Here is a 144,179-nt window from a genome sequence, read left to right as displayed (position 1 = left end):
AAAAAACAGTATTTGTTTTCAACTAAGAGTTTAAGTCTCATCTTTGCTCACAGAAAAAAAAAAAAAACAACAAGCATACACAAGCATACAAATGAATAAGTTCCTAGTCTTCATATTTATTCTTAATGTTACACCCCACGGCTCTCTTCTTCCAAGAAAGAATAGCATCAAGTCACGATCTCATCGATTCAGTGGGGCTCTGGTCCTATTGCAATTGCTCTCCTGTAAGTCTTGATTATACTGTCAATAATGGCTGAAAGTAACAGACACAGACACTCAACTGTTATAAGTGGAATAGCTTATTAATGGAAATACCATATATATTTTGGCTGGATGTTATGTGATTCTGTAACACCTACTTATACATTTAAAGTATGCATATGAGTCCAATAGGGCCTAGATTTTAAATACCAGTCCAATTACAATTAATCACTGGTTGCATGATTAGGATTTTGATTTCTGCAGTCTTCAATACAGAAATTTCAAACACTGAAAGAGCAAGACGTTCAGATCTTGCAGAATATCGCATAGTAAAAAATGTTGTAACTGAGCCTAGGCTTCCCCGCTGAGTGGAAGGAAAGGAAAATATTTTTGTTAACTCCTTCCTATTTATAACTGCATCATGCTAGAGAACAGCAAACTGAAAACAATTAGGTAAATGAGATGATGGAGAATAAGGTTTGCTTAGCAAAACAGGGGATATATGATTAATAAAGGGTAAAATCCATTGCTACCCATATATTCCCCTTGCTTTCATATTACAGACTCATAAATGAAAAAAAGAAGCTATGCAACTTTAGATTTTATCAAAAATCCATTAGTATTTGAAATTAAAAAATCTTGCATGCCACTCCAGCTAAAAAAATGAGTGATTATATAAATAAATCTTTTCATGAATGGTATGATTTTTTCCCACAAAAAGTTTCATAACAGAACGAACCAAACATCCTCTATAAAATAAAAAAAATATCATTTATACTGAACCATTTCACCAGTTCTAAGGAGAAAAATAATCATCAATAAATATTTTCATTTGAGATTGTAGTCAGATCTGGAGGTCTGATGGTTAAAATGAATAAAGCTAATATTCCTTTCTATTTGACAAGAAGAAAGTAATACCAGAAAGTTACCAGAGAAGGCAACTGACCTTTTACTTTTTCCACGTTGGAAAACCGAGATATCTAATAATGTAGAAAAGCACTTCTTTTGAGGAGTACAGCTCTGAGATTTTGTTTGAGGTTCACCCTTTTTTAAAATGCTCTACAGTATGAATTCCCACTGAGATAATATATGTGACAAAGCAGCTCTCCCCAGCTTCTTTCCTAGAAGTCCTTTAAGGAGAGGCTCTCAGCCTGTAAGAACCCTTCCCCAGAATCTAATCCTGGAAGCATTTTTTCCTGGAGATCCCATTTGAGATCTCGGTATCTCCGATTCACATTAATATTTGTCCATGTATACCCAGGCACAGAACAGAATCATGCCCCCTGAAATGATGACAGCTGAAAAAGTTGCTGCAGCCAGAACAAGCAATCATGTCTACAAGTCTTCTGCGACTACTGCAGACTTGTTGGCATGGGCCGTGGTAACTTGTTCTGACAAAAGCATTTCATCCCATTTTCAGGCTGTTTGCTTTCCCTGGGGCAATGTGGGAGATGAGAGCCCCATCCTTTCTGCGTATGGCATCTCCTGCAACAGAGACCCTGCGTGCACAACACACCCTGCAGTTTCTAGAAAGCAGTGGACATTTGAAGACTGAGTGTAGCGAGCACACACATTAAGTCTGGTCACATTACAGGAGAGACGCTGGGCAGATGAACGTCTTCTGCTGTTCAAATAAGCTCTGGATCTGGCCAAACTACATCATTCACTTAGAATAAGTGTAATGATTGGGGAAAAAAAATTTAGATGACAACTCTTTGGCAATGGCATTTAGCTCGTTATGAGCTACTAATACTTATCATCATGTAGAAAACTGCTATTACTGGCACATCTGCTCTCAGTAGGGAGCTAAGACAAAATGAATGTGGAAATTGGGATGCATTTTCTTTCTTTAGCACTGCTTTCTTTTAATTTTAGTATCTGAATGCTGAACAGTTGGAAATATCGACAAGCAAGATTATACTCCTGCTACTAAAGGCTTACCTATTTATAGAGAGACAGCAAATTTCCCAGTTAAATTGGAAAGTTTTTCAAGTGCCAACTTTTACTGACAAAGTTTTACCATAAAACCCTGCAGTCAATAACACTCTAAAGTTGAAATGAAATGGATGCACTGTGTTGTGTTAATAGGCGCAGATTTTGGAGACATAGAGGGGGTGAAGTCTGCAACAGGGTTACACCTGAATTCCTTTATTTCGGATCAGTGAATTTATTCCATCAACCATTGACTTCAAGTTGCTTCTTAGTAACCTATAGCTACTGTCTGTGTATCTCTTACTAACACTTAAACGGACCTTTCTTTTCTTAAGTTATATGAAAAAGTAATAGGAGGGTATATATTACAGTACCCAGTCTTCCAGGAGTTGTTTACAATCAGAAAGCAATCTAAACAAAAATTATAAAGAAACAAGACCTTCTTGCTTTCTGGTGCATAATCCAACTGATTACAGGCAATTACTCAATATGTGTAACTATTTGTTAGTAAGATTACAAGGACATGGAAGAAAAAAAAAGTAATTTACAAAATGCCTCCTAAAAAAATTTAATCAGAGTTAGAGCATTAGCACTTAACTAACTAGGTACACTTGCAAATTTTTGAAACATTGTATGCTAATAGGAAGGGAGAAAAGTGGAATTATTTATGAGCAGGTTAGAAATATTGATGGGAACCCCTCCTAAGCAGAGCAAATTATCAAAGGAGGGTTAGGTAATGTACATGAAAACCTTGGTGGCTGGTATAAAATAATTATGGGAGACGTAGCCATTGCCATACGTACCAGGTCAGATGAAAGTCTCTTCTGAGGTTTCCTCAGTTGAGTGCGTCAGGTGAATTTGCCAAAAAAGTGAGCGGCTCTGAACATTAGAAAATTCTCCCGCTAGGATAAGCTCTTTGCTAAATCCCGTCACTTAGTGGCTGATTTATATTCCTCCTGAAATTATACGTAGTTCTTGAAGTTAATGTAAGTACAGAAGCATTTCCCTCTCATTTTCTAAATGTAGCAGTTTAATGACATAAAATGCTGAAAAGGTCTGTCATTTTCACCAGGGTCCACCAGAGACTGGATGTTGAAGCCCTTTGCAAATCTACATGATTTCAGAGCCTTCAGCTCCCCATAAAATCCAAGCCACAGAGAGCACACTGTTGGACTGACACATAAAGCATTATTATACAACCAACATAAAACATGACAGAAATAATAACCCTATTACAAAGTATTCTTCTGTGTGAGTGGAAAGAAAGAGATCTCAGGGATGGAAGGGGCTTAAACAAGTGAGATTAAAAGGCTCCTCTCTGTGTCTCTCTCTCTTCGTGACAAGAGAGTACTAAAAGTGAGATTAGATAGTTAATTATTTTTTTTTCCGTGAATGAAGCTAGGCAGCATGAATGCTAACCTGTGCTTCACTTTCAAAAGTGACTTAAGCAAAATCCTAAGGAGAAATGAATCCTAGATTTCAAAGCATCTAAGTTATTTTAGGAAATGTCAAGGAAGCTTGTAGGTGGCTTAGCTATTGCAACTCAACATGAAGCAATACCTAAAACCAACTTCACTCCCTAAAAACACCCCTACACACTGAAAAAGTGGTAATGCTGTGTTTTCAGATGACCTCTATAGAATCTGTTTTATGACATTAATAAATACTTTTAAGTTTTGGAATATGTTCTTACAAACTCTTGTAAAGTATTCATTTAGAGTAATCATGGTATCGACAGTACACAAAGGTTGGTAGTCTCTGTTTCTCTCTGAGACAGTTTTAGTAGACTGAAAATATATTTCTTTACCAGAACTGTACTCACGTTTCCCACCATCTCTTTGCAATGGAAGACGTTAAAACATACTCTCAGAATTTCAGAAAGGTGGGACTATATTACTCCCAGTCTTTCTCTTTTCCTCTGAACTCCATCATTGCACTTGAATAAAATGGCCCTTTTTCAGACTCCTGGGGGCTTCACGGCTTCACTTTTTGACTTCTTATGAATCAGATCTCTAGACTGTTTGTTATGATTCTTTACATTTCACATATTTTTTAAGCTTTCCATATCAATCTTGGTAGATGGGAGGGGATACAGTTAACCCTGAGGTGCTTTCTCAGTGCATTTCCTGTGAAATATGCCAATTTAAATAACAGCTTTAAACCTTTCTGTTCTCTTCAGCATTTAATTGACTCCTATATACAGATGATATTTATGAAAGGCATTACAGGAAAATCAATGGTGTTCATTTGTCATACAAAACGCAGTTGTAATGCATTTTTGCAGAATACACTGTATTTTTTGTTTGGCTGTTCTCTAAACAGAACTTCCACCACATAAAAAAAGGTTTCATTCAATGGAATTCTTTTATATCTTAATAAGTAGAGGTGGAAGAAGAGAGTTCTTTGATCTCTAGCTGAAAAAATATTATACAAAATAGGAATTTCACCATCCAACGCTGCTACACAGACCTCTTCAGAGGTAGTAATTATTGGCTTTACAAGAGAATAGGAAGCTTTTTGATGCATACTTGGATGTGTATGTTTTATTAATTTTCAGAAGAGACGATTTGATGAATTATATATATCTTCTATCTTCTCAGGTACTACATGGTAGAAGCCATTTAGTGGCTTCTAACAGAATGCAGAAGCAGAAGAGAACCAGTGGGGAACTGCCAGGCACTGCAGGAAATGGAAGAGTGGGCTCAAGACAAAACTTGCCTCTTTGGCTACGAGGAGTTAGCTATGATCTCAAAGTAATTCCCATGAAATTTTTCCTTGTTGTTTCTTGAAGTCCCCAGTATTTCATTACCAAAAGTCAAATTTCTGTCTGGTCCTTACAAAGCTGAAAACACAGAAGAGAAACACAATTTCCTATCTAGTCCTTCAGAGAAAGTCTTGGTGTAGCATCAACTTTGTATTATTTACGCGGTAGAATATTACTGTGATTTAGGATTTCAGCATTGCATTTTGTAATCAATAACATTTTCATTTTTATGTAAAAAATGCAGCAAGTACCTCATATTACACTACTTCTGTATAAGTCATACAGTTCATGGTTACCGCTATTAAGAACACAAGAATAGTATATCTTTATATATATAATATATAAATATTTATATTTATAACATAATTTCAACAAATGAGGTAAACAATAACTATTAGTCCTTAATTCAGCCTAATGGCTCTATTAGTTAGTTTATGACACCATTATAACAATTAATAAAACCATCCTGCATAACCAACTAAGTAGAAAATGCTATACAATAGATTTTTAAGTTAAATATTTCTGACAATAAAAAAAATTACCCAACCTGTAAATGAAAAAATTGAAAAAACAGTGGTTCAATATGCAAGGTCAGAGCGTGGTCAAAGCTGCAATACAAGGAAGACCGACCTCCTCCAGACTTCCTTTTACACTTAGGACAAAACATTACAGACAAAATGTGATTATTAAATAATCATGCTTCACAAGTGTATTATGCACCTTGATAATCAACTCATAGACATAACAGAATTTTCATAAATACATATATATTTTATAGCCTAACAAACACTCATAATTCTCAGGAAAAAAACCAACAACCAACCAAACCCAGCAAACAACACACCCCAACCCAAACACCAAAGATAAAACAACAACAACAAAGAGAATTCCTGGGTTGACTGATAGACCAATCTCCGTCTAGCATTAAATTAAGGGATAGACTCAAATACTATTTTAAACAATGAAAGAGTCTGAAATTACACGTTAGATGAAGCTTGTAATGTTTGCCCCTGTATGCTGTATGTATGTGTGTGTATATATACATGCACATCTGTATGTTTATTTACACATAAGAAAATTAGATATTGCCTATACACTGGACAAAGAAAAAGAAAGTAACATGTGTTAGAAGTCTTTGTCTTACTAGAAGGTTTGTAGTACCGATTTTTAACCCTCAGAGAGTGCTGGTAATGCTTTTCCAGGAATGCAGTAGTAAGGTCCTACCACTGCAGGGAACTGGGTGTAACTGCAGAAAACACTTCTCTGCCAACTTGATAATGCTCTTAGGCTGACAACTGGCTTATCGCTGCCCATCAGTCCTTCATCAAAATGTAAATGAGGGAAAATTAAGAGGGATGATGTGTTTCCTGGAATCATCCTGCAATGTTCAGCTTGTGAAGAGAGAGAAGTGTTCTTTGAGAGATCCTTTTATCATCTTCTATTGAATACTGAGAAGGTGTTTCTATATTAGTCAATAACATTGAAATGAGAAGAAATTTCACACTTCTGAAGCATATTCCCATAACTAATACTGTCTCATATGAACTTAAAAGTAATTTTGGAAAAACATGATATAATCAAGTGATCAGAGACCAAAATACCCAATTCTAAAAATTATTAAATATTGTGATTATGGATCTGAATTATGCAGAACCATCTTTTTTAATATTTGGTTAAACTGAAAATCTAAAGCGCAGCAATGTTTTAAATTTCACTGTGATCAAGAACATAACCTGAAGACCTGGGTGAGATGAATCCTAAAAATCCATACTTAAATGAACAATTTGCATCACTGAGGGGTAATGGATTGCATCTTACAAGAGGCTGAGTGCATCCCTGGAGGAATAAAAGGCTGCAAGCACTTCACAGGAGGGAATGCTCAGCAAAAGCTATAAAATTCATCAAAAATTCTAAGGTGTTATTGTGGGGGAAGTGACCACACCAGTTTTTAAAGGAAATTTCCACTAACAAAAAATTAAATCAAGTTCCATGAAAAGTAGAGACAGGCCTGCAGGGAAATTAAAGAGTTATTTTACACACCATCTATTTTTATATCAGTAGTTTAACGTGATTAATTATTGCTTATGAAAGCAAGAATCTAAGAAGAACAGAGATTGATTTCTCCTTTCTTTAGGAAGGAGCTCTTACAGAAGTATCCGGTCTCAAACGTCCTGAAATAAAGAAAAGAATTGCAATGAATCAGACAAATGACCCAAGATGACTTCATACTTGTACTTAACATACGTAATGTGTGTTTGAGTGCACATGTCCAAAATGATGGAGTTATAGATTGAGTAGAGTTGTGTGAAACCATAATTCTTTCATGAGATCTTGTGGCCTTCACTGTTGATTTTTATGCAAACCTCTTCTCACTAAATGAGGGACTAGTCATTTCCAGTGGGAAATTTCACATGTTCCAATGATAACTGTGAAAGTATCCTACGTTACCACATATGCTAATTATAGAAATAGTGATAGAAAACTGCATCTTTTCCCCTACGATCTCATTCCCCCTGGGCTTGCCTAGCATATCAGCTTGTTGCATAAGCTGTAGGAATAGGTCATCTGGAAATAACTCAAGATGAGGAAAAGCAAACCCAATTTCTCGACAGTAGGAAGCTGTAGGAGGTCTGTCTTTCATTACATTATACATCTTTCCAGTTCCTGTTAGAAAATTTCTTTTGGTTCCCTCATGGAGAGTGTAAGCTGCCATCCCTGTCTTCAAGAGGTAAGATCATTGACCTAAACCAGAGAGGCAGCCACATCCAAATATCCAGTGGTGAAGGGTGGAAAATGAGAGGAAATACATGAAGTTATATGTATGAGTTTTTCAAATATGTAAGCGAGAATTATGTATGTATGTGTATACACAAATAAAGCAAAAATCGATGAGTACTACAATAAAATCATCCCTTCTCCTGCAAAATAACATTTCTGAAGGTATTGTTTGACGATACATTGTATGCCAGAAGATTGGAGTTTCAGAGCAAGCTCTCTCTCAGGTCATTCCACCTATGCCCAGCTGATGCCACTAAATTGGTATTTTTCTAATTCTTTGGCCTACAGCTGGGAATTGCTCTGCCTTTAGAAATGCTTGCTTGCAAAAGCTGTGCACATCCACAGTTACTGAGGTTGCTTGTAATTAACAGTTCACCATTAATCGTGCCAAGTTTAAAACACACGCTGCTGCTCAATACCTTACAAGGAGTACCCCATCGTTACGAGTAGCCCACGCTACTCTGTGGGCAACAAAACACTGCGTGACTGCTGTCTGATGGAAACTCAGCTCTTGGCTAGAATAATATTGGAACTGAATTATTGTTGCATCTGCTGCTCTAAATTTCACCATATAATAAATTTTAAAAAAAACCCTGAATGTCAAATGGTATTAGCAGAAGCAGCAATTAAAGCCTACTCAGATTGAATTCTGCTATTTATTTTTTCTTCTTTGACATTTTGACGGCTTGTTTTGTATTGGCTGCTGCACAGGATGGTGAAGAAAGGTTAAGTGTGCAGCATTTTAGTAAAAGTCAGTTAGTTAATATCATGAGTGTTTTCAAGCATGTTCAGCCCCGCTTTTGAGAAGTCCCAGCCACCTTTCACAGCAATTTCAGGTCATCTATACAGCTGACGCGGATGCGTTCTGAGTTTCACAGAGGTTCCTTGTGAAATCCTTCCCCTTTTCAGTGTGGGAACTTTGTACTCTGCTGTGGAAGTATCAGCTTGTCTTCATTTCACCCAAGGTTCAAGGATATCTCTTGGGAAATGAGGGGTTGGGTTTGATCAGGCTATATTTCTAATAAAAAAACACTTTGAAATGGAAAAATGGAAGCGTTTGAGCAATGTGTTTTATAATCACTTAAAAGACAAGTTTTCGTCCTTCTTTCTATCCAGAAGGACAAGATTTGAAAAACAACATTTCAAAGCAGGGCACAAATCCAAGAGACCGGCTCCAAAATTATAAATGTGAAAAAGCGTTAAGCAAAATGATAATGCTAATGGATTGCTCTGTATGGGAACAGCAATAAAAGCAGAAGCTGGTGACCACTTCCCCCCTGCCAGCGTACACAGCTCTGAATTAAGCAGTTCACAGCTCTGCTTTTGCGTAAGAAGTCACGTATTGTCAATTTAATGCTTTACAGGAGGAAAGATTTTCTTTCCCCTTACTTATGTTCCTGGATTAGTGTGGCTGGTTTGATTTATTAAACATACTGCTGACTATAATCATACCTGACTTGGTTTATTGTTTATTTCTTTCATGATGAGATTAACTCTCTAGACATATAACTGGAGCTGGGTCCAATTTAATCTCTGTTGAATTGTTCAGATCTATTTCTGTGCCTTTTTGCTAATAAACAGGGACTACAACTGTAAGAATTCTGAAAAATTTCATGATGGTCCTAATTCTGCTGCTTATACAAATAATAGAAAATGATCTTTAGGCAAAATCAGCATTACTACAATGTTAAGTACACCCGAAACCCTCACCACCAATATGAACTACAGGATATTTTATTTAATCATTGCGCATCATTCTGGCGGAGAATAAGTGACATGGAGAAAATATTTTATGTCTTCACTTAAAACTTTGGATACAAATTCCATATGGACATTTCTTCGTCAAAAGGAAGAGTGAATAAGCTAAATAAACAAAGCACATGGTAAGGGAAGAAAACTGTAGGAGTAGGGCAGGATGCAAAGCAAGAGAAGTGCCCAAACCCAGGACCACGGGTGGAATGAGAGTGGTCTGCACCCGTAAGGGAAGTCGCAGAGCTGCAGATGCTGCTCCAGCTGGTCCTGAAAACACCTTCCTATAAATCTCCCCCCATTTGTGGAGGACAATTCTGACCCACATCCCCAAACTTGAGTTATAGAGAGAAAAAGCTGCCCATTTAGGTCTCTTCCCATGTAACCATGCAGCTTCTGGACCAGAACTTTTTATGCTCAGCTCGCCTGGGCGGAGGGATGAGGCTGACTCCTTTTGCCCCTCTCCATGAATCCATGCACCAAAGTGACTTTCTGTTTATCTGAACTTTGTACCCATTTGAGGACTCAGTCAGCCTTTTTTAGTCCTTTATCAGTTGCTATTTTGCCATGGATGACTACGGAGGGAGTCACTACTTGCAATAGGCTGCTTCAAACACATTTTGCTGCTCTCTAGGCAGAATTCCAGCTGTCCTTTCTCTTCCCTGTCACCCCTACCCGCGCTCAGCTCTGATCTTCCTTTAAGATATTCAAGGATACAAATTCGAGTTTGTAAATTAATGTTCCACAAAGATAAGGCTCGTCTATGCGTAATGCACATCCCCTGTGCTTCAGCCCACAGATCAAAGGAAAACTACACTCTGGATGGCCCTAAGCAGCCCATCAGGCCCATGAGAGACCAAATGAAAAATAAACAAAAACCCAGGAAGGATTTCAGGTCAAAACTACTGAAAATAACAGAAACTGAGCATAATGCACTTTCCTGACAGCACTGATGTTAAAGCTCTGCGTGAAAGTTTGTCTTCAAAACAAGAGCAATGGGATTGAAGTACATGCTTAGAGCTATGGATGTTCCTAAATGCTTTCCAAAATCATGACTATTCTGTTACAATCAGGAATTCTGGGGTGTTTTTTTGACCAATTCATATGTAAAACTTACTTGGGATTTCCTCTTTTCTTCCCAAGTACAACAAAAAAAAAATTAAAACGATAGTTTAGAAATATGAAGTTTACTCTCCCCTACAGCTGTGTTCTTCTCTGCTGCGTGAGGGGTGAGATCAAGGAAAGCGAGTGTCAATAATACAAAGCCAAATAAGCAAATACAGCTCTGATGCAGGTAGAAGTGACTCTCATTGAAATGAGTGAGACTCCTCACGGCTTATATTCAGATTGCAACAGCCTCTGAGTTTCTATGCCTGTTTCTAGCGATAATATAACAAAATGCTGCAATTCTGATCCACTCCCAGTTACCTAATCCCTGATAAATCCTTCCTTGCCTCCTCCATACGTTCTTTATTAAGTAGAGAATGTGTTGCACACCCAGTGTCCGTAGGTCTGTGTAAGACAGTCTCCTAGACCAAATCCTTTACTGAACTAAACGCTAGAGCATGAAAACAGACTACCCGGTTTTAAACAGTATATGGGCTTTCCCTTTGGAGAAACATCTTTATAAATTATGTACAGTTAAATAATGAATGCAGACCAGATAAATTTAAATATTTACTTTACATACTCCTCATTTGTTCATTCATTTTCTATGCATTTTAGAGAAATAAGAGAGTCTGCAATAATGCAGCAACCTCTGACAACAGAGCAGAAGAGGCCAGAACTCAATAAGCCAGATTGTCTTTTCCAGACTTATATTATTCTTTTTTAAAATAGGCAAAAACTGCCTTTTGGAGTTCTTCATTTTTGTTGCTTAGTTCCCAGGCTTTTTAATTAAAAGTAGTTGGGAATTTATAAGGTAACTTTTATTTGCAAAAGCATGGTTAACATAGTTCTGTCAGTGCTATTACTTAGAACATTGAACTTCCACAGCTACAGAGATTTCACAAATTTTTCACGCTCTTGATTACTTAAGGTTTGCATTTATGCGAATAAAAAGCTTCTAGATTTGTTTTTAATTCAATCAGATCCACAGCTGGACTACCGCTACAGGGAATTTTCACTGATTTGTTTTAAAAATGGCCGACATACATTTTCTTGCTGTTTAATTTATGTGCAGAGAAAGCTGAAACTGAAAAGGAGTGTAGAAAAAAAAATTTCAGTATTACAAACTGAACCAAGTTTGTCAAAGAATACATTAAAAACGCAAATTCTGAAGGACATACAAATAGCGGTCATTTCAGAAAAGCTTGGCTCTAATACTCTTTGTGCATTTATGACTCATTCTTTTAAATTCTTGTATGCATCTCCGATGCTAGACTTTAAAGAGATAAATCTGTTTACTGGCACAGTGTTTATTTGGCCTGAAAACAAAACGTCTTTTTTTTTTTTTTTTTAGAAAAAAATCTGTGGTAGAAACTAGGCTGCATCTCATTACCACTGAAACCTAAAGCTCCTAGCTGACTTCGGTCATGTTAGAAAACTTGGCGGGGGGGAGGATGGTTAACAGGTTTGCAGTGTCATAGCACATATCCATCACATTCATTGCCTTTTTTCCCCCCCAGAAATTCCATAATGCGACACGTGAAAGGTATTGTCTACCAGAGACAGTGACAAGGAGAGAGGAAGAAGATCATTTGTTGTCTGTTCTGAACGCAAGCTTCCGTGAAAGAGGTAACATTTAGAAAGCCAATCTTGTAACGGAAAGGTATAAAAAAATTTTCAAAACTTGTTCTTTCCCCTAAAACCATGCCTTTGCCCTGTTCAGCTCTGCAGAAGTCATAGATTAGTCACTCAGTTTTATTTTTATATTGAGGATTTAGAATTTGCTACTCTATTGTAATTTAGAATAGAGCAGAGTATTTCAGTGCAACAAATACTTGCAGTTTCAAATTATTCTTATACTGAATTATTACACTTCATTAATACAATATAGATTTTTCCAAGTATTCAATAAAATATAGTTACTATCCCCTGTAAGACAACCTAATGGGCTTTTTTTCTCAGAAATTCAAGGAAGTGCTATTCAAAATGCTAATAAACCAATTAAAACAAAAATAATAAAAATCAAGGTTTAGGGAAAAAAAAAAAAAGTAAGTTTTGACACATTGGAGCACATGAAGCTGTAGCAGGGGCTGAGGGGCCAGGTTTGTCCACTTACGGAAGAGGCTTGGGAGTATGTGCATGGAGGAGACGACTGATGTCCTCAACTATCAAGTGGATGTTGGAGAGAAAGTGGGATCAGAGTTGTCTTAGAGGCACGGAGTGAAAGGACTAGAAACCGTAATCACAATTTGCAGCAAGGGAAAGTGCTGCTGGCCCTAGGGAAAATACTTTAGTAGTAAGGATAATTCAACAATGGAACAGGTTGAACAGGGAAGTTGTGAAGCCTCTGTCTCTAGAAATATCTTAAATTAAATGATCTCTTAGATCATACCAAAAAAATTAAGCAAAGATTCATGTATTATTCTAATCTAAACACATGCTCAAATTTAAAAATGCATACTTTTGGGGGGAATAAATCCAGTAGTCTTAGAAATTGATAATAAAAAAACCATCACAAGACAAGATATGAGTGCAAGTATGTAAGAAAAACCACAAGATTTCATTGTTAAGGATGCAAAAATGTATGCAACGTAAAGAATTAGAACGGTGGTCAGTATTTCAATAAATAAATGCCTTCAGCATACAGGCAACTAGATTCAGAGACTTAAATAAGGAAGTAAAGTGGTGCAAGAACATTTCCTTTGACAAAAGGTGGAGGGAAGGTTCAAAGGTTTTCCGTTTCATACTTTGTTGTGAGGAGGCTCACAAACCAGCCTCCTTCCTTTTCATTTTGTACAGCATTACCCCTGTAAGCAGAGATTAAAAACAGGCCCGAGAGCACCTTTTCTCAGCACCTATTAGTGATCTGAATTTACTCTCTGAAACTTTTTCTCCCCCACATATGTAGTCCACCCTTTCTGCTTCTTTCTTTCCTCTCAAAGAGCATAAGACGAAAACTCGTTAAAGCAATAAAGCCGACTTGAAGGGTTTTAACACTTAAATTAAAAGTGTTTGGGTTTTGTATGCTCACTTAATCACCATTACTTTGACATGTATCAAGTAATATAAGGTCAAGTTTGTCCCTAATGTAACATTCATGACTTCATTGAATTTGCTCCAGAGTCAAATCTAGGAGTGAGACGAGGAAAAGGAAAAAAAAAAAAAAGAAAGAAAAAAAGAAAAAAGAGGTCATTTTAAAAACCAAGAAAAAACATAATCTTTGAAGTAAAGGTTCACCTTGGCTATGAGACTGCTGAAAACAAACCTGTGACAAATCAATGACAGGAAGAGGATTTAAGAAAGAGGATTACTTTGTCAGCATTCTGCAGCACATGTTAGGTACAGTTTTTAAATTAGATTGGGGGTACATTTTTTGCATTATAATATTCTGCTCATTATTTAATTTGGAAAAAAAAAAAGAACTAATTTTTTGCCTGGAGATAATTACACTGATCAAAGGTTTATGCTAATGAACGTCTGGCAGACTGAGTCTTTTATTTTAATGGAAAGGGGAAGCAGTATAACACTGGTAGTTGAGCAGCAGCCTCTCAGAGAAAATTCCTAAGTGGGCACAGTCTCTTTATTACAGCAACATAATAACTTCCCAGGGTCAATTCCCAATTCCCTCAGAAGCTGCAGAGATCATCCGTCCTTCAGGAAAGTGACACAGCATGTTTACGTTCCCATTAGGAAAAAAACCAAAATGAAATCTATTTACAAACACCTGATCGCTATTTTAAACAGGAATGCTTCCTTAATCAGGGTCTCAGCTGGGCAAAACAAGATGACCTGAAAAGCTGATGGCCCTGGGAAAGATGTGGAAAACAATGCGACTAGATCCATTTACAGAGTTGAGCTGAGCACCAGCAACATGCTGATCTGATGGAATTCTGAGATCTCTAGATGAACGCGGCAGGAGGGAGTAACAGCAAGTACAGCCATCTTGCATCCACGCAACCAATAATCCAACTGTGAGTGTTTTCCACATGCAATTCATGCACGTAGTTCTGGCTAGAGGAATTACTTGTGCAAGTAGCTTTTCTCCAATAACAGTAAAGTGTTCAAAATCTGTATCGGTGCCGAGAGAGCGCCTTGTCAATTCTCAGAGCTCATTCTTAGAAATGAGTGGACATTTGGTTTGGACCAAAGTGGCTCAAGACTAACATCCACACTTGCGACACAGACCCCAGGCATTATTCAACCTGCTGCTCCGTTGCTATCATAAAAGCCCTCCTGTTAAGACATGGCAGAATGCAATGTGATGTTACATAAGCTAGTTTTCAAATACAGTTTCTGCCTAAAAATTGGGACAAAAAAAAAATATTGTTCGAGACTTGAAAGGTTTTCAGTCCATGTACAGCTGCTCTCAATTGTATTTTTTGATGAAGCTGGTTTCTTCTTGAAAGTCAGACTAGTAGAAGAAAACTCAAGAAAAGGAATAAGACTTTTTGTTTTGTTGCTCAATGTCAATACTTAACAGCAATATCATCGAGCTAATATGCAGAGGTTTTAAAAGAAATATTGCTTCAAATCATAGAATGTGTTAGATTGGAAGGGACCATTAAAGGTCATCTAGTCCAACCCCCCTGCAGTAAGCAGGGACATCTTTAACTAGATCAGGTTGCTCAGAGCCTCATCCAGCCTGGCCTTGAATGTCTCCAGGGATGGGGCCTCCACCACCTCTCTGGGCAACCTGGGCCAGTGTCTCACCACCCTCGTTGTAAAGAACTTCTTCCTAATGTCTAATCAAAACCTGCCCTGCTCTAGTTTAAACCATTGCCCCTTGTCCTATTGCTACATGCCCTTGCAAACAGCCCCTCCCCAGCTTTCCTATAGGCCCCCTTCAGGTACTGGAAGGGGCTATAAGGTCTCCCTGGAGCCTTCTCTTCTCCAGGCTGAACAACCCCAGCACTCTCAGCCTGTCTTCATGGGAGAGGAGCTCCAGCCCTCTGATCATTTTCGTGGCCCTATCTCCAGTCCCACTCTATAGTTGTCACTGTTATTACACATCCTGTTGGGGAGGCTATGTTAGCTTTGAAGAGGAAGAACAAAGAAAAGTGGCACTAACTCGTACTACCCACTGGAACAACACCGAAGAAGCCATGTTCCTCTATAATTCTAAGAGACAGAAATAACCAGCATTAAGATGTATAGTTTAAACCATAAATACTTTATTGCTTGTTTTTCTTGCCCATCATCAATAAAAATATGTGGAAATTTACCTAGACTATCGCTTTTGACTTTTCTCTGTCTCACAAGAGCCTTACTTGTTTTTATAGGTTTCCACGTTTGCCAAAAGTGCCTCTCAGGCTATTTGGTATAATGCTGGCAACACAAAGAAGTTTCAGACTTCTTATAGCCTGGGTTTAAGTTCTGTATTAACTCAGAGATGATTTAAGGAAAGCCTGTGTAGATAAGTTTGTTGCATTAGAGGGAGAACAAAGGAGAAAAAGGAAAACAGTTCAGCATCCCGCGTTCAGAGCTGGGTGAGCTCGTACTGAAAGGTACATTCTTATGCGCAGGTTTTCACAAATCTCAGGAAGAAATTCAGTGGCTGAATAGCCAAAGAGGAAGGATTGGTTAGAAACTCATGTGTTTTTCATCTTTAGTGCTGAGTACATTTCTCTTTTGTAGGCGTGTTATGCTAGTACACGAAAAAGATAAATTAATGATTTATAGCTTAAATAAAAGTTCATGCCATCTACTGCTCCCAGTAACCACCTTTCAGCATGAAATAACTGACAAGTTTTCTTGTAGAATCCCAGAACCCTTTTTCTCTGAAACTCCAATGTCAGCATGCACTGAATTAGAGATAAAACCTGTTCACCATATTGATATGGTTAGCCCAATGATAAACCTGTCTAGTGCCCAGTTCAATGATTTAGTAGGACCGGATAACTAAAAGAAATGAGCTTCATAAAATGGAAATGCTACATAGCACTCTGATCTTCCTCTTGGACCTCAACACTAAAAGTCTCTCACCCACTTGAGTGGATTTACATCAGATGTCCATGGTAACAGCTTTACAGGATTAGGCTTTTGACAGAAAAGTTCATCACGCGTTCAGCCCGAGCTACAGAATTGAAATGCCTCCTTCAGTAAGTCCATGCAGAACAGGTCTCTGAGCAGTTGTTACAAAGCTTTAATGGTCCGGTGCAATAGGCCATTGAGCTCACACGCCACCCATTTGCAGGAAGGTTCTGCACACTTTGCAAGGTTCTCTGGATCGCGCTTTATTAGACACTGAAGCCTACCTTTGGGTAATTCCCATCTGGATTTTTAGCAATTTGCTCAGCTTTAAATAGCTATAGTTCTATTTTTATTAGTCTCTATCAGATACTAATTTATCACCCAGAATTACAGTAACCTCTTTCAGGCCAGAAAGCTCTATATCGTTTGCTGCATTTTAAAAAAGTGTCAATGAACTTCTGTGACTGGCCTCTCACATCTGAAAGACCCAGCTGGGCCTTGGAGCCAGGACTATTCCATGTAGCCCATGATCTGTCTGTATCAACAGTGCCTTGCTCTGACAATTACCTCCTTAATCATTTCGATAGGCAAAATAACAGAAATCTTGAAGCTCAGCTACCACTGTTATTCTTAGGCTAATAGTTCACAAGTTTCAGACAGTTTTGTTCATCAGTCATAACAGACAATCTTAGTTTTGTTTCTAAAAAAATACACTAATTTATAATTGCATTCATTTATTTTTAAGGCCTAGATTCTTGACTGGCAGATTAAAGAAATAATGAACTACTAGGGAAAATTTTCTTTAGACAAAACACAATATTAAGTTGCTACTAAAAAAGTTCCAATATTTCTTTTCTAGTCTTTTCTCAGGTAATAGGGCAGTGAAACAAAAATGGAAAGGCATGCAGGCATGAGACTTTGTTATCAAATTCTAATTGTTTCCATAGAGACATACATGGTAAAGTGCATTCGGTAGTGTTTACATTGCAAAAGGGAAATTGTTTTCTTTATTAATTTTTATTAGCTTACTAATATATTATAATTGTGACTTCAGTTCAGTTAACATTGTAACCCATCCCAGCTGGAAACACAGATTGCCTTCAAGGTGCAAATGTGATGTGTTGTTGTTTTTTTTTTTTAATTAAGACCTTCTAAGGAATATTTGATATATTTTTCCTATCTCATTGATTGGTGAGTTATGAGTTGTTGAAAAAAAAATGATGACCCAAACAAGCGCAAGAGAAAGTTAGCTATACTTCATTATTTTTGAAAGCCTATAGTATAGTCTTATCTTTGGAAATTTGGAGTAATTATCACTAATAATTAAAGGCGTTATGAGATTTTAGCAACATTCTGTGATATCAGTACTGCATCCAGTGAGATATATCAAAAGTGAAAGCTTAAATCATGTTCTGATAACGTTTCCTAATCTATTTTAAAACAATATGACCCTTCGGAAATTAAGGATTCCAGACGTCGTTGATTTTTTGGTAGTGCCGCAAATATCAAAACCTTGTATCATACACCTTCTCTCTCTCAGGACAGCGTCACTATCAAAGAGCAGTTTGGGAAAAGAGCCAAAGGAACAGGAAAACACAGATGTCTGCAATGAAGACAGAGTATTCTATCTTGGCGAAAACAAACTCTCATGTATTAAGGAAAAAAACCCCAACAATATAAGACCAGGATGGCCTGAAGCTTAATTTACTTGAGCACCTATGCAATTTAAAGCTCTTGACTATTTAGCCCCAAAACCCCAGTGGAACATCAGAACTTTCCAGGAGCTTGTACCTTTAGATACGTTGACACAAATAATAGCAGCAGAATGTTAATAAGCCGACTGTGCAGATAAATGGCTTCAATTAGGGTTCTTGTTAGTTTCTACCAGGATATTTCCTTAGCCATGACTAATTTATCTTATTTTGGCTGGCTTTTATTTTTTTCTCCCCTCTCCTCCTTTTTACTAAGGCTTCAGGAAGCTGTGTGCTAGGCTTATGAATTCTCACAAATTAGGGTGTATTTAGGAATCTACCTTTTTCTTTACCCCTCAGGCTTTTCTTCATCTCTTCTCTTTAAAAAGAGCTACCAGCACTGTACTACAATGAACAGAGTAAAAGAAAATCATGAAATATATATGAAAGGGTGACAGATTCGTAGGGCTGCAGGAATATTCACAACTATTGCAAGAAAGTTGTGATTAATCCACCAGTGTTTCTGCCTGGGTTTACCAGTTGTTGCGTTCTTGCTTAAATGGGAGAGAAAAGAAAGCATCTCCGACTGAGCTAGAGTTTTTCCAAACAACTAGAAATAAGCTGGAACCCGGAGATAACAGAGAGTTTAAAGCTCCATGCCTGCTGCAGCTGAGGCAAGACACATCATCTGATTTTTACAGATAAGACAGAGCAAGGTAAGGATTTAAGGGAAGTGAATTTGAGTTGGAAGAACAAAAGCTGATGATATGACTCTGCTTTGGTTAGGCCCCACGTTACACTCCTGACACATCTTGCAGCGTCCTGAGCTCGATGACAGGTGTGGGAAGGAAGCAAAGGTGCGGGGAAACCCCCATTTCACACCACTTGGAAACGCACTCTGCAACAACGTCGAAAGCCATTTCTCAAAAACTCTTCTGTTTTCAAGCATACTTTGTGACTATTTCATATCTCATTTTTAAAAGACCACTGGCAAGCCCGGTAGCATTTTAAAGCAGAGAGAAGAGGAGCAGGAGCAGGCTGGTAACATCACAGCATCACCCGCTGTCCTGCCAGGTCTAGAGGCTCACCCAGCGTAAAGTCCGAGCAGATACTAGCAATCTTTGACTCCAAACCTCAGGTTCAATCATTTAAATTCAAGTTTCTGCCAGCATAAACTCTGCCCTCAACAAGGTCTCAGTCATCCAGGTATCTCCTACACTGATTATGATGGGGGAGGCCAGAAGCAGCAGAGCCATCCTTTAATCCAGAAACTATAGCACCCATTCTTATGGTATATAAAATGGGAAGTATGCTCCAAACTTCACCCAAAGTCCACTGAAGTAAACAGAATATCTTTGATTTTAAAGGACTTTGGCACAAATTTATTGAAACATCTAGATGTGGCACTTCAGGGCATGCTCTAGTGGCAGAGATTGTAGGTTGTTTGGTTGGACGCGATGATCTCAAAGGTCCTTTCCAACCATGAAGATTCTGTGATTCTTTGATTCTAAGTGATAGAATGAAAGAGGATATATAGATTCAAGGAAAGCTAAGCAACTCCGCAAGTTCTCTAACCTAACAAATAAAGAGAGGTAGAGGAGCGTTCCAGGATGATTGCCTGAAACAGATAGAAAGCACTGGAAAGCAGAAGACAACATGAAAAAGGCAGTAGGAGGAATGTACTAATCATGTGCTGTCACCACTCAGCTTAGAACATGAAACATTTAAGATGAAAACAAAACCAATCTGTCCAACATGCTGTTAGTATGGCAGGATGTCAGGTCGTCATCCTGCACCACCGAGATCAGTGAGAGTTTTGGTTCAGACTGAGAGGAACTAAAGCTTTGATTTTTCTGTGTTTCAGTGGGAAATGAGTAATGTGTAAATGAATTTATTAAATTATGAATTTATTATTTATGTCACTTAACACATGCAAGAGTTCTGAGGAAGTAATTAGGACTAATCCAGTGCTTAAACTTAGATATATTTAGTCTTTCCCTGAATTGAGATTTTGTAAATCAAGTTTTCGCCTAAGGTATTACAGAAATAAATTGATCATGTAAACAAACGTGGGACTCTCACTCTTAGAATGAAGCTGTTCTCCTGATTTTTTAAAAACTGAGAAGATAAAATAGCTACATTTCACAGTTAATGATAAGATCTGAGTATTTGGAATCAACACTTATTCTGCATTGAATATTTGGAATATCTGTACTGTAATTTATAGACTCTGTCCAGAGTTGTTTTAATGTCCAGCTGTACATTAAAATAACTAAGCCATCCCTCCCAGCTCCTTCAGTTGCTGATATTTCCACTTTGTTTTTTAATAAAGAGCAAGTTAGACACTTGCCCTGCCCCTGGGACAAGTTTTACTGTGTTTCTTCACTTCTGTTTGCCAGTCTCCCGAACACATTTATTCCCTAGGAGCCCGTTTGTCTTTTATCTATTGTAGAGGCTGAACTCTATTAAAATGATATACAAGCTATGGAGCTGAAGAGCAAACTTTAAGGTTATGGAAACACCTTATGAAATTAAGTTGACCTTCTACTAAATCTTTTTGCACAAACACTGCATCCAAATTAAGCGTTTGCAGGAACCATCACTGGTTTGTGACAGCCATACTGTTACAACTAAAGCCTTCTGAAGGTTTCCAGGTTCTAGCTGTGATTTGAGGGGTCCTATATTTGGGTTAGGCTCTTGCTTAAGCAGCAGCAACACTGTGGCATCATTACTTTCAGAGAATTGCGAACTGAAGTGTGAAGCATTGATTAGCTAGTTAAAAACAAATATTTTACCTTCTGTAAAAGCACTGAGAGATAACATGATATGAAAGTCATTTAATATTTTTTCATCTAATTTATAGAGATTTTACCTCTGGATCCAGGAACATTGATACCAGTAGACATTGTGAACAGTGAAACCATCACAACTTTGCAGCGTAGTAATTTCTCAGTTTTAGGGTTGTTTTTCCCATTTGAGGTCCCAGTCCAACACAGCATACTTATTCAGGGTGGAACTTGATCAAGTAGAACATGCAGGTCATTGTTGTATCTTGAATTCAGTTATATGAAGAGCTTATGATTCCAAAGTTACAGAAATGAGAGAGGAGCCCATATTAGTGTGTCAGTTTTTGAGCCATAAGGAGAGTTTTGACATGGATTTGCTGCTTTAGATGGCCTGTGTCTCATGAATGTTTAATGAGAGGTATACATGATAGCTATTAATAAGAGACTTTGCCTATTTACCTACAACAAAACTATTTTCAAAAGATTATTGTAATCATATATGATCATATAGCAGATCTGAAGCACTGTCCATTTGATCTATTTGCTTCTCTTAGTTTGAACTATTATTTCCCGGTAGTTTGTTTACCAAGCAATGAACAGAATACTTTACAAACACATGCCATTCAACCCCATAACTTACACAGTAAACCAGGCTTTTAAATTGTATAATAACTCATTCTTATAATAGAGATTTAAAGAGAGTATCAGACAATTTCATTTATTTTTTTCTATCAGAGGCTTAGGTGAAGAATGATTTCAAGAGAGAGAAATGTTTCTGGGACTCAAAGATATTCAGGCAAAAAAAAGTAAATCTATTGAGCTAAGTTGCTCAGGGATATCCAAAGATTACTAAATCAAAAATTCACAGACACCTCAGTACTGCAAGTTGTCTAAATCAACTTTGTGCTTCTAATTCTCATTAATCCAACCGAAATTGGGTACCTAAATATCTTGCAGATCGAAGCTTAGTTTTCCGGCTGAATAAAGTAAAGCCTCGCTCTAGGACCTATTTTATGAGTAGTCCCACTGATTTTTAATCCTTTGACATTCTGAACTGTCAATATTTTTAATATTTGTCAATATTCTCCAGGAATGGTTTACTTGAATGTTCAATATTTTAGCTGGGAAGTGTTTGGGGTTTTATCACAGTCATTTTCTGTGACTTCTGAAGGGATTAAGCTTTCTCTGCCTATTAAAATCAGCATATGATGCCATGGATTGATCTAAAACATAAAGCACCTTGTAAAGCACACCACGGAGCCGCCTGATGCAACTGAATGAAACCTAATATATGGAAATTCTGTACATAACGAATTGCCTGGGATTGTTTCACTTCACTGCAATGAGTCAACTAAAAGGCTTTCCTGCAGGGCTCGGTCATGCAAAATGCTCTGGTCCACAGAAACAAGCACAAAGTTCAGCATATTTCTAAACACAATCCTGAAGTAAAGTACCTGCTGAAGCTTGGCTGTTCCTCAGGCTGTGCAGAGCTGAGCCCCCAGTAGATCTTCCTGCAGTCTGGTCTCAGGAGGGTATAAGGGACGGACTGTAAATTCCCTGACGAGGAGCACAAGGCCCTCCAAGCCTTCGGTGGAATGCCTCAAACACTCGCAAGGAAACAAATAATGCAGGCCTGGCCTTCAAAGAACTGATAAGGCTAACACTTCTGCCGCCTGAAAGTGTGGGAGAACTGTCTTGCGAAGACAGGGTAGAAGACACCCCTGCATATGCTAATGAAGATTATAGAGATCATGCTAAACATGTATGACTACGGCACTTGTCTCTCCACCCCAATTCATGCTACCCATCATGTGGGAGAAGGGAGAAACCTGAGACAAGGCTGTCCTCAGCAAGGGGAGTGGACCGTGCTAATTCAGCAAACGTAAAAGGGGAAAATAAGTGCCCCTGGTGGGGGGAACAAAGAAGAAACAATAGAAGACAACCGTGCCTGGGAAGATTCTTCCCAAGAAAGAAGACCACGCCTGGGAAGATTTTTCCAAGAAAGAAGATTATGCCAGGGAAGATTCCCTGAAAAAGACACTGGAACCAGGACTGGTGTTCTCTTTATCTCTGTCTTTTTCTCCGTCTTTTCCTTTCTCTATCCCTCAGTTTCTCTTTTCTCTTAGAATTGTTAAGTAACAGTTAGAGTTGTTAAATAACAACCTTAAGTATGATCTTAAGTACCGCTTGCCATAAGTTGTCCTATCCCTGTTGTTCAGTAACACAATGCACACCTCATCACTTGCCATAATCTGTTATATACCTAACCAGTTATTGTGGACTTGTTAAGACCTATACTAACCATTTTGGTAAGTTAATAAATGTTTCTATATGGACCTTGAGATTTATCTCACCTTAGTCCACACCATTGAGAATTTAGGAATCTGAAGTCACTTACTCCCCCTCTTTACTGAGAGTGGGACGTGACAGAGGGGCAGAACAGAGCCCTGTCCCGGGTGGGAGACTCCCTGTCCCGGGTGGGAGACTCCCTGTCCCCAGCACCAACCAGATTTGGTCTGGTATTTTGGCTCCAGTTCCACAACGATCAGGAGTTGTGATTTCTAATTCATATTGAGAGCGGTACAGCTCGTGGCAGGCTCTGTAGACAGTGGCAGCTCATTTCAGCATGACTTTACTGCTAACCCAAGTGAAGGATTTACACCACCAGGTAGGAGAACACCAAGCAGTCTGCAGGCAGTGCCGCTCCTCTTGATCTCATGTAACCTTGCGAAGGTGCCTCATTACCTTCCTACAGTAAATTTCCTTCTTCGGTTTTTCTTTTAAGAGAAAAAGTAGCAATTACGAATGAGTATGAATGGATTCATGATTAAACTTACTGCTCCTACTGGCACCAAAAATGTACTACTTTCTTGTAGAAGTTGTTCATAAGGCATTTAAGACTTCAGATTTAATTATTCCTTTGTATGTAATATAATTACGCATTTTCTATGTTAATGATCCCTTTGTATACAAACTATGGTTTTGCATACAATTACTTTTGAAAGAATGGCACAGTTATTTTCACTGCTGCTAATTAGCAGAGCTCTTTGTTTCAGCTCCCACAGTGTATTTTCCCTTTTTATCATAACGTGCAACATTAGAACCTGGAAATTCTCCATAATATTTTTATTTCTGCTTATTTGTTGTTTGGTTAGGTTGTTGGGCGTTTAGTTGTTGGTTTGGTTTTTGTTTTTTTTGTTTTGTTGGTTTTTTTTCTTTTTTTAAATAAACACTCTGATTTCAGACTTTCTTTTCTTCAGTGTCCCCTTACTGAAGGATAAATTCAAACAAGCTCAATAGCAGTATGTGTTGCCCTCACCGAAGGAGCCCAGAAAGACATACCCCTTTGCATTGTCTACCCAATGAATGCTGAACTTGATTATTCTTTTTCCTGGGAAACCTTATTCCCATGCAGTTAAGATTCGAGGACACTGCAGCCTGCTTGCAAATATTCTACAGAGCTATAAACAGCTAAATTAGTAAACTGAATTATTCATTGCAAATTATTTGCTTATTTTTACAGAGCGCATTGCACACCACGTATAATTGCTGTTACACATACTTCGCATAATGTTGATTTTGTGGCTAGATTTCATTTTTCGTCGAGTTTTCCATCCTCCCTCATCTCCTTCCTGTATTATGTTGCTATTTCACTAAAATATCCTTTCACAACCAAATTCCAAATTGGTTCTGTGTGAAACATAATAGCCACTTTCTTCCACTGTCCAAAACAGCTCTTCAAATTAAAAAGAAGCGACAGTCACCGTGATCTAACAGAGAAAGACGTGACAATGGTAATAATGTCGGGCAGTATTCACCGTGAAGGTAAAGAATAAAGATAAAAACTAGGCAAACAGTCCAAAAATGGAGACTGCAATAAAATAGCATCACTCTACATATTTGGAAATCCTAATGAAACTGCAAAGACAAAGCTATATGAGGGAGAGTTTTACACCGCATAATGACAAGGCTGTAATAGCTCCACTGGAACTGGAAGAGGCAAACCTACCGACTGTTTCTGCTTAGATGATCAACAACAACTCTAAGTGCTTCTCAGCTTTCATTCGAGTTGTGTTTCACCATAATTGTCTCTGTATCTGCATACACAGTGGTTAATTTAAAAAGCCTTATGAAACTGGCCAAGTAATTGCTGCCTTCACGATCCCCATCTCCTGAAGGCTGAACCTGCCACAACCATTTGCAAGCGATGAGGCTGTCACGGCCGGCTACTGAAAGCGAAGGACAAACCATAGAGACCACCGAGGAGAGGGTAGAAGCCATCTACATATTTCAGGTCTGTCAGATGACACAGCATATTTGGACCAGTAGGAATTACTGGCATGTAAATAAGGTAAGGAACAGAACATTTGGGTTAAAGCAAATGCCCCAAAATATTAAATATAACATCAGAATTAATACCTGCTATTACAGCTGCTGTGAGTTCTCCATTCATAATCATGCTTCCAGGTTTATCTATTCACTGCTGTGGAACTAGAAATTATAATTTTAGACAAAGAATTGGATTGGGGGAAGTAGCAAGAGAGTATGTGAAAGAACTCCCAAATAGAAAGTGCTTCTGTGGTGGAAGAGACCATATCGGTACTTTTATTTCCCCAGATTTCCTCATGTTTAATTTCTTATTTCAGTTTTTTTTTCCAAAAAGACCTCCCACTTTTGAAATAAGAGAAAACGATTCTTCAGTGCCTGAAACATCATTATTCTGTGCTATTAACAGAAGTCAGGTCTATAGTGCAGAAATGTATTTCTCAACATTTAGATTAATTAGAAAGTCAGATTTATCACGTTGTTATGTCCTTTCCCTCCCTTTGCTTTATATTAGTGCTTAGATAAATTATGTTCTGTTCACACAGAAGCATACAGAAAATTACGTTTGAATTCTAATTACCTCCCTCTATTTTTTCAAGTGGTGATATTTTTTTTTTGCATGAGGCTCTATTGAAAACAAGAAATAGTAATGCAGAGTCCCTAAACCTTGCTGTGACAAATGGGTTCCACTTCCATACCTTTTTATTTCCCTTTCTTTGGGAGAATTGAAATTCCACTAGTTAATACTTATCACTCCACATTTTCTTACAGTTCTAATCATCCAAACTGGAGAAGCAAAACAATATGTCATTCAGGTGGCTAATCATAAAGAGATAATTATGAATAATGAGCGTAATGCACAGCATGAAACTTACTTCAGCAATCACTGTGATATTTTTATACAGTTTTTAGCTTGCTCTCCGCCAGAATGGGTCAAAATGCACCAGTAAGGTACAGAGGTGAAGGCAAAAGTCTAACATAAATTACTTTAAGGTCTTTGCATACAGTTCTCATACTAGATGATAAGTATTCCACCTAATTTAAGTCATAAGTGAGCAATATGAAATTGCAAAAGACCATTTTGGACATCCTGTGACGGAACTGTGACAGACGCAATGCCCTGGAATCATGGGCCATGCATATCTTTTACATGGAGATACACAGATCCAATATTAAAACACTGCTGGAATAAACAGATGCTGTATGCTTATTTCTGGACTTTCTTCCTACCTGTATTGCTCACTCAATGGAAGACGAAAAGTACTTAACCCAGGTACTGCGGATATATCTAAGGAAGAAAATCTACAGAAATTCCCCATACCAAAAATGTCTCGGCAACTCGTCACTTGATATTTTATTTCTCTGGGAGAATGAAGGTAACACTAATGTGGGCAGAAGAAACCATATGAACTGTTCCCAGAAGTGGTATTCGTATTTAACTGAAGAACCCAAAGTTGTACATTTATTGCTGGAAGCCCATCATGAGAACCTGTCTGAACTGCTTTAGATGGACTAGTGCATTCACCGGGAACACGGTGACCATCGACCAGCCAGAGTCTGAAATGGTTATAGATCTGTGAAGAGGCGTTCTTTAAAACACTTCTCTACTACTAACGATGCCTTTCTTCACCAGCACTACGACTGCTGTGTCCTTTGTGTCTCTCCTCTGAAAATTCCTTTCTTCCTCATTTTAAGTTTGAGGTGATGGAAGTGATCTAAGCAGAAGTCCCAGAGGGTGTGTGTTTGTCTGGATTTAATTTTCCCAGGAGACATGCTATAGGTCTCTATACTGAGCTGGGCACTCTAGCCCATCTAAATAGATTCAGTTGCTGGATAAGTTTTTTTGCAAGGAGTATAGAGACCCAATATCATTCATCTTTTTTATTCCCCTGCATTAAGTCAGTGGACAGCCTAAGAAAATAGAAATACAGCACTTGCTAACCCCCGTGGGAGAAAAAAAAAAAGCGCAATATATTTTCTACTTTATGTTATAGCTCATTGTATTGTTTTATCTTGTCAAGAGTAATGTTCATTGCATTGGAATATGTCTAGCAGTAAACAGTTTTGCAGTTATCAGATGTCCCAGCTTTACTTCAGCATTTAACCAATATCTAATGCATAATGTTTTGTATATTCAGGACCATACGTACCCTTCCCTTGCAATTCAGAGAGTGCTTATAAATATCTATTCTTTATAGCACGTTTCCACACAATCGTTAGCGTAAGTTATATTAACATTTATTTTTTTCGAGTTCTCAGTGGCTCTGTCTTATCACGCACCTGACAGGAAAAGGAACAGACAGTTATTTTCAGTTTCGCATCTGAGTATTTGAAGGGCAAGGGTTACAAGCACATATATCCAATGCATCAAAATGAAAACACACTAACAAGAGGATACCAGAGATTTTAATGTTGTCTCCAGTATAAGCATTCAGTGTTCTCCATCACAAATAAACTACTCTTGATGTTCCTGTTGAATGCAATGCAAAACTGGACAACCCTTACAATTTTCCTAGTTTAAAGTACTATTTCGATGAGGTTGCTCTTGCAGTGCTGCCTGATGAGAGTCGTTAGCAGAACGAGGTTCAAACAGGTTCTTCTCTCACACCCCCAAGTATGCTCATCACGAGGTTTTCATTTTAGCTTTCCCTTACAAAACCCAGGCCGAGTGTGAGAGCAGGACCTTACCGATTTGTGAAGCCATTTTGTCTGAGACACACGTGTAAAAATTATATTTGACCTTGTGGGGTCTCAGCAGCTTAGCTTTAGTTCAGTTTAGTAATTCAGCTACTCTTTATTAATAATACCTTTGTTAAAAACTCAATCAGAATCTGCTTTATTACTTGGCAAAACGTGGCAGCATGCAGATGCATCCTCTAATATATAATTTACAAAGCCAATTACACTCTCCTCGTTAATAAGGGGGACAGGAAGCTGTTGGTAACTACACCTGGAAAAATACCAGTATGGCTTCACAAGGATTAAGAAAGCCTCCTGCAACCTCTTTCTGGTTTTGATGATCTCTGCCCCGATTCACACAGGTCTGCTCCTGCACTTCAGAAGCCGATTTCCAGATCGAAAGCCAGATAAATCTCAAAATCCGTTATTTCCATTTTCATTACTTTTACCATTTTTCATTTGTAATAAGGAAAAGCTACTGATCCTCATTACGCTGGTTTCTTTCCTACCATTTCCAGCAAATGATATGCTTTATTATCATTTCATTGTCCCCTTAGGATAGTAAATAGACAGTCACAGCAGGGATATAGATGTCTTTTGGAAGTAATGAATTCGACACTTCTTCTAGCCACCCAGCAAGTTAATTTTATAGGCGTAACTGGAAGTGTTAGGGCGCTGATGAAAAGAAACGTGTGAGCAGTAGCATCCAAGGGCCAGAGCCAGTAAGTGACTAACACTGAGGACTGCGGTGGGTTGACCTTGGCCGGAGGCCAGGTGCCCACCAAAGCCGCTCCATCACCCCCCTCCTCGGCTGGGCAGAGGAGAGAAAATAAGAAAAGGCTTGCGGGTTAAGGAAAGGACAGGGAGAGATCACTTACCAATTACCATCACGGGCAAAACAGGCCTGACTTCGGGAAAATAATTTAATTTATTGCCAATCAAATCAGAGGAGGATAAAGAGAAATAAAACCAAATCATAAAACACTGCCCCCCCACTCAGGGCTGCCGCCTCTGAGGTGTATTAGGCAGCGACAAGCCTGCCTAATTTATCCTGCGCTGGGACATCCTGGTCTGTCCTCTGCCTGACAGAAAGGGAACGTATGCCATCTACCTCTAAGAGGTGCTTTATGAGGGTATTTTGGGCAAATCTGAATATTGGCCACACTGCAGAAAGCAATGCGAGGTGTCCTGTAACAGAAATGGGCTGTAGAGCCCCGCAATCATGCTGTTAACCTGTGACTGCAGAGCCCCATCTCCCACTCCAGACTCCCAGGACTAGCGCGGGAGGGGGTAGGCAGGAACGAGGCAAGAGGATGGTTTTGGTTTTGTTTTTCTTAAAAAAAAAAAAACTAAAACAAACAAACAAGAAAAAAAACCCACAGCAAGAGGAAGAAGAGGGAAGAGTTTCCTTTGCTCAGCTCTTTAGAAGAAAGCTCACAGACATCTAGGCTTATTTAAGGACTCCAGGCTGCAAATCCAGTTTTAAAGAGGTAGAGATCCTCCAGGTACAGATCCTAGACCTCTCAGAAAAGCACCTGGGAAACACAGGATTCTCGTAACACCGTTTTTGAAATGATCGTCTAGTTTCTTTCCCCTTTGCTCTCTACAGGGACTCAGGCACCTCAGTTATAAATCTGTAGTCTGCTCTATAGACAAGAATCTAAAATGTAGGCATCGCAGCAGATAATGCCTACTTGTCTAAGTTTTTGATTGACAATAGCTTTTGATTCCTTCCCAACCAATCTGAATCATTTAGAGCCTTTCTTGACCTTTATTTAAGCATATGTAAATTTTACGCATCGCCTACCCTACCTAAATCACAGGTATAATAAATATAATAAAAAGCTTAACTGTCTGCAGAGTAGTCTGAGCTGCACTACTGAATAGTTTCGCATAGGAGAAAAACATTCATATCCAGGGCTTTGAATAGCTTCACGGAAAGAACGATTTACTATATCTCAGATGCAAAGAGTATCATATGGATATGGAGAGTGTTAAAGGAAAGGATAAAGTGTCTTCACTGGAAGTGGTATTTGTACATGTATTTAGAAAGACTTCTCGTGATGCAACAGAGTGGGTGAGAAAGTCTCCGGGAATCTATCCACTGACTGTATAGAAGTGTCAGCAATCCTTTCTACTGACATATCGTTTATCCCCAGACTATCCACATGTGTCACTGGCAAAAACTCTATGCTGCAAGCCAGACCCAAGGGAAACCAAAGAGAGAGTAATTAATTCTCAAGAACTTCCTCAAACTGCCTCCAGTAGATCCATCAGAGCTCCCTGCTCCAGCTGTCTAAGCTTGAGGCAGAGACTGTGGAAAAGGCTCCGGCTGCACAACCTTTCTCTTAATAATCTGCACTCCAAAGGTTTCCCTCTCAGCTGGCTAGCAAAGCATCTCTCTGGCTCTCCCCATCGCTGTTATTCACAGCCACACACCAGATGGGAAGCTCTAAAGAGAAACAGAAAATTAATTCCGCTTTCTTGATGGAGCAACACAAAGAAAATGCTCCTTAAGGACCCAGCCTTTTCTTCAGGCTCCCACTGCAAGAAATCTAGTTTCCACATAGATATTACAGTGCAGAAAGTGATACAGCATGTCCCCCACACCATGTTTTACCCTTGGGGAGCTCGTGGCAGCTGAAATACTTGTTTTAACTTACTTCTACCTACTGACTTCAGCTGGAGCAAATGACTCTGCAATTCAAACACACAAAAAAGAGTCTTCTCTGGTGTAGAAGTCTATGCTGGAAATTTCACCAAGCAGAGGAGAGTATTTAATGTAAGTGTAAGTGTCACATACTGGCCCATTCTGGGTTGTTCTAAAAACCAAAAAAAAGACAAAAACCCCGTGAAAATACCAAAATTCATCCCTGGGCTAATGTGACAGAGATTTTTCTTTTTATGTTGTTGGCTACTCTACTCCCTTTTTTAATTCATGACTGTCTAAGCGTGTTCAGTGCAAAAATCTAAAGGGTAAAGCAAAGAAAACAAAGAATCTGTCCTCAAGACATCTGGTTTCCTCTTTTCTCACCCATTTTCACATCACAAGTCTCTGTAACTGTAAATCCCCCTTTGTATTACTGAATCAATGAATAAATGAATGAATAAATAAGCAGATATACTTAAGTGCTAAGACACAGATCTGCATAGGAGAAGTCACGAAGCAGCTACAGGGGAAAGGATGAAAGATACAGCGATCATCAGAATAAGCAGAATTCTGATGATAGGAAACTCTGTAAAACCTTGAGTTTGGATTTAAAGGCAACTGTTGTGTTTGGAGCCAAAGGTGACTTCAGAATAGGAGCATCGCGTTTAGCAACGGAGGCAATGCCGTCTGGTGGATTGCATAATTAATGCGTAATTAAGCGAGATGAATTTTTGACTTACATTTGTGACTTTGGGCAAGCAATTTCAATTCTCAGTGCTGTAATTTCCACATGTTGATCACTGCCCACACACCGCGTTAGCGCAGCAGGACAGACAGGCTATGCTGGGGTTTAAGGATGACACCAGAATATAAGTAACAAGTGGTAATAATATTAAATTAGAGGAGAAAGAGCAAATTCCACAAAAGTGTTGATAGAAAGAACACAAGAATCTGCAGCTCAGCTGGATGTTTCATTACAGCTGTGCTTTATCTTTACCAGATCAAGAAAAAAGTTACTTAGGGAAATTAACTGTTGTCAAACAAAGGACAGGAATAGACCCTGAAAAGTGAAGAAAAGGGTATTTTTGCCATCACGCAGAGCCCTCACTACAAGACAAAAATTTCTCACTTACTCCAGATCTGTACTTAATTACCCAACTAATTTTATAAATAATTCAAAAGGAAATGCATGCTACATGAAAAAGAATAAAAAAATTGGGAGAAAATTCTGGAATAAGTTGTATTTCTCCCCAACTTTACTTATCCATCCTAAATGTTTACTTTCAGAGAAGACACTGAAATAGGAACAAAGCCGAAACACAGCACAGGGAATAAACATGTATTCCTAATTATGAAGTCGTATTTTATCCCCAAGACAGCTGACTTTTCAGTATATTTAATAAAGGGAAACCAAGCAAATGGTTTCAACCGTTAATGAGAGCTCCTGGGAAATTACAAATTATAAAAGAAACAAATTCCCATGTCGGGACAAAACAGAGAAGCTGTAATTATGGCTAAACAGTTGACAGATTATAAAGTAATACTTTGGCACAAAGTTGCAAGAGAATTTCTAGCATGAAGACATCCTTTGGAGACTCACTCAGCACTATTTATTTCTGCTCTTATTCTGACTTCTGCTTTAAATTGGTTATATTGAAATAAGGCATTTTTCAGTGGTAAAAGAATTATAGCACAAGATGAAAGAAAGGATTACAATTTGACTAGTTGAAGGATTTCTACCTATTGTAAAGCTGGTTTGAGATTCTCGTTCACACTGAGCTGGTTCTTAGTCCAAAGGTATTCCCACTGAAGGTAACGGGGGGAAAGAACATCAGGATCTGTTCTGCTGTGCCAGCTGAAGGTCAGTTTCTGGGGCACCAAAGGAGTTTAAGCCATGTAAAAGAACAACCCTTTCTACTACATCGCCCTTGACTTGAAATCATATTCTTCGGGTGATTTTTTTTTTGAATTGGGCATCCAGATGTATGACCACTCGGAGACAATAAAAGTAGACCCATTCCTTCTCTCTTACCTCTCCAAAAGGAAAACAAATCCAGACTTTAACACAAAGTTACAGATTTCCTGAGATGTTTTGCTTTACTTTCTACCAACAATTTTGGCACTTCGTACCCAGGTTCAGGAGTCCAAAATAAAACCTGAACACATCTAACACTTTGCAAGTTAAACTCAGCATCTGAGTAAAGATTTCTGGCAAACTTTTGAATTTAGCAATATTTCTTTTTTCCCTAGCATGAAAAGCATATTTTTTCTACTGATATTCTGCCAGCAACCTTCCTGAAAGCTCTAAGAAACACAATTAGTTCACAGTGCCAGAAAGTGTTTGTCTCCACCATAACTAGGATTATCCTCACTGTCTTTCAGAAACCTGACTGCCCTCATTTATGTGTGTGTATATGTACATAGAAACATACGTACACACTTCAGAATGCCTTCTTAATTACCTATAATTCCATTCAACTTCTAATTTCATTTCAGTTTCATGGTAACTTTTCCCCAAATGCTTTCACATTGTAAGCTTTCTCATTCTTCCCAGAACAGGTTGTTACACATTTTCTCTTAACTTTGATTGCTTCTTGCACTTCTGTACCCAACTTCCTTGCCCTTTCTCTGATAATGCTAATTTTTTTTCCCCCCTCTGTATTACTCACACACAACCTTCGGGTACACAACAATTTCTCCTCAACACTTTCATTTCTTTCTGGAATCTTTCAGCCTATTCCTGACTCACAGAGTCTCTCTCCAAGTCCTGGCCTTTCTCTGCCTATCTGTGTGGCCTGAAATTCAAAGTTCTACCTTATTATTTTCCGGTGTTACTTACTCAGCCTTACCCTGATGGAAGACCTAATTAGATTAGTCACTTTCCCAACTGGTCACCTACCATCACTCAAATCTTCTTTATGCGTTGCTCAGAACCAACCATGAATCAACACTTATTAAGCTTCCTCCTTTATTTACTGTGCAATAAAAGCAGCTTCTTGTAGTATGGCTAGAACAGTGAGTAGCAATAGTAAGTGTGCCTTTCACACGCCCGTTTGCTTTTGGCCTCTGAGATTGAGGAAGGAATTCAGTTGCCCATCAGCAGCTGTCTGTACTCACTATGACTCTGCGTGGAGTGATGAAGAAAACACAGGAGTCTCAAAGTTGGAACTCTCTTCAGATAAGCAGCGAAAACTAGAGACAGATCTGCACTTCACCCAAAGTTAGTACACCTTTTGCATCAAAAGACTAGAAATCTCAGGATTGAACTGGACTATTTTGAATTTGATGCACTGCTTATGGCCAGTCCTAGGACTAAATCCCACAAGGGTAATCTGTTATGGTACAGCTAGAACTTCACGTGAAAAAGCACATGAAGAGAAAGAATATATGTGTTCTCCAATAATTTAGGAAGTAACACGGGTCTCCTTGAGTTTGGCTCCAAGTATGAAGTTAAAGCTTCATTTTTCTTTCAGCCAGATTGTCAGTTAATGGATCCATTTGGCAGAGGACAGAATGAGCATTTTCGTTTTGTGCTGTATTTCTGGTTTAAATCCTCATTGATCTTGCACTTAAACCTGCCTCTGGTAAATTTACCATTAAATGAATAGAAGGTCAGACTGCAGAAAAGCAATGGATCAGTAAATATCTATGTTTTCTTACTCACTATCCACTGGATGAGTTAGTGTCTGGGAACATCTGGAACAGGATAAGTCCTCTGCTTTTTCCTCCCCTTTACTTCCACATGTCTCCCTTATTCCTCAGTTCTTCTCCTCCCACAAAATGTCCAGAGCAGCAAAACCTTCAGTGCCTCAGGATATGACCTGCTTTTGCTAGGAAAAGGTTATGTTCTTACCTCACCCTACTCAGTAAGTGAAAACAAACACAAAATTAAACCCTTTAGGCAGCTCTCAGATTACAAAATGCCTTGCCTTCCTTTCACCTTCAATTCATTAACAGTGGTAAGTGATAAGGAGCACCTTCTTTCCCCCCACCCCGCAAAAAAAGAAGGCGATGTCTTCTTGAAGCGACCGGCTGTTATATTTCTGCTGTTTCATTTCTCCTTCCTATGACCTTATGCTACTGCTGCTACACATCAGTCGTCATTATCCGCTGTGGCTTTTTGCGGTGTTCTTGAACGAAGTCTTTCTTGTTGCCTTTACCATTTCATCCTGTAGCGATGATGACTGCATGGTGTCTGGCAGGGATGCCACAGCATGACATGAGATATCGTTTCAGATGCCCTAGAACTTGCCTTTTTCAGGCCAGGCCTTCAAACCTTTCCTTGAAGAAAGGGACACATTTGTGATGATATGATATTGATGATGTGATATGTCTTTGGAAGATGGGTATTTCTCATTCCCTGGTAATATCCATATGATATCTGAAAAGTAATTAAAAGGCTCCCAAAAAAATCTACAAGAATCACATCTTATACTCATCATAGCAATAGACCTATGGTTTCCTAGCCAAAATACCTCTCTCATGCACATTTGAAATCAAAAGATAGCTTTTGCACCTGGGAAGCTATCATTATCCAAGATAAAGTATAGAGACAAGTACATACCAGCATGAATTTAATGGGAAAAGCTGCAGATTTGCCTCCTGTTGTTCGCAGAATCATCATAAAACCCCAGAGAATTAGGAATAAGCTTATTTCTATTCAAAATACAGCAGAGTGGAAATGTTCCTCTTAAGTCACTTTACATGGGGAAATAGTTTATCAAACCAAAGACGTTACGATTCTTGAAGTAGCAGTAACATACGGCTTTTTTCTTCTTACCTGATCTGCTGCCTGTGCTCCCTTTCCCCAAGCTGCTTATATTTTAGTCCTACGCCTGCTCCGTCAGATCTTCTACAAAGCAACTGTAGACCTGCCAGCAATTCAGGAATTAAACCAACAACCATTTCTGATCAAAAGGAGAAACGCTGTCTGGAAAGCTATAGAGAATTTTATTTTTTTAATCGGTGTTTTTATTACTACTTTGCCATTTTGGTACCTGACCTTATTTTGAAGTCATGTGAAATCCAGGCACAGGAGGAACAAACTGAGAAACACTTTGCGCAGACCCGCTCCAGAGCGAGGAGGAGGGGAGAAACAGGTGTAGAAATATGTAAGCTGGCTACACATGAACCTCCTCGTGTCCAGCTTTTTTGTAAACGCATCTAGGCTGGTCTAGCCCTGTACTGATAAATCTCTGATGGAATCACGAGCCCATATTCCACCTGTTCCTAAGCAAGTCCCCACACTGATAGTTATGGAAATATATTCAAGATTGAATCCAAGTTTCCTGAATCAATGAGGCTTTGATTCTGCTGGGCAAATGATTAGGTTACTGGGGTGGGAGGGTGGGGAAGAGAGACACAAATCAAGACAGGGGGGGAAAAAAAAAACCCTATTATAACTACCAAAGGAGCCACGTTCTGTTTTCCGCAGAACTGGATGTAACAGGAGTGCGCAGATCCTCTCGGGCAATAAAGGTGGAATACTGTATGCCTTGCGAGATATATTTTGCACTTCTGAAAACTGTCAAAAAGCATCTAAGCAAGTTAGGAAGCTTTGGGCTTCTAAAGTAATAAAGAGACCCAAACGCATCTTGCGCTGGGGAAATGAAAAGGAAGGGTTATGAGGATTTTTATAGCAAATTAAGTCCTCTTTTAAATCTTTTGGTTCAGCCAATTTAAAATCTGTTCCTCAGAAAACTTTTGCCTATTTCTGATTGGTGGAACAAAGAAAAATGTAAGGACTCTTCCTTAAAAAGAGACCAGCATTACTTAGGTATTCTCAAGGCAGGAGAGAGGACCAGATTTAGAACTGCTCCCAGAAACCTGCAGGAAGGTTACCGTAAAATTTCTGCAAAAGCAATATTTAGAAATATATGTGCTTTATAATGATAAAGAGACTTCTAGAGATTTTCATTCCAGCAGTTTACACTCCTTTTGTAAAACATAATTATCCTACTGGCAGGTCTATTCAAAACCTCAGAGTATCTTTTTCTTCCCTTATTTTTTGCTATCTTCACTTTCAATTTTACTGTCTAATGCCTCTTCATAAACAACTATGAGTGAACACGGAACTACTGCAAGAGGAAAGAGAAAGAAATAGAACTTCTTGCTCATGTACTGAAGACTTGGTAAGGCAGTCACGTACCAGGGCGATAAGAACGGCTGGATACAGACAGCTTGATTTTCATTGTGTTTTAGCGCTTCTGTTTTCATCTGAACCTTGAAATTTGAACTCATGCAAATGTTGAATAGAATGGTTAAAAAAAGTACTTCCCCCCAGAAACTAAATAAAAAGCCAAATCTATTTTAAAACCTAAGAATTTAAGTATGTGGCAGCAGTCTTGAACTTTAAGAGTTAATTTTGGAAGGATCGTCTGCATTAGATTCATTGGACATCAATGCACGGATAGAAAGCTGGACTGAATTTAAGAGTTTAACAGTTAACACACCAGTTGTCAGATTATAAACCAAGCTAAGCACATATAAAATAAAGCATCAACTGTGTACACATGATAATGGAAATAATCACAGCATTAAGTATAATTACCTCTAAATCCAACCAAAAAAACCCCAATCTGCTAATGATAGTGTAATAAATTTCAATCTGAGTCCCAAACACTCATAAAAAACCCAACACAGCTGGCAAGAAATGCTTTTAAGCATCCAGAATTTAAGGAAAAAACATAACTGTCATAGTGGAAATCACTTATGAACTTCATTCATGGTGGCACTATCTAGACTGCACTCATTAGAATATGTTCTAATACGTTCAAGCAAAATTCATATTAAAATGTTCTGTCCTCTTGATTTCTGCTTTCTTCCTCTCTTGTGATTTCTATAGCTAATGGAGCAAAATGATCCAGTTCCTTGGCCCAGTTTAAAAGGAGATGAGCCATAAACACAGCACAATAAAAAGCCCAGCGCTGACATGAGCGGAACTGCGTAAAGGGTTGGGGAAATGCAGGGTATTGGCTCCAATTACTAGTTAATATTTATGCAGCGGTAACACCCAAAGGCTGAAGTTTCCACTGGAGAACTATTGTCCTAGGTGCCGTACAAACATGGAAGGATACACTCAACCCATAAACGAGCAAGATTTTGTTTTTCCATTTTCCTGGATGGAAGTTGGCGTTGTCCCAGGTAAGAGGTAGAAAAATTGAAACTGACTTTCGAATTTTCTTGGACTAAAGCCATGTCTATTCATTTATGATTATTGGTGATTTTACAGGAGAATTTTTCAGATGCCTTCTCCAAACATCGGTGGCTTTGAACGCTCAGCAGCTGAATTCACAATAGCTGGTCATACGCTATTCCTCTCCCTCCTCAACAGTGATGACTGTTCTCCACTCCCATTTTAATGATTTTTTTTTTTTCAAGTATCTCTCTCTCCAACAGACTTCAATCTTCTTAGATGATTCTTCTTTAATTGAGAAACTCAAAAGCATAAATAAATGTAATAAAGTATTTATTATTAATATACTACACTAAGACTTTTATCAATTAATAAAAAAATAACAGAACATACTAGCCATTGCAAGTTAATGATGGATTAATTCCTTTTGTCTGAGTACAGGAGTTGGTTTACAGGCAGTGGACTTGGAGATGTTGGAACATGTAACATTTATATTAATTATGAAAATATATCTCTAGTGTGGCCTGCAAAGGACCCGTAAAAGTAGTTTCAGTGCAAACAAGCAGCACGTACGTAAACTAACAGAAAAGCAACTGATTTTTTCCCTTGCAATTCAGAGAAAAGGATTAGTCAAAACAAGAAAAGCAAAGCTTAAGCAGGTGATAGGTGGAGTTCAGCTTTCTATAGTCCTACAAGAACTGAGTAAAACAAACCGTAACCGGACATTTTAATGCACAATCCAGCGTGATTCTCAGGTGATTCTGTTAGGGACTAAGGAAATTTAACAGACAGAGAAGGAACTAGGGACTGTACGCTTATGGTACTGAAATAGAGAAAGCTCAAACACACACCAAATCCAAGAACTAATAACAGAGGGCAATTTTCTATCCTTTCGGCTCACAGTAAGTGGCACCACAAGTGGTAAAGGAAGAGGCAGAAATTATATTATGTGCCAAGAAAATTTAGACCTGCATGGCACCCTTTACAGATCAGTATTGTCTTAAAATAACCAGTTTAAATGGTATAACCCTACACGCCAGCTTGCACATATATGCACTTGGCCCTCGTCAACATACAAATGTGTGCACAGATCAACATGTGGAAAATTATCTTCATAACTGCCAAGACAGAACTTCTTTGAATCTCTTCCATTATCATTCTTGTCTGCTTTTTGGTGGTGTCGTGGGGGGAATTCTCACACCCTGACCAGCACCGAACGCCCAGCAGCTGTCAGACAACCCACATCCTTGCCAGTTATTCTCCACCGCACTGGAAGTCCTCCATTCCCATTGAATTGTTTGCCAAAGTTTCTCTCTCTCTCTCACCACCTGATGCATCAAGTTCTTTCTCCTAGGAGACACTTCTATTGCTTCTCCCACACCTTTACTTGGTTGTTTCAAGAAAAGTTTCCCTTTTTAAGGATTGGGAGCATTCTGATGCATAAGACTTTGCTGCACAATGCTCTAGGTGTGTTTACTTTAATTTTCTCTTAACTGCATGGCTTCATTAAAAGCAAACAAAATCTAAGCCTGATTAAACCCAAAGGAAATAAGTAATTTCCATTTGATTCGCTGTGCTTTGGACTGAGTCCCCAAGAATAACGTTCGTCTCTTTCCCGGTCTCTTCTTGGTGGGGTTTTCTTTGAAGGGTTAGTATAAAAGGGGCCTAATTCTAGACTACGTCTTTCTTCACCTCAGACCGCTGCATACATTTTTCACCACATTCATGTATTTGAGATCTGTTAAGTCAAAGTTGTGTATTATTTCTTTTATCATGACAAGGTATGCACATAAAATGCAAAAGCTGTGAGACCAGTCACTGTTTACCTCTCATCTAAAAGAAATCACCTTATTCACTTCAGAAGAACAGATTTCGAGCTTCGATCCCTTGAACCGAGTAGCTGATGAAATGAATGTATTTAGTACTAATGGATTTAACTAAGCAACCAGTGTGGTGTTTAGCCTTCTTAATGTGTTTCTATATCAGATGTCACTAATGGAATTTAGTGGATTTAATTCTCCCCTGCTTAAAAGCTTTTATTTATAATAGGTTTTCTGGGTATTAATGTTGTAAATTTAAATTATAGTAATTAGGGAAGTTTACTTTAATGTCCCATGAGTTCTATTGCTGTTTTTAATAATGCAAATACTTTTTGAGGGCTTTCCCTGCCCCGCCCCCCCCCATGCAAAGTAATACAAGAACAAAACCTGATCATGCCCAAGGACTACCCACAAACTCTTTTTTTGTAAAACTATTAAGGCATGAAATAAGATGGGAAAATAAGCTATCCAAACCTATTACATTATAGTTAAATACCACAGGATGATACTTTTCTGAAATTCAAAGGTTACCTACGGCAGTGAAGAACCCCTTGCCATCTTTTGTTTGGCAGGTGCAAACAATCTGGGCAACTCACTAGAACTCAAAGAATTAAAGAGTTGAGGAATTGGCTGATGGAGAATAACACTACTGTAGAGAAGCTGAAGTATTAGCCCTCTAGGGAAATCATTGCAGAATGTCAGCATTTGTTGAAACTGAGTACCTATCAAAGGTAAATACACATGCTTTTTAGAAATATCTATCCGATTCACAGGAAATTTATCTGAACATTGTCCTCAGAGGGACCTGCTCTCTCATAGGAGCACATTGAGGAGCTGATATCAACAGAGGGCAGACCAAAGGAAGCATCGTGTCCTTCCACTCCCTTGTTACCTACTGTGCCACAAAAACACCCAGGCTTTTCTTAATTTAACTGGGACACTCAAAGTAGTGTTCTGCTGTACATAGAATGAAATTGAAATACATTTCCATCTTCTGACCTGTTCCAATTTCTTAACACAACATGAATCTTGGCACCTGTTCTTGTGCGCCTTTCAATGTCACTTTCTTTGCAAAAATACCCCTGTACGAAAGGGAATATGGTTAATTTATCTTACTACATTGGTCTTGGAAAATAGAATATCTCTCATTAAAATCACTCTACTTAGCAAGTGTTCCAAAGAGTTGATAAACTCCATTAAAATAGAGTAGCAATGAAACACACAGCTGCAACCTTAAATCATTTTACTACTTCTAAGGAAGTAACTAGAAAATTCAGCTTAGAAATCCATAAAGATATACGAACAATGTTGCTTTTACCTGAGGAACATCATTATGCAGGCATTTTAACCTTCTGCTGTACTAAGAAACAACTCAGCTAAGTGCTTAGGAACTTTATACAAGAACTACGGATGACGAAGAGGGCTACCTTAATTTTGTATGCTCTGTAGTGGCTCACTCCTGCTTCACTCCCACCATCCACTCATGGTATCACATCTAAAACAGCTTCTCAGCTGCTGCTATTTATTAGCCAGCAAACTGTGGTAACTCGGTGCCAATTAGCCAATTATCTTAACGCACCACCCTATGAGGTAATTCTGCAGCAAGCCAAACAAATGGCACAGCTCTCATTTCAACAGCAACCACCTGCAGATTCATCCCAGCACATACAGTTCTCGCCCTCATGTTTCATAAAATCACATAAATTAAAACCAGTCGATTTATCCCAGTGAGCATCTTATCGCTGGTGGTACTGTCTCCTCTGAGTGCTGTTTGTGTGTTTGTTTTGTGTGCAAAGTTGTCTCTTGAATTAAAGGCGCAGAAATGAGGTTATTAAGATTAATCTTTTGCCTACATTCTTACTCCAGGAGTGTTAGCAGCACAGGGATCTCCATGCAGCTTTTCCAATCTCCGTAAGCTCTTGACATATTGAGTTCACCTGAGCATTAGCATTAGTTGCTCTGGTTGGCCGTTTCCTACTGTCAGCTTTGAGATCTGAACTCTCTTTTCAGAGTAGAAAAAACCAGATATATTTCACCAGGGTTTTCTAAACAGGCTTTGGCCCACATCGTGATTAACCAGAAATTATGTGATATCGTTTCCTAAGAGAGACTGGATGTGAATTTTTGTGATCAGCTTGGAAGAAGTTAACGAGGTGCATTCTGGTTTAATAGACATCTAGATCATTCATCTCCAATCAGTGCAACAAAGCAACACATGTGGGCAAACCCAGGGAAGGAAGATTAGGATTTGTGTTTTTGGAGGACATGACTGTGAGTTAATCTAGATAGCCGCTGGGTTAAAATGAAGCCAGTTATCTGCATCTTCTGCTGCTCTCAGGTGCAGATTTGTTCTTCTGCCATAACATCTATAACAGATATTATTTCATTATGTGCTTTCCACTGCAATATGATTACTTTTGTGCGTTATCGGTAAGTGAGATAAGACAGATTCATTCCGGTTGTGGTGACCAGCTGTGGGGCCTGGTTCTCCCGTAACGCTGGCAGAACTCATCGCTGCGTGTTGGAGAACTCAGGCAGTGCTGGACCTCAGACACGTTAGTGCTTTGGCCAGGAGATGCTGGAGGAAAATCCTAATTCAAGAGACCATTTGCTGTTGTTTTTAAAAGATGTAGGTACGGCTGAGTTTTGAAAGGCAGCCAAAACACAGTGGGAGGTGGAGAATGAGAATAACAGACTGGGAAAAATTGCTTATTAACAGGTATAATTTAGTAAATGTATACATAACTATGTAAAACTCCTGTAGTATAACTGATGGGTAATAAGGGAGGATGCCAGCACAGGTATGGTGTGTAATGATGTGACACAAGATCTTGCTTTATTCACACTTACACAGATGACTCAAAACATTTTGAGTTGTTTTTTTTTTACTGCTTCAAATCGTTTGACAATATCCTTGATGACGTTCAGTCTGTGAAGTCAGTTGTATTGGAACAAGGTGTTGGTATTGATGACCCTTATTTTCTGTAAATGCGTAGAGTTTAATTACATACAACACAATGGTACTGTACTAGTTTACCTTATTGGCTACAATGAGGCCTAAGATAAAGTTTAGGTTTGTGTAAGGTTTCTTCACAGAAACGGTTTCACCCACAGAGACGATTATAGCGTTCTGTTTTCGGAAAGAGATAAGGAATTTATAGCCTAACAAATCTCCCTTCCCATAATTCCCGCTCCTTAATTCTTCAGGAGCTTGATCTTCCCTATCGCTGCCTGCACAGCACAGCATTTCACACGCAGGGATCACCAGTTCCTCCCTGAGGAAGTTCATAACAGCACGTACCTCCAGAACACCCGTCCCCGTAGCCATCCGAAGAAGCGAAAAGGCAGAATTTACGCTGCCAGGGAGCAGGTCTATTCGGCAACTTCCAACGGGAAAGCGCAAAAGCTTATTTCTGCGTACGCAAAGAGCGGTGTCGAAGTTGCCTTTCAGGGAACGTGCTGACGGATGTGATCGAGAGTATATCACACAGAGAAGTAAAACATACCATATGGCAAAAATCAGAAGACGCATGGGCTGTTCCCACACAAGGGAACAGCCTTTAGGCACAGGTAACAAAATAAACACAGAGCAAAAACAATCAGAAGGAGAAAGGAAAATGAGCCGTGTGTACGTTAGAAGAGAAGAGGCTCTTCAAATATGCACGGCAAGAAATCAAAAGAGCAAAATGAGTTATCAGTCACTGCAGAATGGCAGCTTTTAGCCTAGGCAAAAAAAAACAACCCAAAGAACAATGCGCTATAAAATAGAGGGTTTATTGACTTACTAAATTAAAATCCTTTTCTCTGACAGCTCAAGAGATTTAAATGAAACAAAAATAAGCAAACAAAAAAACACCTCAGGAAAACCGCTATTTGTTTATTTTGTGTGTTTGTGGTAGCTTCTAATTTAAATGAGTTTCTCTGTCAGCTCTGTGGAAGCAATCTCCTCCTGGTATTCATCAAGCTAACAGAGGGAAAATACGTGGTGAGGAAGTCCTCCGTTACCACAGTGTTGCAGTACTAACAATCACGGTAATCTACATCTGCCATCCAATTACAAACGTCCCCATATGATTAGATGCCCAGCTCTCTTACATCAGTGCTTTCTGAAATGTTTCCACCTTTGGAAAGCAATCAACTTTATAGGATGCATTAGTATGTGATGCACAATACTGTGTCCCAAATCTGCTTTATTACTGACGTGTCAGTTCATTTCCCAAATGCCACTGGTGTAATATATCTAAGAACATTAGGCAATGAATGGGAAAGTTATTGATCGTGTAGGTATGCTCTATTTCTGGTGAACACACATATTTTTGCTGTAATATAATTGTCATGGACACCTATGCCCATTACCACTATATTTGAATGACTGGGTTCAAAACTTAATAATATTGGAACAGTAAACAGAGTCTTTTGTTAGCTAATTACTCACTAAGTTTATGTATGTGTGGAAAACAAAATCGGAGCTCCACTGTCTGTGTGTCATGAAGCCTTAATTAAATAAGGGATAGTCACCTCAGCTGTATATTTATCTATTTTATTTATTTATTTATTTATTTATTTATTTATCTATTATATTTATTTATGTAATGAGGGGAGGCAGACACCTCCAGAAGGTGAGTGGTCCCATCTAGTCTTTAAACACTTGAGGTGGGGGATACAAATTTCCTTCTCCTTCTGCAGCATCCCGTATCTCTCAATTGCCTGAAGAGGGATCCTAGATTAACCAGCGTGGACAACTTTGGCACAGCTAATATTGCTTCTACCATTGTTACTTACATGGGCCAGCAAGTTACAGCACCTGTCGCAACTGCAATATTTTCACAACAAAGGGAAGTTCTTATGACGGTTTTGTATTTTTAAGAGCATCGTCTTTGAGGACAACATACCCCCTACTCTTTATTTAATAAAATATTTCCTTCTTAAGCTTTACGATTAATACTCTGAGCAAAATTATTTCAATATTGCAAAATCCTTCTTTTACAGAAGTAGCTGGAATGAAGATTTTCAAAATAAAATGTGTATCTAACATATATTTTAGGGCCCATATATATAACACTATATTAATGCTTCAGCAGGCTACCATGTTAGTTACGCAACAGAATAGTAACGACAATGCAAAATGCCCCAGTATGCAGCGAGTATAAATAGCAACTTACTAGCTTGATCTCAATAAAAAGTAAACCGAGGAATATAGAGAACTCTATCACCTCGGCTTCTGCATGTGCGTATATGAAGATATAGTCTTATATTTCTAATTACCTTCCTTTTTACCCCTCTCAACCACATGCAGATTCTTCATTAATTAGCACACACAAAAAGCAAGTGCAAGTCTGAGCAATTACACATTATGTTTCATGCAAATGCTGCTGAACCAGACACGTTTGTATCTGTTTGAAAATGCATTATATACAGTTATTAATTCCTTGAAGTTAGCTAAAAATACATACTACTTTATTCAAAGTTACATAATTAGCTAGAGCAGCAATTGGCGATGTTTTTCACTTCATTAAAGATAGGAGATAGACATTCTGCATGGCTGCACTCAGACTGTGTATTCTGTAACGTCCTGGGCCCAGGGTCTGCAATGGCAGAGTTATAGACGATATAATCTTCGAACAATAAACCTCAGGGACCAGGATCCAACTACAGCCGATGCTTTTCCTTTAATGTCACAAGAATCTGTACAAAACTGCTAGAATAGCAGAAAGGGAAATAACTGGTCATAATTTTTTAAACTATAGATTGAAGTAGTTAGTTTTGTTAGAATATGTACCTGCTTCAAAGTAATCTACTAATTTGTCTGTGTGATGAGGTAGAGAAGATTTGCAATACATATAGAAAGCACTGAAAATAAAAATTCAACTTGCTAAATCATAAAGCAACTTTCTTAAAAAAAAACCCTCTCTTCTGTTTTCCTTTTTCCGTCACCCCATGAGCAGTGACAATCATAATTACTATTGGATATACCTATTGCTGGGTGCTGCCAGTGAGACTTGTGATTTGAGGCGGAGAGAGTACACAGCTCCGAGGGGGTATAGGGGCTGGGTACCACATGTAGGAGGAGCAGAGACTGAGTAGGGGGTGGTGGGGAAGCACGATGATGAGGGCTGAAAGGACCAGGAACGGGCAAAGGAAATGAAAGGAGGAAAAAAGAGCCAGAGAAAATGTAGCAGCGGCTTGAAAAAAAACTTAGTGAAAGTGCAAACAATATGGTTGGTGCTTTAGAAAGGACAAAAGCATCTGTCACATGAAAGCCAATTAAAGTTACAGATCTTATTAGCCTTGTGTGAAAACAGTTGCTGCAGATCCCATGGGGATGCTTTATTTGTGTTATTAGGAGAGAGATCAGATTTCAAAATACTGTTTCCTCATAATCGACAGAAACCAAGAATATTTTAACATTTAATTATTGCCCCAGACTTGAAGAAAGATTGAAAGTATGCCACTTTCTTAGGTTTTAACTTTGCCATCCAAACTTTTGGAGACAGAATAGGTCATGACCACTTGAGGGCTCTTCCAAACTGGATCTATTACCTGTGATTCATGGTTCTTTCCTTACCTATTTCTCCTTGACGGAGGGATAACATTAACCCGCTTAAGGGCTTTTGAACACTATCTCAACACACAACTCCTCAACAAGGGCTAAGGGTCTGGTTACTGGATCTTAGAATCACAGAAAGGTTTGGGTTGGAAGGGAACTTAAAGATCATCTTGATCCAACCCCCTTGCCATGGGCAGGGACACCTCCCACTAGACCAGGCTGCCGTATGCCCCAGATCTGCCATATTTCTTTCAGGATCTGCTCCTAAATCTACTTCCATTTCAGGTTTAGCAGAGGCTTGGGTTTTCTGTGGGGGGAAAAAAAAGGTCTACACTTGCTTCTTCCCCACACGTGGTTATTTTGACCTCCCATTTCTGACCAGATTTCCAAATACTCAATAACTATCACCTTCATACTTTTGAAAAATATACTGCCTCCTTAAAACTGTTGAAAAATATGTTGGCTCCAGCTCTGAGGACTGTACTCTACGTTTTGCTTCAGTGGTTCCACCACTATAGGTGCAACCCGTGTGTGGCACAGTTTTATGTTGGCTGCCTTTCCAGTAAAACATCACTCATCTCTTCCAGGTAGTGAAGAAACTGTACTTGGACAAGCAAACTCTGGACTGAATAGCAGCGGATGCTGCTCACCTATATTGTCGCTCCCAAGTTTTCAGGCTTTGGCTGTTAACCAGGGTGGTTACTGCTAGAGACACTGCTGTCACCTTCTGACTCCACGGTACCTTTGTTTGCTCATCTGTACTGCTGAGCTCTTGGAAGCTATTAGGTTTTTCTCCATGAGAGGCCACAAACCCATCTACATCTTCCCATATCTGGAGTATTTTCAGGCACTGAAAGGGGTTTTTTTGGATAAAATTAAGTACTAGGCTCAGTTCTTCAAAGTGATTCTCCTCAAGAGGATTTTAATTTCAGAAAGCATTGAACAGCTAGAATCACTGAAAACTTAAGTCTACCTTTTTCTGAAAACGGTTTTAGAAACCAAGCTGGTTATTGCACCTTCAACATCGCCTTTGCTATTGGGACCACTGCCTGGGACCACCAGCTCTGTCTGCACTAAATAGCAGCTCGCCGTAGGAGTCACCGGCGCTCCTTGTGCAGTGAGGAGTTCTGCTGCAGGAATAAATAGATCTGACCACAACTGTTTTTTTTTTTAATTGCCTGTATTTCCATACTGCCCACGTCCATTTCGTTGCTATTGAATGTTTCTAAAATTGCACCCAGACCCTTTGAAAAGGGGAAAAATTGTACTAGTTTATCCGGAAAACTAAGGCTCATTGTTCGAAATATTACTTTGGATGATTTTAAAATAATATAGTTTGCAAAAGAATATGTCGGCTTAACATTCTTCTTTTCTTTAGAAAAGCATTTTATTTCTGATTTTAGCGGGGTTAGTGCAGTTTATGTGGAAGACTTGAAACCTATTCAAGACAAGTTCAGTTTTAAGGGTCAGGGCGCTTAAGGTTTCTGGATTACTTTCCCTACTCCCTAAACGAACATACTGACCTAAATGTTCAAAACACTGGCTGATGTCTACCCATCATTTTTTCTCTATCCGTCTTCCTGGAAAAATCAAGCTTATTTCTACTAGACCATGCATAATACCACCTTCAGAAGCAAATTGGAAAGTTAAGAGGAATGTATAAATGTTAAACTGCATGTGGGGACGAGAAAAAAAAGCTGATAAAATGGTCAGTTTGCAGCTGTCTTTTTGCTGGCTCAAGTAAGCCATAACTTCTTTATAATCTTGACAATTTTACTTGACTATGTTCTTAGAAAAATGGAATTCTTCTTGGCGACGTGCAATTCAGTCGTAATCATGCCATTTCAAAAGCCCAGCAAGGCAGTATTTGAAGCCTCCCAAGTAAAAAAAGGATTACACATTCCCATAGATCATACTGCTCCATTTTCATCAGTCAAAATGATAAGGAAAAAAAATGGTAAGAGTCCTAAATATGGCTCATTGCATTTTTCTTTTCATTATGCTTTGAAGTTATCTATTACAGCGCTTGCCACCCTCCCTATGAGAAATTAAGAATACGCGCATTCATCATGCTCAGAGCTAGAAATCAAGATAGAATAAATACAATGTCATGAAGAAAGCAGCAAGCTGCTCGAACATAAAATACTAATGCAGATGTTTACGTTCTTTCATAGAAGAGTTGGTATTGTGCTATTTTGGTCCATTATCTTGTACAGTGTAACCAAATTCATTCGTATTGGGATATCTAGCATTGGCTCTGTGAAGTGTCGATAGAAAAACAGAGCTGTAATTAATGAAGAGGAAAGTGATTATCAGCAGCACATCAGGTACTTATCAGCATGGCAGTGAACTAAGCGCTCCAGAAAGGACTTCTCCTTCTCCCACAGAATCAAAACTTGAGACACTACCGAGTCTGTACAGAACAGCCTGTTTTGAAGTGGTTTTCCCGCAGGTGTCACGCTGCCGGGATGCAGTGATCATGCTGTTATTTGGCTTATTGAATTAATCTACTTTAGAAAAGGCTGCTTCCAGGGCTGCTGGAGACTCAGAATCAAACCTGGATCAAATTCAGATACTGACGTCCTCTTATTTCCTAGACACCATCTGGAAGATTGTTGGAGGGAAAGAGGGTTCAAACTTTTAAGATGCATATTTTGCTGAAGGTGTTTTGCATGGACTTGCACTGCTACATAACTTGATAGAGAAAATTTTTAATATTATTACTTCAAGGCTGTATTAAAGATAGCTGGAACTTAGGGATAAATAGTAGTTTTAATATCTAATGAATAATGTTTTTATAATAATGTCATTGTGTTCCTCGGAAGAGCAGAATGGATAATACGGTCTGCAATTATTTTATGTGACTACACTTTCAGAAAAAAAAAAAATTCTTTTTTATTGCCATTCCAGTTTAAATGTGGTTATTGGTAGCTTCTCCTTCCATCAGCAGCAATTCAACATTTGTGTATTCCATACACAACTAGCTAGCATTTATTGAACAGAATTTGCAGGAGACAGAGATGCTAATGTGTCTGTATCTTTATGATATTATCTGTGGGTAGGAGCTGTAATAGCGTATGTTACCAGACAACTGGAAAAGAGCTGCCAACCCTCTGCCCCGGAGCTGCTGTAGAACAGCAACTAGCAATAAACCGAGGCACCATCAAACATTGAGCCCAGTCCCTTAAGTATACGTATCACAGTATGAGCACTATCATAATTTTGATCCAAATTTCAGAATGATTGTGTTAAATCAACACTACGTTTGAAAATAGATCAAAGAAATCTCTGGAACAGAATGAATTAATGGTGTCCCTGTAGAGAGAAATAACGCATGACCCAGTAAACTTCTCAGTCTTTATTTTCCTCATTGTCCACTCAAAAAACTTTAAATGTCAACTTTATTCATTATTTTAGTAATTCCAGTTGTTCACTTCAGTACTCTACTAAGTAGAATTATGTTAACTACATAAAAGGAAAGCTTTTATTAACTGGTCTGTGCTTTTATTCAGCTCTGGCTGAATGCTGATTGATTAATCAACCACTAATTCCTCCTCATTGTTTTGTTGCGTCGTTTTGTATGTGTTTATTTTCCACCAGCTATTTGCAACTTTGGTAGGCAACAATTTGCTATATGACTTATGATCATATATGTTACGCTGGACTCAAATAAAGTAAGCCAGTAACGCAACTACATTATGAAACCGAAATCCCGTAACTCCCTCCGCAGCCATCCGTACCTTGCTCTTCTTAAAAAACAAAGTCAAGTCTCCTCAGTAGGAGAGGGAAGAGCAGGCAAATTTAGAACTTCACTTTCATGTGACACATTGCACAAACCTTACCTTCTCATATTGAAATTATTCAGGTTTTTGGAGTTCTTTCTGGACAGAAAAGTTGACCAAAAAGTAACAGTGCCGCAGTAAAATTGTCCTCGTTCTCATTGAGGTGCATTGAGATACCATTCCATACGTCACTTTTAGGTCACCAGTGAGATCGATACGTGTTCCCTAATTTTTTGCAGCTTGATGTCACTGTTAGATTAATGATACACAACAGACAAGGTCAGATGTGGTCAATATTTACTTGGTATTTTCCCCCTTTAAATTCAGGGATAAAGCAGACACCCTAACCTAAATAACCTGATACTACCATGAGAAAACAAAGGTGAAGTGTTTCATTGATAATTTCTTGTATTGCAACCTTGGCAAAAGTTTGTGTTTAATGATGACTAATACGACGTTTTTTGGAAATTAGTTTAATAGAAAATTCTCACTTTTTTAATTTTATAAAAGCCCCACACACTGAAACTACCCGTCTGTCTATAATTTACTTCCTTCTTATTCCTGCTCTGCCTCATTCCCATTTTTCTTTGGAATATTACAAAAATGGGAAAAGAACAAGTGTAGGGAGGAACATCCACACCTTTGAAATGTCTTTATATATAGGAAAAAAAAATAATAAGAGGCTGGGTTTTGTATATTTTTTAATGAAAAATATCTGTTAAATGTATTCATTCTTTTTTTCACATATTACATCTGCACAGCATTTAACAAAAAAAATTAATAATGACACCCCCACAAAATATTGGTTCGCTTTCACCCATTTTAAGTGCTTAAGTATCATGATCCAGTAATATTTTAAGAAATATTTTAATGACCTTATTTCCCTTCACTATTTTTCACTTCTGTATTTTCCTGGTTTCTGCCATAAGGAACTAGCAACACTACAAAGGTATCAGGGACTGGTTTTTGTCGCTTTTCTTTAAGCAATATATTATAAGTTACCTTGTAACTTGTCTATAATAAGGAGATTTGTGTCCTTATTTCCCTCAGTCCAAACTGCAGATAATTTCCATAAGCTCCTCAAGCATACTTTGAGTTACCCCTTATTAAATTAAACATTGATTTTTTTTTCTTACATTCTTAACTTATTCCTTTGCTGTTTATTTTTTATATAAGAAGCAACCCATTTTCTACTAATGAAAAAGCACACATGACATATGTCATGGTTTTTTAATATACTTTTCCTGAAGCTTCACGTTTTTCAGGATCCATGGTTGCATTCAAGGAGAGTCAATTATTTTTCAGACCTTTCAATTTCAAATATTTTTAAGGAACGTCACCCAATGCTAAACTAATTAATTTTATTTTCTCATTAGAAATCTAAAGTAGTTCTTGAATCTTTATTTTGCATTTATGTCAAAAACCAGATCCTCCGCTCCAGATCAGGTTGCTTTTACCTGAAGTGAACAGATTTTGTGGATTCATAGCAAGTTGAAAGATCTAGCCTTCATATTTTAACATTTCTTTTTAACAGAAAAAAAATATATTTTTTTATAGCATTTATATTATGTGAATGCAGCATTCACAAAATGAATGTAGATTGACAGATTGCCTAGATTGACAGATTGGGTTATTTTTAGGGAAGATTCAAAACAAGATGACTGCACAATGTAAAACCAGCAACAAACCATAATGACTGTCCCGCTTTTTCCCAGGTGGCACTCCCCTTATCTTTAATACCAAGGGCAGAAACTTTACTGTTTAGAAAAATCCCTTCTGACATGTGAACGTTATAGGGTTATCACACAGCCCAAAGCCCTCTGTTTTAAGCAAGAGAAGGATGTGTTACTCATTCATTTCCATATGCCACATAAACCCCTCTCCTACTGGGTAAATTAGGAGTTCCTAAAATTACTGTATTATTGATGGCAGAATAATAATTTAGAGTCATTTGCATAACTCACACAACACGGTTCTGTCTTGTAAATTATGTGTCACTGAAATGCCTCGCTGTGAAGCCGCAGTCAGGGAAGCCCGTCAGTCACGACTGTGAATCTTGGCTCCCTTGACACCAAGGATGCTGTTCCTTCTCTCCAGTTGCCTTTTAATTGGTGGGTAATGCTCAAGTATGCATAATACTTGAATTCTGGCGCAAAAGAAATCGTAGCCATGTATTGGCTACCACAGAAAGTTTTCATTAAGGGCTCCATAATACGTCTATCCTTATTTTTAAACTCATTATATATATAAACGTGCTTAACCTTTTCCAGGAAAGTAGACCTTCGTCTCCCGTAATAGTTACTTGGGAAGACAAACTCTGTAACTCCAAATGTACCTCCTTCCTCCTCTTTCCCCCAGCTTTTATTGCTGAGCATGACATCGTATGGTACGGGATATCCCTTTGGTCAGTGGGGGTCAGCTCTCCCAGCTGTGTCCCCTCCCAGCTTCTTGTGCACCCCAGCCTACCCACTGGTGGAGCGGTGTGAGAAATGGAATAGCCCTTGATGATGTGCAAGCACCGCTCAGCAATAACTGAACCATGTTGTATTACCAACCAAAATTGGTCACAAGTCCAAAACGAAGCACCACAGAAGAATGGCCGTTCATGCTAATCTGTTACCTGAGTTAATGCGTTAACAACACGTCTGTGATACCAAACAAAGCTCCATTTGCTGCTTAAAAAAAATCTGTGCGTTACTAGATGTTTTAATATGATTGACAAATGTTATATTAGACAGCGCTACACAGAAGATGGTCCTGAATTTAACTAAATTTAATAGTCATGCCACGATGAAAGGAATTACACTGACAGTTCAGTTGCTCCAAGCCAATTAGTGGCAAATTCCAAATTACTTGGAAAAATCTTCCAAGTAACAGAGATGTCTCTTCCTACAGACCCACTGCTTGCATTTGCAGTTTAGGGTTTGTTGGGTCTTTTGGGGTTTTTTTTGGGTTTTGAGGTTCCTTTTTTGTTGTTGTTGTGTTTTGTTTGGGTTTTGTTTTTTGTTTTAAATGTCAAGAAATTAATAGAGGGAAGTTCGTTTAAGGAGATAATGAAAAGCCTTCAGCCATGCTGGTGTCATGACCTAGAGGAGCTATTCATGACCTATTGGCATCCCTAGCAAGGACGGAAATCCTGGATCAGCTCTTATCACATCTATGTGACAGACCACGTAAAAGACCTCTAGCTGAGGGACATCAATACCACTAGCAAGGGACCTGGACAGTGAGCCATGTTAAATAGATTTCTCAATTACATTGCCATCTTTGTCAAGTAGTTGAGGGGACAACTCAACTAGTTGAGACAAGTAGTTGAGACCAAGACCAGTGAAATAAGGTTATAAACGCCCCAAATCAGAGTAAAGCAAGCCATCTGTGGGGAGCACGCCTCTGGCTAAAGGACTTGGGCCAGATGATTGTCACTGCACAGCAAAATGGGAGTGAGAAGGCTGCACCCAGCAAAGCTAAACACCCTGTGAGAAGGTCTAGGTAAAGAGCCCCTCCCGGTCATTTACAAGACTGCTCTTACTCCCTGTCCCAGCAGACATGGCTTCCCACGGGAGACCCAGGAAAAATCGTTTCAGCTGTTACTGCACTTTGCTGATTGCTACAGATTATTTTCTAAACTGTTAATGTATCCCATTAATATATTTCTTCTGTTCCGGTACACGCCTTGTTTCTTCTCAAGGAGATCTGTAGTCCGTGGGATATTTACTTGTCAACGTAAGGAAGGATTTACTGAAATAAATATCAGTTAGTTCTTTCATCTCCATACTGCTTGTCTGCTTAACACAGCTAATACAGAACATTGGAATACATTCACTTAATTTGCACTCGACAAAATACAAATATATATGATTATGTTTGACTGTATTATGTTGCTAATCAGTGTATTCAAGATGGCTGCATGCATATTATAATAAACTCTCATTTATTATGTATGTGCCTGAACTGTATTAAGTCAATACATTGCCTAATTGTGTAGGCAGGAACTAATCTTCCCTGTTATTACACATGTTGCTACAGTTTACTATGATAGAAATAGCTTTTACTTTGAATCTTTCTGTAATGTGATAGATGAACAAAGCACCACAATCCCATGAAAGATATCAATGCACTGGGATTAATTTGCTAAACTAATATTTTTCCTCTTATTAGAAAAACACTATATTAACATTTAAATACCTTGTTTCATCTGAGTATCAGAATGCTGTTGTAGTCACTCATTTTTTCTGCATGTCAAATCTGTACTCTTAGCAAATATCAATTCATTTTTAACAAAACCCTAACTGCAGCAATTAGTGTTCTAAAGATAAGAATATTACGTTCCTCAGGAGAAGCTGAGGCATATTATGTTAATTTGTTTGTCTGTCTCTATATAGGGACACTTGTCTTTAATTAAGTAGATAAGACAAGTTTTAATGAACTCTTTCCAAAATATGAAAGTTGCGATTTAGTTTTAATAAGAGAAAATTTGATGCTCAGCGCATCCTCAGCAGCGTTTCGTTCAGAAGCTGTAATAACTTTTCATTTTAAGTGACAATCTTTATGCTATCTATCTGCTTATTTACCCTGAAACATTAGTCCATGAGAGGAATTTAATCTCTTTTTCAGAAAATGAACATAAACTCCACATGTCAGCTAAATCTCAAGCCTGCGAGCACGGATGTACATAAATTTTGAGTTGGCTTTTGGAAGCAGGAAGAATCATAGAATCATAGAATCATAGGGTTGGAAGGGACCTCTGGAGATCATCTAGTCCAACCCCCCTGCCAGAGCAGGGTCACCTAGAGCAGGTTACACAGGAACACGTCCAGGTGGGTTTTGAATGTCTCCAGAGATGGAGACTCCACCACCTCTCTGGGCAGCCTGTTCCAGTGCTCTGCCACCCTCAGGGTAAAGAAGTTCCTCCTCATGTTTAGGTGGAACTTCCTATGTTCCAGTTTGTGCCCATTGCCTCTTGTCCTGTCCCCGGGCACCACTGAAAAGAGCCTCGCCCCATCGTCCTGACACCCACCCTTTAAGTATTTATAAGCGTTGATAAGGTCACCCCTCAGACGTCTTTTTTCCAGACTGAAGAGACCCAAATCCCTCAGCCTTTCCTCATAAGAGAGGTGTTCCAGTCCCCTAATCATCCTCGTAGCCCTCCGCTGCACCCTTTCCAGCAGTTCCCCGTCCCTCTTGAACCGGGGAGCCCAGAACTGGACACAGTACTCCAGGTGCGGTCTCACCAAGGCAGAGTAGAGGGGGAGGATGACCTCCCTTGACCTGCTGGCCACGCTCCTCTTGATGCACCCCAGGATGCCATTGGCCTTCTTGGCCACAAGGGCACATTGCTGACTCATGGTCATCCTGTTGTCCACCAGGACTCCCAGGTCTCTTTCCACAGAGCTGCTCTCCAGCAGGTCAGCCCCCAACCTGTCCTGGTGCATGGGGTTACTCCTCCCCAGGTGCAGCACCCTACACTTGCCCTTGTTGAACTTCATAAGGTTTCTCTCTGCCCAGATCTCCAACCTGTCCAGGTCTCTCTGTATGGCGGCACAGCCTTCCGGTGTGTCAGCCACCCCACCCAGCTTGGTGTCATCAGCAAACTTGCTGAGGGTGCACTCTATCCCCTCATCCAGGTCATTGATGAATATGTTGAACAGGACTGGACCCAGTACTGACCCCTGGGGAACACCACTCGTCACTGGTCTCCAACTAGACTCTGTGCCCCTAATCACAACCCTCTGAGCTCTATCTTTCAACCAGTTTTCTATCCACCCCACTGTCCATTCATCTAACCCACACTTCCTAAGCTTCCCTATGAGGATGCTGTGGGAGACCGTGTCAAACGCCTTGCTTAAGTCAAGGTAGACCACATCTACCGCCCTCCCCTCATCTATCCATCTAGTCATGCCATCGTAGAAGGCTATCAGGTTAGTCAGACATGATTTCCCCCTGGTGAATCCATGCTGAGTACTTCTGATAGCTTTCCTTTCCTCCACGCGCCTTGAGATGACACCCAGAACGAGCTGTTCCATCATCTTTCCAGGGATGGAGGTGAGGCTGACCGGCCTGTAGTTCCCCGGCTCCTCCTTCTTGCCTTTCTTGAAGACTGGAGTGACATTGGCTTTCCTCCAGTCCGCAGGCACCTCGCCTGTTCTCCAGGACTTTTCAAAGATGATGGAGAGTGGCCCAGCAATGACTTCCGCCAGCTCCCTCAGCACTCTCGGGTGCATCCCATCAGGGCCCATGGACTTGTGAATATCTAGATGATCTAATTGGTCCCTCACTCGCTCCTCCTCAACCCAAGGGAAGTCGTCTTCTTTCCCTGTTACTTTATTCAATGCCTGGGACTCCTGAGGGCTGGGCCGAGCAGAAAAGACCGAAGCAAAGAAGGCATTCAGTAACTCTGCCTTCTCCACATCCTCCGTCACCATGACTCCTGCCTCATTCAGCAGTGGGCCTACAACTTCCCTGGTCTTCCTTTTGCTTCCAATATACTTGTAGAAGCTCTTTTTGTTTTGCTTGATGTCCCTAGCCAGGTCTAATTCCAAGGCGGCCTTGGCTTTCCTTGTTTCATCCCTGCACGCTCTGGTGGCATTCTTGTAATCCTCCCAAGGGGTCAGTCCCTTCTTCCACTTATTATAAACTTCCTTCTTCCACTTGAGCTTTTTCTGAAGCTCCCTGCTCAACCATGCAGGTCTCCTGCGTCCCTTGGCCGATTTCTTTCTCTTAGGGATGCACCGATCCTGAGCTTGGAGGAAGTGGTCTTTGAATATCAACCAGCTTTCTTGAGCCCCTTTGCCTTCCAGAGCCCTAGCCCACGGGATCTCTCCAAGCAGTTTCTTAAAGAGGTCGAAGTTAGCCCTCCTGAAATCCAAGGTTGTAATTTTACTTCTTGTTGTTGTTTTGTGGATAGTACCCATGATCCTGAACTCAATCATTTCATGATCACTACAACCTAGGGTGCCCCCAACCTTAATGTCCTCCACCAATCCCTCTGTGTTTGTCAGTACCAGGTCCAGGAGTGCTCCTCTCCTTGTTGGCTCCTGTACCACCTGTGTCAAAAAGTTGTCATCAATGCACTGGAGGAGCCTCCTGGACTGTGCATGCCTGGCTGTGTGGTCTTCCCAGCAGATATCGGCCTGCTACCAATAAGTGCAGATGTATTAGCAGCTTGAACCTGCCCACTGTTTTGTGGTCAAGAAGGAGTTTTTGCACATTGAATGACAGGTTCTTCCCAGAAGTTATTAGAGGTTGCAAATATCACAGGCAGAGCACATCATCCAGAATATATTGTAAGGGACAGCAGGACAGGAAAAAAAAAAAAACAAACTATTGTTTATTGACATGCTATCTAATTTTCGTATTTCAGATGGGTTTGTCAACCCTCAAGTCAGCCCAACTCTCTACAGGGCAGACTGAAATTCTGGGCTTTGCCCTGGTCTTGACAACGCAGTGAACAAAGTGGGGAGTCACAGGAGATGACTTCCCATCAAGACAGTGATGTGGAAAAAGTCAATTCCCCTGAAAGGCACTGAGGAAAATATTGCAAGTTTGTGCCGTAGCATCATGAGACAAAGACAGAGAAAGGTCTGAGACAAACCAAGGTTTATGTCTTTTGGCAGGTCTGATTACTTCAGGAGTGGAAGACGTGTAATGCCTCAGAGATGCCATTTCTTTCCCGCACACCTAAATAACCCCAGCACATTACTCAGCCTAGCAGCAGCTCACCTTTTCAGGATGATTTTACAAGCAGGATGGCAGAATTCAGTGCTCATACATAGCCTACCTTACAGGTTTCTATTCATATTTTCCAACAAAAAGCCTAGCAGATACTTGTCATTTTTAATATTAGATACCTAACTGGAATAGTAAGAGAAGGCAACCAGATTTGGCTTATAGGCAGTCTATCATTCCAGTACGCCGGAGGGGACAAACGGAGGCCACCTTCCCTGTCTCATGCCACCTTATGGGACATTCTGACCATATTCAATAACGACAAACTGGTTTAAGACACAAAAAAGAAACAAGACGACAACAGCTAATATTTTGGTTTAAATATTTGTGCCTAAATGCACTTGCTTCCACAACCAGCTTACATATTAAATTACCATATATTTTGCCTTTATAGAAAATTTAAAGAATTACCTTTTTTCCCATGAAATAGGTTTACTTTTAAAAAATTACTTAAAGTACCTTCTTTTCCATGTTTACTTCTTTGTAACGATATTAATTTAAGTTTACTCAATAATTTTAGAAAAAAATAATTTAAAAATTTATTCAGAGACTTGCATGGTGTAAATTTTTGAAAAATTGGAAATTACACGTTCATTTGTTTTCTCTATTCAAAGCAGTGAAGTTGCAACCTTCTATAACGTGGAAAATGAAACACGGATATAAAGACCTGCAAGTGCAGCTTGTCTGGTGTAGCAGTCAAAATACATCATCTCAAAATAAAGAGCTAGAAATAAAGAAAATTGCTGCTGTAGAAGGAATTTATTTTTATTTATTTCTTCTCCATCAAGTTTGAACACAGCTTACAAAATAGACATGAACAATTGCATAAGAGGATTCTGATAACTGCTACCAACAGGACTCAAATTACAGGATTTTTGCTGTATTCAAAATACAGGCAACTACAAACGCATTTTCTGTTTCCTTGTAAAAAATAATCACAAAGTAATGAAGTACTGTTAGATTTCAATTAGTTAACTTACTGTGTAAAAATAATTTGACATCCCCAATCTACTCTTTGAACACTGTAGCACTTGGAAGACTTTCAAGTGGTCTAAATTTACTTAACTTAGGTGTTTGATTTTAAGCAAAAATTGAAGTACAATAGCCTGGTGAAGCCAGCAGATATTTTTTTATCTTGCACTCCCACGTTGTAATGTTGTTCATAAGTTCCCTAGGAGAAAATGAGACAGTCATCAGAATGTTTGAAGTTTATCTTCACAGTCTTTCTGCATCTGCAAAAATTAAAAAAAAAGGGACTTTAATTTACATTTTAATTTGTTGTTTTGAATTCAGTAGGACATTTGAGTAAGCAAAAATGACCTCTCTCTTTTTTCTTGTACATTTTAATAGAGTGACAGAACTTACACTGTATGTTACTGCAGTTACATAGTTATGAGTCAATTTTATAAACAATTTCATGTATTCTTTTTTTTTCTTTTGAATGCTTTAAAATACAATCCAATGATTTTTGCTTTGAAAATTCAATTAGAAGTTTTAAGTAGCCTTAAATATCTGGACCTGTCAGAGGAATTAAATGGAGTCTCCGGGGTGCACCTAGGAACTCCATTAGTCCAGTCAAAGAACTTAACCCTTACCAGGTTCTTGCAGGGACTGCTACTTAAAAGAGAATCTTTAAAGCATGTTATCCCACAGCACACCAACACAATGTCTCTGTTTAAAAGGACCTGTGAATCCGTAGCTCTCTTCCCGGCTTCTGCTGATGGCAAGGAAAGCTGGGTGGGAGGAGAACGCCTTGGACCTCACTCCTGTGAGAACTTGTATACACAAAATGTTGCCCACCCGAGCGACAAAATGCTTCTCAGCCCCAGTAATTTCCCTGAACGGGCATGGAAACCCCCCTCAGACTTGTATTTCCATGTTTGGAAAATGGAAATATGGAAAATGGAAATATAATGGAAATGGCATAATTTTAAGAGTGCTTATATTACTCATTTACATGCTAAAACATCAGTCTTTATTTCTGAAAAAAAATAATAAATCAACGGGTAGGACTCCCCTTCTATCAGAAAAGGATGGTGAGATGAGCCAGCCCCAGTGGCAGCACACTGGCCCAGCCCAGCAGCCACCGTGCCCATCTGCTGGGGAAGAAGCCACAGCTGCTGCCCGTGGAGTCCCATTGCCACCACACAGCTGGTTTCACGTCCCGACCAAAGCACCAGCTCCCTGCTGCTGAGGGATCACGGGCACCCACCAGCATGGTGCCCAGGAGGTAAGTCAGGTCCCCTTGCTAACACAGCAAAGTGCTACTGGTTTACTTCCTTGGCTCTCTTTTTTACCATTTTACTCTTGAATGCATGTGATGAAGAAGTACTTGGATGTTATCAGCGCTTGTAGGGAAAGCCAAGCCAAGCTTCACAAACCTGACGCTTGTGTAAGGAGCCACAAGGTTTTTACATGGGCAGTTCCAGTTGCTACAATCCATTAACACTTCCCAATGACTCCCAACCAAGCTCCTTACTATAAGCTCTGAAGATATCTAAGCAACCCTTGCATAAAAAGGAAAATAGGTAAAATAATTGGTGAACAGGTAGGAAACTGGGAATAGGATAATTTCCTCAATGGAGAGTGATCTCCAGTGCCATTTTGCAGCTTTCTGCATCAAGATCTCTGATGTTTAACATATCTGTAATAGCATAGGAATGCACTGAATAGAAAGGTGGCAAAACTTGTTGATGGTAGAAAGTTATTCAGAATAAAAAAGATAAGAGCAGACTGCAAAGGATTCTACAAAGACCTTATGACACTGAGCAGCTTTGTGTCAAAAGGCAGATAAAATTCAGTGTAGAATAATATATGGCACACACAGTGAAAAGCAATCCTAACTTCAGAAAGAAAATAATGGGCTTTGAGTTGACCTTTACCAGGAAAGCAATCTTGGGATTATGATAGATAACTCCAGGAAACATCAGCACAGAGCTCAATAGCAGTCAAAGAGCAAATAAAGTCTTAGGAACTACAAGGTAAAAGAAGAGAACAAAAGAGAGAACTTTTGACCACTGAATAATATGGTTTGGCTCTTCCATCTCAAAAATGACCGAGCAGATGTACAAGAGGTTCAGAGAAGAGCAACAAGGATGATCGTAGATTAGGAACAACTTGTGTCCCCAAAGAATGATTAAGGTTAAGAGTTTTCAGCCTGGAAAATACGTGAGCAAAGGGAGATAAGACAGACCTGGATGAAGCCATAAATGTCAGAGAGAGGGTGGCAGATGAACTGTTTGCTGCCTCCTCCAGTAGGAGGAGGAGAGGGTATTACCTGGTTTCCACCAGGTGGCAGGTTGAAAGCAAAGAGAAGGAGGTGGTCCATCACACAGCGCATAGCTAAATGCTGCTTCCTCTCCACAGGGTGCTGCGAGTGATAAAACCTTATCAGCGTTCAAGGAAAGTCTGTGCGAGTCTTCCCCAACAACTCCTCTGCTGAAAAATCCATTGAGGTTTATCGCATACCTAGATGCCGCTTCTGGCTTAGAAAGTCTTGGACTTACAAATTGCTGGCGGGTGTTTGGGAGGGATGTAGCTATCTGCTTGTCTCTCCTTCCCTGAGCGTTCACTTTTGCCCACCACCAGAAGGTCCAGCCCTGCATGGCATTTCCGCACGTAAAAAATAAGGTTGGTCAGAGAAGCGCCACAGCCACTAAAAGGTTAAGTAACAGAAACAAATGCCTGGGACAGGGAATTTTATAGGAGGGAGGAAAACAGGCTTTATCTGTCCTGATGAGCTTTTAGAAGAGCTCAATCTATAACATGCAACCACACTTTAGATGTTTAACTGGAAGACTGCTAACCTTAAAATAGCTTTCTTCCTAATGGTGCTAAACTTCACACAGGACAACTCAAAACACCTGAACAGCATGAAAAACCTCCAGGTTTTTCAAGTTACCTCCTTATTTGGGCAAAGGCTAAATACCGGATTAAATCTCCACCACTCATTTTCCCAGCTCACATAGCACGTTCTTCACACAGTGTAGCCCCGTTTAGAAATACTTTGGTATTCTTGTCGCCCCAGCGGTCCCCACAGTCCTCAGGCTTCAGCTAAATTATGTTTTCATCGAAATCGTGTTCACAAAGCTCTCAGGAACCGTCAGCAGAATTCTGCTACGCCTGCATGAGAGACGGTGTCAACATATTTAGAAGAGCGTTGTCAGGTGAGATTAAAAAGAAAATAATTAAGATAATTTTACTAGCTTTAGCCCTGTAGTCTTAAATTAGTTTATACTACAAGCACATGTAGCTGTTGTGCACACGCCTGAGCAACAAATGCCACCCACAAGCTAGCTATAATGCCAGGAATATTTTATAATAAATGTATTTCATCCGCTGCTTCTATGCTTACATTCCCTAATCACTCTCCCAAAACACGGGACAATGAGGTGCGCTGTCGGGTCTATAAGGGGCAGAGAAGAGCATCTGTTTTATTTCCACAATTCCTGTGGCATTTGAGAAGCTTTAGGAAATTTTATTGCAAATGAGATATATAATGATCGCTTCGGTCATTACTGAAATGTCCGGGAACAAGCATTTCTACTGGGGTAAAGGGCAAAAGCCTTTTAGCAATGCACAACACAACAGTTTAGGAGAAAAATGAGGAATATCTTTTCTAACAGAAACCAGTGAGGAATTTTAAAGCAGGTAGAATGTAATTATCTGATTGAAATTAAGCCATGACATTGCAGCTTTCACCTCTACTCTTGAAAAAAGTGCCATGGGATCTGTTAAATGACTGCATGTGGTCAGGACCTCATTTTTATATCTCTTTCAGAAGCGTGGTGGGAAGGGATGTCAACTCAGCATTTAAAAACCCCATTTGTTTTACATGCAGCTTGGGAATATTTTTAAGCTTTCACTTTTTATTGATTTGTTCTTAATACTCAGGGAGAAAGAAAGAGAGTTTCCACAAAAAAGGACCTCAGGTACAAAACAGATAAATGGTCTCTCTGCACAAGAAAAATAATGCTGGCAAGAAGAATGCAAAGATCCCAAAATATTTGCGTGCTAAAAATATGTAAGAAATACTCAGGGAATAAAAAACCCTGAAATTAGGGAAACCTGGGCGAATACTCATTCATTAGGAGATATTTGTTCATATTTTATGTAAATATATCCAGAATACAAATGGAAAGGATTTTCACTAGAGTAAAATAAAACTGGACTTGCTTCAGCCAGAGTTAGGAGTTGCAAATAAAACAATTTTTAACACAGCAACTCAAATATGCCAGACGTGGGGCACACATGTATGTGTGTATGTATTACTAAAACTAAAAAATGGTGAGTCTCTTTCCCACAGAGTAAGCTTAATCACACTGACCCTACCAGGTTTTGCCTTCGTCTTCAGGTGTTACCTGTGCTCTATTTGAAAGAATCTTCTGTTCCTGTAATAAGAAGGATGGAAAAGCGAGTACTCAGAGGATGGAGCAGTATAGAACAAAGATGAAATCTCCACATTAACTCTGCTCGCTTCTGCTTGCATCTTAAAATACGAGCATGGATAGCCATACATGAACATAACATACAGCACACCTAAGCCGGAACACCTTCACGAGTTGTACACCGTACTTTGCGATAAGGCACATACAGCCTTGATCTTAACAGCGAGTCCAAGCTCGGGATCCTGAAGCACTAGTTGCTCCTGAGACCTGAAACTTGATGTTTCCTCCACCTATGCTGAGCTGTCTGTCCAGCCCCGCTGGTAAGATGTCGCTCACGTCATGCTCTGAGGGGGGTGGGACAGAAGGCACACCAGGCCACTTCTCTGAGGGGATAAATTCATCCTTGATGGTAACCTTAAATTTAAGGAACTTCCTCAAATTCTCCCCTGCTCTCAGCTCCGCTGCCCCGCTCCAGTAGATCGGCAGTGTGGAGTGGCAGCGGGTTTAGGCTCAGGTGGGATTCTGCACTTTCTAGGTGCAATGACGTCTAATAGCAAATATAAATAGAATCCATTCTACAGAGACATGGGTTCCAGTGATTTGATATAGAATCCCAAAGGAATCAATGGATTGACATAAGGAAGCAAGGGTTCAAAACTTTACAGAAATGGGTCAAAACCGTACCTAGTGTATTTCATATAAGTACACACACACCTACAGAATCATAGAATGTGTTGGGTTGGAAGGGACCTTTAAACATCATCTAGTCCAAACCTACGCAGATGGTGAGGAATTCTGTTTTCTCCCCCTTTTACCCAACATCGAACCCTCTCATGGCAACTCAAGCAGATGAGAGTGTCTACACATGAGAAAGCTAAAGCCAGCTGGAACTGAAAAGAACAGACCTGGCAAGGGCTTAACCAGAAAAGCTAGCACATCGAGCATCTTCTCTCTTCAAACCCAACGCTCAACACAGGACACGGGATAAAAGGAGCTTTGTCACTGGCTTCAGCAGGAAGAAAGACAATCTCTGCATGAATCATTAAGGTGAAAGCTGCCCTGATTATCGATATGGTTATTAACCGCTCAAAAACATCTTCAGGCCTATGTGTGTGTGCTGCACCTTCCCATGCGTGACCCGTCCCTCCTGCGTACGCCCCATGCCAGGAATGCACAGGGTCCTCTCTCTAAAGGGTAAAATAAGCCTTGCCTTCACCAGCTAATGCCAACCTGCCAGCGTACGGTGCTCAGTTAACACTGTCCTTCCATCCTTACGCATCGAAGCACATCAGAACCTGTTCATAACCCAACGGCTGCCTGCTGCTTGTGATACACACAGTGAAAATGTTCAGAGAAACGATTTGGCCAACACATTTTTCAATTAACCCTTATCTTTATAAAAACACATTATATACTACAGTTTTTTGTGAGTTGGAGCTGAATTTTAATTCATATTATTTGCATTCTGTAAGTGCATGAGGGGTTCTTGAAAGTACTGAAAATTTTAAAGTTTGAAATAAAACAGTTAATTTCTGAATAGAAATTAAACCTGAAAAGAAAAGCTAGAAAGATGACACTTTTGCACCTCCTGTACAGTAGAAACCAAAGTTTTAGAATACTGCTCTAGAAAATTCCAAATAGCCAACAATAATATCTAGAAACAGTCTAGAAAACATTCTCAGAGTTTCATTTCATTGAACCCTTTTAGAAAAATTGAAAGTGTCTGTCTGAGGTGCATATACAAAATATACGCTTACAAATCAGGACATGGAATGCAAACCATGTTTTTATCTTACCTGATTCAACCACCATATAAAAAAATCCGTAAGGATGGATATTCTAATTTGCAGCATCTAAGATCAGTGGTCAAAAAGCAGACTAAGCCCTCTCCCACCTCCATCATCTTGAGCTTATTGGGTATAATAAATTTATTATTAGTGAAAATATGGTTCTGGATTTCCTCCATGTTCTTAAAAGTTTGAGCTGACTAAAAATGATCATAGCAGCTTTCTAAACTTTTGCTGAAGAGGCAAGATCATGAAAGTGAAACGCAGCAATGGTCTCCATTAATCTTCTACACTACTCCATGCCTTCTCCTTTGCTTCTGCTTCACTAATCCTCCTGTTCCCAGAGGTGGTGACTCAGCCAGGTTTGCTTTCTTTTTGAAAAACTGTTCCCCTTCTGACTAACCAAGCATCAGACGCTTATTCCAGTCTTTATACAGTGTGCACAAGAAATTTCCTCCCATTCTCAGCGGAAATAGCTGCATAGACATAATGCTGATGTAAGCGTCTTTATACGCTTACATCAGCACTGCAGCTCAGATCAGAAGCTCGCATGGAAGCAAATCTCTGATTTTACTTCCTTTGCTGGGGTTTTCCCTCTCCATAGCTCAGTCTCAGAGCACACAGCTTTGATTCGTTTTGGATGTAACTAAACTGGAAGATGCGCATGTAGGACACCCCAGATCCTCACAGGTGTGCCTTGAACGGGACTAGAGCAGGGAAAACCAAAAGCCTTCTGTGAGGCAGAGGCGAGGCATCAGCAGGATCCTTTTTGTCCTGCCTACTTGCTGATGTGTACGAAGCCAACATGACTCATACCTATGGGGAGCATAGGAAAAGCCTGTGAGTCGCCACGTCTTTGCTCCCGTATGCATCCCGCCTCTTGTGGGAGCCTGCTTTTACTGTACGTTGGTTTTTATTAGTTGAAAAACTGTTTCCTCTCTGACTAACCAAGCATCCAGCCCTTATTCTTACCCCATATGGCATGAACGGTATTTAGCTCCTTAATACTTCAAGTCATTCTTTCCCTAAAGTAACTTCCAGGCGGATAACACGAGCGGTCTTTCAAATTTAATTCCTGTCTTTAACTCTGATAGATGTCAATTTTTACTGTCTGATATTCTAATGAAAGTCACCTGTAATTAGTTTACTCTAAGATCTCAAAATTAATATATCTTTTCAGCCTACCTTCTCCTTCTTACCTCACAGCATGTTCGCATCGTTAAAAAAAAAATAACATTTGAAAAGAAATCACGTCCTTCTAAATCTGGAATAAGAGTGGCAAACTCATGCAGTGATTATTGCTATGAAACAACCCTCTTAACAAGAAACAAAGTGTGAGAGTTTGTGTTTGTATATATGCATGTATTTAACACAGTAACTTTTTGAACTGAGTAACGGCCCCTCCAGAAAACCTCCTAGCATGTTCTTCTGAGAGCTAGCTACCTTGATAAAAAAATAAAATAAAAAAAAAAATTTCTTTTTCAGCGTTCTTCTTGGCCATACGCTTTTGTATTTTCTTTTCCAGCAAGTGATAGATTGGAATTGTGGATCTAAAGACGTGGTATTGGACATTTAGTACAACTGAGGAATTAAAAGGAGGTTTCTAAAACAAAACTCTTTGGATAAATCAAGTCTACCCCTTCCTTGCAAATAAAATAAATAACCAAATATCTTCCCTATCCTCACCTCTTTCCAAAATGATTTGGCCTGGTTTTATACCAAAGACTAATGCCTATCCTTCTTAAAATCCCTTTTGTATTACAGCTGTAGCAACACATGTCAGATCTAGTCTATGTGATCTAAATAACTGTGGTTTTGCACCCGGAGCAAGAGATCTGAAGTCAAGGTAACACTGTCCGAGCTCTGATTTTTGTTGATGGTAGGAGAAGGGGCAAATTTGTCCCTGCTTTCAGTTCTCTGAACACCCATCGTTTGCACTGGATACAAGAGTCTAATTGTAGGCACACAGGTTTGAAAACTGGAATTGGGTGGTCTTTCTTGCTGTCTGAACAGGAGGTGACATTACACTATTTCAAAAAGAAAGAGATCCTGAGATCTAACTTATTATAAGCAGCTTTTAAACTCATATATATGAAAGGTGCTAGATGGATTTTTATTCTTTCACATTTCATCCTTGAACCGAGAAAGGCAAAGGTCATTGAAAACTTCATTTCATTTTGTGTATAAAACAAAAACAACGTTTAAAAGAAACCTATTACTGTCTATGCCCACAACACAAAAAACATCCTTCCCAAAGATCAGTCCCAGGTTTTTATTTTTCTATCTCAGCTCAAAATTTCTAAAACAAGACAGGACAAGCGTTGCAGCTTTCAAGGAATGGGGTCTCCGTGGCAGGAAGCCCGGGGTACCTTTAGCAAGCTGTTGGGCATGGTGCTGAGGGCAAGGAGGTGCTTGACGACAGAAGAGCAGCAGAGCTAGTGCCTGGGAAGGGGGCAAGCCAGGCACGGCACGGGCTTGTCGCCTTTCTGCGGCGGACTCTTCCCTTGTGGAATTACACTCAGCTTTCTTGCAAAAACAGCTTCTTGGGTTTGGCAGAGAGGTTGTTGTTTTTGGTCCACCCACCCATGAAAGAAGACAGGAAGGAGTAACCATAGCGTGGACAACCAAAATGCTGCATCCGGAGAGCAAAAGAGGACGTCATGGGTTATTCGATAGCATCCTGTTAGTGGTTGATGTACATGTCTACCCTCCTCCCGTGAAACTCCTCCGTTCCCTGATTTTGGAAGCTGCCCAGCCACTTTGGCTTTACTTTACCAACTATGTAGGAAGCTTGGAAGCCTTTTACAAAGGAAGATAATCATGTCAGACATCTGATGTGTGCTGCATATATGTCTGTTTCAGACAGTTCCAGCTTTTGAGAGCCCAATACTCTCTTCATAAAAGTACCTGGACAGTTTCATCCATCTAAAGATAATTATATTTCAGGACAAAGCACGTTTCCTCACATTTGCCTCACAAAATGCCACATTCAATTGTTGCCTGGCTACCCTCCACTGAATTCAGGCACAGCGCTGCTTCTGCCCTTTAAATGTACTAATTACTTATTGCTGTAATTACAGCACACTAGTTTAGAGGTTTTATCATTACTTTGGACAGATTAACATGCTGTTGTAAGAGCACTTCAGAGCCTTTTGTTTCAAATTTCCATCATTAATCAGGCCAGTGTTTCTGTGAAAGTTCAATATTTATATTCCCGATAACAATGTGTGTACTTATGGGCATCTCTGTTCATAAACGACATATAAAATACAGGTAAACCAGCGGTCACTGAGTACATAATGCATCTTTCTTATGCATTGGAAGTATATTATACTTGATGAATCTCTTTTTTCCCTGTCATGGCGTAAAGGCAGAGTGGAGCAGGATTTGCAGAAGGACCAGTCAAGGCGTTGTTCATCCTGCTCGGACATCTGCCTTCACTTTCACCGAAGTAGATGGGACGTTACCCAAAAGGGCTGGGCATATCTGTGTGCTGTGGCCCAGCATCCAGTGAGATATGTGAAGCTCTGGACATTTGGCATGGTGCAGGGGGGGGACGACACCCCTTTGGCCCTCGGCCCAGCTGAGCCTGCCATGGCAGACTGCCAGCTCCTAATCACAAGCAGCAGCCGCACAAGCGTCTTTCCATGCCAAGCACCCTTCTCACAGGCAAACCCCATCATCCAACCTTGCTATGGCCCTATTCCCTGTGAGTTTTGTCTGCAGGTACAGTATGCTCTGAAACAGGCAAGGAAATCAAGAAGATAATTACTGGAGATAAGCACTCTTCACTAATAGGCTAAATATTTTTATTACATCCTACCTAGCTTGTTGCATGAGTATATTACAAGCTATCATGTTTGGCTTTTAGAGCAACAACTTTCGTGTCCTAGCTTTTAGGCAGACGAATGGCTCAGGAGCACAAAGTCCTCAGTGGGGTCCCTTCTGCCTGGCAGCAAGCAGAGCAGCTGGGGCAACATTTTTCCACCAGAAGAGACCTGAGCTCCTAGAGAACTTTTATTTATAATTTCCAGCAGTGAGCCAACTACAGGTAATCCTTAATTAGCATTGTCTATCTAGAAGTCTATTATCGTTAGCTGATCAATCACAGTCAGGATTTTCAATTAAGAAGAAAACTGTAGCTTGGGCTGCCTACAGAGGAAAGAAAACTGAAATTTCTAAATCTTTGAGCTGGGACAGAACAAACAAAGCCTTTGTACTCAGGGATCTCCAAATTGATAAGCACAAGTTGACCACAACTGTAATAGCCTCTCCACTGCACATAGCAAGAGGTGGGATAACCGTCTTCCACCAACCAGAGCCATAGTAAGGACTAAGACTGATCTCCTGCAGCATGCACTGCAGCCTGAAGGGTATTACAGAGAGCATGTTTCATCAGGAAGAATAACCAGAGCAAGAAGGATGAAGTATCTGTAATTTAGCTATTATTTTTACCGATTTGTGCTATAGTCATTGGGTACTCATTAACAGTTATGTGCTCTCAAGTAAATCATGTTACATATTTCTGCTGATTCAATAGATTATGGTTGAATGAAACAATTGATTTTGTGCTGATAAAGTCCAAGCTGACATAACAGCTTGATTTTTTTTTGTAAAAAATGTATAATTTTTAAAGCTTCTTTGAAAGTTTTAAGTGAAGGTGTTTCTTACCTTAGGAGCACAAATGTTGGACTGCTTTATTCACAGCTGTACAAGGGGCATAGTCCATCCTAGAGAAGTCCATCCTTCCATTCTTTTCAGAGCCCAGCTATTCAAATGCAGCTTTTTTGGCCTTTCCATTTGAGCAAGACTCCACACCGGCAGTATTACCTCCTCCATATAAAATAATAAGAAAATTATTATTTTCTTAAGAAATAAGAAAATATTTTCCATAAGAAAATAATGTGTGATTACTCATCGAAACACCTACTGTCACCTTCTTCTAAGTGCTTTTATGCTGTACAAATACATCTCAAAATGACGTTCAGCTTTACGCTAGTACTTACATGAGTAAGTAGTACTGAGGAGAATACCAGAGCTAGAGCATACAGCAAAATACTAAAGTATTTCCTTCTGTTCTGTCTTCCCAGTTTTATCTGGCTTCAACATATGGGCCAAATCCCCACCTCTAACAGCCTCTAGCTCTGCGGGTTCTGCTAGGGTCTTCTGCGAGTTATAAGCATACGAATTACCTTCCTTTTGGCCACTCTAGAGAACAATTTCTGCGTAATGGCCAAGCGTTATCGGAAGCTGCTGAGCAGAACTGCCAGGCAAAAAGGGTTCAGGGTCCACACACCTTCTTATAGCTTCTTCAACACTTCAATGGCCAGAACTCCTCCACAAAACCAGGGTGGGTTTTTTTGTTTCATAATAGAAATGAATGTCTCTCTTCCACTTAGGTTCAGCACGTCAACGAGAAGAGTAGTGAAATTTGACCTATCGACTTCCCCGAGGCAACGGCCTAAATCAGGATCACAAGACTGATAATTGCCTGATGCTGCAAAGGCCAAAATTTGGAAGAGATTTCCTGCAAAAAGGATTGATTTTATGTCTAAAGCAACAACTGACATTTCATTTACTTAATTACTTTTCTCTTGTTCCTGACAGTCATGAAGTTTTAGTCACTATAAAATGTTTCTGATGCAGCTAAGCTCTGGGTTGCAGACACTGAAAACTCTTTAAAGACTACAGTCTAGTACAGTCATTGATAGTGGCAGAAAGTATTTATACATAGCAAGGATAACAAACTGGCTGCATCAAGGTGATAAATTTCTAACATGAGCAGAATACTTGAAAAACAGGAACAGCTCCTACCTTAGCTATTCAGTCCACAAGAAAAATGCAGTAAATACAGTTACAAGAAACTGAAAATTAGAGTTGTATATAGTTTTTATGAGGGGGACAAAGCAAATAATCCAGGCACAGAAAAAATAATGATAAATATTTACCAATTAGCAACCAAATTCAACATGTATGGAAGGGGAGTTTTGTCTAGAAAAATATTTCAACTGACTTCTTTTGCACTTACGCAGCATCTTTGTGACTCTACCAAAGCACTTTCCAAAAACTGTCAGTATCCCTCTCCAGAAACGCTGGTAAGGAACTGAAGTACAGTTCCACTATCCACCAGAACAGTTTTCTATTAAAAATAATGACCTGGTGGTGTAAAAACATGCTCTGGGGACTTTAAGGAGAACTGGCAGTCACACAAGTCAAGCATCAAGCAGTGCCTGATTTCCACCTGACCTACCTGGTTGGAATCTGGAATTAAAATCAGAAAAGGATAAAAATATAAAGTCAGGAAAAGTGACATTTAGCACAGGATTTTCTAGTTCTCTTGTGTTACCTTTAGCTACTTCTGTTTGCAAATAGCCTAATTTAGGCAGAGCTCCTTTACATAGAAACACAATTTTCAAATATGGTTCATATTCAGATGGACTTGGCTAGATTTGTACATGAAGACTGTAATAGCTTTAGCAACAGAAGTAACATTGCAACCTCACAGCTCAGCCTAACAGATGCCCTATATCTCAGAGCTGCATAATAGATTAAGTTCATCTGGGTATTGTACTATATGTACTTTGTCAAACATCTCAGTGTACTTATTCTGCAAAATAATACGTTCCACTCTTGCATCTTTCCATTGAAATGGCTTTCCTCTTGCTGCCCTCCCATCCAAGAGTTCCTCCTTTTTGGCGTTGGTTATGATTCATTTGGGATTGAAGCGGTAAATGAACCGGGGGATGATGAGATGTCTCATTATCAGCAGTCAGAAGGGCCAGGTCCAAACAAATTGAATCCCTTCCTGAAACTGGCAAGTGCCACTTGTGTTCAGTCGTAATTCCTGGAATGAACACACAGTTTTCATGAAGTGCCTTTAACAGGCAACGCTGCTCTTCTGGAGGGGAAGGCAGAGAACAGTTATTAGTGAGAGAGAAATACAGTAGTGGTCTGCAGATCATGAATGACGTACAGAGAAGCTCTTCACTGTGTTCTCCAGCAAAAACCTAGGGGAATAGAGTGAAGAAAGTAGAGGTCGGGTTCAAATCAAATCAAAAGAACTTGTTCTTCACACGCCAGGTGGGAGACCTGTGATACCTCTTCCCAACAAAGGCAATGACAGCCATCTGAGGGACCAACAGGCTAACGGGATTTGGCCATTCAAAAATCACTAAACACACCAGAAACCACAACTGAGCCAGCAAGTTCCTGGAGATGATACTAGTTGGCTGCTGGAAGACTGCTGAAGAAGCCTCCCCTTCTCCGTGCTTCCTCAGGAGTCCCCGAGCCCTTTGCCATGGGAGGAGTAGGCACCGCTAGTCTTACAAACCGGTTTCAGGTCCAACTCAGCCCTATGTTCTCAGTCTCCCATACAAAACCACGCATAAGCTGCCTAACAACCCCATTAAAAAAGCAACTAAATAGTCACCATAAAACATCAAATTAGACACATTCCACTGTTCAAAGCCTTGTAATTATACAGCACTCCATTCACTTCCAGACTGCAAGGAAATCAATAATCTTCCAATGGTTACCGCTAATGACCACTTACAAAATGAGGTGTTTAAAGCACACTCTCCCTCCAAAGGCCAGCCCCTTAGAAGAAGCCACAGGAGGAGTAATCTCCAGTTTAGAAGAAGTGGCTAATTTAAATGAGGAACTAAAATACTGCTTATCGACAATATGAGAGACAAGTAAGTACCATGGGATTTAATGGTGGTATTACTGCTTTGATCCCCGGTGCTCAAAGCAATAATCCATGAGTTTTAAAATTCAAGTGCTTAACTGAAACTCTGAAAGCTCAAGTGGATTGTAAAGCACAATTGATAAAAGTAGATCTTTAATTAGACAATCACTTTATAGGAGATTTCTTTTATGAATATTAAGGAGGTTTGAAAAACTATCAGAAGTTGTTTATAAAGTGCATGCAGTTCTGGGTATTTTTTTCCTAGGAAATCTCCTAAGTAGGAAAAAAGGTTTATCTCTTTTAAAAAACTAAATATGAGCTAAACACCTATGATACATGTACAGAGTCATCAAATTATAGACACAGCATAGGTGGACATATCCTAAAATTGATGCTGGGTGGTTGAAAATCCCCGCTAACCCAGAGCATTTGTAATATATGAAACAAAAAGTACAATTTGCAATTTTAAGGTTAGCAGCGTGCTTTCTTTGTCATTTTGCATCTCAGCATTTTTCTTCACTGACTCAGTTTTTCAGTCCAGTACGCTGCTTTTGAAGTGCCACCTGAGGCCCCCTGCACCTCTCCCCCACCTTGCGCCACTCAGCGCTCGCCCATCTGCTTGTGCTTCATCGCACGGGATAACCCTGCCGAAACAATGAGAATTCCCAGCCAAACCCAAACCATGGCGAATACTCCAAGCACAGTCATGTTCCGCACAAAAATATCCCGTTTCATACAGTATATCAGCTTTCACCTTCTCCATCCCCATTGTATTCTCAGGATTATTTTAAATTACTTGCTGGTTCTTAAATTCTTGATGAATGACAATTTATTGTTGGCTAAGACAACAATCATCAGCTGGATGAATTTAAAGGGGATTTGCTTGTTTCCTGAAAAGAAAAAAGTTTGTTTGTCAAAATCACTTGGTGCTGTGTTGGAAGAGTCATGAGCTACTGTGCACAAGTGTCCGCGTTTTATCTAACGTACTTAAAGAAACACTCAAAAAAGCCTCAGCTTTTATTTTCTGCAAGTACTACGCACGGCTGTTTAAGAAACAGTAATATTTGTTCTGAAGAAAAAGGATGATATTTAATTGACCCGACATCCAGACTCCCTAGTTTCAGTGCACAACTTCCCCCCGCCCCCAAAAGCTCACTCGTGAAAATCTCCCTGTTTGTAAGTATAACTCAAACATTAACTCAGAAGTTATAACCCCGATTTCTGCCATTCCCAAAGCTAATCTGCAGTTAGGATATGTGTGTATTACCTTAATGCTTTTAACGTGCCCCATTTTTTTCTCAGTGCACTATGCTATCCCTTCGAAATTTCTCAAAGAATAACAGCAGCGTTAGAAAATAAAGATAAAACCCACAGGTTTAGCTTTCAATTTGCCATACGATTGGTACTATGCGTCTGGCAGAGAAAAGCATGCCCAAATTATTAATTGCTCTTCCTTAGTAAGGAAAGGTAGAAATAGAGAAACAGAAATGTTATCTTCTCAGTTTTATTATCCTTTTTCTCTACCAGTGTATACTGATAATTTTCACTTATCTCAGGTGACGTAACTTGTAACCACTATAAACTTTTATCGCATAACAATCAAAACATCTCTTTGTTATTTCTTTTTTTATTAAGTCCCTGGTTCATACTTGCTTAATAATATATCTTCTTCATTTCTCCCCTTCCTTGCTATGTACCCATGCAAGAGAACGAGCTATATTTTTCTATATTTTTTGTAGCTTCCCACCCGCCTCACAAATTTTTGGTAAATTAATTTTTGAGAAGTTCCTGCGGTAAATACGCACGCAAAAAGTAATCTCCTTATTGCAATGTGTTAGTAAGCTCCTATGCTTTCTGCATTAGCTTCTCCCAGTGCCTAAAACACGCTTGCCGACTGACTTGACTGAGCCTTAACGAGTGATATATTCAAACATATATTGTTAAAGAAACGTCACAGAAAAAATGGCAGAGCATTTCTGAAAATGAACCTCTCGGACTACCTCCAGTGGCACTGTGGTATTAGGAAAGACCCGAATTATTCTCACAGCAGCGCTGGCTGTAGGCCACCAAAAGCGCATATCAACCAGAACTGCGTCTATATGCTTTCCTTTTCTTACCCTGAATGATTTCTCTCTTTAGCTCATCTTTTTCCAGGCACTTGCCTGTACTAGCTGCAGCTTTATGCTTTTCTTTCAAATTACCATCCAATCTGGCAAGCAATGTGCTGATTTCTAGCTCAGATTAAATTTACAGCAAACCTTTGGGTTCCAATTACCATCTAGTAGACGTTACATGACAATCATGGTGAGGCTCCGTTCTTTCCTAGCCACATCATTTCGGAAGATCACATTCTTTCATCTCAATTTCACCCGAGTTATCATTTTTTGTATCTCCCCTCCTTGGAATCTATCAGCATTTCAATTTATTAGCCAAACAGCACTTTTTTAATGCTATGTATTTATTAATACCAGATGTGTTTGTTCTGTATTCATCACCCGGTTTTATGAAATGGTTGTGATTCCTCGTCCTTTTGTGCACAGACCAGTTTTTATTTCTGAGGTGTGTTACTGCATATTGCCCCGGTGGCTCCCACGTGAGGTGACGGCTCTCCCTGACCATCTCTATGAATGCTGTCTGGGCAAGCTCAGGAAGCTCTTATAATTTTTTGTAGCAGAACAGTAGAGAACCATTCAAGTGATGTCCCTCGTCTGCAGAAACGCGGCTCCGTTCGTTTCGTTTGAATCCTGTTCAGCTTAAAACTCGATAACACTAGGAAGTTGTAGCAAATACCTTTTAACTAGAATGAGCTTATTAGCAGCTAATTTCCTTTTTCTACCTCAATAAAAAACAATACCAGCTGCAGCTATTTCTTGATACACGGTCTACTTGCTTTGTAGTAATGGAGAACAAAACTGACTGCAGCAGAAACTTTTTCAAAAGGCTTTCATCTGTGAAGGAGCGTTTCTGTCCCAGGCCCTGGGTCTCCCTGTCACCCACACATCCACTCGCCTCCGCTGCCGCGAGACTTCCACCGCACGTCGCCAGCAACTGCCCTGACCCGGGGTTTGAGTGTCTGGTGTGAGACTGGCAGGATTCCACAGGTTCCGGCTCTCTAAAGGCTGGGTTCTGGATTTCCGCCCTCAGAACTGTACTTATACACTGGGGCTTTGTAAATTCTGTATATCGTAAAAAAACCCAACTGTGCAGGCATTTTTTTTTTCTCTAATAAAGACATAAGATGCACGTTGTTCTTTAAATGCTTGCAAGTTTAAAATAATCGACAAAAAATAGATAGTTCTTTTACGTCTTCCTCTCTGCATTTCTGAGTACCTCTTGTACTCTTCTGCCACCTTATCCGGGAGCACCGTCCCACCCTGGGGTTACAGAAACAGACTGCTGTTTCAAAGACGCTTTTTGCTCTGTCCTGCTTTCTGTAAGTGGGAGGGGGGCAGGGGGGGAAGCAGTCTGCATGTAAAGAAGAACATCCCCACTTTGTATTGGAAAAAATAATACCTGCCTTTTTATGTCCAGTTTTGACTTTTCAGTGTCACTGAGGCGTAGCAAATGGTAGATGAGCTATACCTTGGGTCCGGTGCATGCTCATTCGAACTAATGATTTGGATATTCAGCTTTTCCAGAGTTAGTGTGTTACATGATGTTTAATTCAAAGTTATATATGTTCCAATAATTAAAAAAAAAAAAAAATCCTTCAGGGAGAAAAATGCGGTTTTGAGTTGTTACAAGCATGGAAAATCTAACAAAGGTTTGGATTACCTGGAAATAAGTCTTGGAGTGGAAAACTGCATCTCCCTCCCTCGGAAGATAAAGAATTATCTGTTCTATCCACCACAGAGCAGACATTACCTTCAAATGGAACTAATGCAATTAAAATGGCTAAACTTTTAATTGATACTTATGTCACCATAATTATGCATAACAGGACCACCAAAGTTAATAAATACATTTTAATAGCCCATGGCAATTTCTCATCATGTCTCTGACAGTACCTAACAGATGTGTGAAGAAATTTCCCTCTGCGTAAAGAGCTTTGCTTATGAAGAGCTGCTGAGTATGTCATTGCACTATTAATTGCTTTTCTTTCCCTCATTTTGAAGAACCCTACGGGTGTACAAACTACTGGCTAACAAATTGCAGGTACAACAGGTAGAGGGACTTTCAGATGTTCAGCTGAGGGGCTAGGGAGGAAACAGCTTCTATCTGCTGATGTTATCTTGGGAAAAAGTTGCCAAAATTGCATATACTGTTGCCTTCAGCCTCTGTCTACGACAACAGAGAAATCATCCTGCCCCTCAGACAGTAGCAGCAGGTATCATTCATGCGTTGAGTGTAGACCCTACACAACCAGTTGAGTTGCTCATGGAAATTACAGGGGAGTTTCACCCCAGAAGCAAAATGAACAAATCCAGACAGATCCTTTCAGAGGACTGCTACAATTTAGCAGACAGATTTCCTCCGGAAAATGTTTGCATCTAAGTGGAGGTCTGTGGAGCTCACTGGGGCTCTGCACGCCTCCAAATATTGAATGGTACCACTGGGTAAACAACTGCTCAGCGACTCATCACGGGTTATTTCAGCACTCAGTCTGCCAAAAACTCAGAGGATATCCAACATTGTGAATGTGGTCACCTTTGATGAAGCAAAGTGTGGAGCAATATTATACACTTCTAATTTCAGTAAACAACCATCGGAACATCATGCAAGCATGGCCGGTATATGTTGCTGTTGTGTTGGATGTAGTCCTTTAATACTCCTTACCGATGAGATTCCTTGTTGAAGTCAAATAAAAAAAGTTGGCAGAAACACTTTGTTTCAGCAAAGCAAAAACCCTGAATTATAATTTCAAATTAAAATCAAAGTTTTAAAGCAACAGAGTTTCTAGTAAGGGCCAGAATAGGCTAAAATCAAGTTCTAGTCTGAACTCCTTCCCCACTTCAAGTGGAAATTTGGGGCTACCAGCGCATTTTCCAAAATGTTTCCTTTTTGATACACTTCTATTTTCCAGAACCTGTATTTTTTGTGTTTTTTTACAGAAAATTCTCAGTCCCACCAGATCACGGTACTAAGGTTGCATAATTTATCTGTACCTTTTAGGCAAAAGGCGTATTACAAATTGAAGTCACAAGCATTAAAAGGTTATAAGGTTGAAAGAAAGAGACAGCAGAAGAGTGAAAGCAGACAACAGTCACCTTTAAAGCTGCAAGTGTCATAACCAATTCATAATATATATTGCAAAGAGATGAAAATAGCCAGCGCACAGGTATTTTTGAGGTTTTGACTCAGGATTTGTATTAAGTCTGAAGCAAAAAAAAAAAAAAGAAACTAAGACATATATAAAACTTTTGAAAAGCTGCTGATCTGGCAGTAGCATTTCAGATTTCATTGTATTGAATAAAATAATTGGAAGAGCCAACGTCCCCCACCTCAGCACCTTTTCGACACTGGAGGCATATAACCAGTAAGAGTACTGCTTGTCAGCATGCAGCTCTAACCCCAGCCACTTACAGTTTCCCTGCGGGTACCTGCCATAAACTCAGTGGAAGTTCTTCTGTACGTAGCATTATGTTATTTTAAATACGTGAGGGATTGGGGTGTACGGATATATCAAAAGACAACATCTGAAAGCAACATCTTACCCCTCTGCCTCGTGAAATTTAGAAGTGAATAGGACTACTCAAAAAAAAAAAAAAAAAAAAAAAAAAGGATTCTTTACCAAAGAAAATATTTTATTATCTGCAAAAATCACAGATTTGTTGTGGGGTTTGTTATTTGGGTTATTTGGGGTTTGAGGTTTTTTTGTAGACTGCTATTCAGGACTCAGAAACAAGCACCAAATGGGACCTACGGTCCAAGATTAAGAATTAAAGGCTAAAAGTTCTGATTTTGGTGGGAGTGAGATTTAGTTCAGTCTCTGCTTCCTTTTTTTCACTCCTTTTTTAAATGCAAATTGCTTCTCCTGATCATTTCAGTGACATCTAATTTTTCATCTGTAAAGTATGATCTCACTTTAACACTGTTAACTTTAATTAAACTCTTTAGTTTTCACGGTTGAGATCATCGATCAATTAGTCTACATCATGTCTTATCCATGAATGAAATATAGTCCATAAATATTTACTGGCTTATTTATCTTCTCTAGGAAGTTCAAGAGGCGCTCTGGAAGTACTAAAGACATAGTCTGTTTAGCGAGCTTCCTGATGATATTTCATTTTTTCTGAATATCTTAAAAATACTCTATATTGCTAAATAGCAGGTACATACAGAACAAACTTCCTTTTTCTGATGAATGGATTATCTTTTTTTATAAGTTTTCCCACTCATAGATAACTGTATGTAAGTATAAAAAACATTTCCAGGATTACTTTTGTGAGCGTACATTTAAAGGAAGGGAGAAGAGAGCTCTATTATGGCTGTTGTTTAAGAAAATCCTGTTATTCCCAACGCAAAATAAGGCTCCTGCTTTGTTTGCTCCCAGTGCAAGACAACACACAATGTGTCTGTGTACCGTAACGTTTTTATGACTTGAAAATAGACCGCTAATTTTAAAAGAAAACTTCTTTTCACTCACTGACATAGGTTGACGTGGGTGGTCTTACTAGCAATGTATTTCAATTTAGCAGTCTCACCATGCAAGTTGGGGCTTGGCCTTGAAGTCTAGTTTCACTCACCAACTAATGAAGCATCGTCTCTAGCGCAACTCACCCTAACGTACCTATTTGCATATGCAAATGGCCTTGGTCTTTGAGAACATGGGTTTCGAAGTGGCACTCCAGTAACTGGTAACCAGCATTGTTTCACTGCAACCAAAAATGGTGTTGCAAGTTGTGGATTACAATTTCAAGGTGAAAAAGAGCAGGTAGCGGACCTTAACTTGCCATACTCTCAGAAAAAGAGAAAAGAAAGAGAAATATGGAAAGGAGTAAAAACCTAGTGAGAATGTAGAATGAACTGGCTCTGAAGGCAATGCTTTTCAAAGTTATCTGGGATGCACCGGTCTGGTTTTAATGTATACCTTATCATGCCAAGGCAGGCTGGGGAAGGAACAGACCGCAAAGAGCTTTACAGGGATTATTTTCCCTTGTCTTACTCCACTTCTTTTCTCTAGGCCTTTCTGGTTGGTTTGTTTTTTCAGGAGATACTGTGTATGAGACGAGCAATTTTTCACACAGAAAGATAGCATCCCGCAGACTAGCAGTCCCAGAAATTTTCAACCTCCCTGGGAAAACATAGCCAGGAATTAGCATGTTGGGGAGAGGGAAGGGCTGGCAAACGCCGTGCGGGCTTCCAAGCTCGCCGCGGCTCTGCCAGCGCACCTTGGCGCTTCCCTGAATAAACCTTTTCAGTCGTGCTCTCGTACAGAGCCACTGTGACAAACTGCAGCAAACGACTGGCAGCGCCCACACGGATGCAAGGGCTGGCATAAAAACCCCAGGCTTATTCATCTGTGGCCCAATTAGTGTTTGCACCTGTATCACCTGCTGAAGAGATTTCTGCAGCAGATTCTTCCTCCCCCGCTGTGAACTTGCAGCCCTCTCAATTACAGGTGAGAGAAACAATAAGAAAAAAAATACACCCTCAAACTCGGCCACTTTTCAGAATTCAGCTGGTAGCAAATATAGCAGGCTCTTGTATCTCATAAGTTTCGGTTATTTTGAACACACGGCTTCACTTTCAAATAGGCACCATTCAGAGGGAAAAGGTGTGTTCTGTACATCCACATCACCAAGCTCTCGGCCAGGCAAAGGTAATTGCAGATAAAATTAAGTCTTCTGCAGCTTCTGGGGACACAGCACAGCACTAAAGCCTACCACCCTGCCCACAAAAATCTATTAGCATGCACTGCGTAAAACCCAGCCCCTACGTATAATCTGCTTGACAATGGAAGCAGTTCAACCAGTTTAAGAGGTGGCTTTCCAGTCGGCACTTACTGCGATACCACTACGGGACTTGCTAATAAGGAATTATTAATCTCTAGCATCAGCGATAGCTCATCTTGGACTGCTCAGTAATGGGAGTCTGATCCCAGTGACGGATTTCGATCAAGGTTTGTAGGAGTTTAAGCTGCATTTAATTATCGCCAGAGGGGTTTGTGGTTTGGGGTTTTTTTTAAACACTACTCCTTATAATGCTCATTGGATAAACCACTCTTTCTGCCTGTGGGGTTATCATTTTTCTCCAGAACTTTTTCCTCCATTGTCTTCTGGGAATAATTTTCCTCCCAAGACCACTGGGTTTTCTCTGGCTTTGAAGTATAGCTTAGCATAAAACCAAAATGAGAATCGTATTTCATTCCTATAAAAAGTTAGTTCGTCAGGAGGCAGCGGGAGAACTGTGAGAATCCAAATTGTGTAAACCAGCCCTTTGCTTTATTAGGGATGTGTTGCTGCTCTACCGCTGAAACATCAAAAATCATGACCACTATCTGTCAGCATCCTGAAATATGTGTGTAGTACGAAATTACTATAAATGCCATTAAGGTGTCTTATTTTGTATAAGAAGTCATGAAAATCGATGTGCTGACAAATCCAGAAAAATTCATAAATAAAAATGCAAACCAAAATCTTATGCCCAGGCATGCTGCACAACGACAGTTTGGAGCCAGCATCTGAATCCTCATTTACCATGACTCACAAATCCGTTTTTCTCTCTTTTTATGGATTCGAAGCCCATAAATAGCTGCAAAGATAGTCCAGTCTCACTTCCCACAGAACACGAACCTCTTCACTTCCAGCAGCAAACTAATGATCACTGACAAGGCATTTTGGGGGAATTTGACAAAAGCCTTTTTCTTTTCCTCAGTCCTGTCCTTCAGGCTTTTAGAATTCCAGACATTCTTCCAAGATCACTGAAATTAGTCTTTTCAGAGCTTGCAGCTGGGACAAAAGCCTTCCAGACAAGTTTGCAAACCATCTAATATCATTATAGAAAATATTAGTCTACACAACGCATTTCCAAATGTGAATCATCTTTTTCTAGGTTTTCTTATGAAAAATAAAAGCCATAATCTGGTTCCTTTCAAAACAAGGTGTTGAAAATGATTCATTTTTTGGACCCACCCAGAGAGGGCAAATTCAACCATCTCCTTGGACCTCCCATTCCAGGGAGAATTCTGCACTTGGCAATCTCCAATAAGTTTCCTTGCTGGTATTGACACAAGAATGTGCAATCTTACTCCTTCAAAAAGAAAACTGAGGGAAATTCCTGCCCCACGCCAATCCTACAAAATGCAGACTTATGCCCCAAAGATTTTGCTTCCCATATTATAACCAAGACTTCTTTCTGGTGCCTGAGATACTTTTCCCATACTTTTCACATACTTCATCCTCATGTGAATGAGTGTACAGTATGGCCAATACCCATAATACAAAAGCATAAATAAGTCATCCCCCAAGTTATACTTATTGCTTAAAATATATATATGGTTTTATATATATACACATAAACACAAGCAGAATGCTTCTCTTAAATGCTTCTCTACAACTCCCTGAGAGGAGGGTGTAGCGAGGCGGGGGTCGGTCTCTTCTCCCAAGTGACAGGCGATAGGACAAGAGGAAACAGCCTCAAGTCGTGCCAGGGGAGGTTTAGGCTGGATATTAGGAAAAATTTTTACACTGGAAGGGTTATTAAGCATTGGAACAGGCTGCCCAGGGAAGCAGTTGAGGCACCATCCCTGGAGGTATTTAAAAGACGGGCAGACACAGTGCTTAGAGATAGGGTTTAGTGGTGGGTTTTGTCAGTGTTGGGTTGATGGTTGGACTAGATGATCTGAAAGGTCCCTTCCAACCTGCGCGATTCTGTGATTCTCTGAAATAAAAATTAAGATGGATTGAATTGTCAAACTTCTATCCGGCACCAGAATGGGCAGAAATGTCCTCGTTATGAAAACCAAATTATCTATGAACCTAAGCTGCATTTCAGTACGATGTGTTGCTGGCTTTACCAGAAAAAGCAGCATCAGGAGCCTCATGAGGAAACGTTTTTCAAATTTAGTTTTTTCAAACAAAACAAGCTTTGTGATAACATAGGTAAGAGTGAAATTTTCTGAGTCCTCATTAAAACCAACAATTATCACAATCACTATTTTCCTAAATTCATAAAGGAGAAAAAAAACCAACTGAAAACCGTTAAGTCAAATTGTTTTCAAGGCATGTACAGGCATCCATTAGTTCCTTACTGCTCCCTTTAGAGAAACTGTTTAAAGGCTGTTTGGTACTTCTGACTGCGTAAACATTTCTCTCGTGATGACAGTTACCTACAATTATCCTTAATCATGCTTTTTTGCTTTGTCAAGGTACAAATAACATATGTTTTCCAAGCCGTGCAGTTTAATGCACATCCTCATTTATATGGTTGTAAACATATTTGTGAACTGTAGCTTTCATTCCCACAGTTAATAGCCTGTGTAATGCAAAAATAGAAAGGTCACAATGACCTACAAAAAAATCTTCAGTTTCATTTTAAAGCTTTCTTGACAGTCAGAGGGAAAATGCTGTAGCACCTTAAGATCCTAAAGCTTAAGATTCACATAAAACACAATGAAAGCAAGAACCTCGTGGGATAAAAACACATGTACAAACCCAGAAAATAACGAGAAAGAGTATGACTCTGTATTTGAAATTTTGATTTCAAAACAGGGTTTTGATCTTGGGGAGAGCTGAGCTAATGTATTTTTCCTGTCTTTTATTTTCTTGCAGTGTGGACTGAACAACTGGAACAAACACGTACCAGCAGAAAGCGTAACAGCCTTCCGTAAACGCTTTGTAGCTGAATGTCTGAGGAAATGGCAATGGCATTTCATGTCCTGTTTCTTTTAAGGAGGAAAAAACCAAAACCCATATGGTGAATACTTCCCCCCACACACACACACTCTTCAGTTTGCAAACAAAAATAATGAAGAAAATAATGGAGGTAATAAAGCACAAACTCAGGCTCAGAGGGAAAACACGTTTTGTTTCAGTCAGCATTTTCAAGGACAAGGTGACAACGTCTGTACTTTTGCAGCAGCCGGATTTATACGGCAACTGGGTTGCTGCAGAATCGCCACAGAGCTGGAGACTTACTCGTCACTTACTCTGTTCTGTTCGGCCTGGCACTAAGTGACGGTCTCTCCTGCCCTCTTGGTTTTGTGTTGTGGGACATAACTGACACAGCTTTAAGGAAAACAAAAGACAAAAAAAAAAAAAAAAAAAAAAAAGTGAAAACTGCATGTTAAGGAGTTTGCTGGAGGTGTTTATTTCTCTGTAACTGGCAGAGGAGGGACATGTTTGGGTTCTGACTGTCCCTTTGGGAAGATGACACTGATGAAATGGTACCAGGACTCCACAGTACCGAGAGTTTCTTTTCTGCTTTTCTGTAAGCATTTCAGCATTCAAATCCCGAAAGCAAGAAATGCAATATCAGTAATCCCTTTTCCTTTCCCCTTCTCCTAAGATAGGAGCAGATCAGATCGGCAGTGCTTTCACAGCACTGATTAGCCCTCAGAAGTCTCTTATACTGCCTCTGCAGCTCTCTGAAAGATAGCTGTGAACCATCTGTTTTCCCCTCTTATATTTTATTTATTTTTAGGATTCATTCCTACATGAATTCCTGCCGACAGGACTGCTTCATTAATCTAAGTGGGAAGGGATAAGCAGTTTGATTACTTACCTCGAGCAGTAAAAACTGTAACGCGCTCCAAGTTACCGAGAGTTCATTAAACAAAAAAAATAGACGTGGGGTTTCGGCTTCTTTCTTCTCATTGTACACTGTTCATCAGCCCAGAAGCTGTGCCACCAGGGAACCAGAGAAATCCAGCTCCGCGTTTCTTTGGAGTGACTCTGTGGAGGGGACTTGTCTGAAATAATAAGTGTAATACCGTGACGGCCTTGCACTCTTGCTATCTCTAACCCACGGAGCAGGCTGCCGTGTCTCCGTCCTTAGGATATAACGTGGAGGAATTTTCAGACTGTTCAAATTTGTGCCAGCAGATGAAAAGCTTCTAGATAGCCTAGGGAAATTAGGAACAGAAAGTTAAGTTGAATTTCTTCTTTCTACGCTTTATATTTCACCTACCTAACTTGAAGATTGCAAAGGCTGTCAAACGGAGCATCCCGAGGTCAATTACCTCTACGGAAATCTCCAATTGTCTCATATAAACTCTTTCAAACAACTTTAATCTTTCCTAATTGTGAATAAAGACCACTATTAGAAAATTCTTGCTTCCTCATATTGTCCGATATGTTGCTATTTCTGCCAAATATACGGAAAATACCTTAGCATCCTTGACACATTGCAATGTGGCAACTCTACAGAAAAGCTGATTTTTCCTGTGAGATCTGTTCTGTGCATCTTCGTCATCTCGACGTGTCTGTCTGTCCCCTAAAAAAAGACCAGCCTGTTTTGGAAGTTATTCCCTTTCATGAAAGGACGTTTTTGGCATATGCACCGAAAATTTCACATGACCTGGCACACTACGGATATACACCCCTGTTACCTAAACGAAGAACAAGTTTTCAGTTGTATCCTGCTGCTTCCAGGGCTGTTTGCATCACGGCATTAACAACTGCGGAGGTTTGACAGAGGCACGCGAAGCCTTGGCAAGGAGACGAGCGCTCACACCAGCACGCCGGGAGTCAGTTACCACCGTACCAGAACGCTCCACCATCCCCTTCAATCCCCAATGAGGGAAATAGTATTTTATTTTTTTTTAAACTTTTACACTACCAATTCATAAAAAAAATAATGAACACGAGTCTTACATAAATAAAAACCCGCAAATCTTACTCCAAGCAATGCTTCAACCCATGAGAAAAGAAATACAGGTAAGACCAGGAGCATTTCAACTTCCTACAGAGCGCGGCCCAAAAGGATTTACATATCACACCAGCAATGAGACATATCAAATGTTGAAACACATCAGAATAAACATGGCTTGTGATAGCGTTTAGGACGCCAGGGTGTGAGAGTGTCACAACTTCATTGCGACTCAAGAACAAAAATATAGTTTCAGTTTCAAAGGGTTTGAAATGAAAAAATGAGACAATGGACAGTAAGTGAACATACACAAATGGGTGGGGAACAAGAGAATGACACTTGAATCAGAAGCGTGCACTGTTAATGCAAGAAATCTTTTCAGGGTGACAGTCTCTTTTAAATAAACGTATTTGCACCTTGAAAGTTTCACCATGATTGTGCATAAAAGAGAAAGTTTTCTTTTTCTCCTTCCTGCTGTCTGTAAAAGCCACCTGCAATCAGTTACTAAATATAATCCTAGGAAAAGCAATTAAACCCCATGTGGACTTGTGTAGGTGTATAGAAAAGGTAACGCAGTTGTGAATCTGCAAGTATTTCCCTCCAATCAAAACTTTCTGCCTGGATTCCACGCCATGGATTTAGCATCACTGAAGGCTGTTAGCGTGTCCTGAAAACACATTCTAATTTGTCTTTGTTCCCTTGCATAAGGACATAATTCTAGTGAAAAAGCTCTCTACACGGAGAAATGGGCTAAACGTAATTCTAATAACGGGTGTTAAGATTTGTACAATCCAGAGTGGCGTTACATAAAAATGCAAATGGAAAAAAGGAAAAAAGCCGCAGTGTTTTCTCTAATGCAACTCATTGCTCACTTTTGTAGACAAATACACTCCGGTGAATCTACCGTCTCGATTTTATAGCACCTGATGCATCAGCACCTGACTACTAATAGAATTAAGATACTCTTTCCACTTCAAAAAAAGACGGCATGAGAGACATACATATTTTCCAAAACAACCGAGAATTACTGATCCGTTGCAATACAGCTGGTGTCTCCAGAGCCACTGAGCCCTCAAAGTATCCTTCTGAAGAACAGCATCCCAAAGACACTCTCAAGGAGCTCTACACACATTAATGCAGATGCAATGAGGCCATCGTATTTTTGAGTGTCGAATCGTGGGGTTTTTTTTTTTCCCCTGAATTGAACAGTAACTTTTCATACATCAGTTTGAAACCTGCCAAAAACATTTTGCATGAAAAATTAAAAAGAATACGTAAGTTTAAAAGGGAGACATACCATGTATTATTGATGACATCTGTGAAGACTGAAATTTTGTACTTTTCTCCATTAATAACCATTTCTCTTAGTACACTGCCAATAGAAGATAAAAAAAAAAAAAAAGATTGTAAAGGTAGTAGTTCCTGTGCAGAAGATGCTGAGCACACTAAGAAACACTCAGTTTCAGCAACTAATGCACAGATTTACACATCTAGTGCTGCACAACTTAGCTGGTAAATACTGGGCTTTCTTTTATATAAAACCAAACATTTTCCAAAGCTATTGAAAAAGTTCTCACAATCGCAGGAGAAATTTTTACCTAGAAAGTGGGGGTTGAAGTTTCTCAAGAAGAGATCTAATGCACCTAATTTTGAAAATATATTCACAGGAGGAAAACCTATCCTGGATTCATCTCTTCTTTGATTTCCCCCTCCTCTCTCATCAGAATTTAAATCCCATTCAGAACACTGCTTTAAACTTGGGAGTTTATACGTAACAGTATGGGGTAATATCACTCACTGCTACACTTGATGAAAATTAAAGCTGAATGCAATTTTCCCACTGAAGTATTCAGGTTCAGGTCTCCAGCATTTTTGAATTTGTGCGGGATTTAACTCAATGGACTGATATGAAGAACAAACTATACTCTCTCCAAGACAGAACTTTCAGCAATTCAGCATTTTTATCATGAAACTTCAAGTCGGGTTTTAAACCAAGAAAAAAAAAAACCCAATTTTTCTGAAATATACAAATAGAATAAAATAAATTATCTCAGAATTAAACAAAAAGATTTCCATGATCTAGCAGCATTTTTTTTTTCAAAATTTAATGAAAAAATAATTTTCAGAATGGTTGTATGTCGTCAATCCAAACCTCACTTCCCCTATTTATTTTCTTGAAACTAAGAAAAAAATAATTACTATAGTTCTAATTTTGCCCTGATGTTTTGGAAGACAATAATGCAATATCCGTATAAGCTTTGTTGACCTCTCCCCTTCCCTAGATGATGGTGCTCCTTTCATCCCTTCAGGAGAGGGAAAGAGAAGTGGTTGTCCACAGCTAGTCATTGAGCACAACATTGAAAAAGGACTGAAAGTCCGAAGCTGGTGGGGGAGCCCAGCTAGCTGTACTTACAACACAAGGTGGCTTTAGCACACTTCTAAGCAAAAAAAAAAAAATTAAGCAAATAAATAACTAAATCTATAGCTTCAGCATCAACAAGACCCCACAAAATCCCAGCAGAGAAACTGACTGCAGAGAAGCACGAAATGGCCAGGTAAGCATTCATTCATATCTCCCTTTGAGCCATCAAGATCAGTAAATTAATTTCAATTTTCCCCGCTACTACCAAAAATTCTAAAGAAACATACCCTTGATTTTCCTTTGTATTACAAGGTTGTTTGATCTTAGAAGTTCAACTTTGAGGAATAATATTCTACATGATAGTGTAGCAGATGGGGCATCACTTGTGCGTCTGTCATCGTTTCATTCAAGTCTCTATTGCCTTCATTATGACAGAAAATTAAAATCAAATCTGAAACCTGCCATAATAATTTTTAAAAATCTTTTCAGGTGGGAATTTCTTCCGAAAGATGAAAAAGCAAGAGAAATGTCCAATGAACTCACACCATATGTTTGTTAAAAAACGCATTCCTGGGACAATACCCTTCAATACTTGCTTAACCCAGCAAAATGAAGCAAAGCAACAATAATCCACCTTGCAGGTGACAGACGGTGCCATGGGCTATTACATTTTGTAACTCTGCCAAACGATTTGATGCAGCTTCATTTAGCTATGGGCAAGTGTAATTATAAACTTGCCAGGTAAAATCTAAATTCCGAATCTCAATTTCAAAATCAAGTTTGCGTATGTCAGGAAATCTTGAAATTATGCACAACTGGAAGAAGTTAACTGATCCCACTCAGTATTTCTTATCTGATGAGTCCTGAGAATAAGTTAAACTTTGCACAAAATGATATTTTTTGGAATGTTTAACACACCAATAAAAAGTCCGAACAGCAGCCCTCTGAGGGACTGTGTGATGGATGCACTCCTCCTGTTTGAACTGACTGAACTTTGGTCCAGGCAGATGCTCAGCAAGTGGGCCTTGAAATAGTAGAGTACTTAACCACCAACCCATCTGTACTTATTAAATATTTTACATACCTAAATGTAATGATTAGAACTCAATTAACTAACTACTAGTTCAGATCTGAGTGATCTCTGACTCTTCTCCTGCAACAGACAATTATGAAGTAAATTGAGTTGGCCAAAAAATAATGGTTTCATCTTGCCTTTATATCCTGATTATTCTCTTGCATTTCCGCTCCACCTCCTACACCCACGCAGATGCTGTGAATGAAAGTCAACAAGACTGGCTGGTCCCTGAGCACAGAATCACAGAATGGTTTGGGTTGGAAGGGATCTTGAAGATCATCCAGTTCCAACCCCCCTGCCCTGGGCAGGGACACCTCCCACCAGCCCAGGTTGCTCAGAGCCCCGTCCAGCCTGGCCTTGGACACCTCCAGGGATGGGGCAGCCACAGCTTCTCTGGGCAACCTGGGCCAGGGGCTCACCACCCTCACAGGAAAGAATTTCTTCCTGATATCTAATCTAAATCGCCCCTCTTTCAGTTTAAAACCTTCATCCCTCGTCCTATCACTTGCCTCCTTGATTAAGAGTCCCTCCCCACCTTTTCCTGTAGCCCCTTTAGGTACTGGAAGGGGCTCTAAGGTCTCCCCGGAGCCTTCTCTTCTCCAGGCTGAACACCCCCAGCTCTCTCAGCCTGTCCTCATAGATAGGAGAGCATCTTTAACGACGCTGGCTTCAGCTGTCACAAAATGCACCTTCCACTTCAAGGTTTACCTTTGGGTGTTTCCCTGTTGTGTGAGGCTACCTGAGCAGGAATATTCACTTACACGAACGGAGAGCAAAGCACTGGGTCCTGTGCTCTCAGCACACTATCAAAAATCATCATGTTGCCAGAGCTCCTCTCCCACTGACATCAGTAGCAGTTGTCACACAACTTTCGGAGAAAGTTTAGACATTTATCTGGGTTCACGTGAAGACATACTTATTGGATGTAACGTGTAAGGTTAATAAATGTTTTCATAGTTGACTACGTATCCACATAAATTTCTAACAAGTGGCTCTTCCTACCAGTGACCTGTCAGAGACCTTAGCTGGGAACACAGGGATCAAAGTAACTTTTTTTTTTCCCCCCCTTGAAAATTGCCTCTGTCTGGAATTCCCTGAATATTGTTTTAAATTTCCTTTTCCCCACCGGGGTATTGAATCGGGGAAGACCCAGTCTACAACCAGTTTTTGTTAGACTGCCCTGCATTCACTACGGTGTTACCATCGACAGACCCCAGCTGGTTTTGTTACTAGCAGGTAGCTATTCACGCCACGCGTGGACTTCACACAGGGGGGCACGCAGAGGTTCAGCAGGTGCCCTCTTTCTGCAGCCACCAGTTCTCACAGAAACCATCGGGGCAGGAGACACCAGAGCTCCTCAGTCCTTGGGAAACCTTTGCACGCTATGTATTTTTCATCTCTTGAGCCTGCTGCTTTCAAAGGAACCATTTCTGCATCCAGACCTCTAGGGACATAGAGAAACCACTCAAACACTCACATGGAAGCAGCCTTTCTAACAACATTCCTTTTCTAGGGCCTCAGGCACCAAAAGGTTTCATCGTAATCAAAATTAAGACAGAAAGCTTCTCACCCAAGAAAAACAAGTATCTGAACAAATAAGCAAATACAGTGCATATTTCAACTTTCAAACCAGACTTTCCAAACTGATACATATTCTTTCCCTATGGAAATTTTTAATCTCAAACATACTTCATTAATTGGACATTTTTTCTTTTCCCAGTCCCCTCCTCCTAAACATTCAGTCACAGAATTCTAAAAACATTCATTTTCTCTTCGCCTCAACCACATTACACAGGAATAGCACTTAAACCATTACTGTAAACCTGAAGTTGATGAAGATTTCTTGAGTTTTCCCTGTCATGCAGATAAGCTGGATATTTAAAAATCCTTTTAAATTCCAAAATGAAACATAGTGGCAAATATGGATACATTTTATACACACGTCAATCAGAATAATCCATTTCAATAGGCCTTCAACTTTAAGTCTCTCTTTATTTGCATCTCTTACATATCTTTATTCCACATGAAAAAAAAACCACCAACCCAGCAGTTCTAAGCCTCCAAAATTTCCAGACTAAATGATAAAAGTATTAAATATATCTTCAATTATTATTTTAAAATTTAAGAAAATCATTGACAGCAACTCTTCCCTAACGGAATTTTCCTTTTCAGCAAGTTGCAACTTCAGAAAAAGAGCGTCAGGCCCAAGCTGCTGCCCAGTGCAGTTCAGCAGTACCGAATCCCTGTCTCCCAGGGTAAAAGCAAAAGCCTAATTATCGCGGCTCTCTCTACCTCAAGGCAGTTTCCCCAAGCACCCCAAGTTCCACGAAGCTTTAAAATAGCGAGAACACGCACGAACTGATCTTCGAAGCACAAAGCGCATTGAAAATCCCTGTTCAAAAGCAGCCCAGAAATTAATTCCCCTCAAACCTGCGGCTTCTGTCACAGGCAAGGTCCTCTATAGTCACAGAAAAGGTAGCTCTGCGTTTGATTTGCATCTACAGAGGTCCACGGCTTTTATGATGCTTGATAGCTCATCAAAAATGTATTCATCTAACACCCTTCTGAGGAGCTGCTACATGGACACTCCCTTCTTCTCGAATGCTTTGTAGAATAAATGGATCCTTTGCTAATGAGTTCACAAATAGAGGCAATTTAACTAAGGTAAGGAGAAAGGTATGACCTGCAGAAGTATCTACCATTTTCATCCCTGCTGATTCCGGAAATCTACAAAAATAACTTCACGCTGTGCAGCAAGACTGCATTTCTGCTTTTATCATTCACGACTGCAATTGGCATGGCTGAGGCCTCATCCTTCTCCCACCGCAAGTCAACTGAAGCCTTGCCACTGACGCCAGCTGAAACGGATTCAGACGTACCTTGAAAACAGCTTGCCAGGTGTGGGTAGGCAGGTCTCCTCCGATAATTCCCATTTACGGTATTAGCACGGAAAATTCCTCACCTCCTCTGAAACGCTGTCAGAGCCTCTCTACCTTTAGTTCACCTGATATGAAAGCAAGCAAAATGAACTCTCACGCATACATTTGTATTTTTGTAAGGGAACAGAGGTGGGTTGGTTGGTTTCTTTTCTAAAACTAATAAAAAATGCCCTTAACGTGGTATTTAATTATGTCAAGTACACCATGTGAGTTTCTGGTGACATGTGGTGAGGCTTTAATAGTTAAACCAGAGACCTTTATAAGCAGGTTTTCTTTTTTATTTTTTTACCAAGTATTAGGTAAAAAAATAATTGAAGGGCTCTTCAATACAACACTCAAGTGTTTATGAAGCACTCACCTAACACCTGAAAAGCTCTAATTTCAATTCACATGTTCTTGCTGTCTTCTGCCCAGCACAATTCACTGGCTGAAAAGTTCATGAGTACATTACAGGCTTCCTTACAGATGTTTAACCTCAACTTCTAAGTACCAGTGATGCCAACCTCAGGGCTTCCAAGAAAACCTCCTCTACCGTCTCCATGCTTTGCATCACATTCCATGCAGTCATAGCACCGCTTCTTGGAGCATCATGCAGTTCCCAGGAATCCCACACCGGTGACGCTCACACACATCATCACGCACAGGGCACAAGGCAAAGAGAGAAGCAGTCCCGTCGTTGTCACTGCATAGAGGGAGAGGACAAACACAGTTGTGGTTTCCATGGGGTTGCCCAGTAAGCCAGCAATAGTCAGGAATAAAATCTTAAACTGCTTTCCTGTTTCAAGAATCTGGAAACAAGACAGGCATTTAGAGACTTAGGAAACTGTAAACTACACACCTGTGAATGTATGCTGGAGTGATCTCCAGCCAAGGATCAGTCTTTGGTCCAGCTATTAGCTTCCTCTCTGGTTGACTTTCCCAAACCAGGACAAGGGAGAAATGGTATAGGTCTAGCCACAGTTGCTTCACTCTGCAGGACTTTCTATTAATCTTGAAAATCCATAATATCTCTTCCCTCAGGAAAGTCCTGGTGGCTCCCCACAAGTAACAACTCAAAGTAGCAAAGGCTCAAGTCTGCTGTATCTCAATGAGGGACATTAGTACCCTATTTAGTACCTTACAGTACCTTTCCAATTCACAGGCTAAATTTTGCTAAAATACTTACTGAAGCACCTAGTCAATACTTGTATTAGTAAAAATTATTTTTAAAGTCTTCTAGTTAATGCCTTCTTTGGGTTATCCCAGGTCGTTTTACTGTTCCATTTCCCTGATTGAAAAGCGATCTTCTTACCATGGGAACTATCTCTGCCCAGTGCTGACAAGAGCCAATATGTATTTTGTTCCAAGATAGAAGGAGCTCTGAAGGGTTTTTTATTTTTGTTTTGTTTTCCTTTGGAAAAGAAAGGACCACACATCTTTTTAATAATTCTGCACTATTGTGTATTTCCTTTTTAATCTTTTCCATACCCACACTAAAACTTCAAAACAAAAATCTTATTTTGAAGTAAAAAGACAAAGTAGGTCAATTCCTGATTAGGACCGACCAGCAGCTTTAATAGGAATTTTTAAGCAGAATTTCTACCTTTTTTTTTTTTCTTAAATGCAATGAAATCTGCATCAGATTATGCCCAGATTATGCCCACCTTGCTCTGCAAGAAAAATAGACGATAATGCCAATCAAAGCTATTTGTAATGAACTTTCATTACATTTCTGGAACATTGCATCTGAAGAGGATAAAAATAAAGTTCTCAAGCATTCAAATACTGAAAGTTTAGAATGTGAACCTCGATCTGAAAGCTAACATGGACAGGAGTGGAAAGGCTGGAATAGTTTTCAGTGGGACTGGGATCAGGCCCCTTGTGATTTAGCCTGTCCTCGCTAGAGCTGGCTTCAGCGTCCATTTTCACCAGTGGTCCCACACATAACGCTTTGTTTTACAGGATGTGCCCTCGAGCAAGCTGCCCCAAAAACCCAGGGGAAACATGATTTAGACTATCTGCTTCTGACATGCAGCTTCTCAAGTGCAGCAGGTACCACAGGCAGCTTCAGAAGATTAGCGTCAATGTAGGGTGGAACAATAATAGACTCATCCCTAAACATGGTTAGTGGCCAAGTCCACGTAATTTTATTGTCTGCACATCACAGTTGCTGAGCAACCTTCCTGCTACATAGCCCAGAACATACTTGAAGCAATCAACTTCAATTGAAATAAGTGAAGTAGTAAACTGCTGGGACATTATTATTGATCCCTAAGTAAAACGGACTACATGGAAAACAGTACTGGAGAAGGCTATTAAATTGAGAAACAGAAACTAAAGCCCAGACCTTTGATGGCGTTTAGATGCTCAGGTCTCAGGTGAAGCTTCCTTCTTCCCACGTGGCATCTTGCGAAATTCAGAAATAAAATAAAAAAAATAAGAATCTTTTGACATAAGTGAAGCATTACCCCATTATCCACATGACCCAGAAGTTAGAAGAAAATTCCAAAGGTTCTGGACCTGTACTGGTGTGAATGCGGTGTTATTTCAATGCAATTTCAGCTAACTACTCTCATTCATTAAATTGTACCCATGCTTATATCTATACAGTACCAGGTACCAGTTTTCAGGGGGTTTGTTTGCTTTAAACAACGCTTTCTTCAAATATATTCTTTGACTACGTATAGCATTCCTTCTCAATTATCTGATAGTAAATGAAAAAGCATCTCTACCACTTGCATCCTTCTCAATAAGTGGCTTAATTTTTTCCTACGCTGTTCATTACACTTGGTTGGAATATCACTGCTTTACTGAACACAAGTTTTTGTGCCAAGCATAGTCAGCACATGTAGATATTAATAACTAGCCTGTTTCCCTATAATTTACCTGGACCACAAGGTATAATATCCCTATAATTATATACAAATATATATAAATATATATAAAGATAAATATATATATAATAATATATAATTATATATAAATATATATAATAATAATATCCCTATAATATCCCTATAATTTACCTGGACCTAGTGCCTGGGCTAAGAAAACCATTGTATATATGTACGCATATACAAGCATATATATAGACACACACAAACAATTTCAGTGTAACACGGTAAATAAATAAAAAAGTCTTGTTGGTTTTCTTTTTCCACCACTGTCTTACTCGTTGCAGTATATTACATAATTTTTAACACCTTTCAGTACATGGTATAATTTTTTTTCTTCCTCCGAATGCATCACCAGGCACCGATCAGAGGATTATTATCAATCAAAGCAGGTTTCAGTTCTGCTCGCTCTTCCAACATCTTTCACTGGTAAAAGACCGCATCATCATCTGATGTGTCTGTCATGGCTCTCTCCACAGCACGTTTCCTCAGCCCTGGGGATGGGATTTTCAGTGTTTGATCCCTTGACAAGCTTTCGAATTGACCTGACTTTGTTTTATTTGTTTTCCCTCCCCTCCCTACACCTCCCTGCCCCTTCTCTCTGTTATCCGCCTAAATCACAGCAGTACTTCAACACTATTTCTCCCCTTTCGAAAAGTTACAGAGAAGCGGTGTGCCTGTGCTAGTCAGCTGTGGCCAAGAGGGTACATCCTGCAAAAGAAATACAGGACTCTCTTCTCTAGTCTAAAGCATCGTAGGTGTACGAGCACAGGCTCTCGTGCGGGGAAAGACCCTCGGTTAATAACGTCATGTCATTTACCAGACAGCTGACAATAATGCAGCTTGCATCCTTCGATTGATTCAGGATGTACATGCCATTCCCCCCAAGCAACACACCAATGAATGCTTACGCTCTTCTATTCAAAAACGCCCAAACGACCTGTTTCAGAAGCCTGTCTACTGTGAGCACCGAGGCAGTGTAACCCTGCAAGGGGATCTGGACCACACTTGGGGATCTGTACCACCCTTGGGGATCCAGAGGATGCAGCCCTGTATTCTCTTAGGGCAGGGACCGCTGTGGTACCCAGCCTAGACACCAATACTCAGTCCTTTCCATAATTTCCAAATACTCAGTCGTCACACGAGACCTACACACAAATTATTTCCAGGTTGCAAACCAAAAAAGAACAATGAAAATATTTCAAGATGGCCACTAACGGGGAAGAGTGAGAAGAAATTCGGTAAGATAACCCCACCCCCTCCAGAAAGATACCCCGACCCCACTAAGAGGGAATCACCAGCAGACAGCCCGTGGAGGAAGGCAGAAGACACTTCTGCTGGGCTCAAAGTGGCTGAGAAGACCACTCTGGGACATCATGGGCTTCCCACGTGGGGTGGCTACACGGCAGTCTCCCAAAGTGCTGCCCTGCCACTGGCATCGCTCGCTGCTCCTCCAGGAGCATCCCTGGGGAATGACTGGGATTTTGAAAAACAAAGAGATTTTAATAAACCAAAGGCAATTTCCTAATGGGCAAAGCAGAAAGTCCTTCTGAGCAGAAGGACAGTCTTCAAATTATTATGAAAATCCTCCACAGATGCGCGGAGGTCTCACAGTTCTCTTGATCCGTCTGAAACTATTAAAAATGTCCGAATTTTTTTTATGCAAAGATCACTAGTTCTGTGCTACACGTTTAGACTCAGCCCTCTTTTTCCCTCATTTCTCTTGTGCTAAGCAGTTCATAGATTTTTAATTCCTATAATTTTAAAAAGTAGAGGTTTTCCCCCCTCCCAACTGTTACCACCTTTTTGGAAAAAAAAAAAAACAAAAACAAAAAACCAAACATAGTTTAAAAGCAGAATTCCAGAGGTGGCAGCATGAAGTAAAAAGCAGCTTGCTTTACTTTAGTTATTCATGACAGCAAAAATTTTTAAGACACGCTACCCAGAACTGAGAAACATAATCCAGATTTAGTCACTTAAATAAAAAGGGTATTAACTGTCAGAGCCGCTAAGCAGGACAGCATCATTTCTGGTCTAAACTCCCTCATAGTTTCCTATATAAACTAAGCTGACTTTCTCCACGGCTTGAATCCCGTCTGCTCTGCTCCTCGCAGCAAAGTCACGTTGCATCTTCTCCGAGAAGTGTTTGTACAAGGGTGACAAAAACCCTCTGCTGAGACACGCCGCAATTTCCTAAGCTGTGTATTTCCATTAGCTGCTGTACTTTAGCTCAGCCGGAGAGATCTTTTCAAGCTTTTTTATATTTTGTCATCTCGAACAACAAAATAAAGAGCTGGGTGACCCAGACGCCTCTTCCGAATGAGATGCAGCGCGGGCTGCGGTAACAGCTTCTGTAATAGTAACTCCTTCACTCTGGACACAAAGCACAGGAAGCCTGGACTCACCAGGGAAGCGTGAGATGTGGTAGGAATTGCATACAGCCTACGGCAGCAAGTTAGATCTTTACAAATAGCCTGGAAACGCAAGATCTGTAAATAAATCTGCTTGGCCAGATAAGAGGAGGCTATCAGCATCAACCCTATTGCACAACGTCTTCCGCACCGCGAAGGTGAACTCCTGTGTCCCCATTTCATCGCTTTTGTTGCCTGAAAGATGAAACCAAAGGGCTGCGAGGCTGCTCGCTGCCACCTGTCAATTTAGGAAAGAAAAGATTAGGATGTGGCAAGGTGGCAGCGTCGGGGCCGTCCGGAAGCTCTGTGCATTGGGCAAACCTACTTCTCAAATTGCGCTTAGCATATTATATAGGGTTTTCTTAATTGTTTCATGGGTCACCTTTGTGAATGCAGCGAAGCTCAGCAGTGGCTTGAGCACACCCTTATCTAATAGAAGATCAGGGACAGGGACTATTATTTTGTTTTAGGGAAGGCACAGAGCAGTATGGTAAATTCAATAAACTCCCTTTTTATACATGATAGAAAAGTATTGGATGAAATTTCTCAAGTTACCTTACGGAGTCCCATCAGTAAGTTAATTTCTGTTCTGGGGGTGTTTAGAGAGGATATGAAGGAGAAAAGGGGTATATTATGATGGGTGCACTGTGCTTTTATGCTTTTCCTATTTCTAGTCTTCATCTTGATTTTTTTTTTCCCCTTAGTGCAACATCTGCAAAAGCCTTTGCTTACAGGCAACCCCACTGTATTTCAGCTTTGCTATGACACATTGAGCTACCTAATTTTTTCCTCAGAAGTGGACAACAAATACCTACGTCGCCATTTATTTAAATATTTACTGTGGATCAAAGCATCATCAAGTAGAGATTTAAAGCCTAAAGTAGTTGCCTGATGATTACTTTAGACTCCTTGCATTGCTGATTAAGGACTCATTTTACTTAAGAAGGATTCTCTGAAGTTAAGTACATGCAGACCTCCTCAGAGAAGAAGATTTTACACATCTTTAACGATCTAATTAAAATAAGCAAATGGTTTAATTTACTATTTTTAAGAATTTATCCACCCCTTTTTACTTCAAGCAAGTAAAGTTCTCAGATTGGTCCTTTGTGGTCTCAAGAACATCAGTAAATGAAGCTTCTCCTACGTGTTCTTAACATTACCTTTTGGGGGCGAGGGGGGCATTAAGCACATCAATCCAGTCTTACCCTGCACAATCATTCAAAAAAAAAAAAAAGGGAAAGAAAAAACATAACTTATCACAGCTTCTCTACTGTGATAAATTTTTACTGCTTTGGGTTTGGTCGGTTGGTTGGATTTTTGGAGTTTGCTGTTGTTGTTTTTTTAATGTGCAATTTTAAATATTTTATCAGGAACACTAACTCCAGAAATTTTTTCTTTTAAAGAGAGTTCATTCTGCATTTCAACTGCTATAAGATGTTGATATTCGTGTTCCAGTTCTTCAATCAAGCATAAACATCACGTTTTGTTTCTGACGAGTCTTGACGGTATTTTTTTGGTCTTATAAAAGGCATAGTCCACAGAAGTAACCTGGCATGGTTTTTTTTTTTTTTTCCTATGCATCGTATTTCCTGATGGGACCATGTCACTCCCTTTGGCCACTCAGGTCTATGACTGCATGCTAAGAGGTGTCATTCTCCAGTGAGCCAGGCTCCTGAGAGGACCCGGCACATGAAATGCAACCAAGGTATGGCAGGAACAGAAACAAAGTCTGATGGGTCAGCAAAGGAGGTGCAGACCACAGCCCAGCGACAGGGACAATTAGTGGAGTCACTTCAAAAGCACACACCTGGCCCAACCTACACCACACTTAAAGTTTTCCGCTGGACCTGCTTAAATAACGTCCTACAAAACCTACAGGTTGCCCAGAGAGGTGGTGGAGGCCCCAGACCTGGAGACGTTCAAGGCCAGGCTTGATGAGGCTCTGAGCAACCTGATCTAGTTGAAGATGCCCCTGCTCACTGCAGGGGGGTTGCACTAGATGACCTCTAGAGGTCCCTTCCAACCCAACACATTCTATGATCCTAATCCAGTAGTTTCCAGCAAAGTCATTGAATTACACTCATGGGATTACTGAATTACGCTCACAGCCACAGGATCATTCCAGCACAGCCATTAAACGGACACTGTCTTCTATTCTAGGATAAGCTTGAGATATAGGGAATGCCAAAACACTGCAGACTTTTTCTGATTAAGTGAAAACTTTTGTCATGTGCTTTTCAGGACTACTGTTATTCTAAAATCTTTTCATTTCCTCAATACACAAAACAGTTAAGAGACTGATTTAGTAATTTCTTCCAGATATCTAGGCAACTGAAAAGGAATATATGTTCTGGAACGGAAAACAGATTTTCATTTTCTTTATCTACATATATGACTACATCAGAAAAACAGAAGATGCAGTGGGAAAACAGAATGAAAGAATAAACAAGTTGTTTTAATCTAATGTTTGATTTTTTTTTTTAAACAGTCATTACAATTTCAATCCTATTTAAAATTTCCCACAATTATATTAAAAACAAGGCATTGTCATACTGTAATTAGATGTATACCATGGGGCTACAATCACAGACTTCTCATTGACAGTGAATTGCACTTCCAGTGCAGAAAACAAAACATATTTTAGTGATGGGGAATAAAGGTCATACAATGCTTTTTCATGTTTCCACTCATGTTTTGATTTTATTTTTTTTTTTCACTAGCATGTGGTTAGAGTTTGAAAACTATTATAGCCAACCAGAAAATTCTCAAGGAAATTATCTTAGCTGGAAAAACCTCATTTACAAAGATAGTTAAGAAAGGCAGTACTGATGCTGAGAGGAAATAACGTGGTGGCTTTGCCACAGGAAAAGACCCAGTCTTTTCAAAAGCTGGTGCTGGAGGAAGGCTCTCCCTTCCCCATGGCGTTTGTCCATCGTGGACCGCTGCTCGTGGTCACCCCCATTGCCACCCCTCACCGTCTGGCTGCTCTTTCACATAATCTTTGTCTCAGTATCAACCTGGCTGCTCTCTGAACTATCGCCACCGTTTCGCTATGCAAAACAGCCCAACTCCATAAGACCCTTCGATCTCCTTTTGTCTCGCACGGGTTTAATGCCCAAGGAACATTCCTTGCATGAGACTTTTTTTTTCCACCTATGAGATGGTTATTCTCAGCAGGATCTAACAAGTACGCAGGTATTTGTAAAATCAGAGTAGCTAAGTGACTACGCACACAGCCACTGCACAAGGAACCCAGCTCTCCTTCTACTGAAAAATCTGGATTTTAAACCATACTCTGTCTGGCATCCTGGGCTACTGGTTAAACACAGAGCTGATTTGGGTATTTTCCCCTTTTCCTTTTTTCTCAGTTCTGCCAATAAACTGAAGTGCCATCTTTGTCAAATCAGTTTATCAGTAGCATGGAGATAAAAACGCTTGGCTACCTGTTGCGCAAATACCTGCTACAGACAAGCAGCGCATTTTTATTCTTATTACAACTGCGGACTCTAATTCTATGCAGTGAGCAGGACTTGATGAAGACGAGATTATTGAAACTACGACTGGACAAATAGTACGATGAACCCAGACAGAAGAAGAAACACCACCAAAAAAAACCCCAAACCCACAAAGATTCAGTGCTTAGACTGTAAAGCAAGGTTTTATAAACAGGCATTGAATGACAGGAAAGGAGGCTGAGCATGGATATTTAAACTTCGAAGCGCTACTAGCATTCCGGGTTTTTTTCCCCCCATCCAGTTGTGGTGTTATTTCAGAAAGCACAGGGCATCTATTTTAAGAAATGAATTTTATTTATGATGTTTTGAAAGCCAAGAAGAAAAAAAGTCTATTGATTTTTAACTGCAGACAGAAACTCAGAAACAAATCAAGGTGAAGTGACAAAGCTAATAAGAGGGCAAGCCATCACAGCAAAGTACAACAGAGCAATTTACTCGAGTCCTTGAAGCGGCCCATTGCAACGAGGCTGTGCGGCACAGTCAGCATCATTTGGGGATTTTTCCAGTCAAACTACTTGGCCATCACCGGTGAGCGAAAGCTTACCTTGTAGTCAGAAACCTCAAGAGCCACGAATTGAACTTCTGTCTACGGATTTTGCTAAATCCAGTGATAAAAACAGATTCTAATTCTGATATATCTAACACAAAAGTCTACCTAATTTCAGGATGTCAGGCCCCTGAAGCATAACGTCAGAAAACCACCTCCAGTTCTCCATGTATCCATCTCCCCCTCTGCAGAACTGAGAAAAGATTATGGCTAAGTTTCTGATGCCTGTGGATTTCACAAATTTTACTAGTTCCAGAATTTTGGGAAATGTATCTTATGGACATGCATTGTATTTGTCATGAGAAATTGTAAATTCTGCATAGTTTTCTAGCAGTCTTAACTTCTGAGCCCTTAAAGATCACTTTTCATCAATAAGTGGCTAAATGGATCACAGAGGAGAATGATCTTTGTTTTCGGGAAAGAAAAAGTGAAGGAGAGTATCATTATGAAAAGAACTCCATTCTCCTGAGCCCTAGACCAGTATTTTTAACAGTCATACAGGTTTTTCCCTTTGATCACAGCTTTTCGGAACAAGTTAATGCTTCGAAAGAGTAGCAACGTGTGGTCAGCTGTTGAAAAATAACTGCAAAGTATTATCCAGCACATTAAACAGCATTGACTGGTACCGACCTGTCTGATGCCCACATATCTATTTTCCATACAATGTGATGAAATCCCTGCAGCTGCAAATAGTATTATAAAACATTCTCACAGACCTCTGCTCAACAAAATAATTAATTTCAGCTCCAAGTCCAATCGATAATATGATCACCAGCACCAGCTCAGGCACATGTTCCTCTGCTTTTCTGGATCAGGATGATCACCTCAGCTACTGCTCTGGAAAATTTTATATCGAGTTGTAATGCATATGCTTGCAAAAAAAAAAAAAAAAAAAAAGACATCTTAACTAGGCGCAGAAGAATTTTCTCCATGTAAAAACCTCATTTTAAGGTCACGTCAATAAAGCAAGAATCAGTCAAATTATTTGGAAGTAATCTGGGAAAGAAAAAAACAATCACCCCACACCAAAAAAACCCCAAACCCCAAAAACATGAACTGCAAACAGTTTGTGAACAGAAAGATCACATATATATATATACACATATACACACACACACTTGAATCTATGATTTGCTACAAGTTATCACTCTACTCCTTCTGTAATTACTTTATTTATAGAAAACAGCAAATGAGCTCTTCCTGCTGCCTGCTCTGCAGAGCCAGGCTGGCTGAGGAGGAACGAGCTGGCCTCCTCTCTTTTTAACGTGATTATCAGAATTACCAGTGCTTCTGCCACGGTCCTTATCGTCATCGTTCATCCATAACACCAATAGCCTGGGGACTGATTCCTAGATTCAGGTGAGGCTCACAGTTAAAACACAACGTCATGGTTTTTTTGTATGGAAATTGAATAGATTTTGTCTGGGAATCAGCAAGAGAGAACAAATGTGAAACACTGAGTTGAGGCTTTCCTTCAGAGACTCGCTCTTCAGACAAGCTCTCCACGCAGAGGGTTTTCATTTGTCATAATGAAAAATGGCAGATCATTAACATTAACATGTCTCTGAAACCTCAAGGTGCACACTCCAGTAAAGATGTGATGAATTGATGGGCCAGGTACTCACCCTGCGATGGCTTCTTCGCCGCTCAGCCGGCAAACCGAATGAAAAGCCCATTTAAGCAGCCAGCTGCGCAGAGATCCCGCTCTGGGTAGTCTGAAGGGTACTTCAGTGATCCCCAAACCTGAGCAGATAGAAACAAAAAGACCTCAAACCAGAAACTGCTCTCATCTTCTCAACAGCAAACGGGCCAAGGACTGGCACTCACATGGAAGACGCTTCATCCATCCCCCAATTTTATTATTTTTTCAACCCATTCCAGGCAGAGCCAAGAATTTATCCCACAAAGTCCACTTCACTCTGATTTCCCTTTTTTTGGGGGGGAAGGAATGTATCACAGAAGGTATTTTGCAATTTATTTTGCAATTCCCTCATAAAGTTTAATCAAACATGCAACGTCCTTGTTCAGGAAGCATAGTCAGAAATATTGCCCATTAAGTTCATACAGGAGGAAACATTCCAAAGGCTGTTCTCAATCCCCAGAACTGCTCATTCATAATAAAAATCTATGCTGCTTTCAACAGAAGTCTGAAGTAGTAAATTGGAAATAGAAGACTGAGTCCGGAAGCCTTGGGGAGGGGAATACAATAGAAAACCTTTTAAATTTGTTAAATTTCAGACCCATCAGACCGACGCATTACTTGAACGCTTGCCTGCAAATCAGCGGATTATTTTAACTGTCAGTCACATTAGCGTGTAATGCTCCCATGTGCGCACTGATGTTTCGAATGCCGCGGGGATCCGTGAGCGAAGACAGCTACGTTTTATTCCCAGTTCTGCCAGAAACCTCCCGCGCAGCACCAGGGGAGATGCTTCACCTGCCTCTGCCTCGCTCTTCCCACTGGTAAAATCCTGCTCCTAATCATCCTCCGGCTCCCCAGGGAGTCACCCAGAGAACGCGGACTGTTTGCAAAGTTGTCAGAGAAGCACAAATAAATACATGGCTATGGTGCACAAATGGGTCTTTTACATTTCAGAGCAGACATGGGGGTGGGCGGGGAGGCTGTTTTTCTTCTGATGGATGAATGCAAGAGATACAGAGAAAATTAAAGTGTATATTGAGTTCACGTCTTGTATGTCTGACAGCGATTACATAAATACAAATGTTGTCCCGAAGATGCCAATCCATTTAGACAGATTTTTCAGATCCTGGTTATTTATAAACAAGAGATACCAAATACTTGTTGTCAAGATAACTACCGCCACATTTGAGAAAGCTGATACAGGTACTCTGCGACATCTAGCTTGTCCCATTATCTCCGATTTATCTAACACTTTCATTTCAAACCCTGCATAGCGGAATTATTCTCTATTAAGCATACAAGATTTAGTCAAGTTTGAAATGCTAGCTGTCCAGCTTGAATAATTTCCTATTATTAGGAAGATATTATGCAGATATCTAATTGTACCAGCCCACAGCGGTACAAGTGAACCAAGACTGGCACAGGGCTAATTGCAATAGTGGGAAAAACTTGGTCTTTGGCTTCATGGACCTCACTCCAGAACGGGAATGGTGCGGCATGGGTGCATCCCTGCCTCCCCACCACCCTCTCCCACTGGGCGAGGGCTACAGAGAAACCCCAGGCTCCTTTACATCTTCACTGCTGCAGGTTTGGGGGTTTATTTCCTGCAGAGGTAGGGCAGCGATCCCAAATTCGCTGTCTTCTTCTCTGCCTCTCTCGCACCGGAGCGCCAAGATGAACACACGCGTCTTCAAATGCAGAACACTCGGGCTCTCCTTCCGCAGCGAGGTGAGCGCTGAGGAGCTGATTGCTGCTCCCAGGAGTGCCTGGCCGGCGTTTCAGCAACGCCCTGTACAATCTTTGCATTAATCTCTCAGCGGTTCTCAATGTACTGTAAATGGAGCCGCACTTCAGTTTTCATTAGGCCAACACAGCCCTTGCTCCGGTTCTTGTCTGCCTGCTTGTCACAAGGGAGAAAACTTTTTCAAGCCAAAGCGTTTGAAGATTCAAAAGTCTCAAGACAAGAAATGGCTCTTTTGCTTCGGTTTTTCCACAGTTCTCAAAGCCTTTTTCTTTTACCTTTTTTTTTTTTTTTAAACAGACACAGAAATCTCTCTATTTTCTTAGTTGCCAGAGTAATAAAGAACTCTGATCACTGTATTTTTTGCATGTGCTCTTTGTTCAATTTTTCCTCCATATTTAATTCAGAGCACCTTTTAATCTTATTTTCAATTTTAAGCAGTGTCACTTCATTTATTAAGAACAAATTTTTTCATGTAAAAAAAAAAATATTAACTACTTAATGACAAAGAGACCAAAAGAGAGTATGTAATATTACTTATCTTCCTCAGTGAAAATCTTTTTAATTTCTTCATCTCTGTGTTTTAAAAGTTTGTCGATTCTAAAGCTGGTGTTTTTTCTTTATAACCGGACTGGACATCATAAAGCAGTTTGGGATCGCTGCCTTGTTCCAGGCAGTAATTTTTGTGGCTCTTTTATGCACAGTAGAAGGATAGTGTTACTACACATCTGTTGCTACCTCCACCTCTTTTCTTGAATCCAGATATTGGACTGTAAAGTTTTACTTATGCTCGGTAATCCAGGTGGTATTCCTTCCTGCAGGGTAATTTCAAAGTTATTACATTCCAGGGAAGGTCTTACCTGGCAATACAACAAGGACTCTTTCTGCATGAGCTTGTAGCTCTCCAATATTAACTCCTCCAGCATCTTTCCCTGTAACTACTTTTACCTCATCATCATGAGTTACATTTAAAATAAGAATGCCGAGTGATGAAATAGAGGAATACTGGAGATGGAATCATTCACAAAGAAGGTCTGAATCACTGCAGCGTTTGGTGGCCATTTCTACAGTGGTTTTTCCAATAGCAGCTAGTTTTCGGATATTTGTTCAGAACTGAAAATTAAATCAAATAAAAAATAATAGGTATAGTTCAAAAAAGGCCCGTTATTTCTCACAAAAATCGTTACTAATTTTCCCAAAGACGAGAAATTTATTTTCTCTCCTACCATCCTGAACAACTGTAGCTCCAGCTGTGATCTGAAGTGTATTAAAAAAAAAAAATAGACCAAAAATTAACCCTATGTTATTTCTACTCCTGATACTGTGTATAACGTAATGCAGTAGTACATATGGACGTAATTGGATGTCCCCTCCAACAAAATAGCTGTGTATACCGCACGTGTGAACAGTCCTGTACATACCAAATCATCTAGTGGATAATTTGCTTTAACATGATTGACAGAGAAGAGTCACCAGTATTAGGAAAGTTGTTGTGTGATTTTTTGAATATTTGTAAATACTTTTACGACACTTTTCAGAAACAGCGTTGACCTCGACTTATCTCTATTAATCAGAGTGCTCCAATTAATAAAAGGATTGCAGTTTCTGCAATTCAGCTTTTCAAGAATGTCTAAACAGAATCATGTGTCTAATTAATATTTACAATGTCATCAAAATTACAAAAATATTACTTCATTTAGATAGTACTGAGACAAATCTCATCTCTAATCTTGAAATTATACATTTGGTTCTTAAAAATGCCCAGATGCTCACAGTTTCTCACGGGGAAGTATCTCTTTTATTCCTAAAATATTCTTTGGGGCAGAACAAATTATAAACCTGCTCTGAATGATTCCTTTCATGGGGGTTTTGCTGCCAAGACACTTGGTTGAACTGCTTGAGTTCGCTCACAACTATTTTCTCTTACAGTAATAGTAGAAAGAAATCAGTGGGATGGATGAAAAAGTTTGGTTATAAACAAAAACAGCTCATCCCGGCTCCACCGCACAAAGGGACTAATCCAGCCACTTCCCTCTACTGTGGTCTCATGCACTTTATATTTGTTGTGAAGGTCTCAGAAGTTAAACCTCTTGAACCATCACATAGAGAATTTTAATTCAAAAAAAAATAGGAAACAATATTATTCATTCAGTTATTTGTGCTGTAAGCTATGGTCTTTTTTAGAAATAGGATGGGATCCCAGAAAGAGAAAAGTACATCTTGTTCTTCTTCTGATTATAACACCATATTTAATTGGATTTCAATCATTTCAAAGTAGAAAAAGCTGACCTTTACGCTCAGCACAGTGTGTTTCGAAAGAGACATGAATAAAGATGAAGTGACTATGAGGATTTCTCCATCAGCTGCTCTTCAGTAACACTTTAAGAGAACATAACGCTAATGACACTTTATCACACACTTGGTTCTCATAATCCAATATGGTTCCCCTAAAAGTTAAGTCTGTTTACTGAAACTTCCTCGAAATTATAAATTCATCTATTTGCCATTGCTGATTTTCCCAAACATAGGAAGTGTATTAATGTTTTTCTTTACGCAATTTACATTCCCAAAGTAATTTTATTAAGTTTTCAGCTTGAAATATGATTACAAGAACACCCGCTCTCACTTTGTACCTTTATATTTTGTAAAATTGTAATTTGCTACAGTTTCATGACAGTACAGGTATTATAACGCATCGAAGAGATGAAGCAGCTTGTATTTTACTTTCTTAGCACAAGAATGGCCCAGTAACCTATTTCAAATAGTGCCCACGACTATGCATAGGAAGAAAGTACATACTATAAATACTTTTTTAATTTAAAAAAAAAAATAAGAAAAAGCTGCTAGGTAGGACAGACTGACCCATTCTATTCTATTGAGAAAAAAAGTCCTACTTTTATTTGTCTTGCAATGATCCTATATCAAAGTGTCACATCACACTCTTCATTAGAAACAGAAGACATTTGGAAGCCCACACAGCATGACAGATCAATCAGCAGCTTCCCTAATTTTAAAGAAAATATAACACTCAGTTATATTACTACTAACAAACAATGAAATCGATCACCCATTGATACCCTGAAGCAACAACTTCTTGGGCTCCAAAGAGCCCACACAGAGCAGAGCCCAACATCTCTGCTGCCAGAGCAATCCAACCGCTCTCAACAGTTCCCAGAGAGCATACTCCATAATACATATGAACTACAGAAGTGAATCTGCTTTTTGTACGATGAATTTTCATTACTTTTCCCCAGGCTCTTAGCCAGCTATATCAGAAGAAGCAGTTTCAATGAAAGCTTGAAAGGCACCAGATCAATTTGACTGTATGGGTTTTTTTCATGCAGTTATAATCCTCTGCCATTAAACAGGAAAAAAATATCACCTGGAGCTGAAGAAAACATCAAAAAAGCCAAGTGGAAGGCCAGTTTTAATCAGTATTTTATCATTTATCTTCAACCTTAGAATTTATTTAATAGGATTTTAAAAGGAAGGAGGCACATTATAAGATTTCAAAAAAGGAAGCACTTAAATGGTTTTGAAAATTTCCCTAAACATCTTTCAGCAACTTTATATCATTCTTATTTCTTTAAAAAAAAAAATATCTCAGCTGCTTTTGGCAAAAGGCTTTTTCATCCCTTATGAAACAATTCCAGGAGCAGGCATAGAAAGTCATGATCTAATTCCAATCCTCTACTGGGCTGGGAGGTTGCGATCATCTCTGACTCGGGTGCCATGTAGATATATCGCCTTAACAGTGGGTCTGGGTCAATGCGTCTTAAAGACTTGTGAGCATCACCAACATCAAGCACGTGCAGACCAACCCAAACATTGGCATGTAGACACACGAACTAAACCAAAGGTGTCAAAATTTAGGTTTTTATTATAGATATACCATGCTCATTCTTATTTTTCTTTACCCGTTGCAGAAAAGATCCTTTAAATAAAAAGCTAAAAACAAACTGCACTTCTGCTTTATATTAAGAGGTGTCTCCTGGTAGGAATGCCCCATCCCTCCTCGCTAGGCAAACAGATGCCGACACATTAGAACAAACAGGTTTTGTTAAACAAAGCTCAGTTTTTTCCCTCTGAAATATGTTTGGTTGATGAAAATCATTTTGCTGAGTTAGTGACCTAAATAGGAGAGTATTTTAGAGAAGAATATTATTTCAACTAATTAATATTAGTGTAATTAAAGCAATAAATGAAGTCTGATTCCAAGCTAAGCTAATTCAGAATAGGGCATTCTAATTTACTTTTACCTCCAATCAGTGGAAATTTCACTGCTCTTATGCTGGAAGAAATAAGCTTTGAAGAAAATCACTTAGCTTCCAAGGGTTGTTTTAATCAGTAAAGAATACCCATTCAGCCCTAATTTCAGAGTTGTTCTGATTCAGAATTAGTGTTTATTGTGGAGATAAGTGTCTTAATGTGTTCAGAAATCTGGTCTTGTACGACAATTTTTGCACTGTAATAAATGCAGACTGAAATTGTTATTACATTCATTAATAAACAGTTAATTGATAGATTAACAAAAAATGGAAATGGAAAACGCCAAAGTATAATTGAATCAAGGCTATTCTAAAGAAAGTCCCTTGGAAATCTATTCTTGAAATAGCACTTTCATTATCTTTATGAATCCTACAGAAAAGGACAGCAATGCAGTGGTTGTTAGCCTTGTAGGTGATGCAGAAGTAAGCAGACAGTTATTTCCCAAGAAATCTCATATTGCACAATACGTTCAGCTTTGCTAAAAAATAATACGGAATACAGTTCAGCTTAAATTAGTATGAGGGACCAAGAATGTACGTCACAGGTAAGCTGAAGAATTCAAAATCTGTAACATAAAGAATAGCCAAGTACAAATAAGATGCTAGGACAATGCAAATGGGAGAAAACACAATCCTTCAACGGGTTCACAGCAGAATATCAAACAAAAAACTCCTATGGCCATGACATAACATTACTGAGACATTCAGGGAGGGCTGTATCTAATAACGGTGTCCAGACTTCTAAAAACTGTTGAATATAAAGAAATTGGGCAGTATCTTTCTAGCGTTCAACAGATATGGCAAGATACGGTTTATTTTTCAAAGGCATGTGGTAAATCAAATAAAATAACATGCCTGACAGCGCGGCAAAGTTAGATTTCACGTACTCCTCAACTCGGCCCTCCTCAGCCATTCTGCTCCACAGGCAGTGCAACACTTCGATGTCCCTAAGCATTTCAGTTCACCAGGTTCATTAGGGACCACAGGTTATTAAGGGCTTGATTATGTCAAGTGAGCTTCATGGTTGAAACTTCATGCTCATCATTTATCTTTATGAGTACTGGTGCCCAGATATTGTTTTGTTGGATATACCAAAAAAAACCAAACAAACCAAACCCAAACAAACCCCACCCCAAACAGGACGGAGCTGTGCGTGATCAGGCATAGACTCTTCTGGTAATTCCCCTTCGGGTAAGTTACTAGTGAATTTTAGTCCTTGGCTGTCAACCACAATAGCACACAGTCGGTGCTTGATTTAGAAGAGCCAACCGCAACAGTGTCCATTAGTTTCCAAAAAAAAAAAAAAGCAGCTACAGGGCCTATGTGATGCCTTGGTGCCAGGTAAGCAAGCATTTCTGCAGGCACAGTAGCGTGGGGACAGTCGAGGTGTTTGACTTACTGTCCTTCGATGTACAGTGGTGCTGCGACACCTCATCCACTTTTTAAAAAAAATATATCTTCATATATACACACACACATATATACACACACATACAGAAAGCAGATGCAGAGACAAACACACACTGCCTTTCCATTAATCTTTTAAAAGAATGAATAATTTAAAAGAATGAATAATTTCAGAAGCATTTGGTCTTTCTAAGGGTACAGACGGCGGGGGGAAAAAACCACACTACACAGATGAGCTGAAGCACTGAGTAAAAGGGTGCACCTGGAGAGTATTTTGAGCAGATAAGGAAAACCCACTACATATGATCCGGGGGGAGCATTACAAGCTCCAGTTTAAAGGAAGGCAGACTAGAGGAGTTCAAGTTATTCGGAGACAAAGGCTAGAAGATTAGTGACAGTCAGTCTGGGGCTCCAGGAACCCCAAACGACTCAGTTTCAAAGCCAACTGGAAATGAGGGATATTTACCAATATTTCGTCCAGGCATTTAATGTTTTTAACTTCAGCCTGAGTTGTAGCACATTTCTTCTCCCCACTGTTCTTTGAGGAAAAAAATGAAGTTCAAATGTACTTACAGTATACCCATTCACCCTTCAACTACAAATTAAGACGGCCTGTCAGTTGCCAAAACTTTATCTTTTCAAGGAGCCACAGGAGCTGGTTTTATTCTCAGTATAACTTGACTGGAAGGCGTTGCTGCTTCCAAATGAAGGGAGGATTGGAAAGACCAGCAGAAGCCAGGGGCTAAAAAATAATACACTTAGAAGTCACAAACACAGAGAATGAGACAAAGGAGAAGAAACAGGTAGAAAAAAAATAAAAGTGGCCCTAATAAGATAAATTTAAGGCACAAAAGAGAAACAAATAAAAAAAATGGTTCTCTAGACTCGCTCTGAGTTTTTGCAGCCCCATAGTATCCAGCAGAGTAGCTGATCAGGAGGGATCTGAATATTTACAGGATAGAGATATAAGAGATAAGGTGATAAGTGAGAATCCAAGCAAGCTTTGGATGAGGCTCGTATCCCTGAGCAGATGAAGAGAGAGAGAGGGAGAGAATAACACAGGCAAGCACAAGGGTTATGAAGGACTACTGTGGATGGAAAAGAAACCTCTCTTTTACCATGGTGGGAAAGGGAGCCAACCCAGGGATTCAAAGAAAGGCTAAGCATCCTAATGGCATCACCTTGCACCGCTACTGGGGCGCACTGCGGTGCACTGCGGTGCAGAGGACAAGGCCCCCACTTACCACATGGACGGAAAAGAGGATAAAAGTGACTGGGGTGTGGAGTGTGAAAGCTGAAGGTATGTGGTAGCAAGGCTATATGAGAGTAGGGAGCCAGGGAGAACACAGATTGGGTACCAAATGGAAGGACTAAACTTTTCTTGGCTTCTTGCAGGAGAAATGATTTAGTGGTTGAAACACATGAGAGTCTGGAGCTCTTTATTTTGTTCCCCTCTCTGCTGATTATTTGCTACATGACCCCAGGCACAGAACTGCTCTGTGCCTCGGGATTTCCACCACAGAAGTTAGACGAATGATTCTGTTGTGAGCAAGTGACCCTTCAGGCTGCCCAAGAGCCACCCACTCCCAGGACACCAACAGCTGGAGGGCCTTTAAGAACAACTACTGCTGTTGAGATTGAGACAGTTTCAGAATAAATAAATAAATCAAATCAAATTTACCTTTGTACAGCCAATGAGACAGTCTCATTGGTTTCCAATTCAAAGAGAAAATGGGTTAAAAAACGTTCTGCTATTGGACTTAACAGCTCTACCCCCACCCCACAGAATACTGCTCTTATTGCTGTTGCTACTTTGGATGCTGACCTCTCCTCCACCGCATCATCTAAGTCCCAGAGAGAAAACTGATACAAAAATAATACAGAAGCTTCATGGCTGGAAAAAGATATGAATTAAAAAGAGAGATAACCATACCAAAAGTTTGTGGCTTGTTGGTTTTGTTTTGGGTGTTTTTGTTTTGTTTGTTTTGTTTTGTTTGTTTGGTTTTTTTTTAAAATGGAGAATTTTACCTTCCTTTACAGTCTTAAAAGAGAAACTGAGATCCAGGTATTCAAGACAAATAACTACAGGAAAAAGAAATTACCACAGTAACATCTAAACGACCTGAATGAGTCACATACGTCAGTTCTCTTAAAAAGACTGCGTTGTGGAATTATACCTAATTTTGCAGTAAAGTTTTAAGAGAATTATTTTGCTTGTTCTTCACTTAATAATAGGGAAAAAGCACTTCACATAACAAATTAGCAGCAGTACCAGGAAGCTATTCCTATGGGGAACTCCATACAAAGATCCATAATCCTTCTGTTTTCACACAATGTATAGAAATAAGCAGTATAAGCTTTTAAAATAATCATAACCTATAAAACAGGACACGATAGTTTCTACATCATTCTGGAAGGCAGGAAAACTATCTTGTCTGATCCCGATAAGAAATTCAATCTTCTGCCATCACAGAATGCAATTGCTTTGCCTGGTTTTGACTATATGAAAAGATTGAAAACTCAATTCTTCCCCTATATTGGGGCGAGCCTGATTGGGGGTTGTTCATATTGATTAGCTGTGACAGCTAGCAGCTAGAAAAAAACAACAACAAAAATCCTTTCTTCTCCCCATACTGGCCTTATATAGAAAACCTACCACAGAAAAAATTGTGTGGGTGAAGGGGGAGGTACTCTTAAGTCAGAGGACTTAATAAGGAATTATTTATTATTTATAATTTCTTCTTGTCTCATATCTTTTCTTCTCGTGCCCTAAGTTAACTAAACCCTTAAAAGAAAAAGGAGGGGAAACAAAATAATTAGGAAGGCAGGCCCTTTCTCATCATATACCATAGGTATTTTCACTAACACCTGCAGATCAAAGCAGCATGGAGTTGATTAGAGACAGTTTTATTCTCTCTCTCATTTTACCCTCCTTTTTGTTGCCTGAGCCAGAATTGAACTACAAAGGAAGAGACGCATTAGCTGAACTCAAGCTCTTCCCATAAGCAATATTCCACTGACCTGAGTCACCAGAGTACGGTGGCACATGTTGCTCGTACACATCCCTCAGCATTTGTTAGACTTGGTTCATCCTTGGATATACCTTGTTCAGACGTACTCTTACACATTTTCTTCCTTTTCTATGAAAACTAAAATACTACCAGAACCCAGAGTTCTGGCTGCAAGATCTACTGGCCAGCAGAGATATTAGAGCACATAATCTAAATGATATAGTTCAGATAAATGCATGCAAGGCATCTCAAATTAAAACCTTTCAGGGCAAAGCTAATTTTACACCCCAGCCCCCCAAAGTCATTATGCTATACCAGCAGAACAACAATAATGCACAAAATATGCCACAATACCCCTCGTAAAGCTGGGACAGGCAGTTATTTCTCTCTCCATTTATTTAAGGAAAGTATATAGAGTCAGTAATACACTTACCATATAGTTTGAAACTAACTGTGGTACAAAACCATTAAGGCCCACTGAGATCAAAATAATGATATCCCGGGCTCTTATGTATATATTTACCACAGTCTGCTTTTTTACAGATTATCTTAAAAATTCCAATTGACACAGAAACTTGATTAAATGGGGGGTTTTGTAAGATGAGGTAGTATATTTTGTTATGCTGATTGATAGTTCGAGAAAGAGATTTTACAGGCTCATTTAAAAAAAAAAAAAATTCAATCTCGTACATGCAAAACTTTGTTTTTTCCAACCATATCTGATATTACTTCTCCTGCAGATCTTGTCTCATTCATACGCATAATCCGTCAGGGAACGACAATATCAGTACACTACAAAACTTATGCAAAGCACGGGGAGAACTGCAGGAGCGCAAAGGAAAATGAGTCCAACCTCAGCTCTTCCAACACGGTTAGAAAGCAGAATGTTTGTCAGTCTCAGATTTCCTGCACAGTTTTGCAAAACCCAAAAATCTGTTTATGCATCCGGGATTTTTTATACACTTATCTGAAAGACTGTTTTCTTCACTTGGTTTCTGACAGCTCTGTTACAATTTTAGTAACGAAATATGTGCACCTTCATTGATTTAGACAAATGATACTACAGTTCCCAGGGTATTTGTCACAGCAGCATCTTCAAACTCAAATACTCTATTTCCACAAATAACTGAGTTCAACATCACTACTAATGTCACTACTCCAATTCAGCACTTTGAGAAATCTCTGCTATTTCAGGAAAACATAAAAAAAAAAAGGTACAAGAAAGAAGTCATTGTGTTCGATTGAACGAGGTAGCACTGTTTAGCAAATCCAAGCAAAAATTAATGATACAGATATGGTGACCTACAGAAAAACACAGTGGCTGAGAATTTACCTCCCTCCCTTTTTCAGAACGACAGGTTGTTTTTATCCCACACCATTTAAGACAACGGTGAGGTTTCCAACCCCATCTCTGGTGCAGCTACACGCCTAACGCATTTCTGGGGATATCTGGTATTTGCAGGAAATTAAGCGTCTTACAAATTAGGAAGTTCTAAAGTGCCCAAAAGACCTATGTATATTATACCCTCATCCACTCACACACAAACACATGTCCGAACAACATCACTCGGACTTGTTCTGAACCTAAGCCTTTCCTGCTGTTATTTGTGTTTCAGGGTTTTTCCTCAAACAAGACCTGAAAATATTTATCTCACACTCAGACTTGATCAGTTTGACTAGAATTTTAGTTAATGGTCATCATACTGGTTCGTTACACTACTACTGCCCTAATCGTACGTAGCAAGAAGAGGAGGAAGACGCTTTCACCTAAACATAACAGGTTTCTGAACATCGTTGCAGACCTCTCAAAGTAGCTCCTGCTATTGCAAAGCGGTTTACATGCCAGACACACTGATGAGACTTGTTTGGAAAAAGTAAGAAAGTATTTCTATAACTATGCAGGATTGGTATAGCCTCAGCCTTCCTGTTTCCTATTTCATTTCTTCCCTTCCCACCAGCCAGCTGATCGCTCAGACCTACTCCTGGCAGTGCGACAGCAGTGAAGAGGTGGACAGTGTTCTACAATCGAAATATTTCACACTCACTTTGCTTCTGAAGGTATCTGAACGTGGTAGTGATTCAGGGCACAGGAGAGCGGGGCTGCAATTGTTCTTTTCTGCTCTGAATAATGCATGTGAATAAATGTCTCCTCTTCTCTATTGTCCTTTCAAATACTGAAATCCTCTGTTACCTATTCTGCTGGAGAATAAGGTCAGACCAGAAGCTGCTAAGCTTGCCGTGATAGGTGTGGAAAGCCATTCTCCATAGAACAGCCACATTGTGGCACAAATTAGCCATGAAATCTTTGTAGAGCGTGAATAATCAAAAAGAAGCAAGCCACCTTAATTTTTTTCCCCAGTTATTCATGTTATAAAGAAAACAGACTTTACATTGCAACCAAAAAAAAAAAAAAAGAGAATGTATGTACCATGCATGGAATAATATTTGAAAAACTACTGCAATGCTATGCTGTTTCAAGAAGATAGGCAGGACACAGATTCTAATATTAATCAGAATTTTTTCCTGTAACCTCTTCTGATAAATCCCTGGCAAGGTCGTATTTAAAGGAAGCTTTCTTGATAGGAAAAATTGTCTGCATCTTCCATATGCGCATAAACAGACTAGTAATCGAAAGAGCGAGCAATAGCTGTGATATCAAGAAATCCCAGGGTATTATTTACAAATCAGACAGCTGTGCAATTGCAACTACAGCAATTTCAGTTGCTACAGTTTTCAGGCATCCAAAGACAATCACTAATTTAATATTTAGCCCACCCAAATCCAAGCACATTGTTCCTCATGCAGATTGGCTTCTTCCCAGAAATAACTATTTTCTTAACATGCCTTCACAGTTTCCTTAATTTATGCCTTTCAAGCATAGAAATAAGGGGTATTAGATATTCTGAATTCCAGAAAGACACATGAATCCTAGAATTTCACTCAATATTTTTTGCAATATGCCATCATTCTTGACTGAATGAAAACATATTGTTATTTAAGTGTCGTAGATCTTGATTTAAAAATTAAAAGAACTGGAGGGCTTGCAATTGTAGCAGTCTCCATATACACCATTGTTTATATTAAATCCATCGGTGGTTCCTTTGATGATCTTCCAAGATGAAAATCAGTTGTGGCATTAGTACAGGCATCAGTAAATTTGGGAGCCCACACACAACACAGACCCCATTTCTTAGCATGTTATTTCAGTATTTCCATTTGATAAAAATTTCTGAGAAACCTAATAAAAAGTTATTTAACAGGTATGATTTCCCTGTACGTTATATTTTCCCACCTTGTCCTGTCAGGTGTCTTCTATTCTTGTTATTTAGGGGAAAAAAAAAATGTCATTGTATTTGAATGCACCAAAATTCCCAGGCAATCAGTACAAGCTAATCCAAATACAACAGGAACAGCGTCACGTAGGCGCAGGCTACATTTTGTTAGGCACCTGGCCTTTTTCAGTCGTGATCCATATAAAAACAAAGGAGAAGATGCTGGAAAATTGCGTGTTCTTTCTGAGCCAAGCCATAGAGATAAATGTGCTGCAGCCCATCTCAAAATCTTTTTATGACTGCGATACCTCTGGGTCAGGGTCTGTTTTTGTAGAGCAAAGCAGATTTTGACAGAACTATATCTCTTTGAGGCTGTAATAGAGTAATGTATCAAATTGGTGAACAAGACAAAACAAGATGCCATTTTTTCCAAGTTCACCGAAAACTGTAGGGGTGAGTCATTACACAAATGAAAGACAGAACTAAAGAACTCAAATAGGGCAAAACCACTCTAATGTAACCTTGACGCATCCTCCACTGGAATATACACTGGTTTACAACAGACAAACACACAAAGGGAAGCTTTAAAATACCAAGCGTGACTTGACTCACTATCAGATGCAACTGAATTTCTCATTTGTTGGGTAATAAACAGTTAGGTGATTACCATTCCATTTACATGTTGCAGTCATTTGCAAACTTCAGAAGGTCAGAAAGAGGTTTCCGAAAAACACAGTGGCAAAATAAGGGATTTTTGTAGTCTGTAAGAATAAAGCAAATAAAAGATAAGGAAGACTGGGGACCTGGCTGGGGTCATGAATATTTTCACAAGCCTGCAGAAAACAGAGGAGTGACTTGCTGTGATGTTTTGCCAGTGGACTCTAGTCTACGTTATTATTCACTTTCAAAATCTCTTGACTTCCAAGAAAGTGCTGTGGCATTTAATTATACATGAATTTGCATGAGTAAGCAGCCCTCAGTACCTTTTTTTTCCTTTTTAAAAAGCCCCAAACAATAGAATTTTGATTACAGGTAGGTTTGAAGAAAATATTGATCTGTTTCTATTATTCTGAAGAATAATTAAAATCCCGCATCATCTCCAAGTAGAGAGCAATGCATGCTTAATCGAAATTTTGTGGAGTTGATAATATGCACATTTCTAATACTTTTCAAAACACATAGGAAGTGTTTTCCAGACAAAGCGTGCTAAACTGTCCTGGTTAGGTAATTTCACACAACCCAAGAAGTAGTATTCTCCTGTAGGAAAGGACACGTGGATCACATCAACCCAACTTCACGTAAATATCTGAATATTTATATAACACATAGTTTTATACAAGCATACATATAAGTGTTTATTACAAAAATATTAAACCCCAGGCTTTTAAAGCATTACTTTATATAAATACCTAATGCAAGACAGCACCAGAGAGAGAACGACAACCCAGAAAGCCTAATGAGCTGGTAACAGAAGTCAGCATACAAAGTGTAAGGATATCACAAATTTAAAAGACCTTCCAGTGAGATTTTTGCAAACATCTCGCAGTTAAGCTCCCGGGCTCTAGTGTCATTTATTTTCATGCCTCGAGTGGAGAAATTAGAGCACTGCAAACACCAGGAAAGAATGTTTATCTCTGGTCTGATTCACTGCTGAATCAAAGCTCTCTGCGCACCAGCCTGAAGAAGCGTGTTTAACTGGTAACATTCATCAGGAGACACAAGCTGCCACTTTTTTTTTTTTTTTTTTTTAAAAAAGGCTTACACACACAAACGTATAGGAATTTGAGCTATATAAACTGGTTATGGCAGTATTTGGGGATAAGGCTTCTACTTTATTTTCCAGAAGCCAAGTTATGCATTGCATGTTCTCTACTTTCTGTATTGTCCACTTGCATCATTAAATAACATGATGCTCCACGCTGACCCTGGAAAAAAACCCTTAAAATAACTAATTTAAGTGCTAGGCAAAAGAATACCAGAAAAGAGGAATATTTAAGTGGACTCACTTGTATGTGATCTCTCATTTAGGGGACAGGGAGAGTAACACAACTCAAAACCTCCCCGCTCTGCTGCTACTTACAGTGGCTTGGCGGGCAGGGAATGGAGTACAAGTCTCTTCTGTAGGGCAGCTTGCGAACATGGACTGCTGTGGGATCAGGCAGAGAAGATCAGATGCCTGGCACTTCAAATTTCCAAACATCACTCTGCTTTAGAGTGAGGTTGTACTTCCCTCCTCTACAGCTCACAGGTACCACACGTAATGCAGTAATTCAAATTAATTTTTCATAAGATAAAAATAACTCATCATGTCCCAGCCAGCTGAGTACTAAACCTAACTAGAAACAAAGAAGTTTCACAGAAGGAATCCAGTAATTTTTTGGAGTATTTCCAAGCCTTTTCTTATATACACGAACAGCATCTGCCTGTCTGCTTGACAGCTGTTACCATGTGACCGATATTCCAGCACAGCGCTCCTATCCTAAAGAGGAATGTCTACAAGCACTTCATGAAATAATCACAACAAGATCAATGTTTAGTATGAGAGTTTTCCAATGCCTTTCCTCTGTTTAATATCCCAAATGAGTATAAGTAGATGTGTTGCATCCTATAACTTTACAGCTAGAAAAACAGAATCTGAATGATAGTCCTTCCCCCGCTTGGGAAAACTGAAACGTGTATTACTTACTCTCAGCTCTGATAGCGATACCGGTACAGCTACAAACCAAACACCAAATGGAAGTATACTGAATACTAGTCCCACTGAGATTAACAGGCTTTGCCAAAATAACGCAGATTACACGGTAGCGTGAGGCACCAGCACCAGGGAAGCAAAATGAGGAAGCAAAACAAAATCTAAGGGGAATTCCTGGTGAGCAAAGTTCCAGTTTGTCCTTTCTGGATCTTCCTCTGAACACACACCTCTGAGTCGGTGAAGGTTTCGCTCTTGAATTGTACAGGAGAAGGAAGAATGTTTCTCCACTGTTTGCACACACCGTGCTCATCTCTGCGTTGCAATCAAACAGCCTTTCTAAAGTCACAGACTGGCAGGGGTTGGAAGGGACCTCTGGAGATCATCTAGTCCAACCCCCTGCCAGAGCAGGGTCACAGGAACGTGTCCAGGCGGGTTTGGAATGTCTCCAGAGTTGGAGGCTCCACCACCTCTCTGGGCAGCCTGTGCCAGGGCTCTGCCACCCTCACAGGAAAGTTTTTCCTCATTGTTTAGATGGAACTTCCTATGCTCGAGCCTGTGCCCGTTACCTCTTGTCCTGTCCCCGGGCACCACTGACAAGAGCCTGGCCCCATCCTCTTGACACCCACCCTTTAAGTGTTGATAAGATTCCCCCTCAGCCGTCTTTTTTCCAGACTGAAGAGACCCAAATCCTTCAGCCTTTCTTCATAACACAGATGTTCTAGTCCCCTAATCATCTTGGTAGCCCTTTGCTGCACCCTCTCCAGCAGTTCCTTGCCTTTTTGGAACTGGGGAGCCCCGAACTGGACACAGTACTCCTCATTGTCCATACACAGTATCTTCTTTCAGTCTTCCCCCTGAAGTGACTCTAGCCCAGACAAACTTGGTACACCCTTCCTGATCAATTAACAACCAAGTTGATTAGAAGTTCTAGCCAGAGTCTGAGGTTTCAGAAAAAATCTGTCCTCCCACAGCTAAGAAAAGGCAATGCAACTTGGAAGTGGCTTTAAAACATACTTAACTATAGCTATGAAAGTATTACATAGTTATTTCAGTGCACGTAACTACTCAAAACTAGAGTGCAGTTTGTTTAGAGCTACAGAACCAAAGCCAGTCTCAACATTTCCATCTTATTTTCCTCTTCTTTCTAGAGTAGGCAGAGACAGGAGCTCCTTCGGCAGAGAAATCAGGTTCAAACACCACAAAATGAATCCACACAGAGGTTCCTCCCCACCTTAGCTACTACTCTATTGCGGAGTCAGTTCAAAATCCACAGGCCCTATATTTTCCAAATGAACATTCTTCATTTGGCACCTGATCTGCAAGTGTTATCTGGTGGACAAGGTGCCAGGGAAAGAGATGGCGATGGTGCTGCTCTGTCTTCTCTTCTCATTCCTCACTGCCAGCACTAAACCTGTGACAGAAGATACAGCAGATGAGCTCAGTTCCATCCTTCGTCTTATTTAAGCTGCCACCTGCCACAGGAAACATTTAAACCTCCAGATACAGGACAGTCTGAGGAAGGAAAGGCAACGGTATCAACCCTTTCTACCGGAGCTAAACCTTTCACGGGGATGAGTTAAATATTCATTGAGCCAAGAAAAGGAGCAAAAGGATTCATAGACCACTGGTTTGGGTATCTGATTATTCGCCAGGGAAACACAGCTTTCTGTCCTGCTCTGCTGAATGCTTAATGTAAAGGAAGCGTCGAACTGCACAGACACAAGGATGGACGTCTCCTTATCTCCCAGCTAACCACCAGAGCCACTGGGCTTTAGAGTCATGCCGGCTCTATTTGCTACATCACAACAAATATTTAACCCTTCAGCACAAAGGGAAGCAGGTTAAGGAGACTGAAGCTCTTCCTATCTATATGGGTTTATTTGTGCTTCAGAGTATAATATCCCGCTGTCCAACAAAACCAAAACACCTCAAAACCAAAACAAAGCAAGCAGAAACAACCCCAAACTGAATGGGCTCGTTTATGAAAAGTTGACATATCTGGTCACAGTGCAAATTAGTAGAGAAGTATCTAGCTATTTGTATTATCCCAAATTAAAAACCAGTGCTGTCTGCAACTCTGACAAGTGATTGCTTATTTCCATAATATAGTATTTACAAGCAATGGATAGCACAGACCCTGAATTATTTTTTGTGAAGCAGCAGTCTCAAATAAAAAAAGTCCATACAAATCTCAAATTAGCTGCAATATACATACACGTGATGTGCTAGAAAAACCCTCCTGTAGTAATGAACCACGAACCGTATAGTCACAGCAGGAATAGCCACATTGAAATTTCTGCACTAGGCTAATGAGAAGAAAAAAAAAAAAAAAAAAAAAAAAGAGAGAAAGATCTTTCTTTATGCTGTAACCAGAAGCCACTGCAGTTATTTTCCTAGGGCTAGCTCAACGCAAAAAAAAAAATGCTATAATGAATGAACACTGGCTTTGTCAGATGGTCAAAGTTATTTCTGGTTTGGTGGTGGAATGTGGTAGGTTTGATCCCCAAGGACTTCCTAAGAAAATAGTAATTTGAGGGATCATCTCTAGCGATGCATACGATGAAAATTAAGTTCCACAACAAAATAAGTTTTGCCACTGGGCAGATTGCTGAATAAAAAGCTCGAGTTGCATTAGTTCCCGTTATCTGTATTTGCAAGCTGTTCACAAATAGCTAGCCGAATGATAGGAGATTTTCCAGAAATATTCACTTCATGTTTACTGAAAAAAAACATAGTAGTTTCCTATCCAAATTTATAGTAACTATTTTCTCTAGAAATTTCATTTTTGATAGGAAAACACAAGCATAGGAAAACCTTTTTTGGGTAGAAAACAGCAGAACCCATGCCAAACTATCAGCTTTGTGCACAGACCAGAAAATGCTCCAGTGTGCTGGAATTCGAATTTTATCAAGTCAGTCAACACATTTCTAATAAATGTCACTTTCATGCCCCCTTTTTGCATACTTAAGCAAACTAGGACCAAACAAGCAATATAATACCAGTGAAACAGAACTAATAAACTAGAAATTATGTGCCTTTTTTTCTTGCAATGCATCTCCAGGGCATCAGAAATTCAGCCACAGTGACTAAGGATTCAAACCCATCAGATTTGGTTTTGTCTCAACTGCTATGCGGCACAGATTGTAACGCATAGTTCAGTGAGGAAAGCAATTTGGAAGGACACAGCCAAAGGACTCCTCCTCCCATATGTATTACAGAACAACTTCCATGATCAACCAGATCATCAGGCCACTCGCTTTAAGCATACGTTGGCTGGTAAGTAGTTCACGGCAGCACTTCAGAAGAGCTGCAGTAAGCAGGTTGAAACAAGTCGGTCTTTTCTCAGACTGATAATTGAAATACGAAAACTGAAATATATAAAATTTCTCAGGCTCTGGGATTTACAGAGAGAGGTTGGATCCTCAGCTCCTACACAGCACTGTAGTTTCATTCAGATCAATGATGCAGTAAGCGTGAAAGTCATTTACGCTAGCCAAGGATCTAGTCTACGACACCTGGCTCATGGCCACCAAACAGTCCACAAAGCATTGAGTGAACTCGTAAAGCATTGCCCAGTAACAAAAAAGAAATTCACTGCTGTCCTTGAAACTTGTTGGTTTAATAGGAATTTTGCTTTGAGATTAATATATAAACCCCAAATTGGAAGGACAACAGTGACAGGGATCGCTGGTGCATAAAATCAACTGAAACAAAAGAACTGAAACCATGATTTTTATGGCATGCCCCACATGCCTCACTCAAAGCCTGGTTTTAAGGATTAGGTGGCCAATATCTGGTGTCCAGAGGAACATAAAGCCTTCAAGAGCAGAGGTCAGAAAGTAGGAATTTGGAAATAGTACTTGTTCATTGAGAGAAGCGGCACCCGTAGCAATGTTTTAGATGTATAAAAAGTGTTATTAGTTAATATAACCCAGATCTCAACTTTGCAGTCAGGTTAAAAGGGAGGTAAGTGGTTTAATAATTGCCCTTCCCCCTGCAGTCTACCAATATTTAGTTTCTTTTATCTAAAAGCCTCTTCCTATGCTTTCACATATTTATTTTTCATATGCATATACACGTGTGTGTACATGCGCATGCAAGCTGCGCAAAAGCTCCAGTATGCGACGTTATTATGCACCATAGCAAGAAGGGTAGTCCCGTTTAATCTTGAAAACATCTGTTGTCCACTCAAATAAATAGGGAAATGGAAAAAAATATATAAAATATATATAGTTAATTTTATCATTCAAGTCACTTACTACAAGCTAAAAGGTAGCCAAAAAAAAAAAAAAATTTAGAGTTGACAAATTCCTTTAATCATTCCATATTCCAAAAAAAAAACCTGAACCATGTGGGGCAGTTTACAAAGTTGACTTGACAGAAAAGGTCATTCAGGCCCTGAGCACAGAGATAAATTGAGAAGGGATATTAGTTCATTACCCTGAGCTCCTGTAAGGCCAAAGGCTTTAGTGTTTCACACAGTTGCTCCTGCACCGAATCCAATAACGTGCATTTGCTAAAATGCATCTTTCAGGGATGCAGTCAGTCTTGATTTAAAAGAACAGTAAGATATGGAAAAGAATGACAGCTTCCCTAGTAATTAGCTCTGATGGTCGATTACCACATTACAATGGGGGGCAGGAACAAACAAAGAACAAAAAAAACCTCACTGGTCCTGGCACAAAATGGTCAGGCTTCAGCTTCCAGCTGCTGAGTACCACCAGCCTGAAGCCCTTTGGTGATCAGTGGGTGGGTTGTTCAGGTTTTATTGTTTTTCCTCCTGTTAGATTTATGTATACCCTGCCACTTCCTCTTTCCTTTCTCCTTTGATTTTAAATATCGTGATCCTTCTGTCATTATGATGAATTTTAATTTGCCTTCAAAAGTGTTGGACCCTTTTTCTCCTTTTCGATCATCAACTGCACGTCACAACATTAGAAGAAGTTACTGAAAACACAGCGCCATATACCAGTATCGCTGTTCTCACTAGTGCTGTAAAGAGACTTACCACTTCCTTGCTCCTATTTACTGCTCTGTTATTCATCCCCCTGCAGAGCATCTCACCTTGTTTGGTTACAGCATCACACAGAGAGCATATGTTCTGTTGCTCGTAATTATTACCCCCAGGCCCTTTTAGTTGCTGCCTTCCAGGGTAATTTCTCATTCAAAGTAAGCTCACACTCCTCTTTTTTTTTTTCCCCCCCCCCTATAGGAATCGCTTTACATTTGGTGTATTTAAAGCTTATTTCTGTTTCAATGAACCTCTATTTATCATTCTTTCAACCTTTGATTTATCTGGATGTTTTCTCCATATTGATTTTATAGTTACTGTTGCAAAAACAGTATAGCTGAGCTGTGGTAAACTTAATAGGATGATTCCATATAATCTATCCTGGAGTCCTGGGGACTGCTAACATCCATCAGCACGGGAGCTTATAGCACTTCTGGAAAAGAAAGGCCATTCTGACATGCCCACAAATTTACTTGCGTGGAAGTTTGGAGGGGGGAAAGAAAAAAAAAAAAAAAGCATCAATCAAACTTTCTCAAGTAAGGAAGCACTTGATCTTTGCTGTAAAATAAAGTAACAGCAAGAGAACTCTCCACTGTACAGTCAAAGGTACACAAAAAAAGGGAGAGAGCGTATGAAGAACCATGAGAGGTTAAGGCTACAAAAGTGCACTCCAACCTTGGCAAATAGCCCATCGAACCACCCGCTGCCACACCGACACTAGTCTCACACAGTGAATAACAAAAAGCATTTGAATTAGCTTTCTTCAAACGACTGCAGAAGATTTCAGGCTGGATGGACTCACTTTGTCACCGAAGGAAACTCTGACGTGGAGCAAGGTGAAAGTGAGGAAGGTCATTTTTATGCTAGCCCACCATCCACCTCATGGGAGAGGGAACAACCGACATCCTAGACCCACTGGGTACCTGATACACAGTGACCCACCAGGCAAGCCAAGCGCTGTGTTGGGACAGTCAGGCACAGCATGCCACGTCCTAAAGACATTAGCAAGGAGGGGCATCTCAGTAATTCTGATGAGAAGGGAGGAGTGACTGTCTCACTGAAGAGAAATTCATTATCTGGCCTGCTAAGCATGGGAGATAACCTAAGAGTTAGGACAAAGGCTCCTATTCACGCACTCATCTCACAGCTGACCACCTTCTCCCTACCATTCTTTGACTGCTGCATTTGGGCCAGTAGCAGCCCAATTCTGACAAGAACCGGTGCCAGCCCAGCACTGATCTGATGACCAAGTTTTCTACTTATCCGACCACACAATGCTTGATCGAAGCAATTTATAATTATCACTGTAGCACCTTACAGATTCATTGGCATTGCCACAGAACTGCCTACTCGAGGCTATCATAGTGTTGAGCAAACAGAAGCAAACCAAGTCTCAAAACGCTGCAGGCGATTATATCCGTTTTGCAGTTGGGAAAAGCAGCAGCTCAGCAAATGCATCTCCTACAGCAAATCCACGGGTAGAGCTGCAAACAAAAGCTCAGCTCAGCCCTTGACTCTTACACCCCGTTCCTGCCTTTCTTAAAGTCATTTTGAAACAAAGAAAGCAATAAAGGAATTAAGTGCTTTGAAGTGACAAGAGATAATATTAATGCTTGTTAATCAAGTGTTTAAGGAAACTAAATAGTGCATGAAGTCGCCTATACAGAGTATATTTTTATCTGAATTAACTTAATCTATTTTGCTTTATGAAACAGTTGCCTATATTAGAACAAACAAAGGAATTAATGCAGGGCATTAATACTCTGGTAATCTGCTCTTTACAGCATTTTTTTTTTTGCTCTGGAACTTTAAAATGATTTCTAATAACCTGAAAAATGTTGCCAAGCAGAGTCGGTCTGCCTCTGCTCGGAGCTCTGCGCCTCCACTTGGGACTTGCTTCCTTTCCCACGTTATTACTGCAAACAGAATGTCTCCTAAACTAAGAAATCCGTCATGAAAAGATACTTCATTACTCTGTATGGCGATGAATAACGAATTTCCCTTGGGCTGTCAGGAAGTGGAAGGTTTTTTTTTTTTTAATCTGTGTATCAAACAGCAGTTGGATTTCATGAAACTTACTTACAGGGGATTTTCCCCCACCTCCTTCAAGTTCTTTACAATTACTAACATTTCAGGACAGGGAGCAGACGCAACACAATTTAAGTTAGTTCCATTTTAAAGATGTTATGGCCACTGTAAGCAATTTCTGCTGCCCAAGACAACTTATACAGGTTATTTTCAAGTACTATTTATCTTTACTGGGACTCAAACGTGGTTTCTTATCCTATTTTAAACAATTATTTGCCCTGAAAGCGGTTACGACAACCTTTCATCAACAAATCAGCGTATTTATTGCTATTCACAGTGTCCATTCGCATGCTGGCTGACATGGGAAAACAGCTTGGTTTCAAAAACTTGATTTTACTCATTCAACTTTTGCTAAAAAGGCATTTATGTCAATCAAAATAATTATATTCACAGTTTCTTTCCTTCACACTTTTATCTCACACAACGATGAGGGGGGAAAAAAAAAAAAAGTAACTTTGTTTGCATTTCTCCAACTACTCCACATTGACATTACTTTCAGACAGGACTTCAAAATATTATCAGCATAATGATCACAGATTGGAGCTAGAAGCACACAAAGTATCAGAAAGACATGATAAATATAGGATAATGATCAGCAGGAAAGTTTCCCCCGAAGCAAGTAAACAAGAAGTCGGCAGATAGTTTCTATGGTTTATATTTGCCGTGTCACTTTGATAAAGACCAAGAGTATTGCTTCACAATAAATATATTTCAGTTCACAATTCATAGTCACATAGACACCTTAGATTTGCATTGGGCTACAGAAAACACTACATCAATATACCAGCCTCTCTGCTCGTCAGAGATTCTGTGCAAGAATAAGGACCTGCACTTGAACATAAGTTTTCTGAACTGGCTTTGCTCATTTGTACTGTGCTCTTACTGCAAATAGTAGATGGAGGAGGATCCTTAAACACACAGCCCTGTCATCAAAAGCCTTGCATTTCCCGGGTCCAGCTGCATGCACTGTATCACTGCAATACACCATCTACCCTGCACCCTAGCAGAGAGCCAAGGCTTTCAACTGCACTAAGAATGTATTAAAAAAATGCACATAGAAACAGAAAATATGGGCAATGATCATTTAGAAACAGAGGATGAAAAAAATAATCATGACTTCCAAGGTGCAAACATTTTTCTCATTGCAAGAAGGGAAAGTGAAACGTCATGATGAATTTAGAGATTAAAAGCTTCTGCACAGTCACCAGAGAAACTGATTATCTTGATGCACATTGAAGATAAACACAGCAGTGTTTTGCTTAAGTAAAAAAAGTTATCAAAACCGTAGTAAAACTGTGGGTTAATGCTAGTATTAAAAAAAACCCAAAACCAAAACAGATGAAGAAGAAGCCTTCTAGCTTCCTGATGCACACAAAAAGTTCTCTGTGATTTAAGGAACTTGATGTGTAAATACAGAGTATTCAAGAAAAATATTACTTCTTCAATAGGAAAGCTAACCTCCCATATCAGTTCAAATAATGGAAGAAACAAGAAAATTTCAGCACCCTTTCATCATCTGCTGAATATGAATCTATGGTGCTTCTTGTCTCAATGAATAAAATCCTAACAAGTTTTCCCCTGAAGATGAAATATATAACACACATCTATTCACAAGAGAGGTTCAAGTAGTCTGAAAATCAGATCATGAACCATGGTGCCAAGTTTACTCTCTTTCAAAATTCATTAGAAAACCCTTTTAATATATTTTTTTTTCTCCCTAGTGTTAACAGAAAGAAAAATTTCCTTCACAATATACTCCCATTCCCTATTAAAATGCATGTTACTTGCTTTTCTCTTTAGTGAAAAATACCATTCTCTGACAATTTTTTTAAACATCTCTTTATATATTATGGAAGTCCCTAAAAATCAGTCTTGATACTTTGCAACCACAGCGATTAACGTTGGCAAGACTCGTTCATGACATCCCAGCTGTCCTCTATTTTACTTCAGGCTTATGGCACCTTTACATCAGCCAGATATTTATCAAGTTTCTTTAGATATATTCAAAGTTCCTTTTCTATGTTCAAAGAGCAGCAAAGTACATACTGTGATACACAGCATGACACACAGCATCAATCTACCCACAGATATACACGACTCCTTGAGTTTGCTTCCGACATGAGTGAATTACTTCGGGGGGTAATCACAATAACTCTATTACTTCCAGGACCAGTAGTCTTTGTATGCTTTATTATCTATTTCTACATAAAACATCTACATAATACATCTCCATAAATGCATTTTTACTGTAGACTGCTCCCCAAGTGCTACGTGTACCCTTCACAATTCAAACAACCAAATCCAAACACTTACAGATGGAACTCTAAAAATCAACTTCTGTCTTTAAAAAAAAAAAAAAAAAGAAAAACCACACCAGATCACCATCAAAAAGAACATGCCCTCAATTAGAGCATTTTTTATTTAAAGCAGAGCTCTGAAAATCTGTAGCATTTGGCTATCAGTCTCGCAAAAACAATCTGTTGAAAGACTTCCCCTTCCTGCTTCCAAGCAGACCAGAAATACACACAATCTGCTTGGTGGTATTTCAGTATTTCTAGCCTCTGCTGCAGGAAGGTACATTCATCTATTAAGGCATGTTAGAAGCGGTTTAGAAAAGGACATAGGTTCTTCCCATCCTCAAAAAGTATCGTTGAATAAAACTACAACTTTGTTTAATAGAAGAAAGCACCACCAAAACTTCAAAACTAAACCACTGAGTTTGCAAAGTTGCAAGCAGTACTCACATCCCCGATCCTGCTAAATAGTAAGAAACATGCCTTAAAGCTGGGGACCATTTGCAACCTTGATTGTTATGATAGCCCCAGGCCTTTGAACGCTTTAAAATCATTTCCCAGTTTAATGAACTGTTTATTCCACAGTAGACTTAAAATCATTTCTGGCAGAAATCCCCCAGCTAATGGAAACACTGGAACTCCTCTCTTAAAGGTAGCAAGGACAAGGCGAGTGCACTAAGTAACACCAGGTCTGAGGTAGAGAATCTCCAAAGTGATGCTATTTTGACAGCTTTGAAAATGCAACAGAGAAGCCAGGGGCTGCAAGTTTAAGCAACGTCATGCCAGAATTATTACTACTACATCACAAGAAAGCCCTGGGTGTATGGTCTCCTAATCAGAATTTAAAAAAACCAAACAAACCAAAACACACCTATAACTTGAAACAGTTAATTTTTTTGTTGGTGAAGTACCAGCAGCTGGCCAAAGCTAAGGGTTAAAAGATTACGATTTGCAAAACCTTCAAGTCGCGATTGATCTGATCTCAGGACAACTCTAAATGTCTGGCCTGTCCAGGTCCCACACGAAGGCCAAGAAGCACCAATTAAATGCTCTGTTGTGTTCTCCCCACACCACCGTAAAGCCGGACTGAGATCCCAAGGACCATTCTCATATCACACTCTTGCAAACACATGGGACTGACAGTTCACACCCAACCAACGTTATTGTTGAGCAACCTGACCTAGTGAAAGATGTCCCTGCAGGGGGGTTGGAACTAGATCATCTGTAACGGTCCCTTCCAACCCAAGCCATTCTATGGCTGTATCAGGTACAGGAGTATACGTGTGACATTAGGCAAGTGAAGACCACGCTTCATTTTTTCCTCTCAAAAGAAAATTCCTGCCTTTTCCATCATCAAGTCCAAATTTTCCATCAAACCACCGGCAAACTCAAAAATTTTAAACTGGAACAGCCTGCTCCTCCAGAACCAAAGCAGAGGCAGCTGCATCCGGGGCCTCCCCACCACAGTTCCTTATCTGATCCCAGAGCCAGGAGAATGACCACCAGCATGGGGTTCCATAACATAAAGAAAAGACGCAGTCTCACAGGCCTGATACTTTTCTTCCTTTTCTGCAAGCAAGTACGGCTGGAGGTGCAGCCTGCGCGGTCTCCAGCATTAATGCACAGTCTCAGGCAGCACTTTGGGAAATGTCTTGTTGCAGCTTTTATTTCCATGGAGCCGGTCTCTCTAGCGCGGAGCTGGCGGGTTTCAGAAAAAGCAATAGGAACGCATCTGCCCTTTGACTGACTGTTTGTCAGAGAGGCTGACACATTTAGTTTTGAAACCTGCCAATATTTCACAGCCTCTGGAACAGACAAGCTGCCAGATTTCCTTTGGGAGAAAGAAAGGAGGGGACATACAGCCACTGAATGAAAATAACTAATAGAGGGCTGGATCCAGCCTCAAATAAGCAAAGCTTTCACTGAGCAAGGGCTACAGGACTTGCCTTACTGATTTCAGGAGGCATTTAGGTGGAAAAGAACTCTAGGATTTGGCCTTTAATAGTGTAAGACTATTTCAGAGGGTTTACTTGCCTAAAACCAGTAAAAGACTGAAAATTTGCACGAACACAAGATGCACACAGAACAGCTTCAACGCCTGAAAAATAACTCTGCAGGCACACAACTGTTACACAGACCAGCAGCCACTGCAAGCTCATATTGTTTAATGCAACAGCAGCATCATTAAAAACAAAACAGCTTTCAATGCTGCAAAATGTCGCAGAGCTTTATGAATGGCTTGTCAAAAAGCAGCCACTACGATGGCTAGCTTGTTTCATTTTTAATGACATATTATACATAATAAATCTATTTATACGGAACAGACAATGTAGGTGAAGAATGGTTATTGCTTTTCAACACATGGTCAAATGAATCCTCCTTTTGCTCCCCAGGTTTCCAGAGATTTCCACGCTCCAGCATGGAGTCCCCCACAACTCTGCAAAGATCCCCAACCCACAGAAAGTCCTTCCAAGTCTTGGATTTAGGCAGAATAGAGTGTGAGCATGCAGCATACAGCTCGCTGATGCTGTCCAAAACCTTTTCACTGAGATTTGGCATCTTTAATCCTTGTGTTTCAAGGTATAGAGGGGTTCCAGAAAGGGATTCATGCTTGAAAGAGCCTTTCTTCCACAAACTGAAGCGGTTGCGAGCACAGCTTGTACTTGTCTAAACAGAAAAGCCTAAGCAGGCTTCTGCTTTGGCAGGTTTTTCTTCGGGAGGGGGTGGGGGTGTTGGGAGGCATTTGCCTTAATTTTTTATTTTTTTTTTTAAACACTCATAGAAAACACAATTCAGGTAAAAGTGGGTATGCTTTCTCTGACTTTTGATTGCAAGACGTATTTCTGTTACCTGTAACATGTCAAGCTGAAGTTTATCAGCATGAGGCAGGAACCTGACATCGCTGTTTCAGTTTGGTTTTGGTTTGTTTTTTTTTTTTTTGACAAAACCAACTGCAATGTTACATTGGTTTCAGAGAAAAAGGTGGGAGAAGGAGCCATACATAAGTGTAGAAAAATAATTTCAGCAGGTGTTTTAGTGCAATGTTTTGAAAAGTGAGTCTCCACATTAATCACAACGGTCACCTTTCTTGTCAGGGAATTGGCTTGTGGGGAATATTCTTAAAGTAGGAAAAAAAAAAATAATCCACAAAGATAACCAAGAAATGAGCTACTGAAAGAAATAATCACACTAAGACTTTCAAAAATCGTATGCTGTCTTACATCTCCCTCACTCTAATAAAAACACAAGCACCAACCTTGTAAACCAACTAACTATGCAGCAGCCCAGAGGGCAGGAGCCAAGCAGTTGCCAGGCACAGGATTTCACAGGAAAGAGACTAATTCAAGTGTTTCAGCTGGACATAGGAAGAAGAACCATTTTGCCTCTTCACATAAAAATAAAAAGTTATAATGGTGGAGGGTTGAATAGCAGCAGCAACAGCAGACAGGGCTGTACATGTAGGAAATCTGCATGGGGAAAAACCCACTGCAGTGGAATATCACTTGCAGACCTATACACCTAATGTAAGAAGAGACAGTCAACGTCCCTCATCCAGTGAATTCCCACAGACCCCCAGGAGACGCGTCATTTTAACTATTCTTGCCTTTTGCTGGGAGAGAAAAAGAGGAACACGGGGGAAGGCCAAAACATTCTGGCTGAAAAGCTAAATGTTACTCACCTGAACAAACATCTTGCCTCCTGTAGCTGTAGTTGATTTGAAGTAAAATGAAGAGGGGCAATTCCCTTACGCAATGGGGAGGCCTACCTGGCTGACTGCCCCCACATAGATTCAGGTATGAAGTGCTAGATACTCTGAAGAGGATGAAGCCTTTGCTCAAGGAATCTTGGAGTACTTTGAATTACTAAAATTACTGGAGAGATTACTTACATGTTTGTAGGCATGCTCCCCCAACATTACGGCTGTAACCTTTAGTATACAGCTCTGAAGTCTTCTGGCAACTTGCACCGTCACTGGCAACTTGCACAAAGTCCTCACTTCCTTCCTCATAGAGGCAGAATTGCCAAAATAATTTCAAGACAAAGGGCAGCCCAGAAGCAGGAAACCAGCAGGACTCTCTGTCCTCACGGTCCCCTGAACTGGAGCTAAAAAACCACCACAAAGTCCACAAGAGTCATTCTGTCAACAAACACCAGCAAAAGCTCCTGAAAGGTGCAGTAGCAGCAGGAAGCAGAGCCTGCCGCAGGCAACATTTTTTAGCAGCTAGCTCAAGAACTGGAAGTTATTTTAATAGCAGGTTGCCATGAAGTGGGCCAAAATTTACTCCAACCTAGATTTGCCCACGAATTGATTTACGGCAGTTTCAAGCTAACGTGCTCTTCATTACGAAGAACAGTATTCACACCAATCCCAAAATCTACTTTTCCTCTCTGCAGCCCAGGAGCCTGATGCAGGCACTAAAGAGAGAGCTGCGTAACGCAGGTAGGAAGGATTCCTGTATGGTAGGACACAGTGCTAAGAGAGATAAATACCATGTTCTAAATCAATGCATAATTTCAAGAGGATTCACATTTGTATCTGAATACAATATTTACATTGTTGGTAAGTGTATTTTCTCGACAGATGTCTTATTGTAAACCCTGATCTGATTCAATCTGCAATCACTGGGGCTATTCACATGCTAAAACACTGTGATGGATGATGCATTTTAAAGAGTAATTGAAATGGGAAATAAAATACCTAGTTTCGAGTCAGTAAGGCTACATTACATACCCAATAAGTACCAGGACTGAAAAGCAAGCACTGTTAGGGATGGAAAGACTCCATGTAGTTTTCCCTGGCCTCTAGCTTACCACCGAGCCCCTAAAGCTCCCCTGGGCATAAAACACAACTCTCTTTTCATGAGAAAAGCATAACAGAATACAGGATTTGCTCCACTGCAATGAATAGGCTGATGTTGACTAGGAATCTTATAAGTACCTCTATGTTTTAGAGCCTTATGAAATCTCGCTGAGATGACCATGTAGTTCAGGAACGCTCACGCCTGAGATGAGGACCTTGGGCCTGGGGCACTTGTGGATCTCCTGTCCTCACTATCTCAGCTAGCAACCCATGCACTCTGCGGTGAGAAATCAGTATAGCATCCAATCTGAAAAATACCTCCAATTGCAAACAATAAACTTCTGGGAAAGAAATCAATATTAGATTAGCTGGAAGGTTAGTGCATGTCTGTGAAGGACATAAAACAAACACACCAAAACCAAGCCCACAGTGCAGTTTACAGAAGACAAGTGTACAAGGTCAGGATTCTATATTAAGGGCACATTGTTCAAATCAGAAAATGAAACTTTCTGGTTTATTAAAGGCTAATACACATCTGCTTTGAAAAATGAACTCCAAAAATATTATTCACACATGAGCACAGACAAAAGATTTTTGTATTAAGCATACTCATCCAACAGGAATTAGGCTGAGAAGAAAACAAGTAGTGAAACTAATCTGAAAGTTTAGAACTTAATTATTTTTATTTTTAAATGGTAACGTTTTGATGGAATTGCTATGTCTTTTCAATTTACCAGTCAAAACTAAATAGCATACTGATTACTTCTCAGGTATCCCAGCAAAGAATACTCCAATATTCAAGGAAAACAGGATGCACTTTTTTCTACCTCGATCTTCAAAAACATTTGCTCAGCATTTTGTGTGTAAAGTCAGGGCACTTCAGATACAAAAGTCGCTTAAAAACAATCTAACAGAGGTTCAAATCCAGCCAGAGAAAAATCTCTCGCATTCAAAGAGCTTTGTACAAGCAGCAAGAAGCAGACCCAGAGGTCACCCATGGTGGCGGCAACGCAACTAGAGGATGTTGCATTTATGAACAAAGATCACAAGTGTTTAAATATGTAGAAGAATTTCCCCCACTGCCTCCTTGTTGAAAGCAGAGTGATGAAGATGGAGGTGGGTAGTGATTCGGTCCATGTAGAAAGCAGCGGGGTCCTACAGTAGGAGTTGACAGGGGCACCCAGAAACCCAATGCAGTGCCTTGCCCAGGTTCAGATGCACGAGAGCCCGCAATAAAATTCAATTCATCCCTCTCAAGCTAGCACCATACATCACACCGGCTAACAACAAGGCACAAGTTTGTCTGGTTTTAAGCACAATATTGCATCATTTTCCTCACCATACTAGCCACACGTCTGCGCTGTAACAAACTATCCTATAACAGTATTAATTGCATGGGTGTGTGGACTAAACTCCAGCAGCATACTCATGGAAGAGCCCTTTCAACAGAAAAATTCCCAGTAGTAAACCAATAACTCAAATTTGCCCTAACACCAAGTGCACTCCATTTGGCCCTTAGTCTTCTCATTTTCATTAATATGACCTTTAGCTTCTCAACATGGGCCAGGGTGCTGCTTGAGCCCTGTAGCTTTATTATGCAATGAACAGATGAGAGGGAGTAACACTAGATATTGACCAAGTGCTACGGGCATCGATCGGTGTCTGGCACGAGCCCCAGCCCGAGCTTTGCTCTGCAGAGTGTGCTGTAGGCACAAGCCTCCTTTACAAGGCCATTTTGGCCCGTGAATCTGAGCACCACAAAACCCTCCTTCCTTGTTCCAAGGCTGTTACTTCCCAGGGCTCAAAACTTAATATTTCTTTTACCCTGAAACCTTTGCAGAGATTTTTAAGAGAGGTGTTACTCACGAACTGTTCTTGTCTGTTGGATCTTTGCTCTCTAACAAGTAGAGAGCAGCACAGCGGCATCCAGGGCAGCTATGCACATCATGCTATTCTGACACAATTACGTTGCAGACGCTGCAATTCTCCACAAGCTGAATATTCAACCCTTACTGCTGCTGCTGGCTTTTTAATAATAGACGCGTTTCAGAAAATCATCGTTATCTCCAGTTTATCATCTCAAACTTGGTGACAAGAAAGAACTGGGAGGAAGTTGTTTTGAAAAGACTCGCTAGAATAAAATTATTCAATGGAGGCCCACAGCTGCAGGCTGTCACGCGTGTTGAAGTCATTACATTCTCATAATGACATCTGTGAACACTGTATTTGACTATAATTAGTCTTTATGCAGCATAAGGACTACAGCTATAAAGTGATTTCGACATCAGAAATGGCATTGCAATACCTCGCTTAAAAATACCCACCCTGAAAACAGGGTGCCAAGCCTTGTGTTAAGCAGAGGGATAGTAAGTTAGGCATCAAAGCAGACTTTGGCAAGGAGAAAGCCAGTCACTTATCTGGCAAGAGACACAGCTAACACAACAAGGATTAAGTGTATCCTGAATTCTGCTCTCTGGAGCTTCGGCACCTCACCCTCAGCTTTTACTTGGACCAAAGATCTGGAAGCCTTTCCTAAAAGTTTTGATCGATGTCTTTTCTTCTAAAGAAAGCAAGGAAGAAAAGGATAAAGGCAGGATGGATTTTTTAAATAGCAAGCATCGCGCACCCTTTCGCTAAGCATGGGCCAGGACTAAGGCATGGGTCAGATGGTGCAGGATTGAGACATGATTCAATTTCCTCTTCCTCAGATTTAAAACACTTCCAACCTCCCAAGACTATTTTCTGCCACCAGACTTCCGTTGGGAAAGCAAGAGAGGAAGTACTGACATTCAGGATCTGCTCTAAGAAGCAACACTTCTGCTGTGACCCAGAGCTGTCATACAAAATAATTCATTTCTGTCCACAATTCTGCTGAGTTACTGTAAAAGCAGAACCAAAGCGCTCCCCTTCCCTGTTACACACACCAGGCATCGCATTTATTTATTTTTTTTTAATCCCCACAAGTGACATCCTCATGGACCCACGCCCAGGGTGGGAATAGCTCATATACTCACAGGGGCTCCCACTTTACCTTATGTTCTTTTCTGCCAAACAGTCCAAGCATTTAGCTAACCCTAAATCTCTAAGTATGTATGTATCGATCAAAAGCATTTTAAGGCTGCTATCTCAGACTACAACAGCTGTGACACCAACACACAAGACAGAAAAGCTATTCTCCCAAGCTGACTAGGCCTGTTAAAGTGAAATATGACCAAGAACTGAATCACAGACTGGCAGGGGTTGGCAGGGCCCTCTGGAGATCATCTAGTCCAACGCCCTGCCAGAGCAGGGTCACCCAGAGCAGGTGGCACAGGAACATGTCCAGGCGGATTTGGAATGTCTCCAGAGTTGGAGGCTCCACCACCTCTCTGGGCAGCCTGTGCCAGGGCTCTGCCACCCTCACAGGAAAGTTTTTCCTCATGTTTAGATGGAACTTCCTATGCTCGAGTCTGTGCCCATTACCTCTTGTCCCATCACTGGGCACCACTGAAAAGAGCCTGGCCCCATCCTCCTGACACCCACCCTTTAAGTATTTATAAGTGTTGATAAGATTCCCCCTCAGCCGTCTTTTTTCCAGACTGAAGAGACCCAAATCCTTCAGCCTTTCTTCATAACACAGATGTTCTTGTCCCCTAATCATCTTGGTAGCCCTGAAAGAGAGTAATAGTTCCTCTCTTATGAATAAAAAAAAAATTAATTTCTTTTGATTTCAATATACGCATACATCTCTTGTAATCTATTAGAAACTTGAAAAGACATTTTTGCTATGTGTTTGGATGCCTATTGGGGAGCAAGAGTGTGCCAGGCTACATTTCACTCACCTATTGCGCTTAAGTGCTTGAATGACTACGCCTGCAGCCGCTAACTTTCCACGTAGCCCAGTGTGGTTCAAAGCAGGTCATGGTCAGCCAAGATATGACTCATGCACACCTTAAACATCTGACAGGCAAAATTTGTTCCTTCCCCTTACCTGCTCTGCTATGGTTCTACTAAAATAAAACAAACATTTTTTACCTCATGTTTAAATTCAAGTCTGCAGAACACCTGACTCACCTGAAAGAAAATGTCACAAATTGCATTATAGCAGAACATCTTATAATGGAAACCCTTGTGGAAGGTTTTATTAAAATATCACAAAAGGAACAGCCATCCTAAAGTATCCCCTGGCATTGAAAAAAAGAATTCTATCCCTGCAATACAATTCTGGAGACAGGTTCAAAACCCCTCTTAAAAAAACCCAGATAATTCCTTTAAAATATGCACATTTCTAATGTAATTTATGTAGAAAACCTTATTGGTTTCATTCCTGTTAAATGCCATAGGAGTCTCCATAATGGAATTAATTTCAGAAGAAAAAATACCATTTAAATTTATTTAATCCCATGAATTAATAAAACCACTTTCTGACCTACGTTAAAAAGGATGGGGCTAGCCTAAAACGAAAACACAAGTCCTCTGAGATTTCTTCACTCATTTCTAGATTATATGGCTAGTTAAGTTAGGCCTACAACATTAGACATGAAGTTCCACTCAGACCCACATCTTTTCATTCACACAAACTCTAGAGCATCCGATATCTTGAAAAGACTTTAAGTTCAATTTCTTCTTCTATAATAGTGAGTATAAAGTAAAAATATTCCATAAATTTACAAGTTTACGTATGTTTACAAGTAAACAGGAATACAGCACTGCTTCTACTACAATTCATAGCAAGTCTCCAAAACTGTGGTTTCTGCGTTGAAGAGAATTTAAACTATGCAGTAATCCTAAAAATCACTATTCAATCAAGTATGGGGAAAGAGGTGAAATTTAATAGCTCTCAAAACAAGCCCTGCAAATCATTTTAACAACTCCCGTTAATCCAGAGATTAACACGAGTCGATAAACGTGGTTTGCTTTGCATTTACATCTTAAGTGAGAAGAAAAATAACAGGAGCTCTAAAAAGAAGAGTAAAGCCCCAAATATCTTAGATGGATTATCAGATAAAACTGCAGGATGCACAGCCATAGTAAATGAGTTATACTTCATTCTGGAAAAATCTCAAGAGAATAAATAATATTTCTGAAGATCAATATCACCTCTTTCCATTTAGTTAAAGCTTCCAACCTCTTAATTACTTCCCTTTAAAAATATGTTATATATATATGTCCATCTATATGCATGTATATATATGAGCCTTTTTTACACCCTCTCACTTGCACGCCATTAAAATGCGCTTTAGATGGAGGGGATATATATCTTATGAACATACCTACTGGTACCTGAACAAGGCTGTGGGAGAAGCTGGGCTGTGCGGGAACTTGCATTTGTTTTAAGAAGTCAGTCCTGAGGTGCAGGCGCGAGGCTGGTGGTCCTCACAAGCTCTGCGTCCTTGCCCTTACTTCACCAGGAACCTCCCGCTGAGTCTGGTGAAACGCTTTGTGCCTCAAGTTCTCCAGCCATAAAGTTGCCCATGTGCTTCCTGGGGCTTGTTCTCCACCTTGATGGGGTAATAATGTCTCAGTAACGACTATGCACATGACGACATTGTAGAGTGGAATCTCATTTCTCTTTAGGATCATTAAGAAGCAGTATTGTGTCTTCAACGTCCATATTTCTTAATGGGGAGATAAAAGGAGAGCACCAGAGCTCATGGAAGCACAGTCTTGGAGAAAAAGAACACGTTACTGTCACCAAGCCTCCAAGCTCCCTAGATGCCAGAAACATGCAATGTTCTGCAGTAGGGAAGGGCAAGCTTCTCTTTGCAGACGCAGTTCTTGGGGAAAGAGCTTGGTTCTATTCTGATGTAAAGTTGTACCGTTTCTGCAAAACATGCAGTTAATGATGGACATCTGAAACTGATGTACTAGAATAAATGGTCTCATCTTGATTAGGAATTTCCCTGTAAAATGAATTTATGTGGATGAGTATGAACATTTACATCTTACTGGTTTCACCAGGAATGAATCTTATTGTAAATGTTACCATGACATCAGTGGATACAAGACATTATTCCTGCAGGAATAAGAAATATAATTCTAATGACGGGGAGAGTTAATTCTTTCTTTCATCACTTCTAATTCTTCATTTACAGTAATAGCTCCTATTCTTATGGTCCTCATATTTTATGAGTACTTTTACATAGCTTCTTGCCTACTGTATTTCAGAAGTGAATGAAGAGTCTTAGTCATGAGTTAAATATCCTGTGATTCCAAGATGTATAAACACAAGCTACTTTACATTAGGCAGGAGATAACCTAAGAAGATGGTATGCTATAAATATTAGATTTCAGGGTAATTTATCAGCAACTTCCACCTTGTGAATGCAAGTGTACATAAAGGTATAGTGAAATTTTCTGAACAGCAGAAAGCAAAGCACTGATCTTGGAAGCTTTAACATAAAAATCAATTATTACCAACCAGAATTATTCTTCCATACTGCTGAATCAATACCTCTGAAAAGCATTTACCTTTATATCTGAAAATTTTAGGTGGCGGACAGAAGAAAACACAGAATATATCAAGCAGGTACGGGCTTTTAAACGCTGCCACATGAGCTACTCGAGAAACTTTTTACTTACAGGACTTTAGTTAAAAGATAAGAAAGATCAAGCTCAAGAGCATATGCTTCAGGATTTTATTAAGAGAACACCAGTCAAACAAAGTCTCTTTAACTCCTGACCCACTTTTCTTTCATTATAAAAGAAAACTCCAGTGGAACTAGGAAGTACATGAACACACTAAAACCTCGATTAAGTACAATTTCTTCATCAAAAAGCAACTAAATTCAATGACACCAAGAAAGAACAAGTGGCATGACTAAGTGGAAGAAGACTGGGCTATAACTCATGGGCAACAGCAACTTAAACATGGAGGCTATTGCAAAGTCTTCCCTCCCTCCTATGAAATACCAAATTTGACAGTCCCCAAAATTCACTGGGGCTTGGAGTTTTCTCATTTCATGTCAAATCACTCGGACCACATGACAAGATCTTCCCCATTAAAAGGCATTAATCTTTTTTATCTGCTCGGTTTTAAGCCAGAAAAGCACATTTTTCAGGTTCCAAACATGTTTCTGGCAGCTGTAGTGCTTAAACAGAGCACAGGAAGCTTGAGGATGGGGCAGGGGAAGCCAACAGTCAGCTAGTACTACTAAGTAAGAAAATACATAATTTGATGTTACTGGTTGCTTTAATGGTATGAATATGTGGTCTGTGCTACTGTTCATACCTAATAGTAGGTCTTATATCATGAGGTCCCCAGGATAGCTTATTTTGTCGAACGATAAGTAGAGTTCTGGAATCTTGATCATCACAAACTCTTCTTTTGCCCAAAAAATCAGCTGCTGGCTTTTAGAATTAAATGTTAAAAATAGAGATACAAGCCATTCTTCAAATATCTAGACGTAATTCCTGAGACAGTCTGAAACATCTGTGCTCAAATGATACACTGATTATTTGTTTGCTATTAAATTCTGTCACAGATAATCAGATATCTAATGGTGCTGTATCGTTCCTCTTCTGTTTCTTACATACCAGTTTCTATTTTCACGGTTGAAACACAATTTCCACTGGTATTTTTCCAAGTCATGTCTTGGCTTTCTGGAGCGTGCCCACCAGCATCCCTCTTGGTTTGCTTTAATTTGTGCTCCTACCAGTATACCCAATAGAGAAGATGTGCTGCTATAACAGCGCTTGTCATAACCTCACATTTGACAATCGTGTGTGTGGGCATGTGTATATATATATATACCCACACACAAAGAGAGAGATGGCAGAATGCATAGATTCCCTTACAAGATTTGTACATTTCCATTTCAAGTACTAAACATAAATATATTCCAAACCTAATTTAGAGTACTATTTTAAAAAAGGTACCAGCTTGAAAGTGTTGTGGAAGATCACTTTCAATTTATATAGCGTATCAGTAACACTGCCTTGGAAGACACTGAGGTGTACTTCTTAATCTGATGCACAACTACCATTTTGTGAGTACAGTTCATACCTGTGAGATCAGTCTTTGGTTTTACAAATTCCTTAAATACAGCTACAAGTCACATCTCTTACCCTGGCAATCCAGTTGTGTTTTTTCTGCTTATATATATATATATATATATATATATATATATATATATATAAAATGCCAGCTGAAATTAGTCATTGACAAGCTAATAACAAAAACCTTAGTTTTAGTTCCAGTAGTGCCCATCTGTACCCAGCACTGCTGCGCTTCAACGGCTCCTGTAATATGAGATTTTGATAATACAGCTCAGATTCACACTTTATGCAACTTCAGTTTACATATGGTTTGAAACTATATTGGGATACACAGCAATCATGCTTCACAATTAATTTGCAGCCTGGATTTCATTGAGATTCCTTGAATCCTTAAGGATGAGGATGAGAAGCTAGTTCTACAAGGCAAGTCCTTCTACAGATGCTATAACCATTACTTCTAGCAGAATATGCATAATATGTAGTGCTTAAAGAAACTATTGTGGTCCCAAGAGTCGCTCATAAAGAAAGTCTGACTGATAACTGTGCAGGCTCAAAGAGAAATCTGTAATTCCCATTTACTAATAGTCAATTACCCATTGGAAGTGACTCACGTTCAGCATTAGGACCAATATCCCACCAAAAAGTACATATCAATCTACAGTAGCTGGGCATAATTGATTTAATTCAGTTTTAAAAATGATAACTTGTTACTTGCATTGGAAAAAAGTTTGTCTGAACTCAAATTCTGCACTCAACTACACAGAATAAACGGCCAAAACGTTGCCATGGAGACATTACACGAACAAGATTTGGATTTGATCTCCAGTTCACAGCAAAGAAAGCATTACTTTTTAATTGCTGCAGCCAGTTAGCGAGCACTGCTTCTGAAGATACCGTCAAGAATATTGAAACGAGAGACAGCATGAAATAGTTGTGTTTCCCACTTACTCTTCCACTTCTTCCACCTGGGCAGCTTTTTCTCCTCCACCTGTCGTCAAAACTCCCATGTGTTCCCACTGTTGGCCAACACCTAGAGTTGCCAAGGGCTGGCATCTTATCCCTGCAGCAGCACCATCACAGCCCTGACACCAGGGTAAGAGCTTGGCTAAAGAGCTGTAGCAAACAAGAGGCTCAGGGCAGCTGTTTGCATTAAGCATCCGACTTGGTGCTTCCCAAATACTACCTATAGCAGCTAAGCTTTTTGCTGAAGCTCCTCAAAGAAAGGCAGCCTGAGGCAAACACCCACGTGAAGAATTTCAGAAGTCCAAGCAGCTCAAGTTTGCAGCGTTAGAAAAAGCCGAAACCCAAATCTCGTCATGGTAAGTGTCAAGAAACTTTAATGGAGTGACACACACACTTCTGTCTATGATAAGCAGAGGTAGAAATGCAGAATTGAGACAGTATTCTGCAGGGTCAGTATACAGACAGAGGGCTTTGCAAGATAACACCCCACAAAAGCAGTTGGAAAATTATAAGGAGCAGCTGAGAGAAAAGAACATGAAAGTTGAAGTGCTGTCAAAACACAAAACATGGAGTATAAATGTTAAGATGTCACAGGACGAAGGAACGAGGGTATGAAACACTATTGACCTGCTTCCTCTGACAAGGCGTACCCACAACTCTCCTGTGGTCAGCATTTTAAGCAGTGGATTCTTGTTCATGAACAGCTACAAGGCGTCCTTTCCCAAGCCAATTAACAGTGCTCCAACCAGCAAACTTCCTACCAAGAGACAAAGCAAACTCTCACAGCGTTTCTATAGCAATGAAAAATCCCTTTGCTATCCCTCAAGCAAACTTTTCACTTTTGCACCCATTAAGCATTTATCTGTGTTTACAAGCACATGCATGCACAGGCCTCTGCTAGAGACAAAAAAGCGTTTCCCTAGGAAGGCTCATTTGGATCATGGCCTGCTTGTTTGCTCTGCAGCTGCTAATTAATAAGAATACACTTTATTCATCATGAACGTATATCAGAGGACAGTAAAGGGCTGGGAACATGAAATCCTCTTCCCATTGCCATTCTCTTCTAGTACAAGATTAAAACATTAACAATATCAGAGACCAATGTTTATTGAAAACTATGGCAAGCATTTCTGGAAACACCAGTGAATAAAGACAACTTACTGCAACAAGATTTGTCAGTAATGTGATACAAAGGTGAAGATCTGGAAGTTTACCATACCTTCTCTATTTCCTGAATTTCACTACAGTTATCGAAATGCAACCTCTAAGGTCCGCACAATGACTTCTGTTCAATCATTCCTACAGCCTTCATTAATAGAGTCAGTCACATGGGAAAGCAGAAGTTTATATAATTTTAAAAGGTTTATATATATAATTTCCTACAAAACACGCTATTTCAAATGGAATAATGAAGACATTTATTGTTAAGCAGCCTACTAGAATTATATACATTTATTCTAAGGATTTGGCAAATGTTCTTGTTTTTCCTTATAGCTCTGACAAGTTAAATTATTAGAGGTTCCTGTAACTCCGTTATAATTTATATGCTTGATTTTTACTTTTAGCTTTCTTAATTCTATTTATTAGACTACGATGTGGCATTACACTGTAAATGAAGTCCTAAAATCATTATTCCTGGAGTTATCACTAGACATAGTCCACGTGCCTGGGTATCTTCTTTTATTTCAAGGAGATAATCAAGGCAAAGAAATATTGCTACGTTCATGGAATCACACAGACAGGTTGCCATATGACTGAAGAGCCCATGAAACATCAACGTTGCAGATATATGCCAGAACATTCACCCATGGGTTTTGGTGACAGAATAATTTACATATCACTAAAAGTTTTATCCTTAAGATCTAGTCTGATACTCTACACCAAAAGGGAAAGAAAAAAAAAGGTAGATTTCAGCCAAGGATGCTGTCAGACACTCCAGCATCTGCTGACTGCAAATATCAATTTTTGATGCTTTGTTTTGGTACAAGAAGTGACTATTAGTTTTTTTCTTCAGGTACAAGCTTCATTTTTAAGTCA

At 39.7% G+C, this 144,179-nt stretch overlaps 1 long non-coding RNA gene across 3 annotated transcripts; it reads right to left on the bottom strand.

Annotated features, from left to right (window-relative positions):
- Window positions 1-58,426: 58,426 nt before the first annotated feature.
- Window positions 58,427-142,203, bottom strand: LOC134515313 (uncharacterized). Of its 3 annotated transcripts, none has more exons than XR_010070947.1 (8): window positions 142,128-142,203; window positions 102,601-102,718; window positions 93,956-94,014; window positions 91,988-92,311; window positions 84,168-84,507; window positions 70,009-71,714; window positions 69,488-69,649; window positions 58,427-58,813 (listed from the first exon to the last, which is right to left on the bottom strand). It is a non-coding gene; the product is annotated as an uncharacterized LOC134515313 (long non-coding RNA). The 3 variants fall into 3 exon arrangements; XR_010070946.1 differs by lacking the exon at window positions 142,128-142,203 and adding an exon at window positions 132,291-132,396; XR_010070948.1 differs by lacking the exons at window positions 91,988-92,311; window positions 93,956-94,014; window positions 142,128-142,203 and adding an exon at window positions 132,291-132,396.
- Between the last annotated feature and the right edge of the window lie 1,976 nt (window positions 142,204-144,179).

This window comes from Chroicocephalus ridibundus, chromosome 4, assembly GCF_963924245.1.
Source record: "Chroicocephalus ridibundus chromosome 4, bChrRid1.1, whole genome shotgun sequence".
In the NCBI taxonomy this organism is placed as follows: domain Eukaryota; kingdom Metazoa; phylum Chordata; class Aves; order Charadriiformes; family Laridae; genus Chroicocephalus; species Chroicocephalus ridibundus.
The sequence above is the reverse complement of the archived record's forward strand: the minus strand, read 5'-3'. Positions and strand labels throughout refer to the sequence as shown.